Here is a 144,179-nt window from a genome sequence, read left to right on the forward strand (position 1 = left end):
TCCGTCAGGTGACAATACAGCAGTCCTTCAGAAAGTGCTGGGAGGGCTGGGGGGGTCTCTCCGCCTGGCCCACATGCAGCTTTCCAGTACAACTGAACGGCTCTCACTGTTCAGGGGAAGGCAAAGGTTTCTTTCAGTGGAAAGTCTCTGGAATTAATTACACTGCCTCTTACCGGGGAATGGTAGGGCACATTTGCATGGATACATCCACGTATGAGTAGGTTTTTAAGAGGCATGAAAAAAAAAGTATAAAAGCAAAACCAAAAAAGAGAGGGGACACAGCAAAATGTATCAGAGTGCCAAGTCTTTCAAAAATACCGGGATGAGATGAAACACAACTAACTGAGCTTCAGTTATTAAAAAAAACGAAAAGAAAAGCAAGCACTACAATGGCTGTCAGGGCACATATACAAAGCAGGTAGGACAGGCATGCCCATCCGAGGACAGGCACAGGGGGAGAAAGGAGGGCCTTAATTTCTGTTTGGTTTTTAAAACTAAAATACTTGTCTACATGCTCTTTCAGAAGGAGCAGTTATCGATCCCACCCCAGGGAGTACTCCAGGTGACACGGCTGGCCTCACACCAGGTATCTTAATCAAGGGATGGGATTCCAGGTCCCAATATAGATTTGGGGTCAATTATTTTGCCTCAGCCCTGATTATTATTTTTTTTTGTTTAAGTCTGTCAAACAAACTACACCCAGTCTGAGACCGGAGCGTGGCTCTGTTTGTGTTCTCAGGAACAGAATTAAGACTCAAAACAGAGTCAAGAGCCAAGGAACCTTATTTGCCAAACAATAAATCTGCAAATGCAAAGGGAGAGAGAGGAAGAGAGGAAAAAAAAAAAAAAAAAGAGAGAGAGAGAGAAATGAAGGAAAGAAAGAAGGAAAAAAAAAAAGAAAGAGTTCAGAGCAATAGCTACCACCCCGGAGCTGCGGCGTCCCGACGGTCCGATTCGTTTCCTGGTCCGGTGGGGGAACGTTCCGTCCCATGTTAGTTGGTTCCATTTTTTATGGAGTTGCTACAAGCTGTTCTGCTCAACCACACACCCCCCCCCAGCAATGGTGTACGCGCCCAACATTCCTCAGGGGCCTCCGGGCACCCTGACCCCCCTGACCCCAAGTCTGGGCACACGCACAGGGGTTTGGTTGGGTTGTGCAGGACCAGCCTCCCCCGTTGCTCCATGGCGTCCGTCAGTTTCCTCCTTTCACAATGTATAGATCAATCTCTGCGGTGGCAGCGGCGTTACCCTCCTGCCTTACCAATGTACAGATCATTCCCTGTGGGGATGGCATGCGTTTCCTGCCATAGCAATGCTGAGACAACGCATCTGCTGTGGCGATGGTGGGTCTCACCGGCGCAGTCTCTCACACCAGCAAAGTGTTAGGAATGATGGTTCAGCTACAGCTGTAACCCAAAACTACACCGTCCTTCTCAAACTCAGAAAGGGGGAACCCAGAAAACCTGAAAGGAAAGCAACAAATGACGTTTACCTGCCACTTTGTATCCTAACTACTGCTCTCTCCTCTCTCTGCTGTCCCACTTACTCCTGTCTTACCCCATTGCCTTGAGCATCCATCCTATTTGTCCTTCACTTTCACTTTCCAGCACCCTTCAGCAGCAGAGGCTGTAAAAGGGCACCCGAGAGCATGCTCATGAAATGCATCCACCAGCAGAAAAGGGACAGGACAAAAATCACCAACTGTAGCCCCTGCCAGCAGGAAGCAAAACCCCGGAGACGAGCCAAAGCCTCGCAGGGGGAGCCCATTAAAGCTCACCCTTCAGGATGGGCTGGCCAAATGCCCTGGAAGGCAGGCCTCTAAATATTACAGCTGTGAATTAAGATAAGCCCTAGGGCCACCCGGGGAAGCACCACTTCCACTGAACTGATGAGGCTGCTCACAGTCATAAGCACTACGGTTATTCACACCATGGCTGGCCACCTTCCTGCACCTTCTCAGCTCCAAAGGGTGAGCAGTCTATAGCCTACAGCCTCCCCCCGGCATTCATCCCTGCTGCTACGGTTACATCACTGCAACACATAAAAATCAGCACTATTTTTTAACCATTGCAATACAAAAGGAATCTGCAAATTAGCAGCACAGACACCACTGGCAGGACACAAGCTACCTTAACGCAACACGCAAATACTGCAGGAGCAGTAACACGCCTTCTGCAGGCGTGCACGGTCAGGATCTACCTGCCCTAGCACCAGGATGCGAGCCAGCCAGGCCAGAGCACGCACCCACAGAATATTGCTGCTGCCTGTTAAGAGACAGGCCCTGGCCACCTGCGTTATGCACTGCTCTTGAGCACTTGTCTTCTCCAGAGCGCTCCTCTTTGTGCAGGATGACAGGCGGGCTCACACTGGCTCCAGTGCCGCACAAGACCCATCGCATACGAGCAGCCTCTGAAGCAGTGAGAGCACGATGCTGTCTGTGGTTAGGAAACGACGTACAAAAGCACCGCTCCTCGTGTAGGCTCCTGCCCTTGTGTGTACTTGTCTTCACAGACCAACAAGAGAAAATATGAAAAACCATAAAACATCAGCAGAGAGCAACTGGAAAACATGAGCTCATAAGACGGTGAAGTACTGCAAAATCATTATATGCTCAACTTTGACATACAGACTGTATGGCTACAGCTCTGGGAAACAAAACATGACTATCACAGCACCCAAGGAAAGTAAAAGCAGCAAAACCAACTACATCCATCTATAGAGACCCCACACAGCATTTATTAGTTTTTCACCCCAAATTCAGATTTGCAACAGCAGACTGGTTTCTCCCGGGGTCCTTCACAGCGTACGTCACTCGCCCCACAACAGCTCCTGGTCTGTAACAGCAGCTGCCCTGTGCCAGCCTGTTACACAGGTGAGCTGACAAAAACCATCTCCTGGGCCCCCCCGCATTTAATGGGCTGGCATCTCTTCACAGAAGTAAATTTACAAATGTTATATTTAGTGGAGGTCTCAATATAAGCAACTGAAAGGCACAGACCACTAGTTAAGCTGCTTTTTTGGTTGATTATGTTATCAGAACTCCCTATGGTGATCTGACTACACGTTACCCTACGTCTAATGGCAGTAACTGTTGGTGTACCTGATCCGACAGTCATAGAGCTTTATGGTCTCTTTTCCAAGAAAATATATCGCCAGAAAAAGTGATCCTGTGGTCCTTTCAACGAACTGTAAGACAAAAGAGCACACTGAGCTTTTCTCAGCAGCACCAGTCTCCTCTGTTATTAACTTCCCACTCAGTCCACCTAATGCATGCCCCACTGACACTGGACCTAGCAGCTTGTTTCTTACAAGTACTTAAACAAAGTCCTACCATTACCAATTCATCTCTGTCCTCATTGCTATTTTTCTTCCATTTCATTAACAGCCTAGGTCTGATTTTTTTTACCCTCCATTTTTGTTATCACAGCAGTAGTTTCCATCCACCTCAAGCCACCACCTGTTCAATAATCACCAAGGTCTCAGTGCTGCTACGGGCTCCACGTTGACTCAGTCCTGCCGAGACAGCCCAGGATAGGGTCTGCTCACACTACAGCCTGGACACGTGCTGCCATTGACTTATAATGGGAAAAGAATTAGTACAGAGGGTAAAAAACCTATAATTTCTACTTAGCACTTTTGAAATCAATAAGCGCTCTCGCTCAGATCTGACCTTTAATCAAGCAACACACGACAACAACAAAAAAACCCACAAAACTCGAAGATTACTAACAAGCAGTGCTAGTAAATCTTGAAAGCCAAAGAGACACTCTTTGGAAAATAACAGAAAACACGCAGGTTAGACCTAACCCAAGTGTTTGGCATCACTGGTACACTGCACTGCAAGCTCAGCAGAGCAGACTTTCTTATTTGTGGATGGCATAAGTCAGCTCCTTCTGCCATTTAAGCTCTACCCACTTCCAGGAACTAGCAAAGAGGTGAAAGAAAGAAGGCTCACGGGTTTTCCTTGGAAAATAAAAATTGTGTTTGATTCTACCTCCAATTAGTAATTTCTTCAGCACCTCAGAACAAATCCTGTCCTCCTGAAGTCATGGCAAGGCTTTTATGACAAGCACCATGAAGATGGCATTCACAGGCCTGTCTTCACACACATGCCTTCTCATCTGAGGTTTCTCCTCTTCCCTCTATCCTGCATTCATTTCAGCTTCACTTCACACGGCAAAAGTGACCACACCAGTTTAGACACACCAGCAGTCTTGTGGTTGCACATCTAGTGTGCAGGCACAGATCTCACCAGATACCATACAGAGATAAGCTTGATCTCTGCCTCTTCTGAAGACTAACTTCTCAGCCTTCACACCACTGCTTCCTGAAATAAATCTTTGCCCACAGCACATGCCTCTAGTCTTATTTTTGTGGTGCTTCACATGACATTCAGGAACTTACAGACCCCCAACATCCTCTCTCTGCTGATCCGACCTATGCACAACCAGCACCTGGTGCCCCTCTTTCAGAGCCTGGAGAAGTCATCCTGCTCAGAGACCTTTCTTCAGCACCGTTGCCCATCCAAACTTACTATCTCATGTTTAGCCATCTGAATTCCCTCAAAACACCCTCTATGCTGTTTTTTCTTACCGTCTACCACAAATGTTTTTTTCCCATTTTGTCCAGTTCCTTAGGTATTGCCTACACGATGCTGACCATGCAGTCTTTCTCACTAACGTAACCCATTCTCATTATTCTGTGCACACTGTTTTTTCACAGCTCATTTATCCCATTTCTATGTTTTTAACCGCTGGTTCTGGTCCTTACCAATCCAAATAATTTTTTTCCCCTTCCTTTTAAAGGTATAAAATATTCTTTGTTGATTAATTATATGTTGTTCTCAGTTGCTTTGGCCAAAGACTCAAATAACAGGTCAGAACCAGCACATCGTAACCCCCTCTTTCCTAGCTTGTTAACAGGACTTCTCACCACCACCCTTTCAGCGTACCAACCCCATTCCCCATGGCAATTAGTGCCCATTTGTGAAGTACTCCTACTGCTTAAACTCCAGGAAGACTGAGTGTGAAGCCAGTGCAAATGAATCCTTCAATCCAGTTGCGCACAACTGCCAAAAGGTGCACGGACACTGGTGTTAAATGTTCTCATGAACGAACAGCTTTGACTTCTCCCTGGAAATCCCACAGCTTCAGGAGAACAGGTACCACGCAGTCCTGTCACCTGGAAGTGTTAAACACATCATGGTGATGGACAGCAGGAGGTACCTGAAGTACCAGGAGGGAGAAAACTGTGGCAAAGGGGAACAGCACCAAAAATAAAAGCCACTTTATTTGAAGGACTCTGAATCAAAAGCAACCCTTAATAGCAATCCCCAGAAATCACAGTGCTCCTTCAATATAACATCCATGGTGACCATTAGACGGAAGGGAAATTCTTGATGCAACATTTGAGTTTGGAATTGTAACAAACCTTTGTGTTTAGGTCCGTGCTAAACCCAGTTTGCCTGCATTCATACAGAAAAAGCAACCAAGGAATTAGATCTATTCATCTGTTCGGATTATTCTTGCCTCGCAATGCTGGAACAGACACTAAACTCCCTATTCAATTTTCCCAACGAAACCAAATGATTGCCAGTTTGTTTCCACACTCAAACCTGAAATAAAAACAAGGATCCCACACAATACTTGTGCAGCCGCTACAAAGTGACTTTTTCTCAGAACAAGTTACAGCAATATGGACCTTGTTAGGTGGAGACTTAGCAAACAAAAACGCAAGAATTATGATCTCTTTTTCTATTTTATATCCTGGAAAGGCAGCCCAAAGGGTTTGGTTTTTTAACTGTAAGGCTTCCTTTTGTTTAGCGCTTCTGTCAACAAAATTTAGGGACGTTGGAAACATTCCATCTTTTCTCTGAAACAACCCAGAAGTACCAGGTAGGAAATAGGGTTCTGAATGTTTAGCATCAACAGCTTTTCTTCTATTTGCCAGGATTTTAGGATAAACCTATTTTATAGACAACCTACATAACAGAACTGTAAATGGTCTTAAAACAAAGAATCATGCTGCCTCAGTTAACTGGATTCGTTTGCTTATCAAGTATGATCCTATCTATAACAGTAGGATCTCTAGTCTTTCATAAAAAATGGAGTAAGAAAGATAATTTTCTAATATGAAAACAAACAAGCAAAAATTCTGGACGTCATTTCTAATACATCTTAGAAGAGTAACAAAAATCCTACTCTTTCCCTTTTGCAAATGATTATATCAATCACTTAGGGGCTGCACCATCATTGAAAATGCCTTCTCTACCACAAGAAGTTCCAAGTAAATTAGTTATTAAACCAAATTAATTGAAGTTGCACTATTTCTACACAGATGCGCTTGGTTTTGTTCAAGGGCTCTCAATCCTCTTTCTAATCAACCTAAGCAAAATCAATACATGGGAGTTGATACAGCCTGTTGGTAGCTGAAGGATGAATTCCAAGTCATTTAGTTAGAGTTAATTCGGAAAAACTTTACTACACAAAGATTACCCAAATTGCCATTTTCTCTTAGCTTAGCAGAGAATCGATCATTTGATTGGGTGATGGGGGGCGGGGGAGGATACGTCCCTTCAATCTACAGTATTAAATGACTAATGTTTTCTAGGTACCTTTTTAACTGAGGAAAAGGAGAACTTAGTAACAACTCGTCAGAGTTTGAGGAAAACCTCCTGTCACACAGGGTGGCCGCAGCTGCTTAGCCAACACGATGAGCTCCCACAGGCTGCTCCACACATGGCCGAACACGAAAAGGTTTGCCGTGGTATCGACTCATCTTCTCTTTCTTCCCACTCACATCCCACTGGCTTGCTGAAGTGTTTTGCGTTTGGTTCTTCCATTCAACAGTTCCTTCAGGTTTTTCTGATGTCTCCTACAGTCATTTCTTGTCCCCTTCAAACCCTTTCTTGCCCTTCTCTCTTTGTCTCCTGCTTTCTCGCAGTTCACTCCTGTTTTTCCCTCTCCAAGCCCATGCCCAGGCAGTTGTAAATGTGACTGCTCAGCAGTCAAGCAAAAAGGGAAAACCCAGGCATCAAGGGAACCTTACTGCCTCGGCCCAACCTGAAATAGACTGACACAGGAGCAATTAGAATGCAATTTTATGTAATAAGATGATTTATTCATTAGTACAAGGCAGGGATAAAAGCTTACAGCTGATGAGAGAAGCAGGTTTGTTACAGCTGTCAGTTCCACCAGCAAAATGTATTAGTCATTTAATTTCTTTTTTTTTTTTTAAACACCAAAAGCATCCTATAATTACATGTATGTGCCCTTCCTCATAGAAGGAGGCTTTGCACAGAGTTCTTTATTTCCATAATGAAACAGCAACAATTAGAGTGTCATGAGATGATTGGTCTGTCAGTGAGTTTGATTGACCCACATATTACCAAAAACCCTATTTAAAAAAATAAATATATATATATATATAATAGTAAGATGTTGGACTCAAAACACCTATCTACTTCTCCACAGTAGGAAGATTAATAGGCATCAGGTACACCAAGCACACTCCTAGCCAAGAGATGTACACGACAATTCAGATGGTTTCTTTTCAAGGACAGCTGTGTTAATGGGAGTCTCTTCTCATTTCTTTCCTGCTTTCAAAGCAATCTCAGCATGGCAGCCTGAGTACCAACATCTAAAGCACTTCTAAAGTTGGTCCTCCGACCAGTACTGAGAAGTCCAGGAAAAGATCACCACGAATAACTCTTGATGGCACGTGGGAGAGAACGAGAACCTCAAGGATTTGGTTCATCATCTCACACATCAGCCACAAAGCCTGAGACACTGCAAGACCCCATGCTTCTGCATTACCGACACCACCCCCACCCCACCACCCCCCCGGTGTGTGCCAGTGGGGGAGGTTTTGGCTGTTTGCCTGTGGGTCCGCTCCAGACTGCGCTTGGAACCAGCTCTCTAACTCCTCCTCAGCCTCCCTGACACGATGCATCCTTCTCACTGCCTCCTGCAGCTCAGCTGCCTGCTCCAGGAGCCCCTCCGCCTGGGCACACCTTCTGTAGGCAGCTCTGCTGCCTGTCCCTGCCCCAGGAGAAAGGTCTGGGCACTGCCTGCAGCCTGAGGTCTGCACTGCAGCCTGTCTCCTCAGCAGCTCCAGCGGGGCGGGGGCACTGGCCACCACCGGGGTAGATGGGGCAGACCCCAGCCCAAGCTGCAGCCTTTGCTCTCAGGTGAGTTTTGAGTTGCCACCATCCTGCCCTGAGGCACATGTAGGATGAGTGCCCACGACCTGCGCAGATGGGCACAGCGCGGTGCCCGTTGCTGGGTTAGGTGGACATCAATTCTCTCCATTAGCCAGCAGAGCGTCCCTCCCGTGGAAGGGCCACGCCGTTACTCCTGACCCTGCCCAAGCCTCATCAGCCGCTCTCAGATGAGCTGCCAGCGGGTCTCTGCGCTCCCCTGGGGTCTCACCAGCCCAGGAATCCCCGGTACGCCCTGATCCCCTGCTCCGCTGTAGAACGTGCCTGCACCACAACTGATCGCCTCGGCGATCCTTTGTCATTCAAGTGACAAAAGATTTTTCTTTCAAGTATTTTCAGACTTGTACTTTCTGTCATCAGCTACCAAGACCACACTGCACTCCCATGCAAAGTACTGACACACCCACACAGCTCCGCGGGTGCACTGCTGTACGTCCAAACACCTCGTCCTCGGCACCTCATGAGGGATCTTCCCTTTAATGGTGCAGGAGGAGGAGGACCCGCCTGTGGCAGCTGAAAGACCACCGCCAGCAGGTTAAGGGAGGTGATCCTTCCTTTACTCAGCACCGGTGAGCCCTCTGGAGCATAAGGTCCAGCTCTGGGCTCCCCAGTACAAAAGGGACATGGACATACTGGAGCGAGTGCAGCAAAGATTCATGGAGATGGCTACAGGGACAGGAGCATTTGCCACACAAGGACAGGCTGAAAGCTCGGCCTGAAGACCAGAAGGCCTAGGGGGTATCTTATCAAAGCGTATAAATATCTGACAAGAGGGTGTGAAGAAGATTGAACCAGACTCTTCTCAGTGGTGCCCAATGAAACGACAGGAAACAAAGGGCACAAACTGAAATATAGGAAATACCATTTAAAATAAGAAAAAGCTTTTTTATTCTAAAGGTGGTCAAAAACTGGAACAGACTACCTGGAGAATTTTGCAGTCTCCATGCTTGGAGATACTCAACACCCAGTTGGGCATGGCCTGAGCAAATACAGTTGATCCTGCTTCGGGCAGGAGGTAGGACCAGACAATCTCCAGCTGGCTCTTCTAACCTCATCCACTTCGTGATTCTGTGCTATGCTGACTCCAAGTTCCGTCAGCCTAATATTCAAACAAGCAAGCAGCACCTAAGTCAGGGAGAGTAAACACATAAACAGATATGCAGGCTAAATAAATTTATCACAAACTTTCGGGGGGTTTTACTTTTTTTTTTTTCTTTTCATAGCATGTGTACATCATATATCTGCCTACCCACACACCTGTGACAGTTGTGAGGTCTGCTTTGGCATGCCCCAAGTTGTTCACATCATCTTGGAGAATATTAAATGAAAATGTCAGCTTTCAGATTAGATACATTTGAGTGCCTTTCCATATCTTTGTCAGCAGCAGAGTTAGGAGACAAAGATTTTGGATGCAAATACACTTTGCCCTAACATTTACTGACTCCTGGAGAAGGAGTTGAGTCCCAGCACAAAAAAGAAGTGGATGCAAGGACATACACACAAACACATGTGTGGTTTTTAATTGCCACCCCCAGGAGGTCACACTTCCTTCATACAGCAACACCTTGAGAAAGTATGAGAACACAAACCTCTCCTCCTTCATGAAAATCAACAACCACAAACAAATACAGTTTCCAACAGGCATTTTACATACTTGTGACAGAAAAAACTTTAAAGGCATCAGCATCTGGAGAAATTGAATCACTAATTGTGGCTTGATCTCTGTTGAATGGTGCAGATGAACCATGGATTGGGGTGGCAAGCTAAAGGCCCAATGTTATAATGAGAATGTTCTGCATCCTTCAAGCGACATGTTAAAGAAAGTAAGATTTGAGTAGACACCCGAACATGAACAGAGAAGCCTTCTGTACCACTAGTTAGCATATGGAGTGATGCAGACCTGTAAAGTTGCACTCAAAGGAAAAACACCCAAAGACGTGCAGTGGGGGCAAGGGATTCAGTGCAGAGGAGGACTAGATGCTGCAAGGCAAGATAAGCAAATTGCACACTGAAAATGAGATTAGATGAATCATTACATTAATGAAAGTGGCACAACTCCTCTTCCACCCTGCTCGCGCACAGGGCATAATGTTCCTTAGAATGGAAGAAACTGCATGACTGATGTGAACTGAGCCATTCACTTCATTTGAAGAGGACACTGAAACTTATCCAAAACATGTCCATGCCAACATCACCTCCTGTTGCACCCATATATGGTCATGGGACACATCAAATCTAAGTGGTGTTAATGAACTAAACCTAATCTGCAGAAAACACTGATGCTGATCTCTTCTAGATGTTCATTTTCTGTGCCAATACAGAGCAATTTTAATGGAAAAAGATCAACCTCAAAATTAAAAAGGTGTCAGTATTACAATGGAAACTCATTACAAACAAACAAATTCCCAAAGCATTTGGCTATGGTGGCATGGTACTGCAGTATGAGACTTGGCGTCTCACTCTGGATTTCAGAATAATTTTCTCCTCACTTCTACATTTAAACCAGCTTAGGAAAAGAACATGGGAAGTGTTCAAAAACAAAACAACAGGAACACACAACACACGCAACAAAACACAACAACAAAAACACACAAAACAACCCAAACATAAAAAAAAAACAAAACCAAAACAAACTGACTGTCAAAACATTAGCAACTTTCATCGTAAAAAGATCATTTTAAATGACTTAAGGTGAGATTAAATTTTTTTTTAACTGTTTTTTTTTTTTCTCAGGATTATGCAGCATATGAGGTGTAAACTGTGAGGTGAGATTTCACTCCAGTGCTGGAGAACACCATAAGGAATATATGGACTACACAAAAATCATTTAACAGAAGACTTCATTTTTTACATATTTTTAGTTGCAAGAGAACTAAGCAGCATATTTGAAAAGCTGATAGCTTTTCACCATATCTTTTAATAATAATTTCGGAAGTCAGCATTCCCAGATGTTTTCTTCTGATCTTTCCTTAGTCCTATCAAGTGATGAATATTAAATGTTTGAAGGTAGTTTCAACTAATCAGATGAACAGTAAACTTTAGAAAAATTACTTTGTTTTTTTTACAAAAAGTCTACATTTAAATAGGTCTATCCTTTTAAAGTTTTCACAACTCTAAATTAAAATGTACAGAATTGCTTTCAACACTCAAATTGGCATTAAATAGACACATTCCCAGAACAATAAATAAATTATCAAAAACATACACAGTTCAATACACCAAAATATTTCGTGGCCATGTTTTTGGCAATAGGGTTCTTTTAATATGACTGATAATAAACATCTTTTGAAGCCATTTCTCAGATCTATGCCCTGCCTCTAGCACAACTCAGATTTGTCACAGATAGTCCTAAGTTAATGTTAGCTTAGTAAAAAATACCCTTCTCTCCAACAACTTTAATGGAAGGCAAAAGGGAAAAATCCATAGGCATGGCAGAACAGGTGAAAGCTTCCAGAAGATAAAATGTAGCATGATACTGCTGGGGAAATAACAGCTAACTGGTTATCTTGCTAACGGCCATCAGCACAGATGGGGACAGGGAAAGAACACAACTGAAGGAGGCAACAGGAGGCCCCCCCGAGTGCTTCCCCTTCTACCCGCTCCATCTGTCCAACAGAATCCTTGGCACAGCTAAAAAACTCTGACAGGGAAATCCTTCCACTTTCCTGGCAAGCTCTGGAGTCATTTATCATGGTTTGGGGCAGTTCTCCACAAGCAATAAGCTCAGCTGCATTGAGGGAAAGAGTTTGGTTTCCAGTAACCATTTGCATTGCACTTTGCCATCTCGAGTTAGCACTTCTTCACATTTAGTGATTGTCACAGTTTAGAGCTCCACTGCCACACGGCTGGCCCTCAGTCCTGCGGAAAGGCAGCCCAATGAAAAGCAAGAAGTTAGATCTTGGCAACTGCTGTTTGTCAGGGTGACTGCAGGAACACCAACTCTCAAGAATTTCTCCAGACACTGAAGAAAAATTTTACTTCTGATCCAAATCCGTCATACCTACATGGAACTCTGAAGAAACCAAAATTGAGCCTACCGTAGAGGCTTACTACAGCTCTCCTTGGGAGTGGAGTGCCCACTGTTGCTCCCAAACAGAAACCTCGATAGCACACGCTTGCAAGGATGCGCTCCTGTTTCCTTTCACCTTTGTCACTGGTCCATCAAGCTCCATTTCCATCAACAGCAAACTCTCAGAAATCTGCCTCAAATTTAACAGTAGCATCGTATTTCCTTTTTCTCTTCAGCTTTAGATTCATGCTTTCAAATGCTTGGCTTATCTTAAATGATCTTTTTCCACGTCATGTAATAACGCAGACCTCTCCGTGCCTGATGAAGGCGGTCCTATTTCAACGCGTATCACGCGGTAACAGTTAGATCAGTAGCGAATTCAGAGGAGGAGTCTTTCGGTCCTCAACAAGATGCGCCCTGCCTCTCACTCCAAACATACACTCCTCCTCCTGTTTTCCATTAATAGCATATAAATTTCCATCACGATTTCAGTAAAACTTGTTTTAAAAGACTACAAGAAACTTTACAAGAATACCATTTCAGCTTTAGTCCCCACCAAGAAACACTGGGTGACTAACAATAAGCCACCAAGTTCACATGCTAGACCTACATCTTTTCTACAATTCAGGAGAAACTGATTTTTGTATTTTCCAGGAAATAACAAAGTCTTTCTTGTGCATATGTAATTTGGGAATTACTACAGGAGGCATATGTTAAATCTGTAGCTTAAAAGAAAACACACGTGCTTTTATCCATACTGTTCCACTCGGGGTCAGCAACACAAGATGCATACCATTCCTGTGCAGAAATCAAAACACCCCCAACACCCATATCCTCTACCAAACACACACTGCATGTCAACACGATTTAAACGGCAGCTGAACAGAAGCTAGTTAGGCATTACACCACCTTCTCATCACAGAAGAGTTGCAAAACTTTGAGTACACAGGAGGGGAAATGGTGACACTGGTCCAAGTTTATCAAACCACTTAAGACAGCTGTTTTAATCCATCTCCACCCAACAAAGCATTAGACACAGACTTAAGCACTTTCTTGATGTAAAATCCTACTGATGAGGTGGGAAAACACTGCACATTGAGAAACAGAGAGCTGGGAGACATGGGAAGGATTCGTCTACACCTTGAGCTCACTGCCTCTGGGGGACTTAAGATCGTACTCTAACTAAACTCAGAATGATTTCTAGGGTCACATCACATGACTGAAAACTCTTCCAGGATAAACACTACCCTGATTGCACAGGTGCAGCGAACAGAACGCATGTTGCCAATACTGTCTCAACAAAAGAACTGTGAGTGAAGGGACACTTCAGATTCTATTTACTCAACTGAATCAGTGCAAAGAGTGAGGTGGGGGTTACCTTCTCCTGGGTCAGGATTCCCCCTCGACCTTCGATTTTCAGGCTTCCCAAGAAAGAGGCTAATAGCAAAAATCCAGTATGAGCTAATGGTCTGAAACATTCTACAAACTGAATCTCTTCTGGAATACTTGGCACATTGTTCCTTTTAAAAAACAAGTCTGCTTGCACCACGCTCTGTGTATTATTGTTTTTTGGATACTACTCCTACCAGGAACAGCTGAACAAAAGGAGGACGTGTATTTCTCAGAAGTTCACCTCCTTCTGCTGCCTGTTTCTCTGCCTGAAGGCAACTGTGACTAAATCATCGTAACTACTCCTACAGCAGATACGCCAAACAAGCACAGCAGACAGGGGAGCAACAGCAGATGATGACCTGCATTGAAAGAGATCCTGTTTTCATCATCAGGCGCCATTTGTAAAAAAAGTAAGAGGTATAAAAACAGCAGATAGGATTTTGGTAACCTCTCTTAAGGGACAAAGTCAGTCCTACTTCGAAGCAGATACTTGTGATGCAGGGGGGTCCCATATGAATACCGATGCAAATGCAGCCCCCTGCCCAGCTCAGTGACAATTTACCAGCAGGCAGTGTGTTATCTGGCAATTCCTCCCCCATGGCAAATTAGACATATAGGCAGTATACTCTAAATAGAATGTTTCCCAACTGGATGAGACATCCGTGGGTGTTTTCAGCCTTGTATCCAAACAAAGCTCAGTATCTTACTAATCATATATCCATAACATTCTGGCCACAAAAGACAGTTCCTGGTTGCAGCAACGCATTAGTCAACTAGCTAAGGACAACAGGCCTTTGTATAAAATAAATTAAAATGCTTTAAAACTGATTTAGAGATGCACCGAACAAGACTTTACAATTGACAGTCTTTGCTGAAGTAATCCCTGTAGGCAGAGCCTATTACTTTGAGTGCTGCAGGTCTCTGCAAACATCAAGCTGCTTTTGGCACAGAGCAAATCGTGCGCAGCTTCCAATAAAGTGACAAGGCCAGCCAATTTCTAAGCTTCCTAGGGCTGGACCCGCAGACACATCTTGACTGCATGCAGTTAACCCAGGTCTCCTTTCTCTACCATCTGCAAAAGAGAGATTCTGACCCAGGTTTCTACCTTTTAATTTTCCCAATTTAAGGTTCTCCAGATTCATGCATTTTTTTCTTGATGAAACCAACCTATTTAATAGCGATGGCTTAAGGCAAAGTGATACATTTAAAAAAAAATAATCACAAAAGACAGAGCCAAGCAGAACAGAAAAAGAGTTATCCAGCCCATCTTCCACCCTGTAGTAGTTACACATACCTACATCATTCCTGCCAGACAGCTGCCTTACCTCACTACCATAGGGAGGCTTGAAGCTTCCCGTAAGCTATACGTTCCAGTGCTTAACTATGCTGAATTGGAAAGTCCCTTTCCCTAATATCCAACCTTAACTTCCTTTGTTGTAAAAATCAACCCATTAATCCCCAAAGGGCAGAAGCAGCAATAACTCCATTTTATTCAACCCTGCTCTAGGCTTTTACCTCTTCAAAGACTTAAAACCTGTCCTCTCTTTACCTAAGTGTTTTTTCTAGCTTGTAGATCCTGGGTTGTAGACCTTTGACTTTCTCATATGTCTGTGATGAGTTTTCATTCTTCATTGATGCATGATGTCCACGTCTGGATAAAGTACCTCAGCTGAGATAAAGGGTATCCCCATTATTTTACTGAAAAGACCAATAGTAGCATTGAGGTCACTGGAGATGTTTTAAGTCTCCAAAAATCCTGTCTCCTCCAATTGATTTACTCTGAGTTGCTTGGCATTTAACTCGCTAAAGCTATCTTAACCTGGTTTTGAGGCTACTAGGATAATCAGTGTATGGTCAAAAGACATGATTCTGCATATTCTTTAGAAGTGACCCAACCCTGCACAGCAACTTATGCAAATGAAAGCATTTCATATGCTAAGACTTATGAAAACAATGGAAAAAGCAGAAATATTAAACAGTGGCTAAAAATTCATGGATTGTTCCAGAATTAACATAGCTCTTCTAATGGCACAGTTAAACCACTTATTCACAGAGCCCCTCAAAAAAGAGACATGAGTGAATTAAATGAAAGCTGGGAAACAGCAGTCCTAGAGAAATCTAAAGACAAACACTAGGGTGCATACAGGTAGGCAGGTATGTACAGGTTTGTAGTTTCACCTGTCCTGAACGCTGGACAGATGTGTACAGAAGGGGAGCCTGCAAGCATTTTATAAAAACAAGCTTTGTTCCAGTGAAAAGTGCCACCTCTTAGTGGCACACAATGATTATATCATTACTCTGTCAAGTCTGTCCCTAGAGCAAATACTCCAGCACTTTAAGCTTATATGACACCTACCTTAGCATAAGCTTGGAAGCTTAACAAGAACTGAGGATACCGATTTTTTAATGAATGACCATGGGTACAAAGATGCTGGGCATATATTTACAGGCCTGTAGCTTTTTCTTCCTCACCACACTGGTTCCTGAAAAAGCAATAAACATTACTAAAGCAAGTTCATTCTCCTGAATAATGCAAGTTCTGATTTAGTAATGTATCTCTAACTACCTCTCTAAAGACCAATCCTTTCTCTAGAGCTTTTCAAACTTCTAAATGAAGTTAGTAGGTGGCAGGTACCGTCACTGGCACGGCACATAAAAAGAAGGGATATTCCAAAACAGATCACACCACTCAAAAATTTTAAACTGAAAGTGAACCCACAGAGAGTAATGAAAAGATTACATTTTCTCTAATTAAATTAGAAGCATCAACCATTCAAGGGCTTGAGAGTACTTCTGTAGTAGCACTGACTTAAAATTAAGAAAATGCTGATTGCTTCCTGCTTAACTCAGCCCAAGATCACTCTGTAAGCGTCTGTGCAGTGATCTATGGTGGGAGGTCACCTTCAGTAAATGAACAAATGCATTTCAAAACAATTTGAACAAAATATAAATTTTAGGTTGAGGGAGCGGTCATTTGATAATATGAATGACTCAATCAGCTAGTACTTCACTGAAGCACGGGAAGTTGTTTCACAGATTTAAGAGGTCAGAGGGACAGATTTACTACGTATACGTAGGAACAATCAAACCTGCATTGTCTCCTACGCCTGGGGTGAGACAAGACAATTCTGCGACCTTACTGTTGAGCTATTTATCTGGTGACACACTAAAAAAAGAAACGAATAGACTTATGAATCATAAAATCATACTAACTGCAGTGGATGATGAAATTCATGACTCAGGCTACTAAGATTACCATGTTCCAAATTATACTACTTGCATTTCTTTTATTTATTCCCTTGCAACTAGTATAATTTGTAGTTACCATCAATTAAATGACAGTCATAAATGGAACTTCTAAAAGATAAAAAATGAATCGTGATGTTGAGCCATAAAGCAAATAAAAATGTCAAAAGATTAACTTTATAAATGCCACGAGGCATAGTATTAACACAACATGCTGATCTCTCAGTCTGCTCTGACTAGAAAATGTTTTACATTTTCAATAAACCAAGTTCAGCATTCTGGCCCATCTAACAGTCCTTAGAGGTTCTTTCCTGCCACTGTGTTCTTGCAAAGGACTAGAGCAAGAACTTCCTATAGAGTTAGAACCAGCAGGAAATAAAACTGCCAGCTATGCTTTGAAATAGCATACAGGTGGTACGTATAGCCACTATCAAGTACTCTTCAGGTGTACTGCTTACAAGTTTCAGTGCACATTTCTTAAGCTTCCTATCAAAACCTGTCCTTTTTTTTAGAGGGACTTTCACCAAAACAGAAATACACAGGAAGGAAAAAATGTTCAAAACCCAAGTCACTGGTATCCAGCAACTCCCTGAGCTCCCCACACCATTTCTGTCTCCAGCAGTGGAAGCAGGTGATTATAATTAAGAGTGAGGGTTTTGATCCTGTCTTTAAAGATTAGCTGCTTCTCTAATAAAACAGTGGAACAAGACGCAGCACACATCCAGACGAGGCTGGAAGCCTGTTATGAAGTTGGAGGAAAAAAGGCTGCTCTGTGACAAGTCACTACAGCGTACCCAAATGATCAGGCTCACAGTTCATGCACATTAGCAGTCATGTTACCTGCAAATGGCACCCTGAAGCAAACAACAGCGTCTCCAAGAGAACATCAGCACCAAACCACTCTCGGCCTCTACGCTGTCTCTATCAACACCATTGTAAGGAATTAAATACTAAAATACAAAAGCTGTTGAGTTATAGTGACTGAACTATGAGGTCCTGATAGCAAAAGACCCAAGAATTTAACAGCTTTACAGATACACCAGTGTAACACAACTAAGTAAAGCTTTAGTTAATAAAATATTTCAAAAGAATATTAGGAAAAGACCATTAATGTAAACATACTGTCATCAAACAACAACTTTGAGACATTTCTTTCTTTCACGTGAAGTGTCAGAAACTGCAGTCCTAGCTGCATCTGCAAGCTACACACATTTCCCCCGCTCCTTTGAGCATCCTACGTGACCAGGCGCACATGGCAGAGCCTGCCCAAGCAAGCCTCAATTCTTCAATGCTCCCCAGTAGTAAAAGGAGGAGGAGCCGCCTCTGGAAAGGTGACGACTGCCCATGTGCTTTCCAAAGAGGTTCACAGACCATCCTAGTCAAAAAAACTTGCTCTCTGTTCTGTGTGAAACCATTGGAAAACAGATGGCATACAAGAACTGCCACAGGCTTGTCTCTTCCCCATTACCTCGACAGAAGTTATTACTATCAAGAAGTATCATGCACGGGTAACAGTTGGGAGAGTTGAGCAACCCTGTGGAGAAGGACTCAGGGGTACTAGTGGATGAAAATCTGGACATGAGCTGGCAATGTTCGCTTGCAACCCAGAAAGCCAACCATAGCCCAGGCTGCATGAAAAGAAGCGTGGCCAGCACATCAGTTCTGCCCCTCTGCTCCACTCTGGTCAGACCTCACCTGGAGCACTGCATCCAGCTCTGGAGTCCTTAGCAAAGGAAAGACATGGACCTCTTAAAGTGGGCCCAGAGGAGGGCCACAAAAATTATCAGAGGGCTGGAGCACCTCTCCTATGAGAAAAGGCTGAGAGAGTTGGGGTTGTTCAGCCTGGAGCAGAGAAGACTGTGGGGAAACCTTACTGTGGCCTTTCAATAACTAAAGGAGGCTTATAAGAAAGACAGGGACAGGCTTTTCATAGGGCTTGTAATGATAGAAGGGATGATGGTTTTAAACTAAAGGAGGCTAGATTCAGACTTGATATAAGGAAGAACTATTTTACAGTGAGGGTGGTGAAACACTGGAAGATGTTGCCCAGAGAGGCTGCAGGTGCCCCATCCCTGTAAACATTTAAGGTCAGATCAGACAGGGCTCTGAGCAACCTGACCTCGTTGAAGATGTCCCTGCTCATTGCAGGGGGGTTGGACTAGATGACTTTTAAAGGTCCATTCCAAGCCAAACCATTCTATGTTAACTTGAAACTTATCTAGACACTACGAAATCCAATATGCAAGTACAAAAATGGATCGTTCCACCAAAAAATCTACACAAAAGTACAGAGAAAACAGATAGCCACAGCAGCCAATCCTTAGGCCAACAGAGAAGTTAACAACAAACAAACAAAAGGTTCTAACTAGGTTTAAAGAAAGAAAAAAAATCTTTACAAAAGAACAAATGAACGACAGCTCCACCTCTTGCTGACAAGGACAGAGGATGAAAGTTGCAGGCAGATTGATGAGCTTATGACAACTACACACCTGAAACATGAGCACTGGCAACAACCAGACTTCAAAAAGCAGTTGGCATTGCTTTTGTGGAATCATCATTTTGATAGTTATCTTAAATTAGGAGAACAAAGACAGGTTGCTATGGAACAGATCTATATTTCCCAACAGCAGAATTCAACTTTAAACACAGTCCTATGAGAGAAAAAAAAAAAAAAATTTCAAATAAAGCCACTTCCAATTCCAGCAGCCTCCACCTGCACCTCCCAGGACTGAGGTCAGCAGGGCTTTTACTCCGGAGTATTCATCCAGCTTTCATGACAGTATCTGGATCAAAGCATCTTCAGTCTATTTACTCCAAAGGAATTATCCTGGTTTCTCTCCAGAGGGAGACTGAATCAATTCTGTAAACGGAGATACTCGTACACAAAGAAATCCTTTGAGTTGTGCTGGCTATACACACTTACATTGTACATTTCTTTTACACTGTGTAAGGCTTCTTGCATGTTTTTTCAGTGTTGCAGCTGGTAGGACTTGCACAGCTTGCAATTTACCACAGTTCATGCAAACATGGCTTAAAAATTTGAAGAGTGCTCATTACCACCTAAAATCCTTCAAGACACTCTAAAGACCTTCTACTGGGTACATAACTCTTACATTCTCCTTCAAGAATTGCCCTTGTGCCTACTCTAATCCCACTTTGCAGGGCGAGGTGAGGGAGCAGGCATAACTTAACCCACCACAGGGTACGTAAGGCAACACTAGTAAGAACTTGAATTTTATGGATTTTCAGGTTCTGGTAACATCACAACAGACTGTCCTTGAGAGCAACAGAGAAACCTTACTACCAGAGTGAGGACAGGGAACAGAAGAAAAGTTCTCAAGAAGCTGGTTAGCAACAGAAGCTGCAGCAATGCATGGAGGACTCTGTAAGTGACAGAGAGGAGACATTATAGATGTTCCCTCAGCCCTTGGAACTAACTACATGCAACCATATACCGAGTGCAAGGCCACAACATGTGCTTTAACAGCACAGGCATCCTATACATCTGGGAGAACAGAAAATCCAAGACACACCTGTGAGGGCAAAACCTGCTGTTGAGTCATCTAGAGGTTTATCTTGCATTTCAAAGGCCCAAGGCTCACAGGCACCATCACCTTCCACTTCAAGCAAGGACTCTTTTCTCTGTAGCTGTCAAGTCTTCCGTTATCCAGTACACTGCCACCAGGCAGTAGAGCTCTTGGCTTTCCTGAAACACCAGGCCACAGAGTTGAAAAAGGAGATCGTAACAAAGCCAGAGGGCTGCTAAACTGGCAGATTGAACATGTAATACCGGGATATCAAAAACTTCTGGTCCACACGGGGATTGTCGAGGTGAGACAGAACAGATCCAGTCTGCTTGAAACCGTGCCACCAGTCGTTAAGATTGCAGGGAAGTTGAACAGTTGGAAGTTCACAGTGAAGAAACGCGTGTCAGAGTTTTGGCAAGCTTCCCCAGCTCTGCCGTACAGGGGGTCCCACCCCCAGGCCACAGCCAGCTAACTGGCAACGGGGGGGGTAACAAACACAAACCAATGCCATGTCTTCACACAGCAGGGCAAGTCTTGTTTCTCCCCACCTAATGGTAACATACCTTGCAGCTGTAACACAGATGCCAGGCAAAAGGACTAAGAAAATATATAGTAAACCAGCATTCCAATTCAAATGGGTTTAACTTATGAAGATGCTTCTACACGGTGTGATCTTGACGTATTGCAGCCCCTGACTCTAAAGCTGCCAAAACCCAATTCCAGCACCTGAGCCCATATGCTCCCACCACAGTGCAGGCTGGCACCAACAGAACAGAATTCCACATTGTAACTGCAAATCTGTCCACAACCCTGAAGGGACAGGACAATTTGACAATTGTTTTCAGTCTAGCCATGGTGTGTCTGCTGTGAAAAACACTTGTTTCAAGACAAGTGCTGCAGGAGCTGCAAGTGAAGTGCATGGTGCACAATCTTAGTGCCCGTCAGTACACACCCAGAAATCTGATGAAAGTTTTCATCAATGTTTGAAGTTATATTAATGAAGATCTGCAACATCCACTACAGTCTAGAAAGCCATCAACTTGCAAGCTACTAGACCCTTGATTTGAAATCAGGATGAATTCATAACAATTTCCTTGTAAGCTGGAAAAATGAAGTGACTGCAGATGAAATAAATTTTTGCCCATTTAGGGAAAGTACTTGAGGCAATTGCCTATGAAGGAATATAATTTAACTTGCAGGCTACATAAACTTGCAGCCACCATCAGGAAAAAAAAAAATGTTAAAAAACTAGCAAGTGCCAAGAAGGACTTTGTGCTAGCAGAAAGCTACTCTGAAGTACAAAACCCCCCACCTTTGTCTAAACTACACAGGCAGAAGTGTTAAATACTAATGGAGTGAGCAGCAAACTACATGGAAAAAACATAGTAATGTTACTATGGATGTTAGGGTGGGCACAAAGATGAAAAGGCGGTGAACAGAACAGCAGGAGTCTCCAGAAGTAACCAGCGGTGCAGCATTCAGAAAGTAGTTCCCATGGCTCCACCCAACCCATAAAGATAAGAAATGCTGATGTTCTCCCAGTCTGCTGAAGGAACTCCTCTTCCCAGAGAAAACCAGCCCTATTCCAGGTCTGCAAGCCAGGTTAGGTAGAGCCAGAGGAAGTGATTGTTTGCAGGTGCCTGAAGAAAGCATCTCCTCTTAAGTGACTGTTACCAGATCTACAGCCTAGAAGGGGATTGTAGTAGCTGACTTGGGTATGATGTCCTGAGCAAAAGCAGAGACTGATACCGACACATGACCAGTGGACACCAAGGTGAGCAGGGCAGAGACAACACAAATCTGAACAAGTAACCCACCCTTATGAAAGGAAATCATCAGCACCAAGACCTGGAACTGCAGGCTTACCATTAAAGGCTACAAGAAGATACAAATGTCTTGGGCAGCAGCTGACCTCCTGACCTCCCAGTGAAGTACTACCCCTTGAAGGTCCCCCACTAACCTGGTCTGTGCAAGGACACTGCTCAAAACTGCAGAACACTGATATCAAAGAAGAGTAAGGTATTTGGGCTTCTTAGAAACAGCAGCAAGTGAGTAAGGAGACAGACAGTTTCCACAGGATCATTTCAACCTCCCTTCTCTATCTTCCCAGCACCCATCTTCTAACCAGAAGAGATGCAGCTGGGAAAGCTGTCAAAACTCTCAAACTAAACAGCAGGCAGTCCACAACAACAGGTTAGTATGCAGCTTCAGCAGGATAGCTGTGTAACATGACCCTGAACCAACCTATTTTCTTAAGCCTGGCAAGTAAGAAATGAAGAGATAGCCAGAGCTACAAAATTACCATAGAAAAGGTCGAAGTAGAAACAAACAGAACCGGTGACACCAAGACTGTAATCGAGATTCAATTCAAATGGAAAGGCTGTCTCATACCCCGACACTCATAGCTATCAAAACGTTTAAGCAGTTTTATTGCAGTTTTAAGAAAAAAAAAAAATATATATATATATATTTATCTCCATCCCATGCTAGGTTCCACATGTAAAAATCGTATTACTTACAGCTGGTGAAGAGATTTTGAAGAGACTGCAATTTTTTTAATCAAGCACACACAGGCACTTCTTGTTTCAGAAAATGAAGGAGGTTAGCAATTTGGGGATTTAAGAAGTACACTTTAGGGTGCACGGACTCTGGAGCTGGAAAACCGAGCAAAAATTTATTTTAATATACATGACACACCATCAGGTTAGTCTTCTAACCTCTATTAAGTGTTTAACATTACTTAGATTAAAAGTTACCCTTTTGTTAACAATGAGAGACTGCAATCAGTATTTGGACAGTATCCCACAAAATTACTAAGCCTTTTATTTTTATTGACAAAAATTTATTCTTCTCATATTTCTTTCATGAAAACACTTACCACACTAACAAAAAACTTTACATAAAAAATACATTTTAACAAAGGTTTTGCTGTCATTGGTTATATACACATTACAGAAATTTAAAAAATCATTATCAGTTAACAAAAAAAAAGGATGAAGCATCTTACATGCTGTTCCATATAAAAAACTAATTGGTTTAATGATGGAAAACCAAGTCTAGTATCAGAGGTGGATCTGCCAAGGTGGTTTATCTTCTGACCACTGTGGACTGTATCATTGTACCTGAGGGCTCCCTAATTCCCCTGGTGCTGCTTCTTGTCCATTACACACTGCATTTTTACATTCTTCATCAGGCAAACAGCAACATCACCAATTCCTCTACAAAACACTTGTCTGCCAACTGTCCAAGAGCAACACCCAGAGGCTAAATATATTGCTACAGCAACTCTGCACATTTCAACCTGTTCCTTTTGGAGAAGAAAGGAAAGCCTCCAGAAAGATAAGCAACAATTTCCTTTAAAACTAAAAAGCTGACAAAATTCTTTCAATAGTAACATTAACATCAAATGTTGCAGGCAAACAAATACTCTCATGAAAAATCACCCCCTTACAGCTACTGCGAACGTTTGAGAACAGATGATACATACACGTACCTCTGTAGAGGAAATAAGTCGTTTTTGTAAATGTGTGTGTATAGTATTTGGTTGCAATGCAGCAGCATTGCAAAGGAGCAACTAGAAGGATGCCTGCTCTCTAGAAAGCCAACTGCATTTTTCAAATGCAGAAAGACAGAAAAGAGGCATGCTGCTCTCTATTTCCTTTCCTAGTTGTCAAAGCAGTACTTGTTTGGGGGTTTTTTTAGTTAAATCTTGACGGCAGTTGCTGTAGGAACAACTTATCTATGCAATAACAAAAAATCTCCAGCAAAAAGGTAATACCCTAGAGCATCTTTACGAGGAACATGTTCTCTGGAATCACAGCAAGAAGAGGGATAGAAAACCAACTACAAAAACAAGTCACTAAAGCTTCATCATAAAGATCTCTAGCACCTAACAAGACTATTCTCTGTAAATGTAACGCCTACATAACAGACAAAGAAAAGGGCTGGCCAATGAAGAGTACAGTCAGTAATTCCACATTTATACCCCCAAACATTTATTCAGAATAAAATGTACTTAAAATAAAACACAGTGAAGACTGTGCAACCACAAAACATGACTGCAGCTACCAAACCTTTTATAATTGGAGATTTCAGATCAGGACAATGATTTCAAAACCAAAACAAAAACAGAAATCAATCAGACACCTGATGGAAAAGTTTCTCATCTACGGAGTAGGGTTTGCTCCATTCTCCTCAAGTAACAGCATTTTTTTTATCTGTCTTCTCAGAATCATGTTCTTCATGTGGCTCATACTCTTCACCTGGGTTTGGTGAAACTGAAATCACATCAGCTACAAGGAAGCAATCACCCCTCAGCACCTGCTCAGCTGTCAGTCTGTTACAGCAGAACGAATTCAGGAAAAGAGATTTAACTTTATCATCCTACAGAGAGAAGGATTTCATCAGTAAGCAAAAAAACTTTACTACAAACAATAACCAAGTATTTGATGAACACATCTTTTAAGTGCTATGGGCCCAAAGCCCTCACAAAAGGTTCTACCATAGCATTCTCAATGGTCAGCAACACTCAACAGTCATAGAGCTCGTTAACAACAAAATAAAAGCAAGTGTTCAGCTCCAGGTCTGTCAACCTAGTGCCAGCAGATTTCACAGAAAAGCGAAAGTGATTATATTTCAAAATACCAAATCACTGAACTACCATAAATTAGAGAAATACTGAAGCTGGTCTTTCTGCTGACAGACAGACAAACACCCAGACAGAAGAAACTCTGATGCAAAGGAATGTACAAGTAGTCAAAAACTTCCAGACAGAACAAGCAGACAATTTCCAACTCTTCCACTAATTATCAGTGACTCTGGAGAATCAGCAACTCCCCAAATAATCTGAAATCTAAGTGAAAAGATGGGATCTGAAAACTTGTTCTTACAGGGATAAAGGATTGTTGAGTGTTTATAAAATGTTTTGAATGCTCAAAGGAAAATCTCCACTTAAGAAGATTCAAATGTGCAATGAAATACAGGAGAGAATCATGACTACACACTTCCTCTGCAGAATTAAGTGAAGAAAGTAAGAGCATTTAAAAAGCCTTGTACTTGTATATTTGCATTTCACGATACTATCAAATGTCTGCCAACAACAAATATCCCCTTCTCACCATCTTCTTGCACTAAGGAAGCTGAATGTTGTTTCCACAAGGAATACTGTTGTAGGACACATTTCAATATTTTTATTCCATTTCACTGTGTGTGCTCTTACTTTTTTTTTTTTCAAATACACAAAACTGGATGCTGAAACACACTGAACACTGAGCTTGGCATGGCTAAATGAGAGGCTACAAGACCTTATCTCTAAACTTTGTGTTTTCTCAACAGTTACCTAAAATCCATACCCCTGTTTCAAAGCTTCATGTTATTTTCCTGTGACAATTTTATATTTGCTGAAAACAACACAAATTTTCCTAGTTGCAAGTGTGCAATTCCTCTGGGCACAAAACTGAGGTAGAAGGGAAATTACCAGTCTGTCAAGAGCCTGCAGATGGGTATGGAGATTAATTCTGAATAAGCTGATTATAGATAAAGCACTTAAAAGCAAAATAGATTTTCCCCAAGAACTGGGACAAGGATTAATAGCCCGAGGTCTAAAAGATTCCCCAAGAAACAGCTGAAAGGTATTTATTAGTATTACATTCCTTAGTAAAATCCTCATGTGTGTTCCTGAGCACTGCAGGCAGCACAGATTGCTTTCCAGTGGACTTTGGTGGCTGGTGCACGTGCATGCACACACATGCAGAATGAATTCTTAAAAACTACCACAATGATATATTGATTAGGATTTTGACAAGGTCAAAATCAAATGCTGTTTCTTTTGATCAGGGAAAGAAGTTAAAGACACTTGCTCTTACTAAAAGCTGTAAAAAGAATTGGTTCCTGCTAAGAACAATAATGGCTAAATTAATTATTTGTCCTTGTGATAAAGGCAGCTGTTTGCACTTCAGAAGATACCTGGTACAGAAGACCACAAAAGTGTAACACCCTGAAACTGGCCATTTAAACTTTGATTTGCATACTGCAGACTGTATTTGTAAAACACGCTCACAGCAGAACTGTTATGGAAAACAGAAGTAAACCAACTCCTATTTTTTATGTCCCAATAAATCTTTTCTACTTCTTTGAACGATTAAGTTTCCCTTATGCATAAGAGAAAGTTGTTTTTTTCAGTATCCAAGGTTTATTATGTATAATCCTGAATGACACACTGGGCAGACAGTTCCGTACAAGTTTTGTGGAATACATTTAAAAAACCCTAGTTAGCCCTAATGATGAATTGTGAATTACTGAATCTTCTTTCCTGTGTGTTTCATGAGATTCATTTGATTTTTAAACCCAAAGAACCCAAGCAACTATAATGAGCGATAAGAAATCCTATTTACAAGATCACCTCCCTGCTCAAATGCTGCATGTTTTACTCTTTTATTTTGCATGGTAGTGTCACACTGGAAATATTTTTTGGTAGACAGTCCTGTGCTTTATCAGTAATGGTTTCATCACTGGAGAACACTGCTGAAATGAAGTTATTAAAAGACTCTATTGTAGAGGATAACAGTTATCTAATAAAACACGATGATTTACAGTACTGTGTTATGCAGTAACAAGCTACCCTGCCTTGACACTGGAACCACTACAGCTGTGTTAGTCTGGTACTGTATTGTGACAGCTTCTTAACCTAAACCCAGTAAAAAAGGATACACCAAGCTCATAATGAACAAAACTTCAGTAATTTAGCCCCATGCTTTAATAGTTATCTCCACAAAGCAGGAAAATCATTAATATACAAGTATAACCAATAAAGAGGGATTATTTGGGTTGCCTTTTTCCCTTGACAAAACCACCCAAATTTATCTGACCAACAGCAACTCCACTGCTTTGTTTTCTACTTTTCCATTTATTTTTCTACTTTTCTGGAAGATACGAGGATTAACCTCTAACTCTTCCCTATATTCCTTAGAAAATTCTATCCATAAACTAAGACTTCACTTAAAAGCTTAAGTCACCTGCTTGCAGATTTCTAAAAAGTATAAGGCTTGATTTAGCAAGTTCCATGGCCTTCTCAAATCTAGATAAAGCATCACTTAAAGCAAGATCAACACAACAAGCATGATACGAGAAAAAACACAAGGGCAATCCTTGGGAGATGGGAGGGACACAGGACAAGAGCAAACAGTCAGTAACTAAACAGGCCGAAGGCACCCCAAAAAGTACGAAGCAGAAACTAGTCTGTGAAGGCTAATGATTTGAAAAAGGTCTATAAGCCTCCCAGTGAATTTCTTTAAACTATATATGGTGGCATGTCTTTTGTTATTCCAATTTTTATAAGGAGGAAAAGTAATCGCCTGTAGCAAACATAGAAGTTGTTGAAAGCAGGCAAGAAAAAAGGTCTTAAATCTTGGCCAGAAGGCTGAAAGCTTTTGGGAAAGAGTTACACAAGAAAATAGACCCAAAGGAAGACAAGCACTCAGGTAACTAAGGCACACAGAGAGAAGACCATAAAATTATCTGCTTATGATTAACCACCAAGAGCTAGGTAAGTCAGTAAAGGAACTATTTCAAAATTGGAGACCTAAGTTGGGAAACTCGAAGGCACACCAGTCTACTTCTTAAAGAGTCACTGAGACACTGGGCAAGGATAAGCTTCAAAAAAAGGGACTGAAAATAGGAGTTCGAGGGGAGAACAGTTGCTGGCACACAGCAGACAGATAACGATAGTCGAGAGTAGAAAGAATGAAAGCAGCAACACAAATTTGTGTCATGCAGTGTCCATGTACCTGAGGACATTTCAGAGGCATAGGAAAGTTTATGTTTCACTTAAAAAAAAAAAAAAACCACACACCAAAAAAAACCCCACCAAAGAACAGAGGGCGCAATACACTTCTACAACTACATTTAAGTAATTAAAATTGCATTTGGCTTTTTTATTAATGCTCAAGCACTGGGCAATCATTGTGTAGGAAGACAATGAACAACGTCAGCTTCCCTGAGTTCAGAAAAGATAGGCTGCTAATGCAAATACCTCCCTTGAGGCTGAATCTCAATGACTTATTCTCCAAGTCTGTAACTTGGTGTCATTCAGTCAACAGTTATCTGTGAAGAAGCTGCTCCTCCTAAGGTTGGAATGAAATATTAATAAAGCTCTGGGGTTTTCTACCTTCTCAAACATAGTTTTCTTTGTGCATATTATTTAGAATTATCCAGTCAATTAAGAACACTTTCTCCACCCAGCACTTACAAAGAAAGGTCTGACTTTAAAATAAAAAATTAAGCCACTCTAAACAAAAGCGATCTCATCTTCCTCATCTGACAATTAACATACCATGACAACCATATGCACCTCAGGTGTTCCATCTTCTTTTATGCCAAACTTCTGGTTTTGAACACAAAGCTGTAAACAAAAAGATACATAATGTATAACACTGGTGGTTCTTTTTCGCTTTACTTTAACAAAACCAAACATCAGTCAAAGAGAGTCCAGGTTTCAAGTAAAAATGGATTGTTATGGGAAAATGGCAGGTAAAGGGTTTTTTCCTGATTTCACAGTAGGTAAAATATGCAAGAGGCTCAAATTCTTCTTACACAGAAACAAGGGGAAAAAAGTAATATTAGCAAAAGCTGTTAAGAGGTCAAAAGAAACAACTTTTTAAAATATGACTCCTTGCCCAAGTCCATGCCCAAGCTGTATGTTTAATTACATAATTCTCTTTAAGAAATGTTGAGGGGTAAGCGCACTCTTAACTGACAAATGTGAACCTTTGTACCCATAAACGATGTAAAATTTCTCCAGCCTTCACTATTGCCTAGAACACTGCCTGAGTACAGCACTTTTCAAAACCCTGCCTGCAGGTTAAGCTGAAAATGCCTCTCTTCTGAACAATTACATAGATAAGAAAAGGAAGCATGCGTTTAGTCAGCACTGGGCTCTTGTGACAGAGATCAGCAGAGAACTTGGGAAACCACTGTCTCAATTTTAGAAGCGGCACTGCTGTTTAATGAGGGAGAACACAATTTCAGCTGTCCAACATGAAACTGGCAACTGTTGAATATAACACTAACACTTGAGCTAGAATTTTCCATCAAATGATCAATACAAGTCTGAGCTGGAGATTAGTTACATGTGGATTAAACTGAATTCAGCTGGCAAACTTGGATGAGGTTTCAGAAGAATGCTGATCTTGCTGCCTCCCAGATATTACCTTCAAGCAGAGCCAGACATTTATAAAACTGTCTTTTTATCTTTTTTTCACTGTGTTTTTCTTTACTCACTTTAACTTGTAAAAACCTTTCTTCTAGAACAGATGAAGATCTGAATAGTGGTACTGAAAGTGTTCTAACTAAACTGTACCATGCTAATAAATTATAAACATCTATGATATTAAGCTACAGTATAGTTCATCTATTCCAGTAGAAAAATTACTTAATTTTAAGCAACTGCTTCCTAAATTGGGAATAAAACATAATGAAGAGTGACTTTTATATGAATCAGCTTCATCTTCTCAGCACAGGTAACTGACAGTGGCTACATATATGCTTGCAGTTTACGTCTGTATTAGGAAGCGGTTTTAAAATGCTGTGGCACAGAAGGGATTACTGAAGGCATCTGATGGAACTGCCGGTGTTATCCAGGAAGATCTCCATGTACCTGGAGCTCCAACTGGTACTCAGTGAACCAGTTCCAATATAACAAGTACTCACACAAAAATCCCTGCCTGGGAAGATCAGTATTTGCTGTGTAGCTTGTGGCTTTTCAGGTCTGGGAGATTTGAAGTTTTCCCATTCAGAACACATGGCACTGACACCCTGAGCTGGAGAGGGAGAAATACAGTGCTAGAACACAAAAAGGAGATGGAAGAAATGCTTTGCAACATTCCACCTAACACAGGAAAGCTGATTGCTTCCTCCTGTAGTGGCATAACGTGCGCTAAGAAACAACACACCTATCTAAGTGTTGTTGCCAGTAACAAAACATATGACAGCCCCATCCTTGCCTTCATCCTCCCTCTCTCTTTGTATGGGTAATTCCTCAGGGGCAAGGGTAACAAAAAAAGAAGAAAAAAGGCTCACAAGGAATGAACAGGATGTGCGGTAAGAACTGACAGCCCACAGCATGAGGAACAAAAGCATAATTTTTGTTCATATTACTATGCAAATTACATTGTGTATTTTAAAGAAAAATGCAGTCGTCTGCCCATAATTGTAATGCCCATTCATTCCAAACTTTCCACTCAGTTGAAAACATGAACACTTATTTTCCCAAAAGAGTTCAAAGCAAAAGTTGGAGATAACATTTACTACTCTTTGTAAGCCTCCTACAGTTCCATAATATTACTAGAAACTCTCCCACAAGCCATAACATACCCAGAACAGAAGGCAGCCGTAAGCATACATATCAGAGGCTGTCCCATTCTCAGTTCAGGAGAAACTAAGCTTAGGGTACTGACAACCATAGTGTTTGAAGTAGCACATTGATCCTACAGGGGAAAAAACTGCACCCGTAACTTCAAGCACACTGAAGCAGATTATTTCCCTCTCCCTTTCAATGTGTCAGACAGCTTTACCAGAAAGCTCTGTGCTGAACCAGACTGAAATGTAAAATTCTCCCTCACTGATCCAAAGAAAGTGGTGTGTAAAGCAAGAAGAGATAGTCACGCATCCATCATCTGTAACTGTAACAGAAGAATAGGGATGGCAGATTTTACTCCACAATAGAACTGTTAATGCTCGTAAGGTGGTAAAGAATACAAACTGCAAAACTTCTCAAACAAACAAACAAAAAAAAAAATCACAAAAGACATTTGGCACTATTTTGGAGAACTTTAGTTCTGAAGTTCAATTCTGCCAACTTTCCTGGCTTTTCTTCTCTGCCTTTCTGTCTTTACCTGAAACTAGCTGCTTTCTCCCTCCTGGTTTCCAGCATATTTTAGGTCTGTCTACTGTCAAAATAAAAGCTATACTCTGATTTTCTATCCCCTTCCATAACAGCAGCCAGCACACAGCTATAGCCAGACTGGAGAAGAGTAGTCCCCCAACGGCCAAGAGTACTCAGTAACACATTAGTTACGAGCTCTACTCATGCATTTGTGATCATGAGGAAAATACAACCACTGAGCAGTACTGACACCCCCAGAGAGGAGACAGGGGCTGGATCCAGGCTTTGAACTTCCCCGCTCTATACACATGAACTGCTCATTTCAGCACAACCCATACCTGCAAGCAGTAGTAAAGAGAGAGACAGTCTTCCTCAGCTCTTGCAGTTTTCACAATGGCACCATCTGTACCAATTATGACCTTTCAGAAAACTCAGCTGTGAAAAATTTTTAAAGCATCTCTCTTTACCATGGCAAAAATTAACATTTATTTCAAGGGAAGCACACCTTGCTGTCCAAACATTTGACATGCTTGAGATTAACAGACAGTGTGTTTCCAAAGCAGAAATTAGGGTTCTCAACCAAACTTACTTTCATTTATGTTTATTATATTAATATAATGATGCATTATTATAATATATATTACTATTTTAAAAAATCAAATAAGCAGGACACAGACCTCTAGCATAAAAATGTTTTAGCTCTAACAACTTGAGTTTAGAATTCAAAAGGTGACTACAGAACAGATACCATTACTGGAGACTTTGCTATGTAAACACAATGAATAGTAAGAAAATAACTTGTGTTCTTAAAGAGTATTAGATTTTTTCCCCCCAAGAACAACGATGATATTTTTATTATAGAAGAGGACTAAATTAGAAGTATATATAAATACAGCTATATGTAGACAACACGTAAAATCCTGTAATTTACCAAATGCTGCAACAGATTAAAATACATAATAGAACCCCATTACCTATCAAAGAGAAAGGCAAAGACTTCACATGAGCTTGACCAGCCCTTCTTCAAACGTAAGTTCTTACTCTCACCTCTGATGATGCCAGTCAACGAACAATTACTGCAACTGCTCCATCTTTTTTGTTCCACTGTTTTGCTTAACCAGAGCCCACACCCAGTAATGGCTTTTTTCCTCTCCAAGATTAGACTGTGTCTATATACCCAAGCTGTTATTCCTAATGCCTGTAACACTACTGCATTAAACTTGGGTTTTTTTAACAAAATAAATGCATATCATTAGGTACCATCAAATAACTTCCTCTTCTACCTCACACAAAACTCAATTCCAACTGTCATAGCCTGTTCCCATATTTTGTGATTAACTCTTACAAAGTCTGTACCAGCAAAACGGGAAGCATGTCTCTTAACTTGAGATCTAAATAAGCCAAGTCAAAAGCAAGAAGAGTATTTACAACTTTGCCTGTCATAATACTACTTCCCCTGGTTTCCCCAGTTATTAGCAGACTTGTAGAGAAGAAGAGCAAGGGAAAAAACTGCAGTTCCTGAAATTTCTCAGTGAAATCATCAGGAAGACAAACCCACATCTGCAAAAACAGACAGGAGTAACAAACATGATAAAAGGTCCACCAGATACCAGAAAGAACAGACAGAGGGGAAGCACTGCTCAATACAGCAGTCCTCAAAAGAAGCGGGGAGGGGAGGGTGTAGAAAAAAAAAATATCAACATGGAAGCAATTAAGAAGAAAAACAATGCTTCATGTTCTACAGGCCCTGAGGAAAAAAATCTGCTATCAGAAAAAGGCTGTTAAACACAGGGGCATGAAAGAAACAGCAGAGTTCATTCAGAATCGGCACACTAATATGTCAAGGCTTCGTTTGCAGCACCAGCTGAAAGCCAGTGCCAACATTACCTTTAAAAGAACCTTCTGGCCCAGAATTCCTGAACACGCTAAAGGTCACTTCATGCTCAGTTCCTTCCTGGGCTTAGCATCCAAAAGGTCTCGCTCCAGGCTGCACGTCAGACGTCCACCAGAGTTCTGAAGCACATGCACATGCAGATATTCAGGGTAAGTGCATGGCATTTAACAGCTGGTAAGATTCAGTGGCTTCAGCTACCTCTCCTCTTCCTCAATCAACTTAGCAAAGCGCAGAACCAGCTGGGGTATATGAAGAAGTTACAGCATCTGTTACCAAGAGGCTGACCATGATGAGGCAGCTAATGAAATGCATTCCTTGAACATCTCCCCAAAGAGGGGGAGAAGGAAGACCATAACAAACAATAATCAGGGTATATGTCCCCCAAATGGACTGACTGTGCAGAGCGTTGTTGGTGCAGAGCCTTGATAGTGCCTGAAGCAATAACTGACAGTGCGTTCAAACACATCGCTGCTTACCATATAGTTTAGAATTCCTGCTTCTGGATAAAGAAGTGGTAACTCAGGGAACCATTTCCGTACCAAACACGTAAGCTTCTCCTAAATGAAGAAAACAAGGCTCACAGCTCCAGATCACTAGTTTTAACATATATAAATATACACTGACATTTGCAATGTATACCCAGGACATTCAAACGTACATTGACCATGACTGTACCTCTTTTAATAACATCATTCAAAGTAACGATGCCATTTGCTTTTTTTAAAAAAGGAAAAAACCACCAACACACAAAACCATACACAACATGAATACAGCAGTTCAATATGGACAGAATTTTTTAAATATCTGAGGGTGGGTAGTGTTAAGGCCCCAAGCAGTTCATGCCCTATCACAGAAAACATTTAATCTTTGCTACAAGAGGCTTTGGTAGGCCTAAACAAAAGAAAACAACTTCACTACATGTAAGTGGAGGAAGATAGAAACCAAACAGTTACACAGACCAGGCCAGCATCTCATGCATCTCCAGATCCCACGTAGCTGTAATGCTGCAATGTGTAACTATTACACATTTTACAAAACATTATACATAGTACAAACGTTACGCCTGCAGAGGTAAGGTCTACCACTGCCACAAATTCTGGTGCCCTTCAACTCACTCACAAGGCAATGGTTTCTAATTTTCCCCTCCATACAGAGGACTTGGAGAAAGGGCAATCTCCACTTCAGGATAAAAGCCTGTTTTAACCTAGTCATAAGGAAACAGTTCCCCTTCTTGCAAGAAATACAGTCTTTCTTCAGCAACTGAGCTGCACCCCCAAACTGAGGGGGGAAGGAAGAGAAGGCCTGAAGAAACTATGTTAAAATAGAAATAAAACTGATCAGCATCCATGCCTTCTCCCATAGGTTTCACCAAAAAAGAGCCATCTTAATATTCAATAGTATAAAAATCACATATTTTTTTTTTATGCAGAGCACAAGTTAAAGCAACTGAAATGAACATGTGCCTCATACAGGTTTGTTTAAGTTGCCTAAGTAGTTTAATACTTACATATTCTTCTTTTTCCTTGGATATTTCCTCAAGAACCCTATTTTGCAGATCATCAATTTCATTTTTTATTCTTATTTCAAATTCACTGTAATCGTCAGACTACGTTAGGAATAACAAAGTGTGTATTTCTTATTCTGCTATTATACTAAACAACAGTAATCTGCTATATCAGGATTAAAAAACAGCTTCCGTATCACAGTTCTGGAGTTGAACATATTCTCAAAAGCATATTTTACACAGTCTTCTTCCTGGAAACCCATGAGAATCTCTTAAATTTCTCACCGAGAAAGGCATTCCCTTTATTCATGTGGCAGACCAAATGTTCTAGATTCTTGCCTACTTGTTTCCTAAATCAAAGAGCATTTTTCTTTAATTAGCTGATGACAAATAATCATATTAGCAACATCATTCATCTACCAGCAATGCCAGGCTCCATAATTCATTCACTTTTTTCCACCCATAAGCAGGCATTTTCCTCATGTCACCTCATTATTCAAGAATCCTTTTCCCAGTGGGTTTCATTAGTGTGTCTCATTTTAAATCCTCTTGGAAGCTTACTGACCCTTTACAATGCTTACAGACACACACATGCAGGTTCATTTTTTCCTTAAGCATCATCAGAATAATTAACATGTAATCAAACAAACAGCACTGAAATTGGGATAACATTTACATTCCTTGGACTTCTGTGGGGTAGTGGGGAACCCTGAAAATGAGAACAGCCACTGACTTCTACCACCGAAGAGGAAGAACATGCACTGTCAACAAAGTAAAAATGTAACCGCACAACCAGCACAGTGAAGAGCTGGACAAAATTGCTTGTGCTGTGAACAGCTACCATCACCAGAGGGATTTCGTTAAAAGCACAGTGCCATGACTGGGGACTCAAACCGAAAAGTGGCTGACTTTTTTCTTTTTTTTTTTTTAAGCCATTCAAGTTTGGTCTCAGGGGCCTGTAACACTTCCACAGTTAATTGAGGTCAGAAAACACAATGTGTTCTACATAGTTACCACTTACTTGAAATAGACCAATTTAATGTTTCTAAAGCAATTTGAAAACCAGACAAAAACAACAACAGTGTAACATTTTCATACTTTCTCAAAATTGTTCTTTTCAACCAGCTTCCACCTTAACTGGGCCTTTAAGCTTTTCAATTTTATTAATTGATAATAAGTTGTTAATATCAGGTTTTCTATTCAACCATTCCTCAGCCTGTTTTTTGAACTAAGAGGAAAAGAAAAATGAAAGAAAGAAAGAAAGAAAAAAAATCGCAAAGTGTTCAAGCATTCAATTTTAATATGCTTTAGCCCAATGCATTAGAAAACCTGCCTGAAGCCTATTTGAATTCAGCTTTTCAGGGTCTTTCCCCACAGAAGAGGGTTTTTATTGTATTTAATTTTAATTACATTAACAACCTTCTGGAAAACAAACATTCTAACTTAAAGTTCAATCCCTTAACTTAAAGTTACATACTGATATGTAATGAATCTAGAGATTCCAGATTGCACCACTTTACTTTTTAAAAAAGTATCTTCACAAAGTAACTGAAATGAAGCATTGGCTGAGGTAACGTACAACTGCAATTCTCAAACTTTAACGCAACCAATCTCTCATCACCAATATGCTCTCAGAATTTCATGATAAAAAGATAAAAAGACATTTTTCAAAAACAAGTTATGTCAGAAAGGGTTACTAGTATATATCAGTGTAACAGAAATAAATAAGGAAGACATAAACTCACCTCAACACTGGCCAAGTGTCTGTTCTGTATGACAGTGATCGTACTTTGCTCCTGACAAACTTTATGTATAATTTCATTGTAAGCACTCCTAATTATTCCCTTCTCTGCTTCATCATGCTCCTGGATTGAATTACACAGAGGGAGATTAAAGATTGAGAGTCATTCTTCATTTATACACACCAACGTTTAAGATGTAAAACCTTTACTGAGAAATTCCCTTGTTAATGGGGAAAAAAATCATTTATCAGATTTTTTCTCTCTCTCTTCTTATAAATATTCTAAAAGTTAGCAAGTCTAAGAGTTCATCTAATAGTTTCAATAGAGTAAAACTGACTGGCACTTCTATGCAGACGTCCAATTTCATATTCCACATGTTATGAAAGAGTTTTTTTAAGGATAGCACAGTTAAATAGATATGAACCATTAAAGCATGCAACTGTTCTTCCAAATAAGAATCATTGGTTCTATCACAGAGAGCAGTTACAAGCAGACTAAACTACTGGTTTATTGTTAGTATGATGCTACATCAATGGACAGGTTCAACTTTTGCTGACATGACCATTCTCTGTCTGCAATGAGAGTCCCTGCTGTGCTGCCAATTCAAGTACCTCAGAGTTAGCAAACGAGAATGGAGAAAATGCTTATCAGAAAAGGTAAACAACAGGGTAAAAGTCTAACATAAGCATAGAAAAAAATTACAAGTAAGGCAAGAACACTTGTCCCAGGCAAAACGAAAGTGATGAAAAACTATTCCTCTCTTAAGACTGGAAAAATTAAATTTATCCATATCACTTCATCCAGAGAAGCAATCCCATTATTTTAAACCGAAACTTACTTTCTATCACCTGTATTTTCAACACAAGCACCAAAACTCAATACAGCTGAAAGAAAGCTTCTCTGCACACAGAGAGGGAAGAACCAGTTTTCCCAGTATTTCTTAGTTAAGCCAGCCATACATACGGCTAAGTTCCTGTAATGCAAAGCCGCCCTCTGCCTGTTGCCTAGAAAACACCTCTTTTCTCTGGGGAGCAACCCGAGTGACTTCCTATCATACTTCCACAAAAAAAGACGCTGCCTTACTGTAGTGCATGAACTCACCCCATACATTAAGAAAAGCTTTAAACTGAAATCAAAGATGTACAACATAAATAGAAGTCATGAACACAGAAAGCATGAATAGAACTTATATTTAAGTTGGCATCCAGTTCCCCACAAAGAGCCAACTCAACCTTTTTGAGCATGTCATCCACATTGCCTATCACCTCCTCTAAATCTGAAGATGCTTCTGACATCAGGTCAAAACACTCAGCAGGGGTGGGGAGAAAAAGAAATCAGCCTTGATTATAATACTTGATAGTATTTTAAGTAATAACTACTTATTTATTGAAAGTAACTTGTTAGGGAGCAGACAGCAAAACCAAGCAAGAAATACAAAGACTTAGCACTACTGGAAATCTAATCAGGATTTGCGCCAGATCTCACCTTTAACTGCCTTACATTTGAGTGATACAATGATTTCCAGAACTGTTAAGATGCACCAGGCAAGAAGGAAGTTGATTCTTACTTTAGTTGATTTTATTTTCCTAATCTCATTTTGATTTTTACCAAAAATGAAACACTGGAAGAATCCAAATCCCATGAGTTTCATGTCAAAAATCAATGTGTGCTGCCCACACAGTCATACACAAGATGCTCAATACAGCAATTTCACTACCAATTGGACTTCCCACTCCTATATAGTATGACACAAAGGCAATCCTAGGATCTAAGTATTTTATTGCCTTAACCTTAAAGGAACTAAGAAGTTTAATAGTGCAAGTTCCAACAATATGTTGCTCCCCAAAGCCTGGAGTTGCATGCTAGAGAGAAGCCATCCAGTCTCTGAAAACTTTCTTGTATGTTATTGACCCATTTCCTTTTGTAAATTCTGAACAATCCTACCCGAGATTAATTTGGATTCAGAAAGAAAAGGAGTATCTATTTGAAATAATGGGAAGGGAAACACTTCAAAGAAACATTTTCTCTACACAATTGCTCACACTTCTGTTTTTTTTTTTAAAAAAGGAGGTAAAAGTTAAGTTGCAATAGAATAATTGCATATCAAAAGCTGAAATCATTAAGACAGATAACTGAAAATTTCTTCCTAGGTATATATTTTATATATATATATATTTTTTTTATATTTTTATATATATATATATAATACCTACTCGTATTTTACCAACCCATGCCAAAAGTCTGTACATTTCCTGTGTCTCTGAACTGTTTGCAGAAAAGTTCTAATTTGAAACAGGTAAACCAAAATTCACCACTACACTAACAACTTTAGTCACTTTCATACATGCAGAATAGCACTCTGAATTGCACCCAGCAATCACAGAAACCCACCTGCAGGTTTGTTTACCTCCTCTAATAAATGACATGATTATAAATAACTGCAAGTAATTATATTCATTAACATTGTACCGCACATGACATGCAACAAGTCTACACTGCTGCTGAACAGCATTTATTGTCAGGTCAAAGAACACTCTTATTCTTAACCCTGTCTGGCCACAGTGCTCTGGGCACAATGAAATGCAAGGGCAGAAAACCTATTCACTATGAAAAGGCACATCCCTTATGGATTATGTACAATTCACATGAGCAGGAAGATTATGCTGACACAAACCGAGAAAATTCACACACAAGTGCAACAAGAAGGAGACCAAGGAAGCTGGGCCTGCAGGAATGGAGAGAGAGCAGGTTACAGTCTTTCCAGGAAGATTAGGAGTCCTAAACTGATCAAGAACATGGATATTAAGCATGGAAACAGGAAAGCTGCAAAGTTACCTCCCTACTTTGCGCTTTCTTTACAAGCGGAACTTGACGGTAATCCACTTCCATCATCCATTTCTTTAAGACAGATAACATACTCAACTTCAATGCTCCAAACCCCCTACAACTCGGACTGAGAGAGACAGACCATCAGAATGGTATTCCAGAAATACTGCAGGACATTGCAAATAGAAGTGGATGCTTTATTTGCATAAATTCTCCACACTCAGCATTTCAATGAGGAAAAAAATCCTGTTATATATTTGGCTGCAACCTCTACCTAGATCACGCCAAGCCAGACTGGCTGCTCCTTTGCAGTGATCTTTCGTCACTTCTTTCAGCAGCATTTAGGAACTAGAACCTTTCAAAATCTGGTCTTTCTATCCAAAGGCCACTTGAAAAGGACTAATTAAAACATTTCAGTCACACAATGAACAGCCAGAGCACACCCATACAAAAGTTATACTTGCATAAAAGTACTAGCCTTTACACAAAAGATGTCCTTTCATAAGAAAGCATAAACTCTGGCTCATTGCAAAGCTACACTAAGAATAAAGGTAAATTTAACACTGTTCCTCAATGCATTACTCACTGTCAGCTAGAGCCACTGTTGATGTGCACAACCGCCCTGCCGCAGGCAGTCACCCCTACTAATGCCTGTTCCTCACAGGCGCAGTTTACACAGTGTCATACTTCACTTTTTTCATCAACAGGAACAACTGACTGTTTGCCTTACCTTTAAGATGCCACTAAACCAGTCAGCAAAAATTTGCAGAGCTGTGTCTGTATCATTTCTGACACAAATTAATTCTTCATTTTAATACTCTCCCACTTAGAGAACTGCTGAAATGCCTCCTCAGAGTCATCTGTTTCAGACCCAACCCATACACCATCTCTGGAGAAGCAGAAAGTTTCTACGCATAAAGTGAATCAAACAAAAATAGATTTGCAAATCAGAAGAATTTTGTGACCATATACTATCTATAAAAATCAAGACATTTTAACACAGAGTTAGCATTACCCACTGGCATAAGATCATCTCTACTACAAAAGCCTCTTTCTATATGCAGTGAAGTAGTATATTTTATATTCCACTTTCCTCTCAGATCTAGTGGCAATATGTCTACCAGAAAATGCAATACAGAAAAGTATCTCAGAGAGATCACAGTCTTATTTTTCCCATAAACACATGGAAGGAAAAGACAACAAAAAGCTTAACAAGTCACAAGAATTCATTTGTATTCTAGTTTCTTTTTCCTATGGATTGGACTTTAAAGTCCAATCATCAGGATAAAGGGCAAAATGGGGTTCAATTTATAATGCTCCTCATAGAGCTGCTCAAATTCAGAAAACAAAGTGAACCTCTAAGAAACAAGGTGAGCAGCCAGACACATAAGGAATGCTTCTGGACTGAACCCTCCCTTCAAAAGTCACTAGTCAAATCTCTTCTGATGTACCTCTGTCATCACACTGACTCCTAGATGGAACAGCAATTACCTACACATCTGATACCTCTAAAATGAGTTTTATTGTCTGGAAATGTCTATTTCCACCTAAAAGCCAACTATATGAAGGACACAGGGTCCACCTCCTTTTGACTTGTATTGGAGAAGAAACTGAAATGTTACACATAAGGGAAAGGCATTGAGGCTAAAGCTGAGGGCAAACAGAAATCACTTTTAAACAAAGTGCAGTCTGTTAAATGACCTGAAGAACATGTAGGGTCAGGGAAGAACGTATCAGTCAATTACCAGCGGAGACAACATCCTGACAGAAAACAGCCTTCCTTGCACCTGGGTGGAAAGTCCCATGATGAAAAATACTTGAGAGCTACATTGGTGTTTGCCTACAATTTGCTATAGTTCAAAAAGAGAAAATTCTCTCTGAACAGTAGGATTTGACTGGACAAACCTGTGCTTTTGTAATAACTAGCATCCTTCAGCCTTCAAAATCCATCATTTTACTTACCCACATCATTCCCAACAAGTTGATTAAAAAAAACCCTTTTTTATGACAGTTCACTTACATACAGGCTTTCACTTTTTTCCTTTTCTCAGTTCCCAGAACATTTGAGTGAAGTTATCACAGACTTTCCCAAACAAGACCTAGGTCATGTAGATGAAGAAAAACACCAAAACACCTCTCTGTCCTCCTCTTGAGCCAGGGGGTTTCATCCCTTCAGACTCAACAGACAATATAATGGAAAAAGCAGTGTGACAGAACTTCAAGTCACACACAAGAACTTGTCAGGAGCCTTTTAGATAATTGAAATGCAGAGGTCATATGAGCAAACAAATATAACTTCAAGTAAAACAGACGGATGGGCCAGAACATGGCAGCAACAGCCTTCCCTCGCTGAGGACTGAAGGTACTGCAGAGGTGTGGAAGTGAGCTTGACCAATTTTGTAGAACTACATATGATGATACCACAACCAGGCCCCAGCTTTACAGGCACAACACAGCAAAGTTCAGATTGGGGCCAAAAACATAAGAATTTCCTTGCATTATAACTAACTAGATGCAGCAACACACCAAAAAAAAAACCAACAAACAAACAAATAAAGAAAAAATAAACCACACAAAAAACCACTACACCACCAAACAGTATTTTATAAAAATTATAAAACCACTTTCATAACAATAGCTACTACAGTGAACAGCATACATTCAGTACAATAGATTATTTAAAACAGCCAAGTGACATGAGCTTTGTACAAATATGCTTGTCTATAAGCAAATTCACGAAGGAGGTTTGTGCTAAATTTATGGAGGCTGTTCAAATCACTCAAGTGCACAACAGATTTTTCTCACATTCTTTTTTGAACAACTGGAATTTCATATACCAGAATACACATGGATAGAAAGTGGCACAGCAAGGTAGAAGCCAGGTTCAAATAGAACAGTTTGGAGGGAGAAAAAAAATCAGCCCATTTAACAGCAGCCAAAAGTGAGGAGTAGAGCCAAGAAAAGTGCACACTAACAGTTTCATAACCAATATTACATCCTGTTTACAAAACTAATAGCACTAGTCACACCAGAAGAGCATCTGCATGCGTTCCATCAGGCTGTCCTCAAGGAATAAATCCCGTAGATTATGCCCTGTTTCTTCCCATTTGTTTTTCTGCTATGAGCACACTTCCATAAAACATCAGCAACTTCACCAGCACATGGATACAGAAGCCAGATCCAAAAGGATAACAAGTTACCAGATGAAGATGGCTCAGTAGCCTACATGTGCTTAGTCCCAGTTGCCATCTCTAAGTGTGGTAACTCAAAGGCACCAGAACAAGCTACTACACACTATCCACAGGGCAAAGGAAACATTCTTATAGACAGCTAATACACAGCAGCTGACAACTGTTCAGCTCAAACCCCAGCGTGCTTTAGAGCAGCTTATGCATAGGCCCACACTCTGCTTTCCTCTGAACCAATGCAGTATTATCACTTGGAAAGCATGGAGCTCACCAACTGTTTACCCAGGTCCCTGGCTGGACAGAAGCTGTCTGAATTTTTCTAAAGTTCAGGACAACAACAATTCTCACCAGAAGTTATAAAACATAAGTCAGAAGAGCTCTGTGATGCAGAAAAGAAGTCTGCAATACACAGCCCCAACCAAAGGGCATTAGCTTCCAAGCTCCTGTTCTTCTGAGAAACACCGGAAAAATACTCGTGTGTCTAGGACAGCACAGCGTGACCTCTTCAGCTCTATAAAATTGCAACCAAGGTTCTCACTGATATTTGGTAAAAACTTATTTCCGTTTCCCTACTTGGGAAAACTATTTTCACCTTCTAGCCCTTAATATAAGAGACGACAGTTAAGCTGAAGCCTAAAACTGACTCAACACACCTAGCAGCATGTCAGTACCCCTTCAAATATTTTCAAAACACTTAAAATTTCACTGCAGTATAATTTTCTAGAAGATGCTTAATGGCTACCACCTAGTGGATTAGCACAGTATAACCTTTAAACACACACCAAAAAAAAAAAAAAAAAAACAACAAAAAACAAAAAACCCCCCCAAAAACCACAAAACGAAAACTTAAACCAGAAAAACCAACACACACTACACCACCACAACCTTCCTCTGTCTGAAGAAGCAGGATCCACACAGGGCCTCTAGTGATAGAAAGCCATGAAATGCTACCCTTCCAATATCTTTTCTAATCAGGCGCCAATCTCCAGTCAGACTAGAACCAAAAATTAAGTGTACCAAAACATTTTTTTAATGGCATTGAAAAATAATTCCATTAGAAATTGAGTAATTCCATGAAAATTTGAATGCTTCCAATTTATTAATGCTGCTTCAACCTTATACAAACATATGTGCAGTCTGAAATCTTAATACTTTTTCATAAGAACGGTCTCATACTTGCACGGACAAATACATCTCTTAAATTTGTACAGACAAGCTGATACTACTGCCAACCTTTTTACCCTCTCCAAGCACACTTGCACAGTCAAAATAAAAGCAAATTATATTTCTGAAGTTAAAAAGAAGAAAAGAAATTATTTCTAATAGCAAAGGCCAGTAATGCCAATTTGGTAATACTTCTAGTGATAAAGTCCTCTTCAAAAGTTCTTACTGCCTCTACAGAGCCTAGTTCCCTGTCTATTTTCCCACTTTCTGTTGTTGGACTGGCTGAGAGGGAGAGCCGTGGTATAAACATGTGCTTCTGTAGTGTTTAACTCTCACCTTAACAAACAAACAAAAAAAAGCTTTAAACATTTTCCATTTTGCTACACTCGTCCAAAGTACACAGCCACCTGAAGAGAAATGGCTAGGAAAGCATGTAAGCCAACCACAAAACCCACCACCACAATTTACAGGGTAACTGCATTGACTTTTTAATTGTAGGTTCTCTCATTAACACCTGTCTTCTAAATATTCTGTGCTTTGTGAAGTCTTGTTAGCCACCAAACGCAATACCATTAAAAAAAAAAAACCACAAACCAAAACTGTTGCTCAAATCAAGGATCTAGGTAATAATTTGCCTCTAGAAACAAAACATCTAGGAGACCACGATCACAAGTAACACTGAGAACTACAGGTGTCAGGTGTACAACTTCACTCAGAAATGTTATCTAAAGTTTCATCTGCTGCTGTTGAGGTCTCCAATTATAAAACATTAAACATTTAAGAAACACCCTCCACAAGTTCTCAGTGTTTCAGAATCAATACTGATAAAAGTGACATCCTCACCTGTAACATTCTTGAGCACTCAGAGAGGGGCAAGTTTATCCACTTCCAAAATTAATTCTTCCACTGCTGAATACAAGTTCTGCTGCACTTCATCGCTCCTGGTAATCAATTCATCTCTTTCATCCTACGCAGAAGGAAAAGCAAGTCAGCCACTCACACCAAACACCACATACACAGTGTGGGAAGTGATACAAAAAAGCGTTAATCCTTGCAAAGTACAAATAGCACAATACCTGCCTGACTAGGAATGAGTGAAAAAGCAAATTTTGGTTTTAACATTTGCTCCTATGACACGATGACCTTGCACGAATACAGCATCCTTTACAGTGTAAGAATATGATTGCCTTATCAGACAACTAAAGAAACAGTTTCTGCATGACTGTTGATAACAGTGGGAGCCCTAACTGACGCTGTAAACTTAAAATGTCATAACTGTCCTACAGTTTTTGATTGTATTACAGAAATTAGAATTTGGATTATCCATATTTCCATACATGTCAAATTACATCTATAAAGTCAAACTGCAAAAGATTTCTTTCTGGAGAAGAATGCTTTACAGTCAAAAAAAATCCTTTTATTAATTTTTTCCTTGCCTTCTAGCAGGAAAGACCGATGACCTGTAAGCTCCCTACTGATTATCTGCAGTAAGATCACTAAACTAATTTTCTAGAAACAAAATCAAAGTTTCCCTTGGATGACTGGCAGGATTAGTTCTGCTATTGGGAGAGGAATCCCACATTCGTATCAGACAAGACAACTAACAGACTTACCAAAACCAAACTTTTTGAAATGGATGAAGGAAGATAAAAAAACTATACTCAGAAGCATGTTTGCAGTGTTCTTTTCACAGTGATTTAACCCAACACGCCCACAGAAATATGAAAATATACATGAATATGGAAGACCAAATGACAGCTTTACAGACCTATTGTAAAAATTTGCTATTTCCTTCTTCATCCATCTCCAAAAATAAAAAAAGTAAGTAAAAAGATTGAAATGCTATAACACATTGTCCTGACACATGTTCCCTTCCCCATTTCCCCCCCAAAAAAATCTTGGGAAGTCTGGTGTGGAAGGCAATTAGTAAAGAAATAGAAAACAACAGAAGAGTTAACCAGGGCACTGCTATCAGTTTCACATGGAGCCAAAGAACAAATGAACATTTCCTACTAACAAGCAATATATAATATATCTGTAAAGTAGATATGTATACACAAACACAGGTTGAAGAATGTTTTTAAATGTAGTTTATCCAGTGAAATCTTAGAAGTCGACTTAATCAGTTTAAGCATCCAGGGAAGATAGACTAGAAATAGACAAGGGCAGAACAAGATCCAGTGGCTGGAAATTGAAAGATGGACAAAACACAACAGAAGTGTAACTCCAAGTTGCAACATTCACTGCTTTAAAACTTAGATTAGCAGCTACACAGATGTTGTAATTCAGCCAGACATTAGTGGCCTGGATAATAAAAATCAGTGGAATAAGTTCTACTACAGAAAGTGAACACAACATATTACTTCAGCACTTAAAAACAAGAAACAAACAAAAAAAATATTTAATAGGCACTTCTGCAATTATTGGGCATCTCTGGTGACCAAAAGCACACACAATTTTTACAGACTTTGGGCTGTTCTTCCCACAAGACAGGAGCTCATTTGTAAAAGAATACTGTAATGCACTGCATAAAAAGGAGTAAGGACCCCCTGCCATAAAGAACACTTTCCAAGACAAGACTTCTGCAGAATATTACTTCAAAAACTAAAGCCGTAGAGACATAACATAGTAGAAGATTCAACCAGGCAACCAAACTCCAATACCAGTTTCAGCACTAGAGTAAATTGAACGGTCTACACATGACTGAACATACAGCTTGGGAGCCACAGGACAAGTCTGCTCCCTGTGTCTGCCATGTAATTAGATACATGTGACTTTTCATGGCTCACACAATGCCTGTTCAATAACCTCACAGAGCATTAAGTGCACAGGCAGTATATCAATAGTCTGCTTAATAAAGATGTAAGCTCATCACAACAGCAAACATTAGAATTCAACTTCTTTAGAACAGGCTAAAGGCTTCTCAAACTACAAAATTTAGTTTAGTTTGTGTCTGGTCCATCTTATACCTTTCAAAATAAATAAATATATAAATTAATTAATAAACAGCTCCACAAACAACCTCACACAACCAAGCATCAGACACTGTCAGACCAAATGCCAAACCATCTTACCATCTTGTTTCAGACTATAGCAATGCTTAGGAAAGTCCATAAAACACGACTATGTATAGTGCAATCACCTCATCAATGCATTCTTGCTTTAGTGTGATTTAATGACTTCATAAGCAAGAGGGGAAAAAAAATAATCCCCCTCCATAGGTAAGTTCTAATCCCTTTTTAGAGCCTTTTTCTACTTTTGGCCCAAGTTTTTTGCTCCCTTTAGTGCAAGTTACTACTTTTTGATATACAGTATAGCTAAAGCTACCTCTGGCATCAGCATCCTCATTAAACGGCTCTATTTATCCTACCCTCCTCCACTTTTTTTTTTTTAAACATCGGTGTGATTATTTTTATCATCCTTCACAGAAAAAAATTCTAAATATGTACACTAGAGTCTCCAATAAGTTTCTAAACCAAAATCATAAATTAAACGACACATCCATAAAACACTATCTACAGTATCTGAAAAGTCAGTAGTTCTATTACACCCCATTACTAAGAGTATCTGCCCACACTGCAAGCAGGGAACTTCTAATTATCCCCGTTTTTTCATCTGCAAAGCTGCTGTCCTCTTGGTAACATTTCATAGGAAAGCTGGTAAGTGATTGCTACCACCACCTTCCTATTGGGACACTGAACTTACATCAAATTCCAGGACTAGTTTTGAATATATTTTTAAGTATTTCCACTCCAGAAGAACCATCTTTGTTATTTTCATACACACCATGCACCAGTACTATCTCAGTTCACTGATTATCTTATGTTTCCAAGACATACATCATGTCATGATACAGAGAAGGTGGTGTTATTGAATGCCGTCTTTGCTTCAATCTTTGCTGCCGAGGCCGGACCTCAGGAACCCCAAATGCTGGAGGCAAGAAAGTCTGGAGACAGGAAGACTTTCCCTTGGTCGAGGAGGATCGGGTTAGAGATCGTTTAGGCAAACCTGACACCCACAAACCCGTGGGCCCTGATGGGATCACCCCCGAGCACTGAGAAAGCTGGCAGACGTTATTGCTGAGCCACTGTCCGTCATCTTTGATGGGCATGGAGAACAGGAGGGTGTCTGAGGACTGGAGGAAAGCCAGTGTCACTCCAGTCTACAAAAAGGGCAAGAAGGAGAACCCAGGAAACTATGGGCTGGTCAGCCTCACCTCCATCCCTGGAAAGGTGATGGAACAGCTCATCCTGGAGGTCAGCTCCAAGCACGTGGAGAAAAAGAAGGTCACCAGGAACAGTCAACGTGGATTGACCAAGGGGAAGCCATGCCTGGCAACCTGACAGCCTCCTACGGCGGAATGACTGGCTGGGTCGATGAGGGGAGCGGTGGATGGTGCCTACCTTGACCTCAGCCAGGCTCTTGACACCGTCCCCCACCAGAGCCCCCGGGCAAGCTCAGGAGCGTGGGTCAGGCGGGTGGGCAGTGATGGGCTGAGCGCGGGCTGAGGGCAGAGCTCAGGGGCTGCGACCAGCGGCGCAGAGCCCAGCCGGGGGCCTGTAGCCAGCGCTGTGCCCCAGGTCAGCGCTGGGTCCCGTCCTGTTCAGCTGGGTCATCGGTGACCTGAGGGGACGGGGCGCAGCCTCGGCAGGTCTCCCGATGGCACAAACTGGGAGGAACCGCCGGGACACCAGCAGGCCGTGCTGCCCTCAGCGAGGCCTGGGCAGGCTGGAGAGCCGGGGGGAGGGGACCTCATGGGGTCCCACAGGGGCCAGCGCGGGGTCCTGCCCTGGGGAGGGACAGCCCCTGCGCCGGCACAGGCTGGGGGTGGGCTGCTGGGGGGCAGCTCTGCGGGGAAGGGCCGGGCGGTGCTGGGGGACAGCCGGTTGCCCGCGGGCCAGCGGTGGCCCTGTGGCCGAGAAGGCGGGTGGGAGCCTGGGGCGCGTTAGGGGCAGCGTGGCCAGCGGGTGCAGGGAGCTGATCCTGCCCCTCTGCTCGGGCTGGTGAGGCCCATCGGGAGTGCTGGGCCCAGCGCTGGGCTCCCCAGTCACGGGAGACGGGGAGCTGCTGGGGAGGGCCCAGCGGGGGCTGCGGAGCTGGTGAGGGGCCTGGAGCACCTCCCTGGTGAGGAGAGGCTGGCAGAGCTGGGGCTGTGTAGCTGGAGAGGAGAAGGCTGAGGGGGGATCTCATCAATGTAATCAGTTATCTTAAGGGTGAGTGTCAAGAGGATGGGACCAGGCTCTTTTCAGCAGTCCCCAGCGACAGGACAAGGGGCAACGGGCAAAAACTGCAACACGAGAAGTTCCATCTGAGTATGAAGAAACACTTTTTTACTTTGAGGGTTACAGAGCACTGGAACAGGCTGCCCAGCTGAGGAGTCCCTTTCTCTGGAGATAATTCAAAACCCACCTGGATGCAATTCTGTGCAACCTGCTCTGGGTGAGCCTGCTTTAGCAGGGGCTTGGACTAGATGATCTCCAGAGGTTCCTTCCAACTCTGACCACTCTGTGATTACATAAATGCCTTATTAAGAACAAACACTCCAGTTGCCCATCTTCATTTTAGGGCAGTATCTAAGAAAGACCCAGTTAAACCAGCATAAATCAACTAAGAAAGCATAGAAAATGAAAACTAAAATAATGCCGTTTACTTTGCACTCAAACTTTATGGGGTTTACCCACGCCTGTGGTATTCAAGATGCATTAGGTTTCCCTGAAAGCAAAACAAGATGTTCGTTCCCAAGAGCTTACAAACAAGGCTTGTGACAGTGAGAGAGGGCATCAGCACGCCAGAGAGGTTAAAGGAAGAGCACATTGCTTAGGCAATTGAATAGCAAAATTTAACTTAGTAAAACCAATTTTGACAGCTGGGTTGACAAATTAAGCAAACAGAGTTAAACAGTCTGCTACAGTTTAATAGCCAACTATTTCATCCATCTGTTTGGGTTCACTGGGCTTCCTGTACATTGGATTTACACGTATCTCACTACAACTGAGCAGGAAACAAAGTCAGCAACATCAATGCATTTGTTAGCCTATCTACAGTCAGCATAATTTAAGTAGGTTTGAGAAGCAGAATATTAAGCATGCCCTTTTACTGTGTGCATCTTCAGACATTTCTGGTATTTGAAAATATAGTAGCCAAGATCCTGTGGCATGTTACAACACATAAAATAGATCTTCAAAAATCAAAATGCTTCTCAGGAAATAACAAAAAAAAGTTAAGTCATTACACTGCACATTAAGACAGGACAGCCTTTGTGGCACTGTAGCTCTCCATGATGCCCCCAAAACTCTTGTTCTGTACATTTCACCTACCTAAGTCTTCAAAATACTTAAGACAAATTCCACAAAAGCCTTGAGATGTCCTGCTTCCAGCTGCTACCAATCCGTCTTGAAAAGTAAATTAATTCTTCAGGGAGCTCTACACTTCCACACACATTCCCACTTGCATACCCTTTGCAGCACTCAAGCACTCTGTGGGATACCTGACATCTAGAAGAACTCCTGTTGTCTTTATTTTTCCCCATTTAAAATATTTGTGACACTACCATGACAATTTCCCCTCTTCAGAGAGCAGGAAATTTTTTTACAGCAGGATGCTCTTGAAAAGTCATAAGATTTCATGTCACCATTCGTTTACACCTTAGCTTAGGCAACCAGGAACAATGTCAGAATGGGCATGGGAGAAGCAGAGGGGTGTCAGTTTCCAAATTAAACTGGTTTTCAAGCCAGGTGTGAAGCCAACACCTTGTCAACAAAAAACTGAAGGCTACACAAACATATGTGGAACTACTAGAAGCGGCATAGTGCTGTAAGCTCATTTCATCGGTATTTCAAATATTTTGGCAGTGTAACACACTACAATGCATCATGCAAACATGACTTGTTAGCCATTCACAACTAAAACTGAGGACAATGTCCAGAATAACATATTCCAACAAATTAGTCCATCAGAAAAACTTCAAGCATGCTTCTAGAATGAAACGTCTTTTCATGATGTTTCTCATGGAAGAATGCTGCTAGCTCATGTTTGCAACTCAAAATAAAAAACCTCAAAAAACACCTCACACACACTGCCACCTGAATGACACTAAATAAACCATCTCCTCTATTTAATAAACAATTCCGAGACTCCCCAGTCACACCACTGTATCTGTACCTGTCCTGTCCTAAATCCTGCCCATGTTAAGATTTTTCTTTACCCCCAGTCCAACTCGGTCAAAGCAAACCTGGAGGACGGGGCAAAAACAAGTTCTAAGACAGCTTTGCTTTACTTGTCTGCTGTTGTTCAATGAGGCTTACAGACCCACTTGAGCTCAACCATCCCATGTAATCTCCCGAAAACTGCAACTGCTACTATTTCACATGAGATCAGGAATTCACCCAAGAAGAGCTTGTACAAGGGAATCCCTAGGCAGTACCTTGCAGCCTAGCTGTTCTACACATTACTCCCCTATACAAGATACAACACTAAAACGTCATCAGCTTATTAACACTTATCTTAATGTTGCCCAGTTTAAACTTTGACTTTATTTTGTTTTCACCTACAGCAATCAAATGTGTTCCATGCTACAGATGTTTTAATAGTTTTTCCTGCACAGCCAACAAAACCATAACTTACTTGGGATCGGTTGATGGGTCTGCCCCATCTACCCCGGTGGTGGCCAGTGCCCCCACCCCGCTGGAGCTGCTGAGGAGACAGGCTGCAGTGCAGACCTCAGGCTGCAGGCAGTGCCCAGACCTTTCTCCTGGGGCAGGGACAGGCAGCAGAGCTGCCTACAGAAGGTGTGCCCAGGCGGAGGGGCTCCTGGAGCAGGCAGCTGAGCTGCAGGAGGCAGTGAGAAGGATGCATCGTGTCAGGGAGGCTGAGGAGGAGTTAGAGAGCTGGTTCCAAGCGCAGTCTGGAGTGGACCCACAGGCAAACATCAAAAGAAGCATGACCAGCAGGTTGAGGGAGATGATTCTCCCCCTCTACTCCACTTCTGTGAGACCCCACCTGGAGTACTGCATTCCAGCTCTAAGGCCCCCAACATAAGAAGGACATGGACCTTTTGGAATGAATCCAGAGAAGGGCCATGAAGATGATCAGAGGCTGGAGCACCTCTCCTATGAAGACAGGCTGAGAGAGTTGGGGTTGTTCAGCCTGGAGCAGAGGAGGCTCCAGGGAGACCTTACAGAAGCTTTCCAGGACCTAAAGGGGGCCTACAAGGGAGCCGGAGAGGGACTTCTTACAAGGCCATGTGCTGATAGGACGAGGGGCAACGGCTTTAAACTGAAAGAGGGTAGATTTAGATCAGGTATTGGGAAGAAATTCTTTACTGTGAGGATGGTGAGGCACGGGGACAGGTTGCCCAGAGAAGTTGTGGATGCCCCATCCCTGGAAGTGTTCAAGGGCATGTTGGATGGGGCTTTGAGCAACCTGGTCTAGTGGAAGGTGTCCCTGTCCCATGGCAGGGAGCTGGAACTAGATGATCTTTAAGGTCCCTTTCAACCCAAACCATTCTATGATTCCACGAGTCTCTTAATCACTCATTCTTTTCTAGTCCATTTGATGACCTGTTAAATTCAGTGTAATACAACAACACATTTTAAGCATGCCTGCTTAAAATGTGTTAGGTTATACTTGAAAATAGTCACTACACGTTTGCTGTCATTCTCCCAGATGCACCATCCCTTCCCTACCTTACGACAATGCCTGCCATAGACCAGGGAACCTTCCCATTCCCAAAGGTAGCATTGCTGCCCGGGAGAGACACAGTAGAGAGCCACCCCTACGCACACAGCCGTGCCTGCACACGCGGGCAGGCTTCTCCCGACGTGGTTGCAGAGGAGCTGCACTAGATGGCAGCTTTCCCCCGTGCGGTCCATCCTCCCACACACGCCTCTGCACGCCGCTCTCCCTACACCTCCCAGGTGAGGGAAGCACATAGGACGTAGCGGCATGCTGCTCTAACAAAAGGTTTTGAAGAGACAGTTCAGCTGCACAGCTGAAGCAGTTTCTAACTATCACAGAACAGAAAGCTTTTAAAGTACCATATTCTGATTTCCTTCTATTTCTTTACAAAAACCAAGGGTGTCAAAAAGTCTAGGTTTAACACAAAAAAATAACGCTCCACAAATACAGCAGTTGTGGCAAAGGGAGCAAAGCCTCCAACATTATCTAGCAAAGGGCAGATGTTTCCATGCATACTCTTATCAATAGCTGTTAAATTATAGCTCGAGAAAAAAAAAGTAATTCCAACCTACCACATTTCTGCATAACTGAATCCTCTCCTGAGCCAAGTCATACTCTGTCCAAATCTTCTGCAATTTTTCCAAGGAACACGGAACAGTGAGACATCCTTCTGTAACCACTTTTATGGTTTGAGAGAGCTGCTCCCCAAAACAACTGTTCTTATTTGTATACCGAAGTTGTAAGGAGGAAACAATATTTTACCAGGATTTTTTTTCTCCCCAGAACTGAAGCAGTTTAAAAATCAATGCTATTCGGACTCCTGAAACATACGAATTGAGATAGCACTTGCCATGTTAATAACCGAGTTTCTTTCAAAAAGTAGCAGCAGCAGTCTGTCTCATTCAGCTGTTAATTTTTTTTTTTTTTTTTGAGGAAGGACCAAGAATACATACAATACATTCATTATACCTCAGTATTGACAAGGCTGTATGTGTACAAAATTCCCTCCTGCTCTTGATTTCCCTTTTGTCCTATTTCCTCCCTTGGTTGTTTGGGGTTTTTTGGTTTTGTTTTTTTCTTTTTATTCATCTTCCACAAACACATGTACCAATATATACATTCTTTCTTAAAGGCACTGATGATCATTTCTATTTCAAGTTTTCTTCCCGTTGCAGTTTTGCCTCTTCTTTTAAAACCAGAAGAGTAATTTGGGTTACCCAAAGAGATACACCTCTCACAGCCATACAGATACCCAAGGAACTCTGACTACCCAGTTACTTTTAACAACTAGCTGCATCTTCCTTGAAGACTGAATTGAAAGCTCTTCCTGCAACAGCTATGGTAAAGGAGCAGAAATAAAGCAAAGTCATCTGATGAAGACTAAGAAGCAGACAATGCAAATTCTAATGTGAGCTTACAAAAAGCTCACATTTCAGCCTTGCTTTTGGAAAATACTCCCCTCTGTATACAACACCATATTTTTCTTAGAAAATTAACAAAACAAAACTTCTGGGAAACAAAGAAGCATGCATTACTTCAAGAAATAAGCAGGGCAATGAGACGTAGTACTACTTCAGAAAAAAAATACATACCTAACTTCTTTCAGTGCCTTCATCTTAGCAGCCAAACTTCTCATTTTCTTTCCAAAATACATACGTAGGGTTTCCTCAAAACCTTCAGCAGTTTTCCTGAATGCTTCCTTCTTTCTCTGAATTATTTATCATTTTTGCAGCAGTGTTTCAACAAAGACAGGTAAAGACAGTCACAACAGTTAGCCAGAGTTACTAATATGCAGACCACAATTTAGACTTTTGAAAACTACAGATATGCACACAGACACAGATGGCCCTCTTCAAAACACCAATAAAATGCCTAGAAAGACTTACAAACCAATTTTATTTTCTTCAATAGCTCCTTAAAGGTCCATTTAAACTTAACATTTTAAACATTTACACTTAAAGGTTAACGGTTCATTTCCTTCCTCTCATTTCAGTAGTGATGTGTTCAAGTGTATTTCTCCCCATTTGCTAGCAAGTTTTCAAACAACACAGGATTTTTTTCTTCCCTTGCTGAAAAGTTCCTACCCATTAGTTCAAGAAAATCCAAGTCCAGTACCTCAAGAAACTCCTTAGTCTCATCACTACCACACCTCAAAGTGGTGCAGCAAAACAAGAACTCTTGCTGTATGTACAACCACCCTGACCTTCCTACAAGGGATGTTCTTAAGGAATATTCTTGACCCAAAAAAAGCCAACACACCACATCAGGCTATATTCCTCAAGGGGCAACCTGAATTTCAGAGTTCTTGCTCTCATACCACAGAGGTGCCCTTATAGACTCCACTTTAGGTAACGAAACAGTCTTTAAATATTCTCAGCCTTTCAGACTTGCTACATATTAAAAAAAAAAAAAACAAAAACCAACAAACCAAAAAAAACCCACCACCAAACAGAAAAACAAATATAGAAAGAATTAAATAGGTTTTTTTATTTGCAGATGAGCATCCAGTCTCATGACTGCAGGGTGTCTTTTTTTGAAGTAACCCTCAAAGCTACTACCACACAACACCTTTCTAAAATAAGTCATTGTGTACCATAGTGGTTTTAGCAGGGAGCAAATATTATCTCACTTAAAAGGCTATCCACCACCTTTTCTTTTAAAGCAGTTTACTTGCATTCAACTCAAAATAGTAATTAAAATTTGCAGAAATCTGTTTAAAAAAGTAAATAAATCAGGCTATATATAAGAAATGCTTCTAAGAATTCCTTGCACATTCAAGTATTTTTTTCTTAGCTGCAGACATGTATTCTGTTGCTTGTCAATTTAGTTTACATAGAAGTACACAAACATCCTATCTTCAGTGGATGGAGAATCTGTGCAACAACGGATTAGCATTCATAGCAACACAGGTGTTCTAGGCAGAGGTAACAGAGTAGCAAAGCCAGTTATGAGTAGTTTTATTCTGCAAGGAAGTCGTATGCAAATTCAGGTTTGGAGGTTTCAAAGGGATTTACACAATGGCAGATTTTCCTTTCGTATCTGTAGAGATAAGTGTTTGCACAACATTTTTCTGAATTCATGCAAATAGCTTTTCACACAATCTCTTCTTACTACTGCTGTTTATCACACTTAAAACCATTCACACCATTTTTAAGCCTACCAGTAACTATTACTAAGTACTGCGTTTCTCTCAGATAGTGCAAGGAACTTCCCCTGCAAAGAAACATAAGCATATTTTCTATTAAGCAGCAATTAAGGAAATACTAATTCTTACCCAGTTCTATTCCACAGCTGCTATGATTCTGTGAGGCTTAGGAATTTTCAGCCCAACACATAGAAAGCCTTTTTCCCTCTAAGTGAGAAGAAAAAAAAAAAAAAAGAAAAAACAAACCCCCAAGAATTGCATCCTTATACACAAAGCATGTTTTTAATCACAAAGTGCAAAGCTACGTGTTCAAACTGAACACCTACATCCAAACCAGCAATTTCATCAAGTGTGGTGGCAAGCCAGTACATACACCAAGGGGAGCTAGAATCCAACTTGGACTGCAAAACATGCGCTAACACACACTGACAGCATCTCCCTGCACCAGGGCAAGACAAATCTCCACTCAACCAGTTTAATCCAAACAACAGTGCACAGCTGAACTGCAGTACAATGAAACCGTAAGACAAAAGCATTGTCAGAAACACAACAGGGAGGGAAGCACCCTCTTTGCATTTCCACATACCTGAAGCTCACACTTCAGCTGTTGAATCCTTGGTTCTAGTTCCTTCTGCCCCTGCAAGAGATATACATTCTCCCTTCCGAGAACTTCTTTGTCTTCATACAGCTTCTGATCTGGTCCTACTTGTGCCAAACTGGTGTCTGACACCAAGGTAGAAGCTAGCATTTTTTCCCTTTTACAAATTAATTAAGATAAATTAATTAAAAAAAAAAAAACAAACCACACATAATGTGCATTCTTTCATGCTATAGTAATTTCAGAAATGACCACAGACCACCACATCAAAAAGACCATAGAAGCACCCAGTGTCATGCTTTACAACTTCAGAATTTGCATCCCTCTCCATACCAGTCTTCACAAAGACACAACACAAAGGAAAAACATACATCATTTGAAGACAACCCTTTCTATGTTTTCACCAACTCAAAAGTCTTTCCCATCAAAAAAAACCCTTACAATACCACACTGCAGATCCAGAAAAGTCAAGATCCATTGTAATTCAAGTCCTCTATCTACCAAATAAGCCAAAGCACTTTAAGGTTAGTGTTTTGGATCTATAACCTAAAAGTTATTTTTATAATGAAAAGTGATGTGAAGCCATCTGCCCCAGAGTACTGACAATACTGTATGGTACCAAAGCTCCACTAGAACCCACATCAGCTTCATCCTCACCTGTATGGCTTTGGTTACACCCTAACTTCTTTTCTTCTCAATTTCCTTTGCAGGCATCCACTCAAAAATGCCTGCAATGTGCAAAAAGTTAAAAGATGCCAGAACGTACAGAAATGGAATAGAGAATCTGCTGGCTGCTCAGGCCAGTCAGGATACCTCATTGCTGCGTGCCACAACAGCAAAAGGCTATTTCTTCTTTAAAAATCAGATTCAGAGTATATCGATAACTCAGAAAACAGGGCAGATCAGAGTATCAAAATAATTCAGGATGAGGTACTTTAGACTTTTTTGAAGAGCACCTCATTTCATATTAGTATTTATTAACAGCATAGACTTGCCTAAACGATCTAATTGCAAAATGTATTTGGATAACATGCTGGTATGTGGAAGGGCATGCCCCTCAGGTGATTCATTACAATGTTTAAGAAGCTCAAATTATGGAACATTAGCAAATTCTAAATAAGTTTTTTTGGAGAACATTACTTCTTACACCATCTCAACTTTCTGAATGCCAAGTACCATCTTTCCCACCCACAAACATTTTTCTCAGCAGCCTGTTGCCATGGCAATTCTAGCAACTGTAGGGCAAGTCTCTTTAAAAAGATTTCTTAGAACAACTGTAACTGCCAACTTACCACCATGTCTTGTCAATGTAATTACAAGTTGCAAAGACACCGTAATCCCCTAAAGCTTACTTCAAACCGTGGTTGCTGGCTTTCTTTCTTATAAGGACACATTGTTACATTCCTACACAAATAAATCACCAAAATATGTTTGTCCTGCTAGGTAAGTGTACTTTTACATTCCACTTACGCACCCAGGGAGTTTTTAAGAGTTAAATAAATAGGGGATAACTAGAAAAAGACTCAGGGACAAGCCTATGAAAAATTCATAGATGCTAAAACAAACATTGCATTGCCTGTCACTGCAAAATCTCCTAAAGGCCCGATGTCCTGCAACCTTCGCTCTCAACTAAGCTTTCCACTATGTTCTCCTCTGCTTACTAGCTGCTACACCTTCCTTCTTTTTCAAAATCTTGCATTAAGATATATGAGAATTGTCTGTCTCTGGAAATCAAACACTGGCTAGATAGCCTGTGCTTCCTCAACAACATTAATGAACAGGTTTCTACAGATTAATGTCCTAATTCCCACTACTGTAGCATGCACACAGACTCACATATACTCACTTCCACTGCGTGCCTGTATTACTTCACTGGACAGAAAGACAGAAACTGAACCTCATATTTTAGATACTCACTTCCCCCTTAATCTTCTCATACACCCATATCTCAGTAACTAAGCTAATCAGATCACTCATATAAAGTTTTCTGTGATGTTCCACTGCCTTACTTTGGGGCAAATATACAGTTTCCAGTAAAATTCTGATTCCTTGAGCTGGCAGCTGCTGGGTCCACACACTGTCTCAGGGTGCTGTGCAGCATGTGATCAGATCTGTTTACGCACAGTGGAAATGAAACTTTTATCTTCCAATGCTGATTCTTCACAACATTTACTTCTCTCTCTTCCACATTTTTAGTGTTCCCTGGAGATGCGCATCTTTCAGTAACCCCCCCTTGGCCACCTCCTCTCCAATATCTACTTTTTCATACTTTGCTTGGGCAATAATGGTACCATCTTTGTGCTTGGCTTTATGACGTATTCTTATTTCTTTTTCAAAAACCAGGCTGCTCAAGAACTTCTTCCCCTGTAATACAAAATACAATGAAGTTGTGTATTGGACACTGAATACTTTTAGCTGAAATCAGCCATCTTTCTTCTAAGAAAGAGAGGACATGTTTAAGACCAAAACCCAAAAAGCCACACAGGTAAAACTTATATTTAACACATTTATTCTGGAACAATGCTGTTATCTGTACGGCTACAAATGCACCTGATCTAATCACTGTCAATGCCAGACTGGACTTCAACACCAATACTTCTACCTCACTGTTCAGCTTCAAGGAATTCAGTGTCACACAAGTGACAGAAGTCCAAAGTCCCATCAGCTCTCACTAGAAGTTGGCAACCAGGTTATCCAAGTCTTTTAGAGGATGCTAAACCAACTATTTAACAGCATTATACGCAACAATATGAAAAAAATATTTGAAGTATTACATTGTTTAACAGCCTTTCAATAAGTGGTCCAGAAGTTGAAACAGAAAATAGTGACAAATGAATCATCACGTGTATCTGCCCTATCGAAATCTACCTTACTGAAAATACTCATTTAGAAACTAGGAAATTCCAGAATTGGCAGCTATCAGTTTCATCAATAATATCAAAGAAAAACAGCTTTGAAAGACTGGGGAATGCACTCAAGACTTTCACATGGCATCTGGGAGAAAGTTATCTTTTATTAAGGATTTTTTTTCTTTTGCCCCACTGCTTCTAGAAGTAAGTTGATTTTGCTGAAAATTAAGAATGGAAGGGGGCAGGAAAGCTACACAGAGCATAAAGCTTTATTTCAAGCAACAAGAACAGTTAAAAAAAAAAATCCAACACCACACAAACAAAATAACACCCCAGGGAACTGGGAACAGATATTTCTATTCTGAGATTCTCTGTCTTAAGGAATCACATTAAGCAACGTCAATAGGACCACAGGGATGAGATCATATACAAAGGGTCTTGGGACCCCTAAACGGTAGAGGGATACAATAAGGCAAGCAGGTCTGCCACCTCCTCCTCCGGCAACTGCTGGTCCCAAGCCACCAGCTGGTGAAGCGTGGGCAGTGCCAGTGACAAGCCTTGAAGCAGCACACCATCAAGACTGCAAGTGATGTCCTAGAAAGGGAGGCTGCCACTAGTGCCACTCAGAAAGACTCAAATACCGGTCCTGTTAGCATCAGCTCCTGACTCTTTCACATTCATTGCCAGCCAGCAACAATGACTCACATTTACTTGTTACTATCTCTCTCCTGACCAAATTGTACAAAAGTTTGTACGGTACCCTGGCACACCAAGTTCAAGCGGCTCACAGATGTAAGCGAATTTATTGCAGGTTCTGTAATCAAGGGAGGGATTTTTCCCCCTGAAGGAAAAGAAACAGAAGTAGTACTCTGTTACCTCAGTGCCAGAAAGAACTTGGGTCAGTCAAAAAAAGACCTGAGGCTCTGAAAATAGCAAAAGCATACTCTAAAAATCACCAGCCAGCACAACCTGAACCATTTCTTATAAAACTGTTTTGGTTTCTAGAGTGTGATAAGGGCTACAGTTCAGACAGCCCCTCCCAGCATGCCCTGCCTTCACAGTTAAACATGCAGCTCTTGGAAGAAGACTCCTGGTGACACTATTTGCCAGCATCTGCTACAGAACCCATCATCTAAATGCTTCAAAATCTGTGACTCACCTGGTCAAACCTGCTTAAGTTCTGATCAGTTAGTATCCGCAGTCCCCAGAGTCTGTACTTCTTGGCAACACTCGGACATTGCAAGTTTGATGGAATTTCAACTATGTCTGATCTGTTCAGAACCTCAGAATTTCCATAGTCAATGTGCAGTACCTGACACTGAAAAATAATATAAAATATAAATCAGCAGATGTTACACAGATCTCCTACAGAAATATGCACTGAAATCTACTAGAATATAAGCATTTTAACACGTGTATGTTGCAGAGATTAGAATCTTCCATACTAAGCCTAGACACCCTTCAGAGGAAGGAACCAAGTTAGAGAAATCTCTTATGTTGGCTGCTGTCTGAAAGCTTAGCAACAAAACTTTAAGTAACAAAACAGATCTCTGCTGGCATTTTTTTTTTTCCCTAGCTAAGGGCTACAATTAAGAAGCACTACAGAAGACTTTATTCAATGAAGAGATACGTAATCCAATGTTTCCATGCCAACCAGCCTGTCTAGGAATTACCATTTTAAATAGGAACCACTAGACTTCTGTATCAGTCACCTAAAGCTGATTAACAACTCTTTCAGGTCATTTGCATCAGTGCTAACATGTCACACGAAGGCTGCCATGTTCACCACTCAGAAGTTCTGATACTCAATTACATTGCTTAACAATGTCAACCACCACTCCTAAATCTCTATCAAGCAATACAAACAGTGCTATGCAAATATGTCATGTTTTGCCAGTCTTTTCATCCGCACTTTTCAAAATTACAGGTCACTTTAATTTGTGTCCCGTGTATATTCACTGTTTTTAAATGCATTCACACAGCAAGTTTCAGAAAGAGGAGTTGCATTTATTCCTATCATCCTGCATGTAGAACTGACACACAATTAAAGATTTTTTAAAAATGGTTCCTGCCTTTTCATTTTCGATCACTTGCTGTACCATGCATCTGTGCCAACATCCAACTTCAGAAAAACAGCCACCATAAATCTGGAAATTAGGAAAAAAGGATCAAGAATAGCATTCTGAAAATAGAAGTATACCTCAAAATGGTATTTGTAATACATTACAAATCATATTTTCATACTTTCCTATAATTATCCCATCAGCAGTATGAAAACAAAGTAATGCATTTGATATCCTCTCTCTCATAACAACATATGCTAATGCTTAAAAAACATAATCCTCTACTCTAAAAACAATAGCTCAAAGAAAATTTTGCAGCTACAAAACCACTAACATTTTATACAGTAGGCTCCCATGGCTTTTCTGTTAATGTGTTGCTACAGTGTTTTATTGGCACTGATGGCTTAATAAGCCCAACAAAGAAACAGGCCAGTCACACCACAAACATACCGTGTGTGCTGTCGGTGCGTTTTCTTCCTTTTGAAGAGGAATGTAGAAGATCATTTACCTGCGCACACAAACAGTTCAGACAAACAGTTTTCTTTAAACCTTATGTTGCAATAAGCCACTACTAGTTCACAAACAAAACCAAAACTGTCATCACTCTTTGTATGCTTGTCATGGAACTGCTGTTAAATATGTCCTTGTTATCTTCCCAAGAGTACTTTCTCCAGCACATTTAGTGTTACAGGTTTTTGATTCCACACTTGACATGGAGCAAAGAATCGCTTCTCTGAAAAAGCACTGCTCTCCTGTTAAAGATAAGCCATAATGTATACTGCACAATGAAAGAGAATTCAGCATTCGGTATGCATATATATTTTCTTACGTATGTATATATACACACACACACCCTTTCTTGTAGTACTTTCTGAGCACTGAAGACTGAAGTGCAGGAAGGCTGAAATGCAGAAAGATTTAAAATTTACTCACACAAAATAACCACCTTCTTTAGGAAAGCCAGCAATTCTTAAAGACATATTAAGAGAATATAGCCCACAGAATAATCAAAGATCAAGAAAATACCTAAGCAAATGGCTTCACAAAATTAAGGCTTTTACATCCAAGTGAAAAACAAACTCCACACATACACAGCTTACCTACCTTACTAATATCAGGTTTGCCAAAACCTACGCTAGCTCAAGGACAAGCTTCTGCCAGTGCACAGCTTAATTTCAAAAGGTCATTACATCTACTGACATTCTAAAAAGTGTGGAGAGAGAGTATGAGTTATTAACTGTCACTTTTAATAGATACTTGATGGCTTATAACAGCCAAAAATCAAATAAAAGCAGTGGCCCTGCTGTTGAGACAAGTAACACCCCACCTTAAGCTTTCAAACTTCATGATTTTAGTTGCATTTGTAAGCCTGCTCTCACTTTCATCCAAAAATTAATCAAACTGATCAGGGCAGGTAGCGTACCCCAGAGAAACAGTTTGCAAGGAATGTTTTTAACAATTTAATTACCAGATTCTGTGAGCAGTGTGCAGTTCTTACTTGTCAATCAAATTTTAGTATGTATTTGGCTTTTTTTTTTTTTTTTTCTCTCCTTAATACAAGGAAACAACAGCTCTGGCATACTCCTCGTTCTCCTTACATGCAAGACTTGGGTTTTGGTTTGGCTGAGAGAAGCAGTCGTTCCAGTTACAACTTGGTATCTGAACCACTGCAAAACTGGGTCAATTCCAGTAACACGGCATTTATTAGACAACATTCTACTCGTAATTCAAAGGAATGGATCCAGAGCTCTGAGCAGGAAAGAAAACATTAGTGCAACCAAGCATTTTGTTAACTTTAGAAATACACTCCTAACTTTTGTACCTTACAATATTAATTAAAACACTGAGTCTCAGAATGCCAGGGTAAGAACCTAAAGGAGCACTACCTATGACTACTGCATCAAAAAATCCCTTTACTAGAAAAAACTGTTCCATAAACACAATGGGTAAGGTTTGTTCCCATCCCTGTATTCCTACTAGGGACAAGCAGCATTACCTTCTCCAACCGCCTCAAAACTACCCAGGTGTTGATTAAAACGCACACACCAATCAGCCAGCAGACCAAACAGAGAAGGCAAGCTTTGGTACCCATTCTGGATTTTCCCCTCTCCTTACTGTATCCCCCACCTTAATGAAAACTACCCATCGTTTGGGGTATTTTACTTTTTCTCACTCCCCCCATCCAACACCCTTCTGCCCATCTACACAAAACCTGAAAGGACCAAACATCTCTGAACCATCTCGGTGTCAAGCTTCACTGGCACTCCCCCAAATGCTCAGCAGTCAGTAGTGTAGGGGATCCACCCCCAGCAGGGCTCCAGCTGCCTCCTGCAGCATTCTTCAGCCAACAGCAAATACTTTTAACCCTCAATATCTGATTTGTTTCTTTTTTGCCTACCAAATATTCAAGAAAGCTCTGCTGCAATTCAAATCGATGGATGAAAAAAATCTTTTTTGTATTTCAGAAAAGAGTAACTCATTGCAGTTTAAAAGGGAACAACAATACCTACAATTCTGAAATCTAAATGAACTTCCCCACCACCACCCATTATCAAATGCTGTTATTTATTCTATTATACCATTTATTTCTACAGAAACTTGGGTGGGTGGATGTGCAGATTAAACACCTCAGTTAAAACCAAGCAGTTCCCTGAACCCACCTCTGCCCAAAATGTTATGGCATCTTCAACTTCAGGGAGGGGAAAGAAAAAAAATATTAATTCTCGAGCTTATGTGCTTGTTTTGTTTCAAAAAATACCTCACGTTACCTTTGCCATGTTCTGCCTCTCCAGCCATGCCAACAGCTTCTGACACGCTCCAGGCTCCCCTGCAGCCAAGCGTGCTCGGCCCCCACACGGCCCGGGGGCTCCTGAAAAACTCCTTTTTTTTTTTTTTTTTTTTTTTTTTTACACGAGGCCACCCTACACGGCTGGCAAAGCTGGGCCCCCACCTCACCACGCGGCCCCACGCCCCTGGGGACCCCCGGCAGCAGAGCCCGGGGGCAGCCTCCCCCAGGCAAAGCGGCCCCGGCGCTACTGGAGGCCTGGTGAGTGTGGTAAGCCTGGTGTTGAACAAATGATGGAGCCATTTCGGCTGGAAAAGCCCTTTGAGATCGTCAAGTCCAACCATCAGCCCAGGGCTGCCGAGCCCATGGCTAAACCACATCCCCCAGCACCACATCCACACCGTTTTTAAACACCTCCAGCGATGGCCATTCCACCACCTCCCTGAGCAGCCTGTTCCAGTGCTTGACCACCCTTTCTGAGAAAAAAATTTTCCCCATACCCAATCTAAGCCTCCCCTGGCACAAGTTGAGGCCGTTCCCTCCTGTCCTGTCGCTTGCCTCCTGGCAGAAGGGCCCGTCCCCACCAGCGCAGCCGGGGCGGCTGGCCTCCACGCTCCAGTCAGCCCTGCTCACCCCGTTCCCCTCAGGCCGATGTCAGCACTCAGCTTTGGTCTCATATACGGTGTATTCACAATTTTGCTTAATAGAAGGAAAACTGATGAAGCTGTCGGTGAGGAGTGGGCGCCAGCGTTACACCGGCAACGGGCCGAGCCTGGGCTTTCCTGAAGGAGCACACGGGTCCGGGCCCAGGCAGGGCCCAGCAGCACAGGTACAGCAAATGTAAAATTAGAGCTAAAACCAGCGTAAAGCAAATAATGATTCACACTACCAGAAGACAAACGCTAAGGGCTCCAAAGCAAGAACAGGCTTCAAGACAGAAGTAGTATGTTCTGCTACCAAAAAAAAAAAACAAACGGGTACACCTATGCAAGGTCTTTTAGACTGGAAAACTTTTGTTGTTGTTTTCAATTATATTTGTGCTGAGAAAAAAAGACTATCACTACCCGCAGAGTTGTCTCTTTTTGTTAGGCCACATGGCTACGACAAAACTACACTAGAGACCTCAGGGACACACAGACACAAGACCGCAAAGCATTTAACATGCACAACAAGCTGTAAAGGCACTGACAACTTGACAAAGTAATTCACCACGGCTGCCCTTACCGGCTGCGAATTCGCACATCACATCCCCCTTCCTCCCAGGCCTGAGGCAGGCAGGCAGGCACGTTTCATCTTTAGCCTCAGAAAGGCACGGAAGGGGAAGGAGAGCCCCTTGCCCTCCACTCAGGGTCACTGACCCATCTCTATCATAAATAGCCAAGGTACACCTAAGCCTTTTCATAGAATGATTAAAACTAGGGAAAAAATGCTGCTCTACACTCTAGGAGTGTTATAATAATGGCAAAATACTGATTTGAAAGCCAGCTATTTTTAAAATTAGAAGTGCTTAAGCATTGCCTAAGACCTACGCAATCAGGCTTTAACAGCTTAGAGCACTCATGTGTATGACAGCAAACCATTTCCCCTGCGCCAGATTCCCTGGATTGCACTCAGAAACAGTTAATGCACCTAGCTGAACGACAGCTGAACGCCCACAAATAACTCATCCAGAAGAACCAATAACTTACCTGTCCCATGATACTATGTTCAAAGTTAACAACTGCTCTCAGGAAAACAAACCATCAACAAGTACAGGTTAAAATGACCTCTTTAATGACCACTGTTAATGGCAAACATACTAGCATTTGGTCTCCGCTTTTACCTTTACACAAATGTTCTTTTTTCATAAAAGTACAAAGAGATTTATCAATAGAATTGGAGGTTGCAATTTTGATCCTACAAAATTATGATTATTTCTTTTAGCATAAAAGTAAGAGTAATTCCAGTTAAGTCCAAATTTAAGATGTGACATCAGTGTCCAGTTTTCACAGCCAGCAACATTGTGAGATATATTGTAACTGGTTTTTCATGTATATGTACAAATAAAAATGCTACAAAAAAGTACTACATGAATACCGAGAAGTCAAAAGTATATCTTCTATTAAGGAAAATTAGGTTTTTTTACTTGGACATCATCAACATGGGTGAAAAGTGGTCACAAGCCCTTAAGCAATATTTAATGCAGTTGATATTTTTATGATCCCACCTGTTTTCCAACTAAAAAGAAATACCATGAAATAAATATATTAACTTTTTTTGTATCACCTAGGTGGAAATGTTAAATAAGCTTAAACTCAGAATAATTTTTTTAAAAATTGACTTATAAAACCAGTTCACGATGATCAAAGTACAAGTTAGTAAGACTACATTTGGCAAAGCAAACATTTAAAACTGGCAAGTATTTTTAACTCAAAATGTCATTAAATGCACAATATGTTATTTCCTAAAAGTGAAAGTTATCAGTACAAAAAGAAACAGAAAATACAGGGTTTTTTGTAACTAGTAAAACCTCTGTCTATAAGAGTATTTTGCTGTGAAAAACTTACATCTCTGAAATACACACATACATTTCTGGAACTGTATTGCCCAACGGGTATAGCCATGAGGATAAATATGAAAGACAAATAAACTTTCACTACAGAGAGATTATTACAAGCTTAGAAAACTGAAATAGGAACATTTTTACTATAATTTTTTAACAATGTTATTTACATTTGTTTCTTGTAATTCTGTTGTGAAATCCCCACTTATTTATGAGACTAAGCAGAGGATCTGTAGAAATGATTGCTTCTGGACCAGAAGAGGGAGCTCACGTTAATTTTTTTATTTATTAAATTAAAGCAGTATGTAAGAGCATAGAATTTAAAGGTAAAGTACTTTTAAAACATTCATTAGACACTTTGATATATTATGCATTTAAATTAAAGTAACAGATTACAACCTCTCTGACTGGCATCTGTAGTAATGGCAGTACAGGTCAGAGTTAAGGTAAATGGCCTCTTTCAATCTTTGAATTTGGGCAACAGACCCATCTCTTTCTCACTGGGGTTCCAGCCGTCTCCATCAGCCACTGTATGACCTGCACGCGCTCCCAAGAACTCTCCTACCCTCTCACAGCTGATACCTAAACAAAAAAGCGTATTGCCCTGCACCAAACGCTTTCAGCCTTACCCCTTCTGCTAAGCTGGCACATAGAAGCATTCTCCCTGATGGGAATGAAGAGCTTTGTAAGCTTCTCCCAGCTCTTGCTATAAAGACTCAGTACACACATACCGCCTGAAAAGTCTTCAATCCAAGAGATGCCTTCAAGCATTTTTAAGGACAAACTGCCTTATACCTCTCTGTTTTCAAAGGGCACTCACAAAGCCAGCTCAGGCTCTGCTTTTGCCTCCTAAACTGCAGCCTCTGCCAGTTATTCTGTACCAAGTTCTTGCTCTTTGCAGACTTAAACCACCACACAAAGTTATCAAATTTTAAATTTCCCTGTCCACTACCTTTAATACAACATTATGCTACCACAGCTGTGATTATGGACAAAGAATACAAAAGCACATTTCCCTTCTTGAGGGACTCTGTGTTGGATTAGACATGATGAAAGAGAATCTCTTGGATAAATAAGTTTGTATTACACACTATATAATTATTTGTTTACATGCAATAAATACCATATCCATTTCCACTTAATGTTTTCAGAAATTTAGTGTAATAGAATCATTGTTATGTACAGTATCAACAAACGGAATCGGGAGAATGGTACCGCCAGAGAAATCTGGGATAGAGTACACAAGCAGCATGCCTTCGAAGTAGCTAGTGAGGAGCTACGTGTGGAAACGGGGTTTACAAGCGTACAAAATATCACATGTAAAAACATTTATACAATAGCAAGAAGAGAGCCTAGAGAAGCATGAAAGAAGAAGGGTATGTTTGAGTTTCATGTAAAGGCAGTGAAACCAACAGACAGAAAAAGAAAAGATTTAAAGTAAAGACTAAAATGTCAGTATTAACAGAACAAATCCCACCAAGCAAAAATCCATTAATGAGTTCTAAGGACAAATAATAAAAGTCTAAGAATAAGATATATTTTTCTTTGCCCTTACACAATGTAATACTTAAATACATGGTTATTCTCTCAGATCTTAAATAAGAGTTCTGTAAGTCTCTAAATATGATTTTGCGTTCTCAAAGGAGTATCTGTTAACAATTCTGGAGATTAGAAACACACTGATTAAAGCATCAATTTTATTAGAAGATAACTAAAAAATAAAAAATAATAATTTCAGCAATAGAACAAAACAACAGAATAAAGAAATGCAGAAATACAAGTATGTAGGTAGGCACAGTGAAAAATACTTTCAATACAACGATTAACACGGTGCCATATAATAAATGTTTATTTATTAATCTCATGGCTTCTTTGATGGCCCAGGACTTTTCCGTTTAGCAGCCTTCTCCTTTTTCAGCTGTAACAAAGAAAGACACCAACAATGGTTCAAACATTAATTTGCAAGTCAGCTACCAATGTGATATTAAATCTCTACATCCAGTCCCAAATTTTCCAGAGTAATACATGCAGTGGGGAGAGCTACAGATTATTACCAGCCCAACCTAGCGTTGCTTACTTTTGCATCATAGGGCATAGGAGCACTTCCAGAACCCTACAGCTCCTCCCCTATTCAAACCAGGGTTGCCTTTATCTCTGATAACGGCAATCTAGGTATCTATGTATCCCTCAAGGCCAACACGCCTCACAAATGGTCATGGGTTTATCTTTATGTCAATTGAAGGTAAAGAACTTTTATTACAGACATGTAACAGACACAGACTAACCAGCATGCACAAAATCAGATAGGGAGTTTGCTGCTGAGGTAGATGCTAAACAGCCATCTCAGTGTCTTTCCCTCATACAATTTTTTTCTACAAAGTAGGCTCTTACAGCATGGTATGATTTACCAACACATATACATTTAACTCTGCCATTTTGCAGTAAGACTATTAATCCAAACAAATATATCTGTTGGTTTTAGAAGCAACAGTTGTTCTCAAGTATTGTTACATCAGTGAATGAAATTCTATTTAGAGCAATTATATAAAAAGGATGCACAGACTTTTGCATCTCATCTAACGTAAGAGATCATGTTGCTACCAACAATGCAAGGGAAAATAAAATAGTATTTTTAACATGCTTTTTTCCCCCCATAAAATAGTGTCAGAAGGAAGCAAGGTCCCAGTCCTGATTTGGATGTCTACAAATGAACTCTCTGCTAAGCAATCCTGTTGTTGGTCTACACAAGAACTCATTTTCAAACATTTTTCCATACGGGCAGGCTTGACATTTTTATCTGACATTCCTACTACCTTTTGCAAAGAAATCAAAATCCTGGGGGAAAAAAGAAATGCAGCAATTTGGATTTGAAAGTAACATATTTTCTCTTATAAACTGATACTACATTTGTAACATCCTACCATATTTTGTGATAGTTTCCAAAATAAAGAATTTAAAATTTCATAAAGCTAGAACAGCTTTCTCATTAACAAACACCTGGCTGCAAGCAGCAAATATAACAGCAGTTAAGATTTTGGAATTTAATTATGCAACATTGCCTTACAAAAGAATTCATAAACAGTCACGACATACTTCCAGCCAGGATGGTGGAACTAAGAAGCTAATGCAGTGAAAGAATAGGTATTTAAACATCTAAGTAACCTACACCACAGGGCATTTAAATTTAAGATAGTCAGTGGGGTGGAGGAGGCACCTGTAAGGGGGTGATTCAGATCATCTAAGACAGACACACCAGATTTAGCCCAACTACTCAGACACTCATAAGGAAAAGAACATAATAAAAGTTTTATAAACAAGGTAGCAAACAAACATTCCTAAATGTCACAGGAGACCTTCTGTGAATCTTCTTGTTTCTTTTTCTCGCATGTAAAATATTTTGGTTTTTTGTAATCGTGAGTTACTTCAATAAAAATCTGCCCAGTTAAGGTAAATACCATCCCAGACATGACTGACCTCTGAAGTCCTGTGATAGCTCATAATTGTATTTCAAACTTTAAGAAGCTAGTGATTTTTCAGACAGAAATTATACAATGCATTTATATGCCATTTAAATCATACATGTATCTTTTTTAGACATCCTCTTGTGAAAATATATTTGAATTAAGATAAATGTAGTAACTTGCCCGTTCTTGATAACGTTTTTCAAAGTAAGCCATGTCATCATCTTCTGAATGCTTTCCATGAGAAACTTGCCTTGTGGCACCAGAATCACCTGGGGGGGGGGAGGGAAACACCACCAAACTTTTTTCATTAATGATACTTGCTACTCCATTACTTATGTTTTACATTTGGCAAAACACATCTAAAATAAGAACCCACCTTTACAGGCAAGTAACAAAGCCCAGCAATTGGGATCAAAGAGTAACCTCCTCAGTCCAGGCTAGCAGCTATTATAAATAGTCTTGGAGGAGTTCAACAGTTACATTAATTCCTAAATTCTTACAACTAAATAAGGGGCATAAAATAAGCATAACTGATCCATAATTCCATGCAGAAAAGACTTTCTGACAGAAAGCAGTTTCGCAGGATTGTGCTGACCATGTACAATCCATTCAGATATGATGAGCTTCTAGTAGGAATTGAAAATTTAAAAAACTAATCCAATGAGTGACACCATTAATGAAGACGATACCAAAAGCTAGAAAAAGTTAAAAAGCACATCATGAGCAAAACCAACAAGCAGTAACAAAACAGTTATTCTAAGCACTTCAAGTACATGAATGTTGTACTAACTTTTCACATAACAAGGCTTCAATACTAATTTTAACCTTGATTTTAGCCCTAGGCATGCTTCAACTCATAAACAAAGCTGATTAATTTTATATTAAATACTTTTTGTAAATCAGTATTATACTACTAATATAGCACCTGCTATCTGTGAGGTGGTTTGAGCAGAACTAGAAGGTCCCTCAAATGCTTTTAGAAATGGATGATCCATGCTGGTAACGGGGGATTCTAAAAGTTCAGCAGAAGGAGCCCCTGTGGGAAAAGAAGTTGAATGAAAACAAAAAAATAACTTCACAAGATGTATTAAGAATATACATGATGAAGTCAAAACAAGGCTACAGGTTCATATCCACAACACTCAGTGCAGACCCCAGAAACTTGAGCTAATAAAAGTGTTAGAGAGGATGGCTTCAAAAGAAATTAAAAGCTTTGTTTCTTTAATTACTACAGCTATGATATAGTTTCTAAACTTCAGACAAATCCAGGAAACCAGCCCAGAATTTAAAAAAGAAATAATGAGTACATGGCAATAATAAATAAAACAGTATTTCAGGACAAAGAGTGTCCATTACTAAACAACACAAAAACACAGAGCAGCAGAGGCATCAAGGCCAACTAACATGCCTGTCAAAAATAAAGTTCTACAAATTACCTCCTTTTTTTTTTTTTTTTATGCTGAACAGCTACTAACCTTTGAGTTTGGGAAAAAAAAATGGGCAGTATTAGGCTGAAGGATTAACATAAATATAACATGGAAGTATTAAGAGAAAAAAACCCAGAAGTTACAGAGTTCTTTCTAAAAGATATGCTCCAATTCAACCAGAAGCTACTGGGCTGAACACCAGAATTGTTGACAAAGAGTTTTAGTATCAATTCACTACAGGATGTTGGACAAGATGGTCACAGTGATCTCTCTGCACCTAAGGACTGCTGGGGGGTGGGGTGGAGGGGGAATCTGTCTTAAGTCCTACCTACTGCTATTGATCCAGCTCGCTTTTGAACTTCGAAAATCTGTGTTGAATTACTACTTTTCAAAACTACTTAGTTGGAGAATTAAAATTTCACCTCAGGTCAGCTGCACTTACCTATTCCACTGTCATCAAGTCTCAGGTAGCCTTCTGCTAGTGAACTAAAACCAGTCAGTCCTCCCACAGCAGCATAAGGAACATCCTGCCCCACGGGCCTCCTTTGGGCTAAGCGCTCTTGTTTAGTTTCCACGACTGTTTCATGAGCATATGTTGGCTGACCACATGCACAGGTAAAGCAACTATGAAAGCCCGAACACTTGGAACCTAATTAACAAACAAATAACATTAATGAGTGAGATGATAATGGAATTTAGAATCATATAGGTTGGAAAAGACCTTTGAGATCATCAGGTCCAACCATTAACCCAGGACTGTCAAGTCCATCACTAAACTATGTCCCTAAGCAAAATATATACCTCATTGCAGACAAAACAGTGCTTCCCTAAACTGATCTTCTCAAAATCTCAAGTTCCTTCACTGCAAAAGCATCCAGCTGTATGAAAATGCTGTATAAAACACGAGAAAGGATGAATGTGGGGGTTAGATCATAGGGGTTGCCCAGTCTCAGGGTCTCATTAAGTCACGTTTTGAGTACCTCCAAGAATGGAGATTCCACCTCTCTGAGCAGCCTGGACCAATGTTGGTCCTCTCTTAGAACAGACATTTCTTTCCTAGTATCTAATTGGATTTCCTATGTTGCAACTTGTGTCCATTGCCATTAGCAACACCCTCCTCTATCTCTCCCCTAATAAAAAAGAAAAATAAAAACCCCGTATCTATTACTGGGTAACAAAGGCAACCTGCCAGCATTTTGGCAGTATTACTTCCAAAGGCGTGCAGCACATGTCAACGCTGCATGGCCAGAAAACTTCAAATCACAATTTATGGTACAAATAACAATTTAAATGTCTTTTACAAGTAGCAAAATTATCTTGGTAGTAAATAGAGGCCGCAGCAACAGCAAAATGGGTTCTACATAAGAGTACCATTAGACCGACTTTCAGGGGTTTTTTTAAGCTTACATAGCCACAAGATGTAATTCAAATAGTTATACAAATGGCATGTGGCATTCAGAAACACAGAGAGGTGATGTATCTTCCCTAGCTACAGCCAAGACTCTCATCAAAGCCCTGCTGGAGCAATGATGTGGACAAGAAATTGAGGAATTGATTTTGCAAATGTTTCATTACACAAATTACTCTGCTTCCAACTCCCAGTTACAGTCCATTTTGCAGAGCCCCAAGAAAGATTTTTTTTAAGTCTTGTGTAATATGTTCAAGGATTGTGTTCTTGGAAATGTTAAAGGCTTTTTCATATAATTTTGGGCACTTCATAATAACAAAGCTCTTACTCTGTCTTTAGATACAGAATAAAGTATATAGACTATACAAAGTGCAACAGCAGTATTTTTTCAATTATAATTTATCTATCACATTACATTTATACAGCACTGGGCTAGACTAATAAGAGTACACTAAAACAACACAAGTTCAAAATAGAAGTCTCGGTACTTCTCTGTGTGATCTGTAAAGCCCTCAGAAGTGTCTGTATTTTTGAGGAACGCTAGAAAAAGTGCATAATGTAAACGGTTATTAAAAACACTCTCTTCTCAGGATTCAGTCTGAATTGCCCAATTGCACATTTAAGAATTCCACACTACTTTGAGCAAATCCTTGAAAAGCTGTCATATAAATATTTCATGTTTTATTCTGTGGGATATGATTCTCATCCAGCAAAAGCTGTTTATGGTTTTTCCTACACAAATTAGACAAACTTCACAAAAGAAATTCACTAAACTCTATGAAGAGCCACCTCCAGGTACGAAACTGTAGAAAAAAAAAATCTTGTTTATGTAATTTGAGGTTGCAAGCTATAACATCTTTATGCACTTTTTTTTTATCCTCTATGGTTAATAATTACCGCTGTTCCATTACAATAAACTCGAACAACTGAAGCAAAAAGCTTCCTCTTAATGCCTTCTCAAACCTTTTACTTGAAACTCCATTCCATTTGCATTTCTTGACTCACACTCTGTATGCTTGGCAACTGCTTTGTTAGCCTGCTAACAATAGTACTATCTGGGAACAGAGCGCTAATTCTTATTGAGTCCAGAAAAAGATAGAAAAATACATTAACGTTATATTCAACCGGGCAATAGAGGAATGAAGATCATCACCTCTCTCTCTCAAACTACCAATTTCATGTAGAAGAGTCACGTGCACGCAGCACTGGAAGGGACAAACCGCACATGGGGTGCTCTCATACTGCCTGACTTCAGGCTGCTGTCTCCATATGCACCTAACCAAATAATTCAAAAACTTACGCTCCTTCACAGGACTTGGGGAAGCTAAGGATGTTGTTTTAAACCCTCCCGTGCAAAAGGCAATGTCTTCCTTCCCATTTCCCATCCTTCCGCAAGGACCAAAATACGCATTAGTGACAAGTGTAGCACATACCTAATACTTTGGGGAGAATACAGATCCCTAACATGCTGGTCCTGTGAAGTTTCCTAGCAAAGAATGCTGCGAGCACATCAGTAACTTACAGGAGTTACATGAAAATCCACGTGCTGCACTGTGCTGATCAGCAAAATGTTTACATCTACAACGGATGGGCTGCGTGCCATTTAGAGGGACATAGTGATAGGACTGGCACAGGCAACGGCTCACTCTACAAGGCACACAAATAGGACGGTCTTTGGGAATCACTTCATAGTCCGTTCTGTGTTGTTTGTACCTAGAACAGGCAAAACCAGTAACTCTTATAACCTTGCTAGTATTTATCAGAAAACTGAAAGTCTTATAATTTATCTTACAAGTTCTGTTTTGTGTTATCTTATAATCATATTCATTACTGGTAATTGTTAATTTTCAATTAAATGCATAATATCAGGTGCCTTTACATCCATTCATTACTAAATATCACAGATCCTTATGTTTCATTTTGACAGCACTATCAGAATCAATCTGGTCTACTCAGAGGAACTCGTGGCTCAAAGCTGAATTTATTGAAGACTACAAAATCATTTTGGTCTCAAAAAATGTACTAAGATTTAGATTTAAGAACAGTTCTTATGACTTAAACCCTAATTTTCTCAGCCCTTAAATTAATTTCCTTATACCATTCTGTGATGTATCTGGAAACATTCTACATTTTCCTGATTTAAAAAAATATGACAGTGCAAAAAAAGAAAAGATGCCTACCGGTGAGTACAAAAGCACAGCGTCTCTGGCCCCACAAGCTTACAGTCCATGCCAGTTGGTGATCTCCAGCTCACATACAACCTGTTCTGTAACCGAACTGGTAATACTTTTCTTTTGTACTCCTCGTATTCCTCAGGGGTAAAGAGCTTTCCTCCATCATCACCACCCACAATTCTGTAAACATGTAATAACATAATAAAAGAAACCCCCCAAAAAAAGAAAATGAGGACAATAAAAGTAGGTTTCTCAAGGTATTTTTTCAAATGTGTAACAACACTTCTGTTATAAATGCAGAAAAAGGTAATCTAATACTTCAAAATACTGTTCTAGTGATATACATTTAACAGATCTATTACCTGATCTTTAATGAAATTTTTTGAATGCTGCTCTTTTCAAAAATCTGCTCTGACAGACTGAAAATCAAGTGTTGTAAAAGAGAAGGAAAAAATGAATAAAGCAAACTACCAAGCTCCTTTTCATACAGCAGAAAAAGCAATGGGCATCAAGGGTTGTGTAACCAGCCAGCACTGCCGCAGACTCCTCGCATGACCTCTGGCAAGTCATTTCACCCATCTACACCTAACTGTACTGCAGACTTCTATCAAGTTACCTAATCTTAGCCTACCGTAAGATTATTTAACTGCAAATAGATAACCACACTGCCATCAAAGTAATAAACAATACAGCCAAGCTGTCTTCTAATTTGAAGAAGACTAAGCCAGATTCTGTACATAAAGCTGACCGCAGCTGTGCCCCACACCTCAGGCAGGCAGGTTTAAATTCAAGGTCATTGAATAGCCAGAACTCTGGAGCAGTGTCCAAATTCTGCATTTATGGAGACAACTGAAGACACTTAAGTAAAAATCTGTATGATACAATTTAGACTTAATTGCAGCACTTAACTATGCTGAAGGTCAGTTTATTAAAGTCTGTAAATATTTCAGTCGTTATTTGTTGGATGGACTAAAACATACCTCAGAAGCGCTTCTTTGTGAAATATCCTGTGAATTTGTAGGTTGCCAGTACCATACAGCACCAGTATAACGTGTCAACAGTCACTGTCATTTGCACGTCAATCCAGCCGACACGCTGAAGCAGTGCATAACTACATATGTAAGAAATACCACTGTGCCTACCTCCTGCGTCCTCCTCAGGGTTTTCCTAAGCTAAATTAGGACCCCATCTCAGTATAACGACCGAGTTCATGGTTATTTTTTTGCTCAACTCTTCAGGAGGAGCAACAACAAGATTAGCAAAGACACACGCGAGTCTAAGGACACGCGTTTATACGCTGTAAAACTTGGTTTACGACGTGCAAAAGTCTGTGCTCCCTGGCAGGGCGGTACAGCTGACACGTCACCCCCCCACGCCACACCAGGGACACGCTGCCAGGCCGGCAGGTGCGCAGGCCCCGACGGGCCAGGCGAGGCGAGGCGAGCCCAGGCTTCCCCGGCAGGCAGCGCCTGCCAGCCGCCGCACACGGGCGAGGCGCGCTGGGCTGGTCCGGTCACCGGCCACCGCGGCTGCCCCTGGCGAGGCGATGCCGCCCCCCCCACCGAGGGCCGCTCGGGCACCGGGCGCAGGCCGGCAACGCGCTTCCGACTTCGCCAGCAAATGGCGGGGGTGGGGGCGTGTGGCACCACGAAGCCGCAGCAGACCCCGAAGAGGCGGCTCCGGGAGCGCGGGGTGCGATCCCACCTCCTCGCCAGGGCGCGGGGAAGGGAAAGGCCCCCGCCACCCCCTCCCCCCTCCGCGGCGACGGCGGGCGAGGCGCGGGGCTCCGCTCACCGCCGGTACTCCGCGTACTGCTCCAAGGCCGCAGCCTCCACCCGCAGCCGCTCCATGCCCAGCCCCGCCGCCGGCAGGGCTTCTGCAGCGCCGTGCGGGGCCGGCGGGAGGCGGGCGGGGCGGCTGCGCGTCCGCAGCGGCACGTAGCGCAGCGGCACAGCGGGGACGCGCCCGCGGAACGTGCCCGCAGCTGCGAGGCCGCGGCAGCACCGTGCGCGGCGGCCACGGCGACCGGTCACGCACCCCCCACCCGGCACGGCCCGGCACGGCCCCCCCAAGCCCTCCCGCCTGCCCCCGCACCCGCGCTGACCCCAGCTGCTGCTGCTGCTCCCGGCCCCCCCCGAACCTCAGGCCACCGCGGGCGCGGTGGGGAGCCGAGGGGCGGCTGTGGGCGCGTACCCCGTTCCTTGGCGCACGTCCATTACCAAACACATGCTGTGTCCAGTGCTGAAGACAAAAGGCGGCCAACCTGGGGAAACACTTGTAACCAAAGGTGGTTCTTCCACGGCACGTCCCAGTTCCTCTGCCGGTGCCGCAAACGATGCCACCAGGTTGGAACAGCTCCCCTGGCGTGGGTGCAGCTGTAGTAAAGAGACCACAGGCTGCTTTCTGACACTTGATATTGTATGAATTCACTTTAGGATAGAGTAAGCCTTGTAGTTAAAATATAATGAATATAAAAAATTATCCTAATGAAACTAGTAGTTGCACAACAGAAGCTGCTATGAAATTCTCTGTACAGCCCTGTGCCAAGGCTAAGAACTTATATTTACTCAAAGAATGTAGGTATAGTCATTAGGTCATGTAACCATAGTCTGAAAGAAATAATTAGTGAAATAACTGATGAAAGGAGTCTGTTTCTCTCTTTAACTTTCTCTAACAAGGGGCCTGTTTATAAGTTGTCTAGAGGGAGCGACTAAAAGAAACAAGAAGAAACAGATGGTCAACAAGGACATAAACTAGCTCAGACCCATAAGAACACTGCAAACTTGCAAGATCATCACATACCAGGCAAAAGGTGAAAAGTACACCATGAGGAAGACCTACGGCCTTCCTCCCAAAGACCCCTGCCCACAATTCTTGGAGGAATATGCACAAGCGCAAAGGACTGATAAGCTAATTAACATACAAAGCAAGAGTAGGCGGGATTAGGTAATGAATATGTATATGTATTAACTGAATATTTGTTGTTTTATTGTATAAATATAAGATAATTCGTTACTTTAAACATGCATGTTAGGCAGAAGGATCCCCCGTGCATCCAGTGCTGCCAATAAACGATACTCAGTCACTAAGAAATTTTGACTTCGTTCTTTAAATCATACTGCACTGTGTAAACAGTCTGCTTCCTCTCGATAAAAGCAAGGTGGTGGGTGACTGCACAGGTGAGCAAAAGCTCTAGTAGGTTTGTCTTAGCTTTGGGAAATCGGTATTTAAATCATGCTCTGCATGCCAGCATAAGCTACAAGCCCTCAGACTGTCAAAGTGAGGCCCAAGAGAGCAGGATTTTTCATCAATGAAATGACAGGCACCTGTCAAAACAGGTACAGCAATTCAAGGAAATCTCTGGGTTGTTTTGCACTGGACAAGCCACCAGCAGCGAAGCAGAAGATGAAAAGAAGCATCACAAGGGCCAAAGCAGCGTTCTCTCCTCCCAGAAAGATGAAACAACAGGAGACTTGTGGGTTTCCAGCAGTATCTGAATAAGGTGATAGGGCACATGGTCTGGGCATTTGTCCCGTATGAGAAATTTCAGCAGTGCAGGCAGCACCACGATACAACACACATGTTGTGTCACACCGAGGTCTGAACACAAACAGGTTCCTCTTAAAGGCAGAAAAGATGGGAGCAAGCTGTCACTGCATCTTCAAGGAAGCTGGTGGAGGAAAATAAAACCTCACACAAAAAGTCAGGATTGTTTCTCCAGGGAAAAGAAAAATTTTCCTGTGACCAAAACTTCCAAAGAGAAGCAGATGGGGGAAAGGGGACCTTGAAAACAGGACAAGAAGCTCTGCAGGCAGGGACCTGGAACGTACTGAGGAACACACTACTGCACAGGAGCTGCACAAAACTGAAGATCTTTGAGATACTTTATCTGTGTGCACATTTCCCTGGTGCCAGAGATCCCTGCACTGCCAACAAAGTTGGGGGGAGCTCTGGCAAGCTTTGTTCACACAGAGCTCCCACATCATGGGTTGATATACCTCATCTGTGCAAGATCTTTGTTAAAAACAGTCCTCAGATACAGTTTGGGTTTGGAGAGCAGAGCCAGGTTTCTGAACAAGGCAGCTTTTGGCAAGGGCTGCCAATGTTCGTCTATACTGTACTTCAGTATCAGATTACCTGTGAGCAGTCGGCGAGAAGGTATTGGGACTAGGGAAACCAAAAGTAATTTTTTGCGGGGGACCTGTCTTATGAATTACCTCACATCTTAAGAATTGAGGATTTATTCCTGGATTTGATCACAGCAAGTGTTTTCTGCAATAGAGACAGGGTTCATCTTACTAGCACCCCAGCATCTGCTTAGATCCAAATTTGTGCTCATAGACTTGAGAACAGATAGAAAAGGTGAAAGACTTTGTAATTGAGCAATTGAGTTCTTAGCTAATAAAGGTATTTAAAGCACTCGCTGTTTTACTGTTACAGCATGAGTACTGGAATACATTTTAGGTTCAGAAAACCCTCTCCTGTCTCTCATCCCTTCTAAGACATTGTTAATGGACATCCAAAATAAAATTCATTGAAGACTGAGTCAAACCAGATTTTCCATGGAAACTATCGAATAATTTTAAATAGCAGGAATAAAAAAAAAAAAAAAGAAGGCTTTCTGCTACTGTAAAGAGGCCATGCCACAAGGTAAGTAAAAGGAACAGAGATCCAGATGGCATGTTTTACCTCCTATGGCTGTGATGTAGCATACGGATGCTGCTGGCCCAAGATCTCCGAACACACCAAAGTGGGTTGAACATATGGACACTCACTAACAGTACAGTTCTGTGAGACCTAAGGTGCTGCCTACACATCAAAGGCAACAGCTTAATGCTACGTAGGGTGTTGACAGTCTCCCTCAACACCCTCTGTTAACAATAAAATGTGTGACCCGTAAAGGGTCTTTTAAAGCCCTTTCTGACAAGTGCTTTAAAATTCATCTCAGTGAAATACCTATGTAAATTGCAGATAGCCAATTTATTAATGCAAGAATAAATAATTTAGAAATAACTGTTTTAATATTTTAGACCTCAAGTCATCATTTTGAAGTAGTAGTCAGTTATTCTACCTCCATGCATTTGGTCAATGAATATCTCTGATCAACTATTCTGAAAACAAGAAGAATTGGTGTAAGGAATAATGGAATCAGTTTCCATCAAATTGTTTCCTCCTCCACGTTTGTTATCAATATTCTGATATACTTAAAGGCAAATGCAAGCAGTACTCACTTATTATAAACTGTGACCATACATTATGCTACAATAAAAATTAGTTTACTGATTATTACCCCTAGTTTATAGACATTTAAAAGTGTCAGCATGTTTCTCTTCAGTTTTGCTTTCAGAGAAACAGAACATGATTAGACATCTACTGAACAAGTTGATGAATGAATGCCACAGGGAACATGTAAGCTCATATGCAAGCAAGGGTCAATTAATAATGAAAGGTTTTTGCTGGAGGTACTCACAAACCTAGCTGGGAAATCTGCAGCAATTAAGATCACTTACAGATAAGATAACTCAGTACCATGTGATTCCGCTGGTAAGTGATGCAATTTCATGTACACAAGTAATGTGACATTTTTTTCTTTCACTTGTGCATTTGTATCTGTTTAAAAATATCATTTAGGTTTTTAAAACGAAGCCCAAGTGTGCATCATCCCAGAGTGGAAAATTCGCAGGCTTGCTGTGTTGAAAATACAGAGTGACCATGAGTCTGCAGAAAACTGTTCCACTGGGTGAGCACGAACGTGAATTAAGCAGCATGCTTCTCTTGTACCAGGCTCAAACAAAGGCAGGAGCTGAGGAACTTGCTTATCTGGCCAAAGCACAGAACAGGCATGGAGATTTACAGCTGAACATTCGGCACGTGCCAGGCCCGGCTATCAGAGCCACTGAGGGACCTCTCGAGTGAGGTGCAGGCCATAGGACCCGATGCTGCTTCAGTGCAGCTAGAGGAGCAACCACTGAAGCCGCATAGAAGAGTAACCATGCCCCTATACCAAACGCTGGCCTCAAACACACACACACCCCCCAACACACCAAGCCTTCTTAGAAGCTTATCAGTACATGGCACAACGACTCAGTCCCACCTCGTCAAGAGTATAAATCTATAAATCTGGTCCCTTGCAAACACCTCATTCAGAGGAGATGCTCCACTGACTGCTGGGCAGATAGACATGTCTGACTCCTCCTCCTTTCCCCATTAGCAGGGATACCTCTTTCAGTAAGAAATTGTGCCTACATTATACTGTGGATGATACCTGGGTGAACTATTAATTATTAGTTAGCTTTAAAATATTTCGCACTAACACAGTAAGTGTACTTATCAACGGCAATTCTGAATCTGTTATATCTGTCACCTCAACAAACCATCTATTTTTGACTTTGCAAAACTGTTTCAGTATAAGTCCTTGAAAGGGCTCTGTCGGGCAAACATCAAATCCATACTCTTAATTCAACACCCAGACGAACTGAGATTTAGTGAAATATCAATTCAGTAATTGTTTGACATGAAAGACATTGCAAAAGTCCAACTCTCTTTTTTAGCTGCTATCAAAAGAAGTCTCCCATTTCACTGTTGCCTTTGAAGAAGGCATACTATCAAATATATTAGATCGAACCCCACAGATACCAGATTGCATTGTTTTGTAAAGCACAAACTAATGAAAGGACACAATCGTTAGGTAAGGAGGGTCATATTTGGATTGTTAAAGATGTCGATTGACACTGTACATCACCTTTAAAAATACCCCACCAATTAAGTAAGAATGTTTTAGACATTTAGCTTATTCCATTAATTTGAGCATTTTAAGGAATTAAAAGGTTTTCAAGAAAACATAATAAACTGAGATGTTAAATTTTATGTAATCATTTTTCCAAATAAACTTTTTTTAGAAGTTCCCAAATTTACTGTGCTTCTGCATTCCCACAAAGGCAGGCCACAACAGCAGCGATTGCCCTCAGCATACGTACCGGCACAGGAGGCGCTCGGTCACTTAGGCAACTTGCACACATCACAGACATGATGCAGTTTGGAAACCCCTGCATTATTAAATGTTTTCAATTAGAATTCAGATTTTTCTAGGCAGCTTCCTTAAATGATCGTGTTAATGAAAACCAAGTATTTAGCAGTTGCTTGGAAAAACAGACGACTGTGCAATATGTTAGACATAATACTGGGTGCCAAGGATACTGATGTTTCACCACACTGATCACAAAAACCTCTACATCCTTGTGCTATGTTTCTGTATTTTTTGTAAATTATTTCATTAAAAACAGATCAGCAAACTTCTGTGATCCCAACAGTGGATAATCAGCTTGTTAAGAGTTGTGTCAGCGTGTTTCAGTGGAGTATCTGTCTAGCTGTCCATCCGTTCATCTCAAAGGTTCTTTAATGTGGCACCACTCTGCACTTTTTCTTCTTCACACATGATTGAGAGACAATGGTTGGATATCTTAATTACATTAAGGTTACTGTTGTGAGAATCAAAAATTATATTTAGATGAGGAAAGCAACAAAAAGAACTAGAGAATCAAGGCAATCTTCCCTAAGATGTTTTCCTGCCAGTTAGTTGGTTGTGGAACTTGAAAACTGTGGTGCTTCTAGCTGTTTAGACAGCAATCAATATACTATTTTCTTTCCATTTTTCTTCATTAGTACTTTTGTTTGGGAGTGGATATTGGCCATTCTTTGCTGCCTACATTAAACAGTCATTCACAGGCACAGACATACTACCAATCACCTAGTGAAATCAGCTGGTAAACACTCATGAGGCAAATTATAGCTGGAAAAATTCAAGTCTGATAATTTGCCAAAAGATTTCAAGAGCACAAGCAAAACAAACACCACCCCAGATCAGGGGTTCTTTATATAAGGGAGGTTATATGCCCCCCTGCCCTCCAAAGAAAAAGAAAAGCAAAAAAAAACCAAAAACCAAACCAAATCCAGCATAAGAACCAACCAACCTCAAGGAGATTCTGTATTTCACAAAACCTGAAGCAGGTCACTTTGGGGGGGATTTGTTTTGTCATCTGAAATGGGAAATACATAGCTGCATCATAAAAACTGCAGCACAGCAGAAATACTATTTAAATATTCCTTGTAAAAAAAATTTTAAATGTTTGCCAACACAACCAAATGTTGTGATACTATTGAGCACTTTGCGCCTGGGGTGAGCTGTAGGCTTTCTCTTTCTTTTTCACCAGCCCTTGGGTCCTTCACACGACGTCCTTCCATTGCAGGGCTGCCACACCTCTCAAAATACCCTATAAAGCAGGCTGCAGTGTAGAACATACATACGAATTCCTGCTACTGTTGTTGATAGGAAAGGCAGCTGAGATCCTCCCCTTATCCCTTCCTTACCCTTTTTTCCTTAGTCTGCACACTTGAAGCTTAGTTTTGCCACTCTGGAAAGCACTGTCATCTCAGCAAAAAGGACGAGTGAAGCTCAGCTTCCACCCTCTGCACTGCTGGAGCACAGAAATCATGGAAGTAGTACTTTGCTGGATAGCTGGTGAAGAGAGAACACAAGTCAGAGGCACAGCATGACGATACGGGTATCTCCTAATTACGCTGGTTTCATGTAAAATTAGATGTAGGACGCTACTAGAGTGTTTTGAACTTGCTTCTTGATAAACAGTTGTTTCAACTATACCCATGAATGGAACGTTTGTGCCACAAGACAGAGGTAGTCAGTTCCCCCTGTGTATTTGTCAAGTACAAGCCAGGTCCAGTGAGCCATGGTACTGCCGAAACCCAAGAGAAAAGCAACTATTTGCTAATGGCACCATGAATTATGAGCAGTACGTAACTGCATGTAAGTTAGAATATCAGTCTCCAAAATCCCTGCATAAAACCACCTGCACGCACACACAGTGACAAACATTCACCTTGCTACTTTTGCTATGGTTGCTTAACCATCCTCAGGAGCTTTAAGACTTCATATACCCGTATAAGAAAAGAAAAAAAGGCATTATGCATACACACACAAGAATGGCTCTTGACTGTTTATAGCACAAGGTGACACCACCCACCAAGATTTTTGTTGGTACTGTTGTCCCAAAATCAGGGTTCTTCACCTGGTGGCTTGTTAGACCGCATCTGTTAACTGTTCCGCAAGACAGACACGCTGCTCAAGTCAAACTCCTGACTCCACTTTAAGCGGAACAGAGTTGTTCATTGTTAGGTCAGGATGGGGGGTGGGGAGCACGCTGCCATACCCCAACACATACGGTCCTGTTCTTACTACGGTCGTATCCAAATAAACTCTTCCTTTCTGGCACGCACATCATCAACATAGCTCCCCCCAAATCTACACGTTTTCCGAGTATCTCGTTTTCTATACAAAATCATGACTGCATCAACATATGGAAATACATCCCACTTTCCCAACCAGTGACAAAACATCATCAATTGCAATACCCTGTTATAATGTAAAGACCTATTTTCTGGCCATCGTTCACCATCACCTAGTTTATAATTAGGTCACCATTGATTACAATACCTTTTCATCTTATCTTTAGTCATCAGATCACCCCCAAACTTATTCCGATTTTTCAAAATACAACCCAGAGGACTATAGGGATGAATTGTGGCTTGGCCTGACCCCATTTTAGCCAAATACCCAGATCTGCAGGCTCTGACCCACGCCCCAGCTCAGAGCGCACTCAGCTCAGACCCCACTGGTCAATTAAGGCACCCTTGCCAAGCATCTACACGTAACAATCTTCCACAGAAGCGATCTAATTTATAATTAAATTTTACACTTACCAGTCCAAGGGGTTTCCCTTCTTTGACCCTGATGCAAATATCTCTGTTTGGGCATTGCATCTTTTAGGTTGCTCGTCACCCTGACTTCAGCGAGAATCCGGAGGAGTGCCCAGTCAGTAGGTCAGTGCACACAGGATCTCTCCGATCCAGTCTACGGTCGGGCACAGCAAGATGATCGGGGCAAGGCCTTACGGCTGTCCCACCCGGATCGCCAAAACGTTGTCCCAAAATCAGGGTTCTTCACCTGGTGTGCAAAATCCAATCAACACAGAGTCGAGATGATTATTTCACGTCTGCGCAGAGATGGGTGCTGTGTGGTAAATCCACAAAGCTAGCATACCTTTTCCTGGTTTTAGGAACCTTATATATAGTTCAACAAACAAAGAAGTTAGTCATCGTGAAACTTGATTGGCTGTAACTCTTTACATAGTAGTATATACAATACACATGCTCCCGAGGATGGCGGGGAGTTACTTTCGCTATTGTAATTACAATATACATGAGGACAGGAGGTTACTTTTGGGTAGTTTGTCCCAGCAATTAGTGGGTTTGCAAATGTTTTTCTTACCCCAGTTCCACAACATTAACTCTTCAGCATCACTGCATCTGTGTTCTGACAGACTCTTCAGGGTCAGTACGTCTGTGTTCTGTTAACTGTATCAGTTCCTTGAACTGGTTCACATTCCTGCTTAGGTTGTTTGTCATCAGTACCAAGCAAGTACCCAGGGAATAAAAATCATAGATAGGTAGCTATGTGATACAAAAACCTGTCTTCACATTGTCAATAGAGACTTACAGATTAAAAAGAAATTATGCATCTGTCTTCACTCCTAGATTAAACAGTGAAGTCCCCACCATTAAAGATCTAAACCAGTAATTTTATTTTCTCTTCATTTCTTTCTCCCCTTACCTCTAACTTTAGGAAAATTTCAGGGCATTATAATTTCAAAAGCAAAGCAACTCAAGTGATCATGCAGGAAGAATACCAGAGACACTACTACTAAACTTCAGAGATGTACATTTTTTCCAGTCCAGAAACATCTAGAGCACATGTAGCAGGAATGACAAGACTGTTAAAAAAAAAAAAAAAGGAGCCTTTACAAGCACAATTAAAAATTTATTTTCCTTTCCTCTTTCTGCATTGAAGTGAGTACATGTTTACACAAAATGTGACAGAAAACAATCATCTGCATATGAACTAAGGTTGTAAGTGTATTTTCCTTTAGAACAGTCCAGAATATCAGCATGTCAGCAGGGAAATAGAAGAAAGAACACAAAACTCTGGATAGTATATCATCCAGCACCTCCCAAAAACCCACTCAAAGAACACTTTTGGCAAAAGTCCCTGAACATAAAGCCCCCCCCACCCCAAGCCCCCCCCTCAAATATTCAGTACATTTAAAAACAAACAAAAACCAACACAAAACAACAGGCTCTGTGGCACTTTCTCTTTAATATGACTTCCGTAACATTTTGAAATACAGTGCACCCACACTGCAGTTTACTTTGCTGTAAGGCTAACTTACACATAAGGCAAACATTACCTTAGCTCTCACATATTCCATGGTAAGATACCCTTAGTACATGTATCTCTGTTAAATGCAGAGATGCCTTGTTTCCCTTAATTGCTTTTCCTCCTAATCAAAAATGGAAATCAGGGAGATGGTGTGCTATGCTCATCACAAATTGCAAGGTACTAAAAAGTTAAAAAGAAACCGCAATGAATAAAAATAAACAGTATTCACATATCCAAAACATATTTCCATCACTTAAATAATTTTATCTGCAATTACAAAATACATACACTTAAATATCTTTGTAAGAAATAATCTTCTAAGATATCACAGATTATGATTTGCTTTTGATAATCTAACTGCCCTAACTCCAGCGTAAAGATATACCTGGACAGTGTTACTACCTAGGATATCTTCCTATTATAATTAATTTTCTTAAATATACAGTAAATTCTCTCTAGCTATTCTGCCAGATAGTGCAAATAAAGACATTCTTTGGGTCACAATTTTAAAATATTACTGCCAATGCTATCCTCAATATTGTTTTAGTAAAGGAGTAACAAAATATTATAAGTATACACATTTTCTAACATCTATTTAACAATGTGTTATCCTCAGTTACATTGGCTTAATGCAGATCACAAAAAATGAATAAGCTACAATACTGCTCACCTATCCAAATGATATGTTGTATTTATACTTAAATATATTTAGAAACCTACCTATAAGTTCCTCATTGCTTTCTGTATATTGTTATTATCCAATGGCATACTACATCAAATCATGATATCAAAATATCTTTAAAGACAACAAAGATCACTTCAGAAGTACTGTTCAAAGGCAATGAAATAATGCTTTGAGAACCTATGCACATAAGTTAGGCCTACATAGAGCCAGCATACAGTATAATAGTTTACGCTTCTTTTACAGTCAGCTACTGCTTTGCCCTAGCCAGAGATAAAAAGCTTGTTTTAAATATTACCCATCATAGATGCAGCAAGGCAAAGTGGCCCTGTTCGCTATCTAGTGTTGCTTGCTGATTTTACACGTTTATTTGAAGTTACTGGCACCTGATTGCTAGTTCCATTAGTGGCATTTGTTGCTGAGCCATTCACAACGATGTAATCAACTTTGTTTTCCAATTTCACCAGGCGTTGTAAGATGTCATCCAGAAGAACAGCAATTGTCCTCTTAAGATCAGCTGAAGATAATGGAAAAAACAAAATCATATTATTTACTATGTGTGGTGAAAAAGAACTGCTATTTCAACATATTCACATCTTAAAGACTTGCTGTCCTTCCTACTATACTTTTTGGGAAAGAATGCAGATTAAGTGTGCAATTAAACAGCTGCTTGATTTTTCTTTAATACCATTTCTCTGTTATTTTAGGCAAGGAAGATACCACCATAATAGTGAACTGTGAAGGAAGCCAATTAAATATTCAAGTGTAAGAACAAAACCACTAGTTGGAGCATTAGACTAATGACTATTTAAAGGCAGTATTTCACATTTCATCCAGACAACAGCACTACAATACCCAGCTATGACACCTTTTAGCCATGGACAGCAACAGAATATTTTTAAATACTTTCCCTCATTAAAAAAGGTTGTCCTTAACAGCTTTCCTCTAAGTAGCAGTTTTATGAGAAAGTATCTTACCACTTCTTACACAAGCTATAAAGTATGAAAAAAAATTCCATACGTTTAAGCCTATACTGATTGAAAAACAAGAGGAAAAACAGAAAAAAAACCCCTATTTTGGAACATAAAAATGGTAACAACCTTTCAGCAAAAGCTAATTACACTGTTGTCAATGTTCATATCACCACCTTCTCTCATTCTTGGAAAAAACGAACAAACTTACCAAGTTTTACAAGGCGTTAAGTTCCCCCCAACACAGGCAGACACACACAGTCCCCTTTTCTTACCCTTGACACACACACACACACACACATATATACCCCAAATCAGTTCTTAACTAACAGGAAAAACTGGAAAGGAAAAACACAGATATTAAAGTGAAAAAAGAAGAGTAACCCAGATAAAATTAAAACATCTGTAGTAAATTTAGTAATTCTTTAAAAAGTCTCAGGTCAGTCCCTCCCTCTAAATTTAACTAGTTCTTGTTTAGTGATATCACCTTGGGGGGGGGGGCTACAGGGGGGATGACATGACCGAAACAAACCAAAAAAACCCCACCAAACCCAAAAAAACTGCTTTCCAGTTTGAGCACTCTGCAGTACCATCCTGTGCTCAACAGCCCGGGGAAGGAAATGCCTACTCAAGTTGTACGTCTGATGATCAGCATGCAAATCAACAGTGGACTTCATTTTTTTAAAATTAAACTTCAGAAACAACCTCAGAAGGCAAATCTCATTTGGAAATACACTGTAAGACCTATATAGCAGTAGAAAGCTGCAGTACAGAAGGTTTTTTTAAAACAAATCACACAGAGAAGTAATTACACAGTAAAGGCAGAAAATCCTTGAAGGCAAAAAAAAAAAAAAAGTGGGAGGGAAAGGGAGAAGAAAAGAAAAAGCAGTCTCTTATAAAAATGTTAACTTAATGAATGAAAGAATTAAAGGCTGAGCCATTTTGATGCTGTTCTCCTCTTGGGTTGTCTCCTGCTTATCTTGTCACCACAGATTTGCCTCCTTGTTCCTGAGCAGCAGCAAAAAGCGTTCAGATGCATTTTTGCTGTTTGTACTCTGACCAGAGTGCCTATAAAGAGCATCCTACAACTGGCAGAGCGCACCTTTTTAAGGATTCCTTAAGAATGGGATCAAAGTACCTAAATATACATTTGTACATACATATATATATATTAAGTATTTCTTTTTAAGCCTTTTTTCACAAAAAGAAAAAATTTCACAGATATGTTTTTTCCTTTATGACAGAACAGGTAGTTTCCTCAAACCTAACCTGCAAGGGCTTAGCTAGAGCTCATTACAGCCTTCCCTCGAGAGAAGCTATGAGGGACCAGAGTTAAAATTAAGACATTTTTATAGTTTTTCTAAAAAGATCTCAAAACTATGTTTCCTGTATTTCAGAAGACAGTGAATACCGGTCACATATTCATCAAGTTAACAGGTAAATCAGATGGGTACGATGCAACAAGTACGAAAGCTCTAGAGACAAGGGACCTTATCTCTAGCGGCTACTTCTAACCCAAGGGGAGATTCAACTAAATTAATAATTGCCTTGCAGTCTCAAAACTGCAAACTCAACTAGTATGTTGCTTTCTGCTGCTTTTTTACTACTTAAAGAGAAGAAAAATTAAGAAATAAAAGCAGAAAGTTAGCAATGAGGCACAAGCAGAATCTGGAATGTTGAAATGACTTAATCTAAAACTTGGTCCCCATATAAAGCACGTGCTGATTCCTCAATAGCTTAAAATTCAGAAAAAGCAAAATGTTACTGTTAATCCTGTAAGTAACAGTAGTCATACACATGGAGATATCTACAAAATTTCTGGAAAATAAAAGTCTCATGTCTCAAGCTTGATTTTGCACCACTTCTTAATCTTCAACTTCAGTGAATAAACAAAAATCAAATACAGAGAGTTTTTTTCCCTTGAAGAGCAATATATATTACTTAAAAGAAGAAAAAAAAAGTGTAACTTTATAGAGTTTTCAGGAAAAGATACTGAAATAACTAGTATGGATTTTTTCCTCTTACCATATCCTGCCATAGATGCTGCACCTCCACCATTCATTAAATTCTTATTTTCTTCTGCCAGTGCTTTGACATATCTTTTACTTAGATCTAATATCTGTCCACGCAACTCAGCACTGCTTTGGCGTCTTGGATACTGAAAAGTGTAGCGTAGCAACATCAAACCCCAAATGATGCCAAAAACTAGTAAAAACATGCTCAGTTTCTGGGACATATTTTTTCTTGAAAACGTTAGAAACATTTCTGATGAAGGCAAGAGGTGTGCTTTAATTTTAATATAAGTAATTGAACTTGGCTTTGTCAAATTATATTACATATTAAACAAAAATAAGATTTCTATGAAGTGAAAAATCTTCCTGGCTGGATCATCTTGAATACATCTTCTCATGTTGTAGTTGGTCTTGATTCCTGAAATTTGTAAAATATGACTTTGTTATTAAGAACTGCTACAGTCGTTGAGGTCAAGGACAAATACCAGTTTCCAAATGCAGTATTATTGCATAATCTAGCATGCAGTTGTGGATTTGTATCTGGTGAGAAGTGCAGTCATCTTTCTATCTCATGTTATTGACAAGGTTTCCTCCTCTTTTACCAATTTTTATTCTCCAAAAATCAAAACTTCTATGCTTCTATGAATCACCTTAAATATTTTAAATATTGTAATTTGAACGGACATTAAATCCAAATGCATTTCAAACAAAATGCAATATCTAGAAGAGACTTGTAAAACACTTATACACAACATTCTGATGAGTTTTACACATACATCTATACACAAGAAAAGGATCTTGTGAAATTATTCACTTGATTCTTACTCCTCACTTAGAAGCATAGGGCAAGTATAAACAGATAAAATGCAGAACAATTTCTTGGCTGATTACTTAGAAGTTGGGCATCATCCTCTTCTGATTTTACACAGCATTAAGATTTTTTGTTGTTCTGGTGTCTTGCTAATAAGTAAAGAAATAAAACCAAAATTAACTGGCACATTGCATCCACTTTTAGCATTTTACTACCACTGTAAAAATGTCTTACCATAGCAGGCAATTCTGATCCCTCAATAGATTAAGGCTTCATGAGAGAAACAAGTGGTAGGAAAGCTTCAGCAGTTAAACAGCAAATGTCCAGATAATTTGAAGTAATACAAGTCAGACATCTTCAGTAGCTCTGTATTGGGGGCAAAAAAACAAAACAAAGTGCAGGGCTAAAGGAACCTTCATTTTCACATGGAGTGGTTCAAGTTGAGGGCCTCAAGCCACATGCTTTTAAAACAGAAATAAATTTTTCAACCTAACTTGAAGCAATAGTTAGGGAACAACACAGAATCCATTTCCATTTTATTATAAATGCATACATTTGAATGCCCAATAATGGGTTAAAACATACTTTTTAAAAAACACTTGGTAGGAATCTCCCTGAAATGTGTCCCACTTCTTGTGTTATAAGACAGTGACAGCAGATGTTCCAGATTCATCATATATGTGTGTATATATATATTTACATATGTATCATTCTCTTATTTTTCCCCCCTCAAATTAATCCAATCTTTTCAGTCTCTTTACATATGGATACCTCATATTTCTCATGTTTCAGCCACCTCTGAAATGTCTCCAATTATTCAATACTTTTTTGAGAGGGAGCTTCTAGACTGAAGTGACACATTTAACAGAGTTCCTCACCACACTTTCTATAGTAGTAGTCAGGCCTCCATTGTTAGAATATTGAGACTGAATTTCTTATCTTGCTAAGTACTCATCTAAACATAACTCCACCTCCATGGTATTTTACATTGCCTCTGCGGGCCAGTTCAACTGGCCTTATGCCAACGTGCCACCGTCTGCTGCAAACACAGGCGTTACTGCCAGCTGGGTTCCAGCTTGTGCTTGTCCCTTATCTTCACCTTCACTCTTGAGATAATCCTCTCAATAGGCAGGCCAATATGACCGATTCAAGTGGCAAATTTTTGAGGTGTTCTAAAATCAACATGCATATCTAAATTATCCTCAACATGATCCACCCAAGGCAGGGGCAATATTAGGACTTGGACACCAAAATTGCTGTAAAGTAACAAGCTGTCGTGTGTAAAATTCTTTCTAGTAACTGCCAGTACATAAAATCTTACTTTCACTGTTTGGTGTACTAATGTGGGTGGCAATCACAAGTCACTGACGAGGAATAGTTTACTTCACCTAAATTATGGGATATGAGCATGCACATGGACAGATAGCCAACATGCAATACTTTGAAACGCCACTGTAAATCCAGTGGGATGTAATTTGTTCAGTGTGCCTACCCCCCAAAACTGTCTTTAAGACGCAAATTTATCTTGAGTACGTAAAATAAGAGAGAAAACAATAAAAACGTACATTCTACAGTATCAGTGCGAGTATTTGGAATTGTGGGGTTAAAGATCTCCTGAAACAGATCCCCCCTAAACATGAGCTAACCAGAACTTCTTTTCCCTAGTTCTTTGCCAAATCCATGGCTCTGCACTCAGACTTTAAAGCATAAACTGCACCTACATCATCATGCATCTACATAATCCCTGAATAGTCAAATATATTGAAAAATAGTTACATTTGAGGTCCAGGAGTAGGGTATTCACATGATGGCTCAGAAGACCAAATAGTACCTCTCCAGGAGAGACAAGTTTCAACCCCATTACTTTTTTTAAAAAAAGTCTGAAAATAACAGATAGCTCTTGCAGAATTTTGGTTCAGTTCTCCACAGATCTCCAGCTGTATCTCATCCTGAAGCATTTAGACAGTATCACTACAGAGCTTTGGAGTGGAAATAACTCTGCCATCACACTGTAAATAAGACCACAAGCCAGGATAAGAGTCCCAGCCAAGAGGAACAGATTGAATAAACTCCTGCCAAGGAGCAGTAAGAATTGCAGGCTGGGTCTCTGCCACGTATCTTTGATGCACAGTGCACACGCTGACTATTGAAACTAATGGAAATCAAGGACTTAACCTGCTGGGCAAATGGCATAACACCCAAATACTAACACTCGGCAACGGAACTGGGAGTAAGGTATACCAAAGTGAAGGGAACTATATGCACTTGTCACTTTTCCTATGCATTTTTAGAGGCCATTCTCCCTTAATGAATTCCAGCGTAATTTCAAAGTTCTAGAGACACGGTCTCCTCCTCCTTCCTGAAATGTGCACTTCTAGTGACCCGTAACACACTCCATGCAAGACCATTCCTGCATTACATGGTGCGCAGTAACAAACAAATAAACACAAAAAGCAAGCTTATACCCATGTGATTTGCAAGCAGGAAAAAAGGGTATCAGAGCAGAAGGTGTACTTATTAGGGAGAAAAATAGCACAATAAGTAAGATGGATGAATTGGAATACTCTTTTACCTCTTGTTGCCCTGAAGGGTCAGCACTTCTCTACAAGAACATTATAGTTTAAACAAAACCTGTCCTCAAAATGGACCTTTCTTTTCAGTAATTCAGAAGTAATATCCTGTGAGATAACAGCATAGATATAAGAAACACTGTCTCTTGTGACTGTCTCTTTCTTCTCCCTCATTGTCTCAACTCCTGCTTACTCACTGCTCCCTGAGCAGGGGAAAAAGGAAGCCGAGACTTTCTTCTTTACACTGACTTCGCCCAAGTAGGAACCCAGGGCAACCACTCTTCAACCCCAGCTAAAGGGCTTTTATGGCAAAGGAGGGCAAAGCACTGCAGAAAGCAACAGGGAAAAAGGGCACATCAGAGCTATGCCTTGTTGGAATTCCTACCATTCCTAACCACAGAGACCGAGACAAAAGGAAGAGGACCATGAAGATGAAGGAGTACAGCCGGGACAAAATTTGAAAATCTGAGGAGGGAAAGGAAAAAACAAAAACCGAACCAAGGAAAACAAACAAAACCAAAAAAACGCCATGACAAACACCACCACCAACAAACCCCCAAAAAATAAGAACAGCCAAAAAAACCTAACAATAAACAAACAAAAATCAAACAAAACCCCTGACCCAAATGCGCAGGCAAAGTGGCAATCCAAGAACGTACCAAGAAGAGAGTATCTTCCAGATAATCCCTTCAATAGGCAGCCTGAAGTGACCAATTCAAGTGGCCATTTTCCAAAGTTCTTTAAAAATCAACATGCATATCTAAATTATTCTGAAAATGACAAGCCCAAGCCAGGGGCAACATTAGAACTTGGAACTACAAGCAATTCCTGAAGAGAGGATCTGAAACTAGGTTTGCCCTTCACAGACATATAAAGAGTTTGGTTTTCTTCGCTGTTGCCAGTGCTGGTTGTTTAAGAAACGTATTGCTAAAGACTGCCAACATGGATTTAGGATTGTCCAGCGGTACCACCACAAACACTGACAGACGTGTCTGGCAGTGAACTAAGGCACTCATCCTCTCCAAAACAAAATAATGTCTCTATCCTCTGGAGCTGTGTTCCAATATCAGTCATATCTAAATTATATTAATTGAGTGCATGAAACAAAAGGAATAAGGGCCAAAGAAAAGGCAAGAGAAAATCCATTACTATATTTTCTATAATAAAGCAAAGTTCCAGGATCTCTGATGCTACTTAAACATTAGCATTGGACTTCAGTCTGAATACTGACCCTTCTCCACAGAAACCAGCCCACACTTAGAAAACACCATACTTGAATTTTGTTGCAAAGTCTTCCTCAGATTCTGCTTTACTTATTCCCAGCAAAACCCAGAGATTATATTCACGTAGAACACAAAAAATGCAACAGTCTGTAAGGCAAAGGAATGCCTCATACACCCTCTGAAACAACCCTGGGGTATCGTGAAAACAAGGCTTACTCAAATCCTTAAAAGATTACAACACACCCTACAGCACCGTCAGTTCTTCTAGTCAAGTCACCTCATGAAAGACCACTACATATTTGTCATCATTTTTCTATTCCACCCGAGAGATCTCAGCCTTCCTAAACCACTAGAAGTGGTTATCAGCACCAGCCTGGTAAATTTACAACTGTGCTGCAAACATGGTGTGTACCTTCTAGTTTTGAAAAATGTATAGGACAGATGAAGATGATTATTTGTAAGAGGAAAAGAAAGCAGCAGGCCCATCCGGTATTTTTGGTAGTTACTAGTAAGCAGCTTTAGCAAAAAACTAACAAAACAGAATCAACAAGAGGCGAAGAATAAAGAAAGCTGAAGCCTGAGAATCCCATTCTGTTCAAGGATCAAAAAGACTTGAAGGATAAAGTCAAGAAAAATGCACTGAAAATAGTATTGTTAATATATAGTCCCATAAATTCACCTCTTTGGTTATACATTTTGAAAACTAGAATGGCGAATACTCAGGTAGTTGTTCTTCAGAGATACCCTAGAGACCTATATAGGTCTCTAATGAACTACTATATTAAGAAAGCAGCCTTGATAAACAGGAATTTTAATCCATCTATTACTTACTACCATAATACTTATCTGCCAAATTATGATCACTGCCAAATTATCATCAACACCACAATAGAGGAAATTCAAAAGCAAGTCTAGCTTTGCAATGAGTTGTTATTACTAACCGTATAAACACAAGAAGTGATTTATCAAGACAGAGACTTAAAAAAAGAAAAAGCCAGATACAGTCATAGGAGACTGCATCCAACTACAGACAGAAGAAGGAGGGGTAAAAAAACTTGTCATGCAACAGACAGCAGACAGAAATTAGGACAGGATAAATAAAAGCTGACAGTAATAATTACTATTAAATAATTGTACAGTATGAAATAGGAATTTATTACAATCTCAGTGGTAGCCTAACAAATTTATGAAGTTATTAAGGATTTTAAATCAACATATTAAAATTATGTCTATATGAGAAACAACTCTGAGTACAGTGAGGGTACAGTATTAGTAAACAATAAGCTGTGCTGTAAACAGACGTGATGATACACCTCTACAATAGCCAACAAATGTTTCAGGAAGACAAAAATCACAGGGCACCAGAGAATATTTCCACTGTTCTATCAACTGTATCCTACCAGTTTCCTTATTTTTATCTATTTAGAGTGTGCTCCACCCAGCCCATTTACCTCTGCATCCTCCAAAATCTTTTGTTTTCCAACAGAAAACTTTGAGCATCACCATTACTCAGCTGGCAGACATTGTGCTTACCATTCCAAGAGCAGAAAGGCTAGTTCTATGTTATTTGGAAGCCTGCTAGCACAGTCGCTGTGCAGCAATGAATATGGGAAGTCTAAAGAATGACTGACACACAAAAACGCATAGAATGTTTCCACTGACCAATTTTTCACTGACCAATTTAATCTTTGAAGACAGGGGCAATGAAATAAGCACCAAGAAGCCCAAAAGTTACATGCTGAGACTTTCTGGAACACCAAAAATGATGTCTGCATTCTGGTAATTTGCAGTCTTAGATGACTGTTGGTTGGTTTAGCAGTAGGAGAAAAATTGGCATGAGGTGCAGCTGACAAAGAGGTGCCCAAAGAAGGAAAGCGTATCCTGTTACATAGGACCATAACTCCTCGCAATACACAGAAACTTCAGTTCTCTATTCCTAGACATAACACCGTTTAATAAATCATCTTACCCACATAATTCATATTTTAAACTGGTGCCCAAGGAAGAACCACAATCCTCGTATCTTTAACAGCACATGAGTTCTTGACAAGATGTCAATAAAACCATTTTCCTGTACCGGCACCTAGGTACTGGTGACTGGCAGACCAACACTACCTTTTGGTTCCCAGGTTCATTCAGACAGCTGCATAGAACCATAAAAGAGCAGAACATCATACTTGGAAGCAAACAATTAACAGCAGTGCATGTCCCCAGACAAGTGAAACCATGTTGCAGCTGTCTTTTGACAAGATCAGCTCTCAGCTTGTTAAGTATTCCTATTATTATTGCTGTAAAATTTGCTCAACGGAAAAATGTCACCAGCAGAGATGGAAAAAAGAAGAAGGATACCCTATCAACAAAACCTCAGCAATGCCTGACACAACAAAGCACATCAAAATGCTGTATCCGTGGGCTGATGAGACTTGAGGGTCTTTTGAGGCTGCATCATAGATCAGTCAATAGAAGAGAGAATTTATATTACTACCTGCTAGGCTCAAGCAAAAAGAATAGCACTATACAACACGCTGCCACCTTAAGGATAGGCAAGAAGGCATACGTCTAGCAAAATAAAAGGCTGCCCTATCAGTATGACAGCTGCTGGACCACAGGTTTTAGTGGTTCTGTACCACTTTTGGGATGCGCTGCCAAAGGAGTCTGCCTAGTGCTTGGTGTCTTTTCCAGGACATCTATCTATCTTTATACCTTATCCCACAGCATATGTTCCTTCATTCCCTGTCCCTGCACGACCTAGACTTGCAATTAACCAAGGAACTAGGAAAAAAAAATATTATCTCTTTGCCTTATTGCTACCTGCCTTTCAGGGAATACCTTTAATGGATATAGTGAAATCATAGAAAGCCATGAGGTTTAAGAGAACAGAAAAAACGGATAACTAACTTTCAAGAATACCTATTCTTCTACAGTGCTGCAACAAAGAACGAAAATCTTGCATGCTCCCACCAGTCCCTGTCTCTCAATGCAGCCAAAGGGTATTCTGGGCCAACAAAAGTCACAGCTCACCAAGCAGACAGATGTTGTCACTGCCTACAAGCTGCTGGGACAACCTCAAACGTACCTTAAACCAGGAACAGTTTTAGCCTTCCTACAGGCCTCTAAGAACAGCTCACAACCTATTTGTTTTGTTGCTGGACTTTGAGTTGAAAGCAAAAACATACTGCTTTAGACTTGACAACCCACGCATCAAGTTTACAGTGGCTCTGGTATAAAATTATCTGAGTGCCCAAACACCAGACTACCTTTTGCCTGTCTATTTTAGAAATACTGGTAACTTGCTTCTAATTTGAATTAATTGTAGTCCTATTTGCATTGTTTTTATTTTACACTTTCTGTCCACAATTGCTTTTAATTTGCATTACATCTAAGGAGACTGCTTAAGTACTTTTTGATACCTTAAAGTATCCTGGCTTTTTTTCAGTGCCTCCCTCCTATATTTTGCCTACTACTGCCAGTGAATACTTTTAAAATAAACCAACTATTTAAAAACAGAAGGTTCCTTGCCTGTGGGCAGTCAGCCAAGATTCAAGATTTTGAGAAGGGAAATGACTTGGCAAGAGTTGTGAAGAAAACTAAAGAAAGCAGATATCAATGGGGACAGCATGTTATACTTGCTGAAGTTCCCCTCCTCCCACTGGATCCATCTGGGCCTCAAAATGTTTCTATGTCTCTGTATCAGCTTCTTAAAAAAACAGAACCCAACAAAATCTCAGCTTCGTTCCATCTGGGACACTTCCCTATTTTTCTTTATGCTCTATTGCTGCCGGTCAGGTCACACGTAGGACCCTTGCTCGTAAGAACTGCAGTTATGACAGAGCACAAGGTACCTTTTTAGCTTCCCATTTCCCTGGTAAGATTGCCACAATTTTTTCGTTGCATTTGAACACTAGGCTATGACAAGTACTCCCCTGCAAAGTCCCAGCTAGTACCTCTACTCCCTTGTGAAATTCCACAGCTGTGTTTGCACCACTCTTTCCAAAGCCCCCGGGCCTCCAAAACTTCCCTCTGAGATGATAATGTTTAGCTAATTTTAGCTAGTTTTACAGAGAGCCATACCTGCAAGATGATAAATGTAGGGTACTGAGAAGAGAGATTTGCACTGAACATTTCAAAGAGAACTAAAAGGAAGTGGGGGGTGTCATTAAAGAGAACTAAAAGAGGAGGGGAGGGGGGAGTCAACTAACAAAGCAATGGTTGCAATGCTGGAGAGATCGGTCCTGCAGAACTGGTTGTACACGTAGACGCAGTGCAGCATCCACACAAACACAATTCTCATAGAATGCTAACATGAAAGCTTGTACCACTGGGGAGAGAGGAAGAATTTAGTCTGGTTTTATTTGAAGAAACCTGCAGAATTTAAACTGAGTATGGACGTGTGCAAGGTGCCCAGCAAAGTACGTTTCCGTGGCAAAACGACAATACAGACCGGGCCTCAAATTCATGCTCCTTCCCAGGAGGCTGATCCAGTTGAAGATTTTAGGAAAATATCACTGGAGGAAACATTCACGACAGGTAAGATCTCTTCTTCTACATCTTTTTATTATTTCTAGATTGACTTGTCAGCTTATGTTAGCATAGTAAGGGTTATGACAGAAAGTAGTTAAGCACAGCAGCACAGTGGTATGCACTGCAACATGTTTTATTGTTAAAATTAAGTAGAAGGTACCCAAGATTTAACTGGATTATATATATCATGGCAGCCTCTTATTTCTTTGATATTACTGAAGAGACCAATTTCAGTCGAGTAAGTTTTAAGTCCTCTTGTCTAGGCCTCTAGTCTAAGCTCTGGTTTACATAGGCAAAGTACCTATTTAGTTCTGAACAATCCAAAATTAACCTTTTAAATTGGCAAATGGTAACACAAATAATTTTTGTAAAGTCGATAATCATAAAAGAAAATTTAGAAGACTATTAATAATGCTTAGTTGAGGAAACCCAGCCCATCTAATGGTACAAGTTTTCAATCACAGGTGAAAGAATTTGTCAAATAACAAATACCATATGAAGTACATTTTAGCAGTAAACTTGTATCAGGACAAAACACATTCATTTGCATGCCCGAACCCCACAGATTTTTGACAGCTAGTCAAACAATTTAATGACTGTTTTTGACACTTACTAGTCTTCAGATACATTGACTACACAGCTGACAATTTAAGCTGACAGCATGCATTTATCCTACTTACAGTTTGGGCAAGATGCAAACACTAGCACCCTTAACTATTCTTGGAAAACGTACAAGTGATCATGAACTCCCAGGAAAATATCTTACTTTTAGCAGTTAAATGACGTCCAATCCCCACGCTAAATCACAGTATGTGATTAACTAATACCAATGCCTCCTTCAAGAAGCTGAAAGCCAAACAAAATCCCTAAAAGCAGAGACTACACAAGCTTAAAAAAAAAAAAAAAAAAAAAAAGAGTAAGGAGCTTTATTTCCAACTGTAAAAGTTTTAGGAAAAAGACCTATTTACTAGACCAAAGGAATTCCAGCATAATTACTTAACCCTCTAGAGATCTCAAGTACCCAAAATGAATTATTAAAAATTATATATTCTAACACATAAAATAACAAAAAGAGGCCAGAATAATTCAGGCTTTATACACATGGGAGTCTCCAGCAGTCAAAACGGGAACAAAGGTAGCAATAAATTTCTACATCTGATCTAAAACTGCAATCGCTCCACTTGCAACACTAGAATAAGATGCTACTTACAAAGTACTATCCTCTTCATATCGTTTACTTTCTTTAATATTCTCATGAGCGAGAATGCAATTCATGACATTTGCTCCAAAATAAACACATTTAGTTAGAACAAATCACATGCATCACGCTCAGCATGTTAATACTCTGAAGGTTCTGTTGAAAAAAAAAAAAGTCACAATTTCTACAAAGCTCACTTTTCACAGTGAAAAACTGTGTCTTTCCGCAACCCCCAATTCACCCACTGAGGTGGCAAAACAACAACCAAAAAAACCCCAAACAACAACAACCCCTGTGCCCCCAGTTGTTAACCTGACCTACACTGCACTAAGAAACTCCATATTATGTCATAGGACAGAACAAAAATTCTTTCTGCTTTTCTTTGTGGTACAGAAACACAAAAACTACGCTCCATTCTAGTTGTCAGTATCTTTTAGGTTACAAGACACATGAAAGAGAATTTACAGGATGCTACCATGTTAGATTAAGAAGCTGAAAAGAAAGTTGATTAATAATGAATGATTAACGGTGCTATAGAAATAAGGAGAGATAACAGTATATAGCGAAATAAATTTAATGCAGGATCAAAAAGGTAGTTAAAACATCATCAGATGTTACATATAAAAGCCGTTTTATTGTACTGTAAGAAGGAAGCATTATTCCACAACTCTTGCTGTCAAGAAGTTTTATACATTATAACATCCAAAAAGCAAAACAAAACTTTTTTTATGCAAAGTTGTTAGTGCCAATAGATCACTTCACCTAACATTGTTAAGGATCTTGCCTTTGCTTGAACAGGAATTAAGCAAACAAAGAAAATTTCCTCCTCCTAAGTGCCATCACATCCCTGTATGCATGCTCTACCTCTTCGAAAGTTAAGTCCTTACACTACCAGCAAGGCATCAATCTTGCCGAGTCACTGCAGTCATAGTTTATGCCAGGAAGACCACTGCACACGAGGAAGGAAACCAGCAAACCCTTGTTTCCTTCAGGGCTCCCTCCCCGCCCAAGGGCACTGCACCACAGCGGTGGTTACCCAGCCGAAGGGAACGCTCAGCCGCGGCGGGCAGCGGCACACCCCGCACCCGAGCAGCTGCCAGCGGGCTCTGCGGTGGCCCCGCCACCAGCCACCGGAGACCCGCGCTGCCGCCGGTAACCGGAGCTCAGGGAGCAGCACCCCGGGGGACCGACCTGCAGGCAGCGCCCGGGCAGCCCCGCAGCACGACCCGCTGCGCAAGGGCAGCGCGGGCCCGGGGGGCGCAGCGGGGGCTGGCGGCTGCACAGAAGCACGGCCGAAGCCAGCAGGAGGATAAACCTGCCCCGCAGCGGGGGGCGAGCCCGAGGGAGGGGGAGCTCAAAGCTGGGCGCTCAAGCGAGGTGAAACCCGGGGTTCGGCCGGCAGGCGCAGCCAGGCTGCGGCCCCCCGCCTCCCCCTTCGCCCCCCGCGGCCGAGCCCGGCGCTTCCACCCGCACCCGCCCGGCGGGGCCGCCCCGTCTCCCCACACGGGCTGCCGGGCCCCCGCCACCCTCGCGTCGACCCCGCTCAGCCGGAGGCCCTTCCTCGCCCCCTCCCCAGCCGGGGGGCACAGCTCCTCCGCGCCGCGCCCCCGTGTGCCGCCCGGCGCGGCGCCTCAGCAGGACGCGGCAGCCCCGTGGCAAAGCCCCCCCGGCACCCGCCCGCTACCTCCGCTCCCGGCCCGCACCCGCCTGACAGGCGCCGCTCGCTCCGCTTCCGCCCGCCTCGCGACGCACCGCGACGCACCGCCCGAAGCCACGCCCCTTCCCCCGGCCCGGCCCGGCGCGGCCCAGCGCGCCGCCGCGCGCCCCCTGCCCACCTCCTCGGCCGCCGGGGGCGGGGCGCGGGAGAGGCGGGGCGGCCGGGAGAGGCGGGGCGGCCGGGAGAGGCGGGGCGGCCGGGCCAGGCGGGGCGGCCAGGCCAGGCGGGGCGGGCCGTGCTCGGAGGAGGAGGCCCGGCCTCAGGGCCTCGGTCTGCCGCCAGGCCGGCGGGGACAGCCACAGCGCGTTGCCGGGGAGCGAGGCGGGCTGCGTGAGGGCCGGGAGGGCGGCACGTAACTGCGGGCCTGGCGGGCCTGCCCGGAAACGTTCACCGTCGGGCTCCGAACAGGAACGCGTGGGAAGCTGGAAAGCTGCGTGGCCGTGGCCGGCAGTTCCCGCTGACGTCCATAAGTAGAGTGCCTGCAGCAGGACGTGGCAGGGAAGGTACCGTGCCTGCCCTCTAACGGCAGTGAGTGCGGGCGGTGGCCGCGGAGATGAGCTCCGTCCCTCGGGTCTGGTGCAGGGACACTTCACCCCCAGCCATACTCGCTCTCGTAACCCGCAGCTGCACAGGCTGCTCGTGGCTGGGGCGGTGTATAGACTCCCACCGTGACAGCCACGTAAACACAACACGCTGTGGGTACTGGCCTGTGATAGCGAGTTACCTCAGGCTCTTCCTGCAAGGGGATGCTTGAAGGACGTTGACATCAGTGAGCCGTAAGGGCACACAACAGCTGCAGTGTTGCAGGTACGCAGGAGAACCTATTGTTCACCTTAGTTCAGTCCCTTCAGGATTGTCCCTGTCGCGACAAGCTGAGCAACGCGTTACAGGTCAGATGTTGCAACTGAGTGTAGGGAAAGGTTCTGTTTGCAACATTGCAACTGTAAAATAAACATAGTTACAAGTGGGGTCCTGGCAGCCTGCTGATCCCACCACCGCTCCAGCTCCCCATCGGTCCCCCCACACCTGCAGCTTTCCCTGTGTGTGTCAGAGGCTACCTGGCTCCTTTCGGGGTTTCAACCGGTTTTTTCTTCATGGATTAGAAGTAGGAAAATTCAGCGTTTAAATCCATTGCTCCAATAAAAAAAGAGGTATCGATAGCTCAGAGGGCTTAGTAGCCTAGACTTAAGTCGATAGACAAAACTGTTGGCAGCTGACACCACGTCAACTAGTGAATCATAAAACTTTCTAATGTCAACTAGCTCACAGTCCCTTATTTCAGAGACTTGTGAAACATTTTGGAAAAGTTGGTTGTTTTTTTCTTGGTGGTCTGGAAAATATCAGCTTTCACCTGAGAGTTAATTTAAATTAGAGAAAATTAGGCAATTGTTGAACTGAATAGAAGGCTGTTCCCACAGGGAATTCAGAAGCAGCTGCATTGCAAGAATGATTTGATTTTGATTATTTGATTTATTTGATTATGAAATCCATCCCATGGACAAAAGTCTTTTGCTAAATTATACCATGTTGAATGAGGACAGGCAGAAAAAAAAAAACCAGCTCTGAAATATTTGAGTAAGCTTTTGAGTGAACAGATTGACTATCTATTGTGCAGCACCAATAAAATTATTGCTAGAAGTATTATCTGCTAAAGCAGAATCGCCTCGTCAGTTTCTGTGGGTATTTTCTCATGAAGATTTCCTCTTGAAAAGATCAAAAACAGATGGTCTGAAACGGACTTCACATAACAAATGTACCGCAGCTATTTACTGCCATTTATTACTACGCTATTTGCTCAGTGATTAATCCTTTATTTTCACAGATGTGCAGTGAACAGCTGTAATGTCTTTACAAATATAATTTATATGGTATTTAGAGCTTACTAGGGAGAGAAAGGGAAATCTGTCAATGGTGTAATAACAGGAAGATTTGCTCCTGGAGGTCACAAAATTGTATTAAGAAATCTGTCTCCATTATAAACGTACCCTCCGTTGACAGGATTCCTCAACTATTAATAACATTCTTAATTCCTGTTGCCTGAAGGCCTCAAGTATTTCGTCATCTTTCATGACATGCATCTCACAATACTCTGTGATACTTTTCCCCCTTACCCAAGGTGTGTGGTAAAAAACATATCACAAAACATTATCAAGCACCTTGTTTCTCCTTGGTGACATATGAAAATCAAACCTTAACAGTGTTTACATGGTCCTCATATTTGTGGGTTATAATATTCTCAGCATCATTTCAAGGGATAGATAAAAGCCCAGGATTGCAGGAGTAAAAACCTGCTGTACTGCGGTATTATTTTTCTGTATTATTTTTCAAAATCCAAAAAAGCAAAAACAGGTTGCTGCTGCAATATTAACTTTGTTTCTTTCCCATGCCATTCACTCTCTGTAGACTATCCTTCTGACATTAATTTGCATATTTATTGCTCTTTCCTTTTCAAATGCATATTAAGATTTTCCTCTCTTATATGTTTAGACAGCTTATTAATGGTAATGGCTAGAAAGTGGCATTCTAATCAATATGCTTTGTGATTAGTGTACCTGCTGCCTTAGCAAATTGATTAATCCTCTAATCTGTATACGTAGATAAGAATATAAGCAACCTTATACTTACCTTACTGCCACTCCTATTTTCCTCTCTTCCTCAGCCCTTCTCCATAGTTTATACCCTTTCACTTTTGGAAATGGGCCTAATCTGGGCCCATCTTTCCCTCCAAAGTGCATTTTTTTTTCCCCAAATTGTGAATACCGTATATTCATTACTGCATTAAAGCTAACAATATATTACAACAATGTATTAATATTACCTGAAAAAGCTCCGTAAGACATGACTGAAGTACATACAAATTATGTCACGTTGGTGTATCCTCTAAGCCATCTCTAGCTGTTTTCCGTGTTTGAACCATCTTTCATTTAGCAGAGAGGCTCCCAAAGACACAGACCAACTTTGCAGTCTTACTAAGTAAAAAATAGTTAAAGCTGAAATATAGTATCAAATAATTATTTTCTTTTTACTCCAGGAAACTATGGTAAAGTTATTGTAGAGAACAATGAAGGCAGAAGTTACAGAAAAAATGGTGAAGAGAGCCTGTAGTTTTCTATTTAAAATGTAAACTCGATCAGACATTTTAAGAATTGGTATTTGTATCAGTGATTGCTCTTTTTCTATTGGGCTTAATTGCTAGAACATTTTAAGATCACAGCAATGAAAAAGTCCCGTTGGAATAATGCAAATGTCCTGAATGTGTGCATTAATGTTTGTGTAACTCTCAGGAGCTGGAATCGCAATGGGGGCTGTAGCTAGGTCTTCTATATGTACATCTTAGCAAAAAGTATATTCCTGTCCTGTATTCTCCTGACGTTTTCCCTCCCTCTCCTGCTTGGTTTGTTTCTAGTGTAACCGTTATGTATTTTCAATGGATTCCTCATATGCCATTTTTTCAGTGATGCACCTTATAGGTAGAAGACTAATAAGCATTTTCATTCCAGAATTTAAGCATGCCCTTTATGCCCATTCCCTTTTGTTCCTGGAGTTAGATTATAGATAAAATCAGCTATGATCAGAATCAGATTATGGCAGAAGAATATGTGATCTTGTAGCAGAATAATTGTTTTATTAATAAAGGTACACTTGAAAAGGGAGATAAGCAAATCTATCTACTGGATCTGAATGGAGTAGAGCTGGTATAAAAGACACATTACGACATGGATTCAGAATGGCTTTTGGCAAGTGAGACATCATCAGAGGCTAAGACTCAGGCCAGCCTCCTAGGAATGAAAATTGAATTGTAATTAAACAAGAGCTGGCTAAGGAGTTGGCTAAAACCTTTGAAGTAAGTGACATGCAAGAAACTTTCAGCCAAAATGAGGTTTTTTACAAACCTAGAGGATAAGGAAGATCTTTCCCCAATACTGCTGCCTTTGCCATTGTGAGCTAATTTACTCTTTGATTATTTGCTTCTGATTCATGAAGGAAAAAGAGGAAGAGCTGGCATGTACAGTTCCAGCCTTCCATTTACAGTGGAATCAAGAAATAATCAAGATCATTTATGGTCCAGGTAGGAAGCAATACAAACCATTTCCATAAAGATGAGTGTACACCAAGGCTCTGTTAGAACCTCGAGCTGTGGGTCAAGCTGTGGATGAGCAGCCAGCGTTAATGTGGCTTCTCCACTGGAACACCTTGCCACCTTGCTACCACAGTAGCTGTTGGAGACCCAATGTGATGGGCTGTGGAAAGGGAAGCAACCGGTTCTGTGGACACTGCTATTGTCTAAAGTCCTGGGAGCATGCTTCACGTAGCAAAGTTATTTGATTTCCAGGGAACCATCTCCTGCCTGCAAATCACCACCGAGTGCCTCATTCCTTTTGGAGAATACTCACTTAGATAGGCACTCAGTTAGGCTGGTCATTCCTTGGTTACAGCCACGGTGAACAAAAAGATAACTAGCCCCAGCCAGAGCAGGAGCTTGGGCAGAACAGCCTCTCAGCCCCGAAGGGCAGATCTTGCCCCAGGAAGATGCAGAGCTGGGGCAGCAGCAGCGGCTGAGCTATCTGCTACCAGTACTGGCAAAAGGCTGGGAAAGGGGGGAGAGCACTGCTTCTGGAAAGGGCGGGTGCTGGACACTCGTCTTTGCCTGCTCTCCTGTTTTTTTGGGTGCAGACAGAGCAAGTCTGGCTGTTTTGTCATCTTTGGACATTTTCTGACCCAAGGACCTACCTATTTGACCTCGGTGCTGAGCCTCTGCTGCCTGCAAGGTATGCGCTGCTGCAGTTCTTGGTGTGTGCCGGAGGAAGAAGTGCCAAAAACGCACAGGGGGAACAGAGAAGCCCTATAATGTGACTGAGCAGAAAAGATAAGCCTTTTGATAAAATCCTGGTTAAAAGGAAATTCTCAAGATTGTAAGCAAAAGGTTAGCCCTTTGTTTCCTAGAGGAATTCAAGATTGAATCATGTGGCTTCATTTTCAAATTTGTACAATAAAAGCAACCTTCCAGCCCCGCATGTTAAGTAACCGTTCGCCCTAGCAAGTGATATGGAGAAATAGTGTGAAATGGGGACAATGGACATCGACTGTGATTGTATATGTCTGCCCAGGAATGTGGGTATGGTGACTGGTCATGGGTGCGGTGTCTGGTCACATAGGCACACAGCTCTGAGGAGAGCCTGCCCTTCTTCCTCTAACAAAGGGGAGACCCTGCCCTTCCTCCTCTAACAAAGGGGCTATTTAAAAAAGAATGAGAAAAGGATGAGAGATATTCCAATGCTATCTAGAGGGAGGGAGTGCTAAGTCTTGCTGGAGAAGACCGCTCCTTGCTGGAGGCGCAAGGAGACGATCGGATGGTCACAAGGACATGAATCACCACTCCTTGCTGGAGAAGATCCGATGGTCATGGATGGTCACAGGAACATGAATCACCTACAAACCTGCAAGACCACCACATTCCAGGCAAAGGACTGATAAGCTAATAAACATACGAAGCAGGTTTAGGTAATGAATATGTATAGGCGTTAATTGAATATTCATATGTTTTATTGTATAAATGTGAGATGGTTCGTCACTTCGGGTATGCACGCTTGCGGAGGAGCGATCCCCCGTGCATCTGCGCGCAATAAACATACCTACTTTATAACTTTCGAGTTATAGAGTCTAATTCCGCACGTCACAAGAGTAACAGAGGCCTACACGGACCGACTTCACAAATGGGTGCCTGCGGCGGGGAAGCGGAGCCCCGGAGAACGCGCCGGGAGCGGGCGAGCGGGGGGCGGCGGCCAGGGGTGAGGAGCGGGGCTGAGTCCCAGGGCGTGTGGCAGCGGCCGCCCGGCGGAGAGGCTGCCGGGGGGCGGTGACAGCCCCGCACACCTGGCGCCGGGCCGCGCTCCCCACCGGCTCGCTCCCGCGGGCGGGCCGCCGTGAGGAGGCGGGGAGCGCCCCCCAGGGGCGGGGGCAGCGCATGCGCAGCAGGTCCCCGCGAAGCTTGTCGCAGCCGCGCTCGCTGTCCCGCCGGCGGCGCCTCCTTTGTGACAGGCGGGCCGAGCCGGGCCCCGCCCCCCGCGCGGTGTCGGGCGCAGACGGAGCGGAGGCGCCATTTTGCGCTGCTGCGGGAAACAGTTTGGGAGGCTCTGGCGGGAGGGAGGCGGCAGCGATATCTGTAGCGGTAATAATAACAGCAACAATCATAGCAGTAGCGGTTGTGGGTACAGTTGCTGCTCGGGACTAGCGTCCCCGTTCGCCCAGCCCCGTGGCCAGGACTCTGCCGACATGAGCGACGTGGAGGAGAACAACTTCGAGGGGAGGGTGAGTGGCCGTCCCTAGCCGGGCCGTGCTGAGCGGGGGTGACCTGACCCGGGGAAGGGGAGTGGGGGCGCTCCGCTTCCTCTGGCCCGGTAGGGGTGGGGGCAACGCAGCTTGTCTCTAAAATGGCTTCTTCAGGCGCCCGAATCTTGACTGGGCCGTGGGCCGCTCGCGTCTTTCTTCTCTCCCTGTCCCTCCTTTTGTTCCCCCCTCCTCCTTCTTTCTGCCGACCCGATGCTGAGCTCCGCTGCCTTAAACCTCACACGCTTCCTTCTCCCATCACGTAGCCCCGTCCCCGTCCCCATCCCCCTCCGTCGGGGTGCGGGCCCTGAGCCTTGGTGCTGCGGGTTCGCCTCCACCCTGCTAGCGCAGGCTTTTTCTTCAGAAACGGGGCTTAGAGCGCTGCTGTAGCCCGGTGTTTCCCCCCCCCCCCCCCCGCTTCTTTCTTTATTTTCTTTCCTTCCCGTGAGCCCGAGGCGCCCTGTTGTCCCGGCCCTCTGTTGTGTGCCGGGGCCACGCTTCGGCGTCGTTGCCCTTCCCCGTCCGCACGCTGCCTGCCGGCAGTGCCGGTCTCCCGGTCGCGGCTGGGGGAGCGCGGTCCCGCGCAGCGTGGCCGAGGCCTCCGCCCGCGTAAACGAGGAGGGACTGGGTCCGCTAGTGAGGGTGCGCTGCCTCTCCTGGCCGCGGGCCCGCAGACGGGATCGTCTTCGGGGCCAGGCTTCCTGAAGCCGTCGGGGAGGTACGGTCTTCGTTGTTAAACCGTTGAAACTCCTTGATCACGCAGCTGAAGACTTTGAACAAGCTGCTGTGGCTCTGTAATCTTGTTAGGCCTGTTTCTTCTCTCTTCCCTCTGACTGCTGCCGTTTTTCATGTGCGAGTATGACTGGTCCCTTCCGTTTTCAGTATTGGGGTTTTTTTTCTTAGTGATCATCAGGGCAAGCAGGAATTAGAAGCTGCTTGAAACAGGAGTTAAATGCGTGCTTTGTCCTTACTGCATCGCTATTTCCTTTCTTTAGTTTTGCAGAGATGATGTTGTTGTTGTTCATTCTTTAAAAGATTCTTTAAAGGAACACCTGAGCATCCTTTTGGTGACTTTGATGAACCAGTGGCAGTAGCTTTGCAGTTGTATAGGGTTACTGCCTGGGGAAACAAGCGATGACATTTTGGACGAGCAGTGTCACATTCCAGTAATTATTTTTACAGGAGTACTGTTAAGCTTCTGTAGTGCTGGTTAAAAAAAACCCAACCAACCAAAAAAAACCAAAACCAAAAAACCCAAGGCTGAGAGTGCTGTACTTGTCTGGGCAGTGACTGGCTGCTGCTTCTTCCTCCAGATAGGTAAACAAAATCTGTTCTTGTGTTGATTGCTTGGACAAAGATGGCTATATAGCTAATCTCTGAAGGGAAAACCAACTTAAGTCTGAGAAAGTTGAGCAACAAGTATGCTTTGTTAATTTCTTAAAGTTTTTACTTTAGTCTCCCATTTTACAGTAAGACTTGGATTTTTAAAATTATTTTGTCTCTATTCCCACTGTGATTTATTATTAGGAAATATGTTAGGTTCATCCACAGAACATTTATGTTAGGTTCCTTAATGGGTCTGTTAATGTTATAAAGCTGATATAGCTGTGGGGTTTCAGTATTTCTGCATGCTTTCTGCTGCCAAATGTAGAAGTAAAATAATGTTTTGAGAGTATGTGAAAAGTCCTATGTAGCAGTTTCTGTGACTGCTACTCTGCTACTACTTAGCTGGCTTGTTTTTTTGTTTTTGTTTTTTTTCTTTGTGATGGAAAATTACCTGTTGGAGAGAGCCTGCTGACTGTGTTGAGTCTTCGTTTGGAAAAAGTTCTGTTCTTTTCTCTCCCTAACACTGGAATTTCTCAATCAGTCTGGCATATGGCAGTGTCTTGTCTGCTGGTATTTTTTTTTTGTAACTGAACGTAATTGCGGGTAGCGGGTTGATTTATAGTTTTGGGGTTCTGTGCTAACTAATGAAGAACCACTTGTAAGCAGTTCTTTTCTTCTTCAGTAATACTTTTTTGTTGTTGATGCTACTAAAATACTTGAAATAAATTATATTTCAGACTGTAACATTTTATGTTTCATTTTCAGTGGAAATGCTTACAGGCATAAAATTAAGCATGTGCATCTTTGGTGCTTCAGTGTTTAGTCTGCTATTGCCAATTGAATAGAACTCTATTGTACCGAATGTCCTGGTGCTTCAGTTTGCTACATTTAGGCACGTGGAACTGGGAGAGTATGGCCTGAGTTTTCAATGGGAGAAAGAACTGCAGAAACTGGAAAAAAGTTTGTAAAGAACCTGCTTTCCTGGAAATTGCCGCAAATAAGAATTCGGAGTACCCTTTCAGTGTCGTGTCTGCCCCTCTCAAGTTTAAATACTAAATAATGTGACGTGCTTTTAAAAAACCAAATGCCAAAGGAGTAAGGGAGTTCAAGTTTAGTTCAAGTCCTTTTATAGTCTATCCATGTAGATGCATATTGGCCCAAAAGCACTTTAGTTAAAATTCTTGCAAGTGGTGAAGAAGTCAGATGCACTGAGATGAAGGTGGTTACTTATGAGATGTATGGAGTTTGTCTTGGAGAGATTAATTAGAAAGTGTTTGGCTGCTTACTTTGTGAAGAAAAGATGTTCATATATAAATAATGATAATTCAGTTAATTTTTTTAATTTTCCCACAATATGATCAGAAGTTTTACTTTTTTTTAAAAAAAGCTTCCTTTTAGCAGCGTTGAGACACTGTCCATGTATATGCTTTGCTTCTAATTTATGATTTTAAAGTCATAATGTTAATTCATCTGAACAGGAAATTTAGAATAATCATGGAAATAACTTTCCAATGAGATAATGCAAATAATGTAATGTAAAGACTTGCATTTTGAAAGTGTTGGGTAGAATCATTGTTGACATTGTAGAGGTTTGGGGTTTTTTATTCTTGAGGTTGCTTATTTCTTTATTGACTTTTTAAAGCAAATGTTAATCAAGTATGCTCAGACTAATTAACATCTGCTCTGTTTCTGTGTCATTTTACTTCAACTTAAGCAAGGTCTGTATTATGAACGTGGCTGTTTGAACAGAAGAAATCCCCCCCACCCCAAGCAAGCATGATGATTTAATGGAAAGAAATTGACAGAAGAATTAGAAATATAGTGGATGTGCTAGAGCTAAGTTTGTGGATGTAAAGAAGAAAAAAGGTTTTAAGTCACGCTTCTTATCCAGTGACTTGACTTTTGGAAAAGTCATAGGATTTTATTACCATTTAATGTTCTTTGTGAGCACATTAGACAGATGAGGCTTATTTTATCCTTTGTTGCTGTCAGATGACAGGCAGCTCTTACTTCCTTCCATATTTGCTGTTAATTTTAATAAGATGTTGTTCATTTGGTGCACATTCTGTGATGCAACTTCATTAAAACGTTTCCCAGAGCATTCAACAAGCTGGAGTCCGAACAAACCTGCACTTCAGAAGCTCCAGTTGAAACTTCGATAATTACTTTTTTTTTAGCTTCTCATATTTGATTTTTGTAATCTTAAAAGTTTAGTAGATCATTAATGTGCTGTTTGTCTAAATAGATAATAATTTTTATCAGAACAGAGACAAAACTCCATTTTGGAACTCCACATTGGTTGTCTTCCCTCATTCTAATGAGCTGCCTCTTCCTGCTCTATGCAGAATCTCACGGTGATCTCAGTCTAATAAAGCACTTGAAGAAATACATGATTTTGCATGTGAGCCATCTTGTTGAAGGAAGTGTGCGTAGTTCATATGTATGCAAGTGCCTTTTGGGTTAGCTTCACTGTGAATGTGTTTTGTATTTGCTTCATGAAGCTTGTATGCGAAATACTTAATTTCACATGTGTTCTGATGTTAGTTACTAAATCTGATCAATTTTGAGATCACGGGGTGGAGTGGGTGGGTAGGGGGGTAAATAATGGGTGAGAAGTGTATTTAGCCTATTGTATTCGATCTCTCCTGTAGTGGCAACCTGCCACCTGTGTGGAAAGGCAGGCGTGTTGTTTTCCATATCTTTTGAAATACAGGCTGTGATGGTCTGCTTATGCTCAGGAGTTCTGCATTGTCTTGGAGAGTGCTGTGATCACCCTGTGGTTTCCAAGACCAGTGTGGGAAAGGAGACTATATTTTTTTTATCAAGTTTAATAAATTCTAGATTTTTCTGGACCATGTCAGCTGGGAAGACGGCTTTTTTTGAAAATAAATTCAGTTTCCTATCTTCCATATGTGATAAAGGAGTTACTACAGAACCCTTCCTGAAGAGGGATGTTTTCAAGCCTCAGTGAGAAAATGAACTTGTAATTTTGGAAAGTTTATTGCTGAAGCTTCCTCTTCCTCTTTTTCTTTTTTTTCTTTTAATCAGAGGAGTATCACTGAGAAATGTGTAGTTTGCTGATGTTGGTAACTTAAAATATACATGACTTCAAAACAGTAAAACTTGGGAATTGCTTTCTGTATAGAAGCTTATTACATATACTATTGAAATATTTATAGAACAACAGCTAATTAAGGGTTCAGTTTTATTTGTAGTATAGAGTGACAGAATATAGTATGAAGCACAGATTACTTCTCTTGTGAGTTTTGGGGAAGGTTGGTAGATTCCTGTCAAAACAGTGGTTAAAACGTAATCTTGTCCTTTCTTGTAGATGAAATATCACTAAATTGACAGTTTATCCGGTGAATGTAGGCTGTTGCCAAGTATGTTTCTTCTTTGACTGTTTACATTTTTCTGTCCCTTTCCAAAGTTGGACTTTTTTTATTTCTTTAGTTTGGGCAGGAGTTTTGAACTTTGAACTGTCATTTTGCTGGCTTAATGGTATTGCTAGACTACTTGTCCTGTCATTTTTTGACCACATAATGTATTTCTTCTTAACAAGGCCAAATGAATTTCAACTGAAATTTGTGTGATTTAATGATATTTTTTTTCTTCCTGTTTTCTTCCCATTTCACTTTCCATGCTTTGCTATAGAAAGCTTAATTTAAGCTTATTCAGTTTTTTGGTTTTTTTTATTTAGCATCTCATTTTGATAGCCTTTCTGTCATACTCTGAAATGGTATGACAAGTTCAGGATGGAAGTGATGTAAAAGAAAGAACAATTTTGTCTTCTCTCCCCCTGCCCCGCCCCCCCTCCCTTTATCATACCTTCTCAAGATAGGTGGAAAACTGGAAAAGTAATTCTTACAGATTTTTGCAATCCTGCTTTGCATAGAAGCGTTTCGAGTGCTTTTAAAATAGTGATAAAATTGGAAAATAGCATTTCTAGAAGGATGCAAGGAAGATAAATGCTAGATATAAGTTGCATCAATTACATGGTTTAAACAGTTGTACCAGTATGGACAAAACACATTGACATGACTGACATGCTCAGCTGGATCATCTAAAGTTGTTGATAGTTGTTCAACGACTGTGTTTATGTGATCATGAGCTAATGGGGGGGCAGGGGGGGTGGAAGGCGGGCATGTATCCTTTCCATACCACTTTATTTCATGTTCTTTTTGGGAAGACAGAAGGTGGAAAGGTTGAAAGTTACTGTTCCTGCTCTCTTTAAATGCTTCTAGCAGTGCATCTTCTTACCCAGAGAATTAGTAACTGAACCTGCAGTTTTTAGGTTTGGTATTTACCTACGATAATTTCTTTGGCTCCAAGTTCCATTTCTTGGTGAATCATTAATCCCATTTCCTGGTACGTACTTGAGGAAGCCACCACGTCTTATTCTGAGGAAGCACACTGTTAATGATTGAGATTTTTTTAAAACTACTATTTTAGGCGGGATTTTGGTGGGTTTGTTTGGGGTTTTTTGTTGTCAGGGGGTGGGTGGGTGGATGGATGGTTTTTTTGTTGGTTTTTTTTTTTCCCATGCAGAAAGTGCTATTGGCAGAGGTAGCATTTGTTTTGAAAGGGAAGTCTGATCTGAAGAGTGTTAGGAAGTTAGCTGGCTGTCTCTTCCTACAGGGTGTAGTGACAGCAAATCTAGATGGTTTGACATGGTCACAGTGGGTATCTGCCTGATAGTTTGTAAGGGTGAAAGCAGTGACTGGACAGTTGCATAATAAAGCCGGAGGCGTTAAAATATGTACTGTTTTGTAAGATAGTTGTGGGATGAGAAGCTGAGTTTAAGAAACAGTCTTATCTGTGGCCTTTAGATGACTGAGGATCTTTAGAACAGAAAGATAAGAAAATGCTGAGTATCCAGAGAGAAATTGTAGTCTTTTCTCTTTTAAGCAGTATTTAAATTAATTTCTGTGATAATGATGTAGGTAAGATTGGAACATATAGGTTGCTTAAAGGCTAGTACAGAATTGAGAGATTTCAATGCTTTGGGTAATAGAGGTGTTTATTTTCTCTTGTTAAAGATGGCATATTAAGAAAGAATGTGTAACTAATTGTCTCATTGCAGAATGGATATAGATTGTTTATGCAGAACAACTGGGTCGGTCTGTGATATAGGCTAAGATATAGTTTGCTAATTATTTCCTTATAGTAGGAAGTAGAGGAGAAAAATTCTTTTAAAGTGACTCCTTGAAGTTCTTAATCCCTACCTCTAGTCTTGCTGGTCTAAATCTTGTTAGGTACTTTTTCAGCATCATCCTTAAGTCCTTAAACTCTTGTAGTCTGTTGTGATTCCCTTAGTATCTCCTTTTGAAGCACTGTAGGAGATATAACTAGGTGATGTATGTTGCATCAGAAGATGAGATGTAATTGCCTGCCAATGAGAGACACAGTATGCAACTGCTAACAGGTAATCTCTCTTTAGCTGCAGTTCACATCTACAGTTTGTTTGAGGTAGTTTGAAATGTGTAAAAACTTACACTGTCACTTTTGTCACTCCAGTTTTAAAGTTGTATGTTTGAGTGCAGCCCCTATAGGGGGCTACAGGGCTTGACCTATATGAAATGATGTAACATTTGCTTTTGGCAGCTTAATACATATTTGTTGCCATAACTGATACTATTAGGAACTCTGTGGGCAGTGTCATAAGATGCTTCAGTTGAATAGTTAAGGACACTGACTTGTACAGTGTATGGGGATGATTGGGTCTTTGGTATTTTTTGTACCTCCCAGCTCTTCTAGATTGTGCAGTGTCTAGATTGGGAGGATGGGTGTTGTTTGTTTTGTTCAAGTTTCTTAAGTTCTTGTTGTTCAAGAATTGATCTTTAAAATGTAAAAAGCATGGACGATGCAGTATCCTCATGAAGGAGTGACTGAGGAAGGTGAATTATTTGTCTTTTTATTGAGGGATGCTGTCTAAATCTGAATGATGTCACATTGATCAGCAATATAGAAGAACATTCACTTTTGCTAGGGAGCAAAGTAGAAATAATTCCCAGATAAATTTGCAATTGTTGCAGGAGTTGAAGGAGTAAAGGCAGGAATTAAGGAGGCTATCAAACAACAAAGAGTACCAAAATAGAGGCGAGGTGATGTGGTTCTAAAGGGAAATTTACTTTCTATAGTGAACCAGTGGATTTCAAATGTAAAAATAAAACCACCAAGTAAAATTTGGTAATATTTAAGTGCACATACATCCTTTTATTTCAGTGAAAGTCATGTAGCTAGATCAGCAGATAGGCAACTTAGTAAGGGTAACCTGTAATGCAGACCTGATTATATGGTCCACATGTCACAGCCAAGCTTCAAATTTGGCCCTCATTGATAAATTTGGCAGGCCTATCAGACATTCCCCATGTGTGTCTTGTCCTTTTTATTGAGGTAAAGGGGAAAGGTAGTGTAGCTGTAATACTTGTTAGTAAGGAGTCTCTCAGGTTCCATTTCTGGTGGATTTATTGTCTTGAAATGTGAGAGCTGCATCCTTTGAAAAGAACTTTAGCCCAAAGTATTGAAGAATGTAACTGCAAAAGAAAATGCAAATCTGGATGTAGGCAGAGTAAGAAATAAATTGAGAAAAACATCATGAGGACAGGCAGGGGAAGAAATTATGCAAATAAACATGAAATGTGATGCTTATGGGAGGGGAACTGGCTATGTGGTTTCTTCATTAAGAATTTTGCACATTTTTTGTAAAGTTACAGATGTATATACTATACTATTCTGTAGGGGTTTTTATAGCTGAGCTCCCTAGAAATGCTGTACACTACAAAATGTGGGGAAATCCTACCCTGCTTTTTGTTTGCTTGTTTTCCTAGTTTTTTTCCTGTGTGCATTACCACACAAGAAAAAAACCCCTCCTGTCTTTACTTCTATTGGATTGTTTTGAACTCTGTAGTATTACACATCTTGTTTTATATGGATTAAGTTATATGCAGGAAAACAGGATTAAGAATGAGGAAGAAAAAGTAGGAAGAAAAATAAATTGTTGCATATATCTATGTGCATGTATTATCAGAGTAAGTATGTGCATAGATAGGTTTTGACTGGAAATCTTTAGCTGTTCTGTTGAAGTGACAGTGTCTTAGTAATAATGTGTAGGAGTAGAATTTGGGATATTTGATACTGAGAAGAACATAGTTATTATTTTAGGGGCAAATCACAGTTATTGATATCAATACTTTAATATATTTGTGCTAATTAGTTTTTAGTGTATCTGTGCCTCTTAAAATCTGAAAGGGGAGGAGGGTAGCTTTGAAAATACAGTAAACCACTGAGAACTCAGTAAGCTCATTGTTAGAACATAGACACTTATACAGTTATAAAAATATTTTTTTAAAAAAAGTTGTTTTATAAAATAGTTTCTTGCACTTTACCTGCTGGCTTTTCAATTTGGTAGATAACATCTGAACTCCAGCAGAGTTTTATAATCCCCACGTGCTTAAATATACTAAATGTTCTTTTTCCATTAAGGTTAATGTTCGTGAAGAAATTGAAGAGTTTTTTCCAAGAATGTGGAAGATAAATCAAGATAAAAGAAGGCTAATGAAAAGTATTAAAGATCAGAAAATTAAAATTGAATGGGGGAAAAAATTGAACAGAAGATTGGTCAGATAGAAGCACTTGAATATTTTTTTAAGGCTATAATGAATTGTTTGAATTGGGGAAGAATACACGAAGTATGAAAAATGAAAAACTCAATGAAGAATGAAGAAAAGTAGAAAGCAAGAGTGAAGTAGAATTAAAAGAATCTGGAAGAATGAATGGGTCCTAGGTTAAGTAAATGTATGGTTTATGTTCCAGTGTCTGTATGATCAAGTTGTAGATGAATTTGCATGATTACTTAGTTAATAGAGTATTGGTGATCTGGTTCAAGCAGGGACCTATTTGAGGAAAGCATACAATATTAACAGTGGGTTAGCAAAATGAAATTTGTTTTGGAGGGTATTACCTAACCATTTGTTTTTCAGGAGCAATCAATATTATAGAATTACTGTATTTTAAATGTTAGGAGTTAGGCATTTATACAACCAATACCATTTTTAATACTGTCTTTTTTGTTAGGAGTCTCGCTCCCAGTCTAAATCTCCAGCTGGGAGTCCTGCTCGTGTAAAATCGGAGAGCAGGTCAGGATCTCGCAGTCCATCGAGGGCTTCCAAACATTCTGAATCGCACTCTAGGTCAAGATCAAAGTCAAGGTATGTCCAGACAGTTGTTCATGTTAATTCAGCGTTGCTACTTATGCCTGTTCTTCTGGTACATTGGCAAGATTTCTTTTCCCCTTGTTCTAAAAAATCATAAACCTTCTGGTATTAACAGGGCTATGTTAATTTGCACGTTAGTGATTACACAGTTGGGCATAGTTGGGGAAAGATTCCATGAGTAATAAAGCATGGGTATGAATAGAGAAGGCAATATAAATAGATGAAGTAATGTAGAAATCACAACTAAAATTTGTAGATATATCTTCCAGGAGAGAAGAGATTGCATCTCAGTTCTGTAAAAGTTCCTGCCTTCTTCCCCAAAAATCTCAGGAGGGGACATGACTCTTGTGTGGACCTCTTCTTTAGGGGAGAAAAAAGAAAAAGTCAAGTGAGAACTGCAGCAAAGGTAGTCTGGGTTAGATAAAAGAAGTAAGCTCTATAACTGTTGGAAATTTTGGAAGGCGCTACTTGGGGAAGTAGTTGACATTGCCTCATTGGAGGCTTTAAAAACAAAATCTGAAAACTGGCTTAAATTGAGCATGGATAGCTTCTTGATTTAGGGTAGCTCTAAGATTGAAATTCATTTTTTGATGCTGCATGTGTCCTTTTCTAGCCCAAGCGTGTGTATAGAGAGGCAAATTTTGTAGCTCTCAGTTCTGAGAAAGCTTGCTCAGAACAGAGGAAGAATGTCTTTTGTGTCTTTTGTCTAAATAGGTTGTAAATGTTACCTGGCTTATACTACCCATCTTCTCTCTTTCCCTTGTACCGTTGTACTGGTGAAAATGGGGGGAGCTACTGAATCCATTCATGAATGGAGAGAGAAACCAGAAAACAGCATTTGTAGCTTTGGAGCGGAAAGAGGAATTACATAGTATTATGTTCCTGCTCCCTGGTTCTTGGGAGAGATCAGTTACCCATCTTCCCTATCTATACACTTTATACCAGGGCAGCTGATAAAGAGTTACATACTCTGAATTCCCAAAGTTCAGCCAAATGTTATAGCTTCTCTTCTTGCAGTGTAGCCAGAAAATTAACTACTAACTGTTGTTAGGATATAATGCCCATATGAAATCATGCAACTTTGTGATGATGCTGGTTAAAAACTGAGTTTATCATTGGCTAGATATCTGCAAAGAAATGCTTGAGGAGTTAAGCAGGGGTATTTTTCGTCTTGAATAATTTTCAAACCTAGGTGAACTTCATTTGTAGATGCTGCAGCATCTTTCAATTTTTCAGCCAAGACAGTTTTTTAGTGTTGCATATCTGGTTTCTCTATTATTCTGCCAGTGTTAGTTACAAGTGCAGCCAAGCTGATAGAAGTTTAAACTTCGAACTTCCCAAAAACTGTTGTGAATATAATTCTCTTTGTATGCCAGAAGTACTGTCACAGTTAAAAACGCTACTGAGTAGGTTAAGAGATCCACACAGTCTTTAGATGTGCAAAGTGGAAGAGACTTAACTATTTTAATTTTGGAGAGCCTCAAATAAAATAATAAAAAAAAGATTTTTCTCTAGGAAGTGTAAGGCTTACAATTCAATATATCATGTGTATTTGACCTAACTAAAAGCTTTCTCTTTGTTGAAGATCCAGGTCCAGAAGACATTCGCACAGACGTTACACTCGTTCCAGATCCCATTCCCATTCTCATTCCCATAGGAGACGTTCTCGAAGCAGATCGTACACGCCAGAATACCGTCGTCGAAGGAGCCGTAGTCATTCTCCAATGTCCAACAGGAGAAGGCACACTGGCAGCAGAGTATGTCATGTTCATCAAGGCTGAGTATCAACAAAACAATTCCTTACATCAGTGTAGTCTAGGTTACCTGCAGGCTGAATTTGACCTTCTGTTTTGTCACTGCATATGGAAGTTTGGGGCAGGGGTGGGAACAGCAATCTCTGTCCTTAGAGCTGGGCATTTATTTCTTGGGCCTGCAACTGGCAGGGCAGTTGTAGAAATTCTTTGGAAACCATACCATTACAATACGTGCAGGTAGGGTGACACCTGCTTCTGTCTATCTGCTCTAAGAAGCTGAACCCTTCTGATCTTTTTGTTACAGTTCCAAATATATGTACCCTTCACAAAAACATGATCTTCCTTGTGCATGCTTGCAACCTGACAGTATTGGTAAGATTGACTATAGGAGCCAAAGAAGAAAACTCTCAAGTGTTTATTTGCTCATACAGCCCATTATGTTGAAGGTTGTTTGTGATTGTGTGAGTTTATACCGTAGACTAATGAATTTGGTTTAACTAGAAGTGAACCCATGTGTTATTAGCTAACGTGTAAATCTTAATAGACTAGAAAACTTCCGTTATGATAAGGATCAGTAAGCCTCTCGAAATGTAGATGAGAAGTATCTCTGTATGGACAGGAGGAAGTATAGGTACACCAACCAAGATCGAAGATACTAATCTTATGTTATTTTGAGAGATTTCTGCCAATGGCCGCCTTTATAATGTTTCAGTGCCTTAGCTTCTGGTTCCATGTCACTTCAGGCTGATCTATATGAGTGCGGTTATACACAGGTCTGCCTCTTACTTGATGAGGGCTGTGGTACTTTTCCAGTCCTTCTAGTTTTAGTCTGGTTTAGTTTCTCTGAATCTTTTACTAATCCTGTCAAAAAGGATATAGTTTTTTAGCAGGCTTACCTTGGTGAAGCATCTCACCGGGACCAGATAATACCAGTGTGAGGGAGAAGACAAGACTGTGTAGAAAAGGGCAGGACTACAGCAGTGCTAACGTACAGTGGCTTAAGCTGTTGTGAAGCAACGTTTGTAGTTACACTTCCTGTGGGTTGTTGCCAGTGTGTAATCATGGTGTAGTAAATATGAATCTAATGTCTTGAAAAATTGGCAGGAATAACTGAACTTAAGAAGGGTTAGCAGATTTCCTGGTGAAAGATGAATAAATCTGCTTTACTGCTTTAGGAAACACTAGAATATTTTGCTCTGTGAAGAAGTCTTTTTGCCTTGGAAATGACTCTGTGAAACATGAAACTTGTTTTCACAGTGAATTTCACATTAATTCTAAGGAGTAGTTCTAGTAGCATCAAGATGAAACTCAAATCAACCAGATGTGAATCCCCTAAATAGCAAGGTCCTAAAGACACCACGAAAATTTCTAGCAATTTTGCCACTTCTGATCTTATAGAGAGAGCTTGCATACTGTGTTGATGGGAGGCAGTACAAGATCCTAATGTAAAAGATGTCTTGTAGTCCTCCACAGTCACTTTAGTTCTTCCAGTTGTGATGTAACCGTCACTTGTTGCTTAGGGTACACAGACTGATTCTGAGTGCTTCTCTTGCCTCAGAAAAGGTAATAGGGTTTAAGTGTAAGGGGGATGTAAAAAATAGACAGTACTGGTATGTACTGTATGTAGGGACTTGTCCAAACAATGATTTAAATGACAGATACTTCATTAGACTCACAAGAGTTTCAGTAATAAGAGGAGTATAGCTGTTAATGCCGCTGAATTATCAGATAGATGGAAATACGGAGTAAAAAAGAAACCTAAAGCTGTATAATTAAAGCTTTCAAATGACAAACTGCCAGGTTTTGTTGTGCTCTTCAGCTGTAATAAGGAGCTGTTGAAGATTCATGTCTTAAAAGAAAAGTTTGAACTTTGACAAATGGAAAGAAAGAAACTTCAAGTATGATTAGTTTGGGCATCTTATTTTCACAATGGATTCCTGCACAAAAGCACTGAACCAAAAAACACAACCAAAGATCTAAACCTGTTCATTCTTCAAGTCAGGCTGAGAGGCACGGTCTGAGACATAAATTACTGTACATCAGTGGATTTGAAAACCTGAAACTGAAATATAAATTTTAACTCTGTCAACTTCCGGTTGTTATTGTAGCAGAAACGTTAAATCCCTATGCCTCTTGCTGGTGTTTTTAAATTGCTGCATCTAGTGTAACAGGTGCCAGAAGCTTAACTGAAAAAAATGTTAACTTTGATCAAAATAATTCTTACAGTGGAGTTGATGTTAGATTAACTCTCTGGCATGCAGAGAAACTTTGAGCCTCATAGAGAAATTGTACAATTTCATATTTGACTTCCTGTAGTTGAAGTGAAATGTATTAAGTAGATCTGTATCGCATAGATAGAGAATCAAGAGTCTTGCTGTAGAAAAGTGCCTGTGCTTTTGGATTACAGTTTCACAGAACTGGCCTTCAACAGTTGTTACTATCTAGATGAAAGAAGCAAGTGATTTTTCATCCAGTTTACCAGTGAAAAGAGATAAACTTTCAAATGTAAATATTAACTTTCAGTACAGTTGGATAGTAAGTGTTGAGGGGGGAAGAAGTTTTGGTAGAAGCTAAATTATAGTTCAGCTCTCTGTGCTTAGGAGCTCAAATGCGTTTAGTGTGTGCAGCTGGAGGCAGCATGCAAGTTTTCAGTACCGGTGGTGACAGTGCAAAAAGGCTGAAAGAGTGGGAGTTCAGGCTGCCTGACCTTTCTTAGCATGGACTTGTATGTCATGTCTGTACCTTATTGGTGATTCGAGTACAAAATTCTGATAAAATGATTTCTCTTATTTTATAGCTTTTCTCTTATTCTATAGCTTTTCAGAATACTTAATTTTTATCAACTGAGTTTTTTACCAACATGAGAAGTTTCTCTTTTTTCAAAAATAAAATTAATGGAAGTAGTGACTTTTTGAAAATATCGTAAAATCAGAGTAACTGTTGAAGTGTTAAGCTTTATAATAAGGTTTCATTTTCTTCAGATTAAAAACCTCTGGGAATTGAGAAATTTTGATGTAAGAATGTATAACTTGTTTTTTTTATAAACTTAATTGGAGTTGAACATTTGTCTTACCAGGCTAATCCAGATCCTAATACATGTCTTGGAGTGTTTGGTCTCAGTCTGTATACTACTGAGAGAGACTTGCGTGAAGTCTTCTCCCGTTACGGACCTTTGACTGGTGTCAATGTGGTTTATGATCAGCGGACTGGACGATCAAGAGGATTTGCTTTCGTGTATTTTGAGAGAATTGATGATTCTAAAGAGGTAAAGTTGTGCTTTACTGCTTTAACAGGTGTGCCCCCTGTGCATGGTCTTCATTAATATCTGGGGGTGGCAGGGATAGAGGGGACGTTTTTCACTTGTGTATTCACTAGTAGGTTCTGATGGTGAGATTAATTTAAAGTTTTGTTGAAACAACATGGCACTTCTAAACAAATGAAGCATTTTAGTTCAATGTTCAATGCTTAGGCAAATTTTGAACATGAGCTGTCTGTATTGAATCACTAATGAGCATTTGCTTTGATTTTAGTCTGTTACTTCAAAATGAAAGTAAATCTTTAGAGAGGTGCAGAAGCTTCCTAGTATTTTTGAATAGTTAATTTTCAAAATATTTTGAAGTAGTTTTCTGTATCTAGATTCTCTTTACTTTCCATTTTCTTCTCTGCAAGTATGTCATCATGCACTTGAAAAATAGTGGGTTTGTCTTGATTTGTGCCTTGGTCAGTGATGTTGCTAATTATGTGGATAGCTGTTCATAGCTGTGCTGAGTTGTTAGTACAATTGATCTGTACAGAAGGAATCGAAGAATATGAACAGCAGCCTGTGTTATGGTTCACCACAGTAAGCAGTACTTTTTTTTTACCTGTGTAGGGTTAATGTAAGCTTTAGAATGTTCGCTGAAATTTGAAGGTGAAATTGCTATTAAAAGTAAAGGCAAATCCATTTTTCAAAAAATTTTTTTCTTTAAGCTTTCACTGTGAGATTAGCTCTTGGACAAACTGAGTCACAGAATTCAACCATCTTGTTACGGATTAACAACCTTGGGCAGATGTTTTAGATTTGCTGTTTGATTTTTGCTTACATTTGTTAAGTGTATTCATAATGCTTGGATATGACTTTTCTCACTTAGCACTGGAGGGAGGGAGGGTGACAGCTGTGGAATCTACTATCAGTAGCTGAAAAATGAGAACTCTGATGCTAGTTGATGACTTTTTTTAATGAAAAAATGTTTTGTGGATGACTTGGTTGAACTAGACTCAGTTCTGATCTTTGATTTCTGGTACGATCCAACAGAGAATCAGCTTATGGGAAGAGTAGGATTTGTAGATGTATATATGTGTGGGTGTTGTAGGTAGTAGGGGTAAGTAAGAGGACATAAAACTTCCTTTAGTGTCCCTTCTGTATTTTCCCCACTATCACTTGGACAGGCTGAGAGAGGAGTTGGTGGGGTGGATAGCTGTATATCCATGTTTAGTGGCCTACTATCTTCTAACTTTTAACCCTGTATTTTTTTGCACTCTTGAGTGCAGTGGCATTTTGAAAATGTGACTCTCTTGTAGAACATTCAACATCCAAAATACTTGCACAGTTATTTGTTACATTCATGTGCCAGTTTTGTCTATTTTACAGCTTCATATGTCTATAGAAGTAGAGTTTTTCCTAGTTGCCATGGGCAATGGTCATGCATGACACCATGCATTTCTTAAAATGTTCTGTGTAAATAGCATGAATTAATTGGTTTGGTATAAAGCTGTTTTGGCAGATACTACAAAACCAGAATGCAGAGAAAAAGATGGGGTATTACTTGTGGTCAGAAATACAGAAATTAAGATGAGCACCTTAAACAGGAGCTGAAATAATTGGGAATGTAATTAAACGCATTTTTTTATTCCCCAGTGGACTAGTGCATGAAGAGGGGGAAAGGATGCAAACCCTCCCAGCGCTTGGAATTTACATAACTGAAATACTTTGGCAGAAAGGACAGGAGAAGAACTTTTTCATTTGACTTATTTTATGGGCCTTCAGGACAGATTTAAAGATGGCACTAAGTGGCAGCTAGTGTACAAAAAGGGGATAGAGCTATAGCTGTGAAACTCTGTGACAGGCCCTGTAGGAAAACAGTGAAGGACATGGAGTAATTCTCTGAATGGAAGATAAAATCTGAGAAGTTCAGTATGCATAAAAGCAATGACACTTGAATTACTTTTGTTCTGAGTAAATCCCTCTCCTCTTAAAAAAACAAACCAAAAACCTAAAAAACCCCAACCAAACATCCAACACCCTAAGCATCTGAATAAAGAGAATATAAAACTGTAGATAAGATGCTGAACTGCCTTCCAGCCCTTTTAAAGCAGTCGTAGGTGGATTAAATATGTGCAGAATTCCAAAGAAAAATGAGGATTTCTAGTGATCTTCACTGTTGTTCTTCAAAGAGAGGCAACACAGGGAAGTCTTTCAGCTGATGTGCTCTCAAGCACTAGTAATATTAAGACTTGACTCCAAATGAATTGTTAGTAGTTTAAACTCATAACTTGGCCTAAGATAGATCAGTGTGCTATTGTGTGGATTCTGTTGTGGCTGAAATCCCTCCAAGATCTTTGTTGTAGCTGGTTACCTTTCTTACAAATTGGATCAATTATTGAGCTGGTTAAAATGTTGCTGAGCGTCAAGATTCTGAAACAAAGTGATGCAATGTTTCTAGTTCCATAGGGTGGTGAAGACATTTTGAATTGTCAACTAGCTTGATGTTGCAGAAATCAGTAAGACAATGTAAACTAGTGTTTCTTAAAGGTGGTGCTTTGCAGTGTTCTAAAAACATCACAGGGGCAGTAGTAAAAGCTTTTCACCAGACTTTCAGAACTTCGTGTTGCTTACAACACCATTACAGCCTTGTCGTTAGCTGTTCACGATCATCCTGGCTATAAAGAGGAGCAGAGCTTCAGTGTTTGCTTACTAGTAGAGCAGCTGTCAGAGCATCACAGTACCTTCAGTCATTCCACCTTAAGAGGACTGGGAAAGAAATGCTGGATGAATGTATACATTCTAAAGATTTCATGTGGAACCTCTTCTACTCTGAAATTCTGCGGAGATTGAGATGAAACTTCATGGTCTGACAGAAGGTTCCTTCCCCATTAATGGTCTCATTGCAGTGGTCTAGCATTTGCAAGGTAGCACTTCACTAGATTGTTACATTCTGACCCATATCGAAGATGCTTCTGAACATGGTCTTTTAGTTCAAAGGGTGATGATAGCAGGCGGCAGATGTTGAGGACTGATGGATGGCTGTCCAGAAGACCTGAGGTTTTGCTGTGCTGATGTTTTTTGGTGTGCTTGCTCGAAGCCTATTTGAAAAGCTTATGTTTGTATCTACCTTTTTCTAGAAGAAAAGGTATTCTTTCTTACAGGTATAGTGGTTTTAAAATATTTTTTTTTTTTTTCCGCAAAGTTAGTGTTTTTTTAAAAAAACCAACAAAACACTAAGTAATACTTGGTATTACTTTTTTGCCTTGTGTGTTGCAGTATCTTATGTTGACTACCCTCTGCTAAGTCTTTAGAACCACACATGCAACACTGTGCAAAGGGCAAGATCTGTAAACATCTGTGGAGGACCCATTTCTCAAGATTGGAGTTCTGTTTTTTATGTAGTTCTCAGTATTGGCAACACTGGCACTGATCCAGTGTTGTAATACTGCAGTTTTGCGATATTTTTGCTGAATTACAGGATATTCACCTGCCTATCACAATAGGATTTTCTTCCTGTGTTTAGAGGAATGTAAAATTTTATGTACTAGAATATGAAAAAAAAAAAGAAAACAGTTGGGATGTGTGTGGAATCTCAGGGTTAATAATAAATTGAGAGGATTATGAGTGATAAGTGTTGGCTGTTCAAGGGTGATGATTCCTCCTACAGTTACCAGGGATTTCATGTGCCACTATTCGGCTTTTCAGTAACTCAGAATACTAATATTAGTTGTTTAAACCAAGGCTACTGTAATGTACTATGTGTCTATAGTAGCAAGAACTCATCTGAGAAGCATTGGCTACAGCAGCTGTTGGCAATACGGAAATTTTCTGTTTTCTAATGCTAGTTGTATACTCTTTGCAGTTTTGACCACCTTTCAGAACAGTTTTCTGAAGTAGTGTTTATTAGCAGTAAAGACAAACTTTATATAGACAAACTGAATTATTAATTCAGTTGGCAAAGACCAGAATAATAACAGGATTTGTCATTCTGTTTTGTAAGACGCTTAATCTGTGGTGCAAGCAGACCAGCTTAGGAATGTCATTATTGACCAAAACTTCTCCCATAGCTTGTTGAAGAAATGCTTTAAGTATTGTTTGTGGTATCAAAAGGGGACCCTTGATATACCATAACAGAATGCAAGAAGGTCTCAAGTGTTTGCAATTACAAGTTGCAGACTCTGGAGACTCTGAAATACCATGAAATTGCTAATACTTGCAGAAACATATCCAGTTACCCATTCTGGTTTTCTAAAATCCTGTATTTCTTGACTCTTACTAAACTCTTTGAAGTATGCTTTAAACATAATATAATTAATAGATGTTTAAGATCATAAAATTAGATATTTAAAAATTATCACTGACTATTCTAATAGTAATTCAAAAAACAAAGCCTCAAACTAGACAATATAAATCCACTTTTGTTCAGACAGCAGTAAGTGTAAAAAGCTGTGTTTCTTATTTTCTTTCTTCATCCCATCAGATTATTTTTTTCCAGATGTCCTCATTAAATCCAGACCTGAACTTTAGTTAATACAGGGAGGAGAAAAGCTAACCTATTATGACTGTTCATACCATGCTGTACCTGTGATACAGTAGAGGTGCTGTTTTATTGGTGGTGTTAAATGCAATATGGGAAGGACTTCAGGTAAAAAAAAAAAAAAAAAAGCAAGAACCCCCCAAAAAACCCACAGCAAACAAAAAAAGACAGTATCTTACACAGTTATTTTTAAATCATGAAAATACACTCTCGGAATGAGTCCCAGCATATATTGTGTTTAACTATTCAAGTATTCAGTCTGTACATCACTAACTTTGTAGTGATGTCACATTATTGAAGTAATTCAAAGCAGTTAGATGCAGTTGAAGTGAAAGCTTGATCTTTTGTTCAACACCAATGGTGTCTTGAACTCCATAGTAGAAAGGTAAAGCGGCTGTGATACCAGCTTTGCCCAGTCAAGTTCTCTCTCTCCCTTCTCCCCACTTCCTCCCCACACCCTTCTCCAATGACCTGTTTCCTTGTCCAGGCTGCTGTGTGTGGCGTTATCCAGACTGAAAGATCATTTTTTTTCAGTGAATTCTTGATTGCTTAACAAATATCAGTCACCTGTGCAGGTGTGTGCATATAACTAAAAGTTCAGTGTTTCAAAACTTCCTTTACCTAAATGCCAATACATGTATAAAACACCACATACTGTAATAAATATCAAATTAAATTGGAATCTGTTAAATGTAATGCTTCCTTTCTGTTTTTGGCACTGGAGGCCATGATCCTGTAGTTTGGGAGCTGCTCATTTTGTCAAACTAACACCTTACAGATAATAATTTGAAGGAGGTTTTGTTATTATGAATGGGCTGCTGTAGGTTAAAACCTGTAATCTAAGATTGAAATATTACCGGTGCTATTCCTGATCCTCATTTTCTATTTTCTGACTGCAAACATACAGATGTATATTCTGGACTACAAAGTCTTATTTTCCGCAGCATTTGCAACCAAAAGTAATAGTACATGTTTGTAGGGATCCCGTTTGCTTGCCTGCTCACTGTTACCTTGCAAAATCCGTGCAAGTCTTTCGACAACATTCAGGTATTTGGAAGAAGATCCACGCTGAAATAAAAATGGACTGTTGATAGTTAAAGGCTCCTAAAGGGGTAATACCTGTCTTAAACCCCAATATAATTTGATTTTTCCCTTTAAAATGTTTCATTTGATGGTCTGGAAAATACACTTCTCTTTCTTAAACGGTGTTTGAGAATGTCTTTACATGGTTAGAGTGAAAGTGCAATTTTTCTTTTACATTAAATGTTCTTAACATTGGTGCATACCCAAAATCAGCAAGAAAAGTGAATTTAAATGTTTTAACATTAGTCTAATAAAATTGTATAATCCAAAACCGGTTCATAACAAAACACAGACGTGTCAGTAATTAGAAGCACCAGTAGTTTTTTACAGCCTTTGTACAAAGTAAATACTTTTGTATCACTTGTCTGAAACAGGTTTTCAAATAGTGCTTTGGATCCTATTGCAGCAGTCCTTAGGTAATAATGCCAGCTTAGGTACTGTGTTTCAAAGACTTGAGGTGTGGTCATTAGAAATGATGCAAAGAATTTGAAAACCTCTTTGGAAGGACCTCCCAGTTGCTACTGTCCAAATGTGAGTGATACAAACTATCAATTGCTGTTGGATTCATAATGGCTTATTGTAGATTGCAACTTCTCTGTATTTAGGGAATGCAGTCAAAACTGTAAAAGGCTTTCTTATGTTTGTATATGTAATAAAGATTGTGATTATTTAATTTTTTTTTTTACTTGGCAGTTATTGTTGGCAGCTAAGCTAAGAAAATTAAAGTTTTAATTAAAATTAAAGTAGGTCGTTAAACGTTGTGACCAGGGTATCAGAGTTTCTTGCAGACTGACAACTGTGAACTGATCTTTATCCACTGAAATGTAACATGTTTCTTGGTACTTCCAAGACAGACAATCAAGTCTCAAAATTAACTCTTCATCTGTCTTGCTGGTATGTTGCTCTTCGCTGTACTACCCCAATGTCAAAGAACTCTTCCTCTTAGAGGTGTTTGTTCTTTTCACTAAATAAAACACGTGCCAGGTGTCCTAGTTTTGAGGTGGCTTCTTGTCAGCTGAGTTTATTACTCTGCAAGTTGTTGATTGGATGTAAAAATGCCAAGAAGCAGAAAATTCCTTACTTTTCAAGATAACGTGCATATTGCTGCATTTCCAGAAAGGTGGTTTTCATCATGAAGCTGATTTTTCAGCCAGCTATTTGCAGCCTTCATTTTTAGGTTTGTGCACACATACATTCCTAGGATGTGTGCACAGATTTATTTTAATCTAGATCATCCTTGTGGAAGAGGACTTTAAAAAAAAAAGAAAAAAAAAGTCCCTAGGCTAGGAAACTGAGGCAAGGAAACTAAAGCTAACGATCGTGGTTTATCCACAAAACGTACTTTAGTGGATTTTTAAAGATCTGAAATGCTGTTTGACTCTGCCTTGCAGTAAGGTAAATAGTTCTGGTTTTGTCTGGGGACAGAACTCACTAGGTGGCGATGTGGCATAGCTACAAACAGCATTATTAAAACAGACTAAGTGTAGTTAAATAGGTTAGCGATCATTTATTCGCTTCCAGTTTGGGCACATCACAGTTAAATCAGGCAGGTGTCAGGTTTTTGTTTCCTCCTCTATAACATGTATATTCAATAAGTTTCTTGTTAAAGATATGCAAAAAGTTATATTTCTGAGTAGTATCGTTTCATTATTAGGAAAAAAAAAATGCTCTGGTTGAGGTACCTTCATGTTTTGAGGTTGTGTATTGTTCCTCACAGTTAAATAATAGCAAAGTGGTTGTGTTCTTTTAACTCAAGATTCTTAACAGTGTCTCTTCTCCACAGGTGAAAAACAAAAATAAGCTCTATTGGGCTAAGTGCTGTCCTTAGTGTCACAAATTAAGTGATGTGTACTAGTATTTGAGAGATCCTCGAACAGCAGATGAAAGGATTAAAGAAAAAAATTGCTTTCTGAATTGTAATGGTTTTTAAGTCTAGCGTTAACTGTTTGTTAAAATCCTATGGGTTTGTGGTTTTTTGGATTTGGGGGGATTTTAAAAGTTACTTTTGCGTTAATACAGTTCTCAAAAGTACGCTCTGCTCCTTTGAAAAGCCGTTTCGGTGATGCCGAGTGTGCGAAAGGCCATTCTGTTGATCCTCAAAGCGCAGAGCAGCGTGCGGGGCGGGGGCTGCGGGGCGGGGGCAGGGCGCCTGCCCGCCCGGTGCAGCTTCCCCGAGCCGCGATTGCGAGCCGAGCGGGGAGGCAGGTTGTCATGAGGGAGCCATGGAGGCTGGGCCCGCCATTTTGCTGAGCTCTGCTGGAGCAGGCCCTTGTGAGGGAGATGGCAGGAGGCTGGGGGAGCGTGAAATGGCAGCCGGCGAGCAGCAGCCCCGCCATGTGCCCCCTCCAGGAAGCCACTTCGGCACAGCGTCCCAGTCCGCCCAGCCCCTCGGGGTCAGGGGACGGCAGGGAAGATGCCGTTTTCAGAAAAAGCTGGTTAGGCTTTCGCTTCACCTTTCTGGTGGGTGGAAGGCAAAGTCTAGGGAAAGTGGCTGTTGGTGGTTAGCACCCGGCTCTCCGAAGAAGGGCTGTGTGTCACGGTGCTCCGGCACCCTGGTGCGGTCCTGTAGCACTGTCGGCAAACGGGCCAGGGGACAGGGATGAGCCATTCGCCACAGCGGGGCACTAGTAACCAGCCTAACTAAAACAAACCCAGGGCTTGTGTTTCTGACGGAAAATAATGTGTTTTGTATGTAGCGTTCCAGTAGGATGCAGGTCTCACGTCCCTCTTCCCTGTCTGTCCTGCAGGCAATGGAGCATGCGAACGGCATGGAGCTGGATGGCAGGAGAATTCGGGTGGATTACTCCATCACCAAGAGAGCACATACACCCACCCCAGGCATTTACATGGGCAGGCCAACACAGTAAGGAGTTCCCTTCCTTCCTGTAATGGGACTAAAATGGTTTTAAACCGAATGCCTGGAGTCTGGTTGAAGAAACAGAGCCAAAGATAATTTTTTTGCATTAAGAGTTATGCCAATTGTATTTTATCACAAACTTATTAATATAAAGAACGTGCTATTATGGTTCACATATACTACTAAATCCTACTGTAGTTTATTGTGTTTATTGTATTGTAGTTTATTTATAAATAAATAAACAACTGAAGGAGTTCTTTTTAAAAATACATGTCCAGCATGGTCTCTTAATGCACCCTTAGCTTACCAAAATACTAAGGTACCCATTTGCCAGTGATTTGGATGGGAATTAGGCTCAAATCTCTGGCAGGTTTTTCTGGTTTTTTTTGGTTTTGTTTTTTTTTTAAGGCGTTTTTCTTTTAATTGTTTCATTGTTAGATTGTTTCATGGCATAGTCTTAAGTGGCTAATTTACAATAACACGTTAAAAAAGCTTTTAAATAATTTAAATCAAGATGAAGAGTAGCTCTCTACAGTAATTTTTTTTGCTTTTTCCCTAATAGCAGTGGAGGAGGTGGTGGCGGTGGAGCAGGTCGTCGCCGTGACTCATATTATGATCGGGGGTATGACAGAGGATATGACAGATATGAAGAATATGACTACAGATACAGGTACCTAATTTTTATTTTATTTCTGTAGGAACAGTGGAGTTGTTGGAAAAACTGAAGAGCTAAGTGGCAAAAACTGTTACTCGGTTTGTAGCAAGATTCTGTATACATGCTTGCTATGTGTTAGGGTTTGTGGGATTAAAGTAGTCATAATCTTCGGTGTTAATGTAACTTGGTTATACAGTAAACAGTTGGGCAAGGGGTTAATTTTGCTACCTGAAGGAGGTGGAGCATGTACCCTACAAATGTGGTGGACAGATAGAAGTGAACTCGTTTTTCCATGCTGTATATAGAACCAGAGACAGCTGATAGACAGTGCTGTTTAAAAAGGAGTTATTTGTAGATGGGATTTTTAATGCTTGACATTTCATAACCATCTCACTGGTTTTAATGTTATCTAGTTTTAGAGAATGTTGTTCAACAAGAATTGTAGGCATCTAGAAAAGCACTTCATGTGTTTGCAGGGCTAGTGAGAGTTTATTAAATTCTTTGGGAATATCTTACAGTTTTAAATACAGCAAATAGAGAAATATAAAAGCGTTTTTTAAATAACTGTAAGCCATAGCCAAATAAAGCTGAAATCATTCATGCAGGCCAAGTCTTTCAGTGCTAAGGAAATGGTTCTGTTCTGTAGAAGCGATGTGAATAAGGCTGCTTTCATAATTGACGTTGTTGAGTTTCTTCTTTCCTTTTCTTTAAAGGAGACGATCACCATCGCCTTATTATAGTCGATACCGATCACGATCAAGATCCCGTTCCTATAGTCCAAGTAAGTAAATACAAGGGAATAAATACAATACGGGTGGCTTAAACCTTCTTGTTACTAGAATTAATTGATCAATGGAAATTCTGAATGGGAAAGCACAAAATCTGGGCACATTAAAGCTGAGGTGATGTGTGTACAGGTAGTTTACAGTAATTGTGTTGTCTTATTTTTTTCCAGGGCGCTACTGAAGATCAGAAGAGTTAAAAGTTGAAGATATGATTTTTAAATACAAAGTTCAGATCTTAGTTTCCCTACTGCTTTCCCTCCCATCCTCCCTTGTCCTCCATCCAGCTCTTTTACGAATCTTTGGTTCATTTAGAATATACATATCTTCAGTTGAAGTATTCCTGTTTTCCATCCCTCCTTATTGTAATACTCTTAAATATTGTAATTGTTGTAGTTTTTGTGTAGTAAAACATCTTAAGCAAAATGAAATAGAGAACCCAAAGTGCTGATAAGTTTTGGAAGTCATTCCTATTTTGTTTTTAAAACAATTGGACTCCTGACTAATCAGAAGAGAGCAATGATATTTTTAAAGCTTGCATGTCATATGTAGTATACACACTCAGATACTTCAGTATAAACCTGCATTTCCACGTAACTCGTTAACCTTTCTGTTAAAAAGTTTACCTATTACTTTGATAAACAAGTAATGACTTTGAGCCTTTTCTGTAATGACAAATTTACTTAGATAGTCATGAACCAGAATTTTTTTTTTTTATTATTATTATTGTCAGGTAGTTGCTTTGAGTGTAGACTATTTGAGCTAGAGCAAAATTTGGTATTTGACTGACTGGGAAAATAGATCCTTGTACACTCAAAATTAATGCTGTGTTTTATAGATAAAGTTTCTGGATTGCTGCACAGTGGATAACATTTGAAGTTAAAACTAAAAATCCTGGGGGTTTTGTTTTACTTGTTGAATATTTCCCCTTAATCGGTGCAGGAGAGAAAATATTTATTGAACGTAGCAATTAGTTATATAATTTGCTGTTCACTTAAAAAAAAAAAACACTAAAACAAACAACAAATCCCACCAATTTTTTGGTATTGCAATAATGATTAAGCAAATTTTGTTTCCAGTCCTTTTTTGGAGTTTTGAAAGTATGGATGGAAAAACCCACAACTACATGTAAACCTTTTTTCCCCCTTAATAAAAGTTAATTCCACTGATAAGTGGTTTCTTGTCTTTTGTTCTGCAGTTGGTGTCACCTTGGAGTATAGGTTAAACAAGACTTAATATTGCTGTATGGATAATAAAGTCAGCATTTCTGTGTCTTCTCAGGAGCCTTATCTCCCCCGAGAATCAGCACGCAGTTCTGTGGGGTGGCTGAGCAGAGTGGGTAGCCCGGTTTTCTCTTGTGCCGCCTTTGGCACTTGCTGGAGTCACGGTGAGATGGTTAAAAGGAGAGAAACACTACTGACTTTGTTGAGATTTCTGGCACGTTCTGCACTCTGAAATAGCTCGCCATGTGGCTGGTTGAATGTTGATGTTGGCACAGCAAAAAGAACAGGACTACAAAGCCCACACAGCAAAAATCATTTCGTCCTGATTGTCAGGGAATGCCACCAGAAGAGCTTGTCATAATTTTAAGAGGGCAAGCATATGAAACACAATTTTGTTAACTATTTGTGAATGTCAGAGCCAGGAACTATTAAAAATTAATTAAAAGAAAGATTAACACACATCCAACAATTCTTAAAAGCTTGATACAACGTACCAGGAGAAATTGGTGACAAAACAAGTTCTAACTTTCTGGCTGTTGTTCAATACTTTTATCCATTATTTTTCAGCCATAAATTGCAGTTAAACTCGTAATAAAAATTAAAGGATCTGAAACAAGTTAAATACCAGTAAAATCAGAGTTGGAAAGTTGCCTATTGGTGGTCCAGACAAATTAAGAAATATTAACAAAAATGTCCTAAAAACCACAGAGCCAAAGTCTCAACATGGAGAACTGTTGGTATTTTTAATTTTGGTTTTGTCCTTTCAAAATGAAGGAGAGCGCTGTGCAGAAATAGCGAGGCAACTGGATGCAAAAGCATGGGGAGACAGCTGCAGGGCTAATTTGGGGGATGTGTTTAGGCTCAGGGAATTATGGTGATGGCAGCGAGGGAGAGGTGGCTGCCGCTTGCCATTGTGGCATTTGTGGCCTGTAATTGCCAGGGGGTGAGGAGTCAGGTCTGTCAGCTGGGCCCTTCAGCAGGTCGGTTGCCTGGAAGCTAAAGCCAGGAAAGGAGGCTCTCGGTCCTCGTCTGGGAGATTGTTTCTTCCAACAGCTGGACCCATCAGCCTAACAGTCCCATTTGTCACGAGTCCGTACAAATTGTAAGTGGCGGCAGCGCTGTCTCAGCGTGGTGCATTTTGTGCTTCGTGTTGGCTGGTGTGATGCAGTCCACTTCAACGAGTGAAAGTGGTAGTTCTTACTGCGTTGGACATACTTGTACATGTATGTAATGTATTTGTTAGGCCTAAATGACTGTTTCTAAAACTGTCAGTCCCGAAAAGGGAAGGATAATTTGTAACCGTTTCCTCATTTGGGTAGGCAGCTTTTTTTTTTTTTTTTTTTTTTTTTTAACCCCAAGATCAGTTGGGCAGAGGTCTGCGTTAGCAGTTTTCTGTAACTTCTGTGGCTTGCGTTCTTTGCAAGGATGGGAGCCTTGTCTCTGTTGGAAAGGGATTTGGGAACACCGTTTATATAAGCTCCTGATCCTGTTTATGAAATGGAATAGCCTGGGTAACTCATACCGTGTCGCTAAACGCAGCTAGTTAAACAGTTACACACTTCCTCTGGTAATTTTTGTGTTTTCTTGTGTTCTAGGTGAGGAATTTAAGCATAGTCAGAACTCTGATCGAATACTAAAGTTCTAAAACAATGTAAAAAAAAGTCAACCCAAGTAACAAAACCTGGGGTTAAGCTCATTGTATACTAGCACAAATTAAGTTTGCAGTTGGATTGTAGGGAATGTTTAAATGCTAACTGTATAGACAGACCTGATAGTTCATCTAGGTTTTCATGTAGCCTCAGTTCTAGGCCGAGGATATAGAATGCAAGGTAATACTTGCTCTTAAACATAGTGTGCTCCCAAATGTTTCAAAGTGGCTACAAGAAGTTCACAACAGCTGCTACGCGGGCTAGCCCGAGGCTCTGTAATGGAAAATTTGCACCCGGTGACAACAGCTAGAGGCATGCTGATTGCCACCTTGGGTCAGAGTAGCTTGTGAGTGTGTGCGTATAAAGATGATGTGCATACAGGGGAGTTTTGTCATTTGTCCTATATAACTGTACTTCACGCCTAATGACATTAAGCCCTCCGTCCTGCAGTACTTGCCAAAGCGTTTGGCTGGTGCTGTGTGGCACGGAAGAGCTGTGACCCAGGCAGCTAAAGAATGTTGCTGGAGAAGCAGCTCCTGTTGCGTGGCTTCACAAGGGACAGCAGTTGTGTACTTGCACCGCCGCACCACCCCTTACTGTCGCTCTACTCTGTTTAGCCGCGGCCGTCCTCAAACTAACGTGGACACTCTGGACCAGAGAAGGAAAATCTGGGATAAACTTTTTCTGTTGCTTCCTACAAGAGCAACGTTTTGGGTCGGGCAGGTGATGTGAACAAATTTTCCTGATGCAGGCAGTCAGCACGCTCGTCTTTGAAACCAGCAGTGTAAAGAACACGAAATGCAGGCTTGGGCCATGCCATCTGCAGCACCCACAGACATCATTCCTGGCATTGCTTACATTTTACTTCTGCATGAAGTATTTTGTGGAGGACTGCCTCTGTCTACAGACAGGTAAGGACTGTTAGGTTCAGCAGAGGAATGTGTTCTGGGGTTTTTTTTTATATTTCATACAGATCTGTAAATACAATACTTTGATCAAGTTTAGGTAAACAGCGGTTTCCCTTAAAAAGGTCAGTAGGGTGTCCAGACAGCACTAAAAATACCATCATCACGCATCCTAAGTTCGGGTTAAATTTGTTGTTAAACTGGAACAAACAAGCCTTAATACTTCTCTTTCTGTTTTGGATACACAAGCTAAAACATTCATTTAAAAAACTGGCAGATACACCAGTATCGTAGAAAAGGCTGTGAGGCGCTTACGTGGGTCTGGAATTTCATGAGGAAGTGAGGGACCACCTTACACAGAATCATGGTAGCAACTGAGGGTTACATCTTTGGTATGTAATAGCAGACAACTTTCACATTCAAATTAACCAAATTTATTCAGCAAAACATTAAAGATCATCTTCTTTAGCTAAAACCTGCAAACCTTCCTCTAAGTCAGCTCTTGAAGAACAAGTGGCTGTGGTAGAAATAAGTTTCCCACCGTGGAAAAGGCTAGCAGCGCTTCCTCTCTAAGATTACTGTTTAAGCCTAAAAAGTAGTTATTTCTCCATCGTCTGCTTTTTTTTAATCTTTTTTTCATTTGTTTTTGGTGAAGGTTCCAACTGTGAAGGTGTCTGGTACATTAGGGGTTGAGAATGGAGAGCCGTGGTCTCCAGGAACCAATACTGATGTAACTTCCACCAGGCTGATCTGTGATTCCGCCGTCATCCTCCTCCCAGTACTGATGAGGACCAGGATGCGTGTTCGCTGCACAGCATCTCAAATTCAGTAATTTTTGGTCTGCCAAAACTCCTAGGCTGAACTTTCTCAGTCCTGTAGTACGCTGAACACAGCATCAGCAGTAAACAGCACAGGCACTGGATAACCTTTCAAGATGCTTCAGCATCTTTGTCTTCTGAGATTTACTCCACAGGAAAGTACTGACGGAGAGCTCCTCGAGTTGCGTACAGATGCGTCACAGGAGCTTGCATGGGTCTTTAGTGGTTTGGGGGTTTTTTGCCCCCCATTTAAAGCAAATAAAAAGCCATGTGTAAACTCATTGGGGTAGAGCAATGGACCAGCGGTGTGCAGAGAAGGGTGTTGCAGATCTCTAGATGAAGGAGCCATGGGCTGTTTGCACCGCTCTATGTTCCTCCTGCTCTCGGCACGGTGATTAGCCAGTCTTGTACCGGTTGGGTTTGTGAACCCAAGGTTATGAGAGAGATGCTTGTTTATAGTACTTCAGTTACTGTAAGCTGGTCCTCTCTGGTAGAAACCTTGTAAATTCATGGAGATAAAGAGAACCTGAAGGATGGCTAAAGGTAACTGATGTTTATAACCGATGTTAAGCTTTAATGACTTGCAGTGGCCCCACTATGTTTTATAGGTTCTGTGGAAGCAGCCCCAGCTCGCGCAGCAGTGCAGGAAAGAAGAACCACCAAACGTCCATTACTAAATCACTGTCGGTGATACCTGGCAACCCAGATCTTCACAAACATTGCGTAGTGTCAGATCTCACGGCAAATGCACCAAATGCCTCCATCGGGGAACACTGAACTGTTTGGTGGCTCTCGTGCGCTGCTGGCATATTTTGGCGGGATCTGGACTGTAGCAGGATGGTGACGGAACGGAGACCTTTGTCAGCAGCTGCTCTGCTGCTTGTCAACTTGCACAGTCTAATAATGTGCTTTCCTAATGCTCCTATTTCTCTTCTGCTCTTTGCTCCGGGTGTCATTTTCCCCCTTTCTCCCGGCCATACTGAATTCAGTGCAGGATTGGACAGGGAGGAGCAACATCTAGGGAACAAAAAGGGGATCTGGTTCACACTGAAATAATCCCAGATGCCACATCCCATGGTTACTTTACAGCGGAACTTCTCCTGGTTGAGGATCCTCACTTCCATCAGGAGCTGCCAATTTGGATTTCTACTTCGTGGTTTAACAGTATTGTGTAGTTAATGCTTAGAAGCTGGTTTCTTAAAAAAACAGGAAAAAACCCAACAACAACAACAAAACAAAAAAAACCCAACAAGATTTTAACAGTGCATCAAATACAACTTCAGTATGACTGAGTTATTTGTATAGTTCCACAGGGCATGAATACCTCTAACAGTTTTTCTTCCTTCAGAGCAATTAATAAAGTTCAGGGGAAAGTTAATTATAGGTAGTTGAGCTTCCCACTAGCAGAATACTGACTTCAGCTGCTGTACGTAGCCACGTACGAGGCTGCTGCTCGGCGCCCCTTGTTCTCACTGGCTTTCTTCTGCCCCGGCTGCATGGTGTGGTGCACAGGACAGTGCACTGAATGCTCTGCTCTCCTTGGCCAGAAAAGAGAGGGGGGGAAAAAGCAGAGATAACAGGTCCTAACCTGCATGTCACATTCCAAAGCCTTTCCTCCTGGTGTATCAGTGGACATCCGAATAGTGAAGATGTCAGCCTCATCCTGGTGGACCATGTCCAAAGGAACGTTCCAGCAGGCCTGCTGTCTCTAGAGCAGGTAAGGAAGAGTTACTTGCCGAGCTCAAGACTCGCTTCTCGCTTGTGGCGAGGTGTCCTTCATAAGTTCACAGCAAATACAAGTAATAATTAAAGCGGTGATGCCAAATCTTCTGCTTGGGCAGTGGTGGCAGCAGAAGTGACCGCGGCTGCCGCTGTGTGGCTGGGGTGGCCCTGGCTCTCCCAGTGCCTGATACCATCACATGAGCTGCTAGCACTCCAGGGAAAAGGTAGCAAGAGCAAAGCTTCGCTGAAAAACAAAAATCTAGTGCTGGGCTCACACTCACAGTGGAACACAAAGTGTAGGGATTTTTTTCTTGTCTTAAAATAAAACATCTTTTCAAAGTCTAGATTTCCAGACAGTCTTATATACAGTGTGTTTCATTTCTATCTACTAGAGGCTACAAAGGAACTCATGTGGCAACTCATCTGAGGATTTCATAGGAAGGGGACAAGAACAATAGATCTTCGCAATATAAAAAGGCAAAGCCTTATGGAAGTTAAGAACTGGACTACACAGGGATATAGCTGAGGATATTCCCTGGAAAGGGAAGCTCGTACTGGGATAGTCACCCGATGCGGTGGGAATGTAGGAGGTCTGGATTCCGTTCCTACCTCAGCCTGCATGGGTAACCTTGGACAGGATATTTAATCGCAGTTTTCCACGTATGAAGATGAGATTAACAAGCACGCTTCTTCCATCATTTTTTTTCATTTGGTCTGTTCCAGCTTTGGAAGGCAGTGGGTGATTTGTGAGTGGATCTATGAAAGATGGTCATACGACTTTTTATAATTCTATGAATAATTTTAGAAAGTCTACACCAGTACTGACAGATGCAGAACACTCTAAGAGTGGCCACACGTGCACAGGGATGTCCTTAAGGTCTGCTCTATCTGGTCCCAAGCGGATGTTGCAGGAGAGGATGCGTTTTCAGAGTCCGGTTCTGGAATTAAAACACTAAGAGGTTTCTTCCTCTTGTGGACACAGACGGTGATGGGACAGGCAGCTTGCTTCAGCGTGGGGAAGGGGCTGAGCCCCATTTCTCAGCCCCTGCTTTCCCCACCCCCGCCATGACGTCCCCAGCCCGGTGCGGGGGGCTGCGCCCCTCCTTGCTCAGCACCCATGCCGTGCCTGCAAGCTGCACGTTGCAGGGCGGTTGGAAGCGCACACTCAAACGCCAAGAGTGTTTTAAAATATTATAGAATCCGTGTTTTAATATTGCCTTAAACTTCTGGGGTTTAGTGCAGCTTTGATGGTACCACGCAGTGAGATGAGCTCTCCCAAGCCAGAGAGACCTGGGATCTTTGCGACAGACACTGGTCACTTGAGGGGTGATAACCCCTGGCTGATAACCAGCAGCTGACTTTACACTCTGACCCACAACCTTCCCACCAGCAGCACCCAAGTGGGCTTGGACTCGCTCTCCCCTCGCCACCCCCCTGCCCAGCTGCCTGCTGCCAGGCAGGGGTCTCTGGGCGGCTGCCACCCCCCTCTCCCAAGCTGGGGGGCTGCTGCTGCTGCTACGGGCAAGGCCTGGGGACTCCTTTTGCCCCCCAGCCCCGGGAGACTCAACACACCCTCCTATTTCGCAGCCTTCGCAGCCAAAACAGGGCTCGAGCACTTCTAGGCTGATAGCGCTCGTGCAGCTGAGCACGGACGGATGCCGGCCAGGAGCGCCCTGGGGACCCCCACCCTCTGCCCGGCTACTTGCAGGGGAAGGGGGAGCGTGAGCTGCAGCCCTGGGCCTGGCGGGGCCTCAGCAGCCCCTTCCCCAGCTCGGGGGCAGCTCCCGAGCCCACCCGCCCGGCCGTGCTCGAGGGCACTGCTCCAGTGGCTGTCCCAGCGCGAAGGGCTGGGGGTAACTGGTACGAGTACGGGCTGTGGGAAGGGGGATTGTTTAGGAAGCTCGGCCTGTGGCCACCGTATCTTGTGGTGCTACTTGTGCTCCTGATTTTTATTTCTTTTTAGATGGCTGGAGGAGTCCAGAGGTGAATGAATAAAAAAATCCACCTGTTCCTCACGAGGGTCCCCGGTGCCCAGCTCTGAGGAGGAGCACAGTGGAAGAGCCACCCCAGCATCTGTGTCTGCTTCTGCCTCCTGCCAGCCAGCCCCCTCCCCCTCCCCTCTGTGCTTAACCCTTGCCTTGCCCTACGCCACCTATCCATGCCTTCCAGTCTGCTACCTTCTCCTTTCCAGTTTGAGAAGAATATTTCTGTGTTGCGCCCATGAGGAAAAGCCAGCGGAGCCTTCTTCACCTGAGGCACAGCCGTGCTGCAGCACAGTGACCCTGCACGGCGGTGGGTGAGCCTGGGGGGCTCGGACCCCACACCTGAGCACCCCCAGGCTTTGCTGCCAGCCCCTCTGGGCTAAGTGATGGTTGGGCATCTACTGGGTGTACCTCCAGGATGAGCGAAACCAAGGTGTCACCAGCTTTCCGTGCCCGTGTGCACCTCGGCTTCCTCCAAAACCAGAAACGCGGGTGTCTGCGGCCGGAGCCTGGGCTGGTGACACAGCCAGGTCAAACCCTGTTCAGAGGGGACACGTGAGACCCCGAGTCCTGGCTGGGGGAGAGGCAAGGACAGTGAAACCAGGAGGCTGATACCCAACTAGGATGTATTAAAACTTCAGGCTAGGAAAACTGGATGAAATCGTTCTACCTGAGATCCCAAACTACAAAAGGAAACTGCTTCTCTGGGGAAGAGTGGATTTCCAGCTACTCACAGAGAAGAAATCTTCATCACCTGTTGGAACAGCACAGCAAGGGATGCAGAGGCTAGCAGCCTGCTTCCTCACCTTCTTCTATGTGACTGTTGCAAGTCTTCTTTGACTAAGAATATAATGAACCAATTTAATTAACTAATGGACGCAGGTAGCTTGGAAATTGCTAGACCTATGAAGGACATGCCTGTTTTTTAAATGAACTCCCCACAGCAGGCAGATCCTTGCTTAATCGTTTCCTCCTTGAGCTTCTTCAAAATATTTTTCCACCATGGGCATTGTGCAGTTCTCCCTTGTTACAGTTCGTGCTGCAGCCACTAGTGTCCCATTTTCTGGGGAACTGTAAGCTGTGTAGGAAACAGGAAGGTGGCCGAGGCATCTCTAATGCATAGGAGGAGAGTTAGGAAGCAAAAATAATGAGAACCAACTAGACAACAGGACTGGAGTACTCAGGCTGGGCAAAGCGTGGAGGAACCAGCTAAATGAAGACTTAGCTACAGTTTGCTGCAAAACGGGCAGGTCAAAACTTAACTAAAAGCAAAATCTTTGTTTTCTAACCATGGACCTATCCCGCTGCAAGGGATCCTGAGCCCAAACCCCTTGGAGGAATGAGCAGAAGAGCTGATGGTTTTGCACTAACCTGCCTCAGAAGTGGGGATTCCCATGCAGAACCATACCTTGGAGGAGGTGGAGAACATTAACATCAGATTTGGAGCTTAACAGGGGAAGAAAGCCAATGTGAGAGAAGGTTTTTTTAATGAGATGGGCACCACAGAGACCTGGAGGAGACAGGTCTTCAGGCATCTTCCAGGCGTTGTCATGGAGAAGACTCCTACAGTAAGGCTCGAGATGAGGGGTACGTTAATGACAAGTAGAAACTGTCGTGCCCTGCCCTTAGTGACATATGTCACTCAAGCACATTTCTTACTGCTCCACCGTGACATGAGCAGCAAACCCGTGGCTCCTTTCCCCTACCCTGTGGTCAGAACCTGCTGACGGTCCATAGCCCTCAGGACTCATCCTCCAGGCAGGATGCGGCCGGAGCAAGGTGGGGGGAGCAGGGCTGTGGTTTGGGTTACTGCCTGGCACTCTGTGTGTCACCGGGGGCAAGACCCCAGCTTTTGCCTGTTCGAGTAGGACCAAACTCGGCTCCAGCCCGGACCCAACCCCTCTGATCTTTTAAAACACATCTTTGTCTTCTTCTTGACCAGAACATCTGGTGATACCTATTGTTTTAAGGAAATGTTGATGGTGACTCCCTTTCTCCTGGAACAGATGCAGTTTCTGGACATTCCTGTGACAACTGTTAGTCTGTTGAAACAGAGATGCTGCAAAGGGAAGGAGGAAGAGGAGGATGGGAGCAGCAATGCATCCCACTACGCACTCCCTGGAGACAACTGCAGCTTCATCTGGCTCACTAGAGCGATAGACTGGCAAGTGTGGCAAAGCAGAACGTAGTATTTATTTATGTTCTCATTTTTAAACAGAACTGGTGAGGTTCATCCCATCCTCAGCAGAGGGGTTTTATTTATATAAAGGTACTTATTTATATGAAGTGTAGTAATCTTCTGAATGACAATGTTCAGTTCCAAGTCCACACTGCCTGGAGTAACCACTCTTGGCGAGTCATCTCACCTCTGCCTGTCCCTCCCCTGCCCTGAAAAAAGCACTGAATGGTATTTTTATACAACAAGCTTCCAAGGTGCTGTAGGTGTTGCCCTCTTTAAAAAAGCAGCTCAAGTTACCAAATAATATCCCCTCTGAGACAGCATCACTCTGTCTCTCCAGCCTGTGCTACCCTGAGGATGAGCTGGACTGGGTTAGCAGAGGGTGAGCGGAGCAGGTCTGATGGCTTCCCACCTCTGCGCTGCCTCCTGACCTCAGACACTGTTTTGTTCTGTGGCTTCTGCGCCCTGTCCAGCCACGGTGTTGCGTGATGTTAAGCAAGACTGCTGGCACAGCATTGAAAAGATCCCTGTTGTAAGTTATGTATTTTTACATGAATAAAACCCAGTCCCCATGTTAATTTTGGGGGGGCAGAAGAAGCTGAGAAGTGTCTCAGGAGTGCTCAGTGTGTTGTTTGAGTACTGTGAAGGTGCCGTTGCTTCCTTCACAAGTTTGGAAACACACTGTGGCTTGCAGGCGATTTGGATACAGGAGTTCCCCTTTAGTAGCACCATGGCAAAGCTGGCACACTCCTACAGGAACAAGGCGGCTCCAGAGAGGTAACGGGGATCGCTTACGAGCACAAAGTTCCTCCGGTGTTTGATGAACAGGAAAATTATGCATATCACAAGGACACTGTAAAAGATCTCTCCAGCTTCTGTACGAGCTTGCTCCCTTTTGGGGACTGCTCTGGGTGAATTTGCCTGCAACACCTCCTGCTTTCTTACCCCTTCTCCCCTTGTCCCGTAAAGCACACAGAGGGAAGGAGCTCAGGGATTGTCCCTGGAAGGACTGCTCTGGAAGCACCCTCGTGCCGGGCTTCCCGTTCACGTGGGACAGACCTGCAGCTAAAACCCTCCGGCGCCTGCTGTGTGCGCCGCGGTGGTCCCTGCCCCGCTCAGGAGGAGCATCTGGCTTCTGCCCCCTGCCCCCCCGGGTCACCCCGCCGCACGGTGCCGGGCGAGGAGCTGTGCTCCCCACCAGCTTG

General features: G+C 41.2%; 4 protein-coding genes across 9 annotated transcripts; 1 reads left to right on the forward strand and 3 right to left on the reverse strand.

The window, feature by feature from the left end:
* Positions 1-24,558: 24,558 nt before the first annotated feature.
* STK31 (serine/threonine kinase 31) lies at positions 24,559-64,008 on the reverse strand. The gene is given in 27 exon segments (XM_014285471.3): positions 24,559-24,589; positions 24,591-24,775; positions 28,722-28,790; positions 30,761-30,795; positions 30,798-30,873; positions 33,159-33,284; positions 33,642-33,722; positions 34,673-34,771; positions 35,768-35,828; positions 35,830-35,897; positions 36,415-36,534; positions 37,578-37,718; positions 39,968-40,041; positions 40,044-40,112; positions 40,115-40,145; positions 44,433-44,465; positions 44,467-44,556; positions 52,838-52,991; positions 53,852-53,973; positions 55,997-56,165; positions 58,018-58,234; positions 58,237-58,372; positions 60,017-60,175; positions 60,930-61,004; positions 62,025-62,123; positions 63,581-63,609; positions 63,876-64,008. Coding segments are annotated over 27 exon segments (2,682 nt in total).
* A 1,477-nt stretch (positions 64,009-65,485) lies between these two features.
* FAM221A (family with sequence similarity 221 member A) lies at positions 65,486-76,662 on the reverse strand. The gene is made up of 7 exons (XM_055710146.1): positions 76,515-76,662; positions 74,727-74,900; positions 74,069-74,259; positions 71,581-71,787; positions 70,637-70,747; positions 69,892-69,980; positions 65,486-68,165 (listed from the first exon to the last, which is right to left on the reverse strand). Exons 1-7 carry the CDS (start codon positions 76,568-76,570, stop codon positions 68,109-68,111), a joined length of 885 nt encoding a protein of 294 aa, XP_055566121.1. The 5' UTR covers positions 76,571-76,662; the 3' UTR covers positions 65,486-68,108.
* A 9,266-nt stretch (positions 76,663-85,928) lies between these two features.
* On the reverse strand, positions 85,929-101,840 carry CCDC126 (coiled-coil domain containing 126). Of its 2 annotated transcripts, none has more exons than XM_055708933.1 (4): positions 101,683-101,840; positions 90,721-90,852; positions 89,689-90,093; positions 85,929-87,209 (listed from the first exon to the last, which is right to left on the reverse strand). In XM_055708933.1, exons 3-4 carry the CDS (start codon positions 89,924-89,926, stop codon positions 87,028-87,030), a joined length of 420 nt encoding a protein of 139 aa, XP_055564908.1. In that variant the 5' UTR covers positions 89,927-90,093; positions 90,721-90,852; positions 101,683-101,840; the 3' UTR covers positions 85,929-87,027. The 2 variants fall into 2 exon arrangements, with proteins under 2 accessions (XP_055564908.1, XP_027670535.1); XM_027814734.2 differs by lacking the exon at positions 101,683-101,840 and adding an exon at positions 92,263-96,393.
* Positions 101,841-107,775: 5,935 nt separating this feature from the next.
* Positions 107,776-133,668, forward strand: TRA2A (transformer 2 alpha homolog). 5 transcript variants are annotated; one of them, XM_055706606.1, is made up of 8 exons: positions 107,776-108,024; positions 117,445-117,578; positions 119,170-119,341; positions 122,415-122,603; positions 130,950-131,065; positions 131,625-131,729; positions 132,428-132,495; positions 132,670-133,668. In XM_055706606.1, exons 1-8 carry the CDS (start codon positions 107,989-107,991, stop codon positions 132,678-132,680), a joined length of 831 nt encoding a protein of 276 aa, XP_055562581.1. In that variant the 5' UTR covers positions 107,776-107,988; the 3' UTR covers positions 132,681-133,668. The 5 variants fall into 5 exon arrangements, with proteins under 5 accessions (XP_055562581.1, XP_027670537.1, XP_005445866.1 ...); XM_027814736.2 differs by having other exon boundaries at positions 119,242-119,341; positions 131,622-131,729; XM_005445809.4 differs by having other exon boundaries at positions 107,777-108,024; positions 131,622-131,729.
* Positions 133,669-144,179: the final 10,511 nt, after the last annotated feature.

This window comes from Falco cherrug, chromosome 4 (genome assembly GCF_023634085.1).
Source record: "Falco cherrug isolate bFalChe1 chromosome 4, bFalChe1.pri, whole genome shotgun sequence".
Lineage (NCBI taxonomy): Eukaryota > Metazoa > Chordata > Aves > Falconiformes > Falconidae > Falco > Falco cherrug.

Bases quoted from the DNA above. Each gene is read 5' to 3' on its own strand.
- FAM221A (XM_055710146.1), bottom strand. From the start codon at position 76,570: ATGGAGCGGCTGCGGGTGGAGGCTGCGGCCTTGGAGCAGTACGCGGAG. The intron at 70,748-71,580 runs GTAAGTGCAGCT...CTTTTCCCACAG, and splicing joins ACTTGATGACAGTGGAATAG to GGGCTCCTTCTGCTGAACTT. The intron at 68,166-69,891 runs GCAAGTTACTAC...TCTTTGTTACAG, and splicing joins AAAAACGTTATCAAGAACGG to CTGAAAAAGGAGAAGGCTGC.
- TRA2A (XM_005445809.4), top strand. From the start codon at position 107,989: ATGAGCGACGTGGAGGAGAACAACTTCGAGGGGAGG. The intron at 122,604-130,949 runs GTAAAGTTGTGC...TCTGTCCTGCAG, and splicing joins GAATTGATGATTCTAAAGAG to GCAATGGAGCATGCGAACGG. The intron at 131,066-131,621 runs GTAAGGAGTTCC...TTTCCCTAATAG, and splicing joins TACATGGGCAGGCCAACACA to CAGTGGAGGAGGTGGTGGCG.
- CCDC126 (XM_055708933.1), bottom strand. From the start codon at position 89,926: ATGTTTCTAACGTTTTCAAGAAAAAATATGTCCCAGAAACTGAGCATG. The intron at 87,210-89,688 runs GTAAGAGGAAAA...CATTATCTTCAG, and splicing joins AGCATCTATGGCAGGATATG to CTGATCTTAAGAGGACAATT.